The sequence below is a fragment of the Pseudorasbora parva genome, chromosome 8 (assembly GCF_024679245.1).
Source record: "Pseudorasbora parva isolate DD20220531a chromosome 8, ASM2467924v1, whole genome shotgun sequence".
NCBI lineage: Eukaryota > Metazoa > Chordata > Actinopteri > Cypriniformes > Gobionidae > Pseudorasbora > Pseudorasbora parva.
Window position 1 is genome coordinate 34,091,106 of NC_090179.1, and position 107,713 is coordinate 34,198,818.

At 37.5% G+C, this 107,713-nt stretch overlaps 3 protein-coding genes and 2 long non-coding RNA genes across 8 annotated transcripts; 2 read left to right on the forward strand and 3 right to left on the reverse strand.

The window, feature by feature from the left end:
* Window positions 1–5,487: 5,487 nt before the first annotated feature.
* On the reverse strand, window positions 5,488–7,365 carry LOC137085242 (uncharacterized). The gene is made up of 3 exons (XR_010906940.1): window positions 7,156–7,365; window positions 6,687–6,753; window positions 5,488–6,592 (listed from the first exon to the last, which is right to left on the reverse strand). It is a non-coding gene; the product is annotated as an uncharacterized lncRNA (long non-coding RNA).
* Window positions 7,366–15,595: 8,230 nt separating this feature from the next.
* il10ra (interleukin 10 receptor, alpha) lies at window positions 15,596–22,169 on the forward strand. 2 transcript variants are annotated; one of them, XM_067451801.1, is made up of 7 exons: window positions 15,597–15,863; window positions 16,983–17,085; window positions 17,236–17,402; window positions 18,087–18,232; window positions 18,343–18,493; window positions 19,392–19,504; window positions 20,258–22,169. In XM_067451801.1, exons 1-7 carry the CDS (start codon window positions 15,800–15,802, stop codon window positions 21,095–21,097), a joined length of 1,584 nt encoding a protein of 527 aa, XP_067307902.1. In that variant the 5' UTR covers window positions 15,597–15,799; the 3' UTR covers window positions 21,098–22,169. The 2 variants fall into 2 exon arrangements, with proteins under 2 accessions (XP_067307903.1, XP_067307902.1); XM_067451802.1 differs by lacking the exon at window positions 16,983–17,085 and having other exon boundaries at window positions 15,596–15,863.
* A 12,201-nt stretch (window positions 22,170–34,370) lies between these two features.
* On the reverse strand, window positions 34,371–38,288 carry LOC137085244 (uncharacterized). Its single transcript, XR_010906941.1, has 4 exons — window positions 37,924–38,288; window positions 35,825–35,935; window positions 35,701–35,728; window positions 34,371–35,041 (listed from the first exon to the last, which is right to left on the reverse strand). It is a non-coding gene; the product is annotated as an uncharacterized lncRNA (long non-coding RNA).
* A 6,676-nt stretch (window positions 38,289–44,964) lies between these two features.
* On the forward strand, window positions 44,965–69,220 carry tmprss4a (transmembrane serine protease 4a). 3 transcript variants are annotated; one of them, XM_067451002.1, is made up of 13 exons: window positions 44,965–45,062; window positions 59,226–59,280; window positions 59,411–59,551; window positions 60,452–60,604; window positions 61,162–61,291; window positions 62,182–62,295; window positions 63,447–63,490; window positions 64,377–64,539; window positions 65,776–65,945; window positions 66,971–67,066; window positions 67,161–67,303; window positions 67,393–67,542; window positions 67,620–69,220. In XM_067451002.1, exons 3-13 carry the CDS (start codon window positions 59,440–59,442, stop codon window positions 67,629–67,631), a joined length of 1,287 nt encoding a protein of 428 aa, XP_067307103.1. In that variant the 5' UTR covers window positions 44,965–45,062; window positions 59,226–59,280; window positions 59,411–59,439; the 3' UTR covers window positions 67,632–69,220. The 3 variants fall into 3 exon arrangements, with proteins under 3 accessions (XP_067307103.1, XP_067307102.1, XP_067307101.1); XM_067451001.1 differs by lacking the exon at window positions 44,965–45,062 and adding an exon at window positions 52,560–52,619; XM_067451000.1 differs by lacking the exon at window positions 44,965–45,062 and adding an exon at window positions 52,644–52,927.
* Window positions 69,221–73,632: 4,412 nt separating this feature from the next.
* Window positions 73,633–104,646, reverse strand: scn4ba (sodium channel, voltage-gated, type IV, beta a). The gene is made up of 5 exons (XM_067451003.1): window positions 104,068–104,646; window positions 85,406–85,569; window positions 84,188–84,407; window positions 77,062–77,191; window positions 73,633–75,335 (listed from the first exon to the last, which is right to left on the reverse strand). Exons 1-5 carry the CDS (start codon window positions 104,156–104,158, stop codon window positions 75,242–75,244), a joined length of 699 nt encoding a protein of 232 aa, XP_067307104.1. The 5' UTR covers window positions 104,159–104,646; the 3' UTR covers window positions 73,633–75,241.
* Window positions 104,647–107,713: the final 3,067 nt, after the last annotated feature.

A 107,713-nucleotide genomic window follows, 5' to 3' on the forward strand; every position in this document is an offset into this window, starting at 1 on the left:
CTGTAAAAAAAAAAAAAAATCAGGTCTACAATTACAAATGTTCTAGTGACTGATCACATCTAAATTTTTTAGAGTGTGGCCCTGTATGACGTCGTAAAGGGCAGAATTGCTTGTATGAGCACTTCTCCCGGATGACCGCGTGCGGACTTCAACCAGAGCGAGAGCAAAAGCATGCCCATCAGCGAGCTTCGTTCGTGTCATGCGAACTAGTAAAAGAATGGAAAATTTCCGTAAAAGAAATTGTCATTTGAGGGGTGGGTTGGGGCTGGTCATTAAAAACTAAATCAAATAAAAAATCTGTATCTATTTCACATTTTATTAGGTTCTTTGATAAGGTCTTTGGTAAAGTTGTTTGGTTTCTATACGAAGGCCGTAGCAACGTAACTTGCTTGATGTCCCCAAACCTTTGGCGTCACATGACAAGTCACGAAAGCGGCTAGCCAAGCAGCTCCTGCTGCCAGCCAGCCGAGCGAGTCAAAGATAAATGAGTTTAGTGAGTTGGAGAATGATATAGTGAACAAGTTGCAGAGTGAGACGAGGTTCGCTTTGTACATGTTGAAAATGTTTATCATTATCTTATTATTAGTATGACCTGAATTATTAGTTTACAGGGCAATGTTTCCAAACACTTTCAGCCTTTTTCATTTACATTACAATGCCTAGTATGTTTTAAAAATATATCAGTGTTGCGGGGCGGGCCAAATAATTTCATTAAAACAGGACCCATTAACGGGAGCCGTCGGCAGGGCTGCCATTTTGTTTTTAGACCCAAAAACAAGGAGGTTGTGAGGGAAAGATAACCTTGTTTAGCTTCCCAAATAACCCAGCGTTAAGGAAACAGTAGATAGTTTGTTTCAGGGCAGCAACAGAGTTCTACAAGTGTGTTTATATGTTTCCGGTCATGAGTTGAAACCGATTTCAACATATTGGATGTTGGATGAAACTGAAAATGTCTGGGCTTTGTTGGCAAAAAGAAAGATTCAGTACAGCGTATCTGTCCTTTATAAATATAATAAATCTAAAGACACTTCAGAGATATGAAGGATGCACTACTACTCTATAGGTATTCAAGATTAACGGTGTATGTTATGTACCCTTTAAGGATAACAGAGGGTTAAGGCTTTTGGACATGCAAAAATGTAAGAATGTAATTTTTTAACACTGCTGAAATGAAACTGGACCCGTTTAATATTTTGATTTACGATTTAGATTTTTGCGATTTTAATTTACTACTTTAGTAGTTTTTTTTCCAGGATCACTAAAGCACAACATTTTTCAGCACAGCAGTGGTCAAATGGAAAACATTCTTTTCATCATCATCACAGCAGTGCCAGCTGAGTCACCACAGCAAACAGGAAATTCTCAAATGACACTCCACAAAGAGACAATGACAAGGCAAAAAGACAGCTGTAATTCAACAGCTCTCTGCGCCAAAGGTAGCAGATTTCAGCCATTCAATAACGTCAGTGAGCTTCTTTTCAACTCACAAATACGCCTCAAGGATAGATTTTGAACTGGCAGGAACAATAACGTTTAGAATTTCTTTTAATGTCCTTATATTATCTGTTGTACAGTATGTTATACAGTATATGTCGATAAACTCTTTGTTAACACATTCATGACAAAAGGCACAAACATGAACCAACCTTTATTAATAGATTTTTTCCCCAAACCAATATAAACCAAATTTAAACATTTGAAAAACGAGCAAATTATAATGAAGGCAATAGGCAGGTTACATCACTTGATTCACATTTGTGCTATAATAGAACATGAGGCACAGAATGTATTCATGTGCAGCAATGTATTTTATCAACAAAAGAGTAACAAAAGCCACCTTGATCCATGTGGTTTGACTGAAAACACAACTGTTTATCTGTCTATTCCAACACTCAAAACTATCCTTGTATACATATATACATATATATATATATACATATATACACAGCACTTATACAGTATCACTACTGTAAAAAAATGTGTTGGTTTTTGTTGGTTTAACTTAAAAAAGTAAGTAAACTGGTTTTTGAGTTTATTAAAATTAAAAAATTGAGTTGATACAATAAAGGAAATTTGTTTAATAAATAGAAACCCAAAATATTATTGTATCTGAACCACATAAAAAAAAAAGATAAATCATGAAAACAGCACAATTTGGCATGTTTCACTGCATCATCAGAAATTAAACCCACAATTACCCAATATGCTTACAAAATCTTTTAATAATATTTTAATAAAGGTTGTCAAATCTCAATTTTTTTTCATTTAAAATGCTGGAGGAGTTATGAGAACACCTAACATGAGATCACCATTCCTTCATGCAGAATCTCTTCAGATCCTTCAGATTCCTAGCCTGACAAGTCAGACCCACATCAATATGTTTGGTCTGGAAAGTCTCCATTGACAGGGCTCAATCCGAGGGGCGGGATAAACGGTTGTCTTTCAAACTCCCTCTGCACTGCGTGCACGCAATTGGATAGCGCTACAACCAACCAGAGCAACGAAGGTGAAGCAGAGCTAGTTGACAAATTAAACTTTCGCCGTATCCGGTCTGCAAAACTCAGAACACAGTGCCGTTCTGTTCATTTCTCAGAGAAAAGCTTAACTCCAAGTCTTCCAGAGTCGCGGTCAAAGCTGATTCAAAAGACCGGCATTCACCAGTTTCTGTGTTTACTAGAAGCACGCAAGTGCAACTCGGCCGTCATTATGTTAAGCCCCGCCCACCGACTCTATACACGATGTGATTGGCCTGACCAGAGTTTGGCTTTTACAGCTCAGAAGTGTATTGAGAGTTGCTAGACGACACCAAGAGGTTAATCTAGCACTCGGAAAGCGTTCCACCCATAGGGGCGGCCATTGCTAACCAAGCCATCACCTGCTGTTAGCATCCCATTGACCCCCATTCATTTTTGTGTCACTTTGACAGTGAATAACTTTACAGCTGAGGCATTTAAAGACTCCATTTGTCCATTGTTTATTTCTAAAGAAACACAACAATGTATAAAAGTCTCCATTACCTTGTATCTTACACTATCGCCCCGTAGAAGCTGTTTTTGTAAAAATAGGCTAACTATTGCGTCATAACCAACGCGACTCTGTCGCACAGTTGAGAAATTTAGTGCGTTTACTCTAGATCAGATTCCCAGATCCATGTTGATGCTTCTTCTATTCAGTTCGCCCCACTCATTTTCTACAGGGTTCTGGACAGGGGACTGGGACTGGGCCATTAAAGAAGCCTCATTTTTTTGCTCAGTGACACATTTTTGTGTTGATTTTGATGTTTGTTTTGGATCATTGTCCTGATGGAAGATCCAAACATGGGCCAGATTCAGGTTTTGATTTTATTATCGGTTGGTATTTGCTAGAATCCATTATACCATGCTGAATAAGACGTTCGTCGAGCAAAATATAGGCCCACAACATTAAAGATCCAGCAGTATACTTTTTTAACCAGCAGTATATTTAACACAACGCTTAAAACCCCGCATTCAGTACGTATTTTAACAACAAAGAGCAATGTACTGAGTATGACTATGATGCAAAGGCTCTGGTTAAACATTCAACAACAGGTGAAGACTAAGGTAATCATAGGGGATATATATTTAGAGACTGATGATGTAATACAGGTGAGGACATACTGTTCAGCTGGTAGGAAGACAACTCAGCTCTTAAAGTATCTACGCTGCCTTCTGTTGGCTAAATAAACAATAGTAGAAACTCTCCTTTTAGTCTCCTTTTCTTTCAAAACATGTATCTGAATGCATGGCAGACCAGTAGTTGCCAACTCGCTTTCCATCAGTTCTTTTTTTGTGCATTGGAATATGTACAAAGGATTGTGGGTGATTTAAAGATACACAGGATACACTTGGTTTATCCATCAAAATGAGATGAATGAAACATGTGAAACAAAAAAGCTGCCTTCCAAGGATACTTAAAATTGAGACATGCTGGAGATATGCAGCCCTACTATGACGCGGCCTTCCGTTTAAGAAGCACCCATAGGCTGCATTTAAATCCAGTTTTTTATGCCCTTACCTCACCAAGTCTCCGTCTCATTCACTCAGTTGTACATCATTGTTAGAATGCCCACTACTGGTGGAACCCTTGCAATGGGTTTAAATGAAATGCCCCTGATCACTTGTGATCCATTATGGAGCTGGTTTATTATTTACAGATTTACGCACCATTCTTTAGGCCTGTATGTATGTTTGGGCTGTTGAAGAAAACGAGGGTCTGACCAAATAAACTTCCCACTTGCCACTGGACAAAGTTGAACGCACCTAAAAATGGTTGCAGGGATACCCCTAAGGAGAAGTGATTAGGGAAGTTCATGAGTGCATGTCTAAAAGTAAAGATAAATGCCGCCATAGGGTGCTTTTCACTACTCAACTGGATGCTTCCTCATTCCTCAGTTTCAGGGCCCTATTTTAGCGATCTGAGCAAATGGTCTTTAAGCACATGGCGCAGATGCACTTAGGGCATGTCCAGATCCCCTTTTGCTAGTTTAGCGACAGATAATAACGGTCTGCACCCCAGGTGCATGGTCCAAAAGGGTAGTACCTATTCTCTTAATGAGTCATGGGTGTGTTTTGCAATAAACCAATCAGAGTCTCATTCCCTTTAAAAGCCAGGTGTGCTTGCACCATGGCGGATTTATGTAGTGGAATTTGCGAGTTGAAAGACTGAATGCTTAACCAGAGAGGAATCATTTTATATAAAAAATGTTTTTGTGCTTCCGCGCATCACTGTGTGTGTAATAAGCAGAGTACATATGTGTTGTGCACCCGCCTATAGGTGCACATTACTAACGCGCCCTTTAAACATAAAAAATATAGCTTTTTGTTGCCTCAAAATTACAACAAGCCAACAATGCACCTGAACATACCTCATTGTCAGACCAGGGCACCCATGGGTGAAAAGATGGGTGCGAATGCATTTGCTATTTAAACAACGTGGCGTTGGATGTGAAAATGATAACTGCGTCGGGCTGAAACTATTTAAAAAAACACCTGCGTTGTGCCTGGCATCACAATGTGCTAGGTCAATTATAAGGCTCATAATGTTAGATTAGCATAAATATTAGTTATTTGTCACAGGAACACTAGCTATCTGTGTAATTAACTCTGACCAGCAGGTCAGCAGAAATGAGAAGGATAAACCAGTGTTTGGATGACAAGCAGTTTCCAGGATCCCTCTACGATCCCAACTTTCACTATCAGCTGATTTCTATCCCAGCCAGGGATATCAGTCCAGGCCAAATTTCAAGCTCAAGCTCAATTCTCAAGCCCTCCCCTCAGACAGCACACCAAATATGTATACTCTTTATCTGAATATTATGCATGTGTAAACTTGGGAAATGACAGCAAGGGACATGTTAAAATTATCAAGGGGAAACACATGGGAAAGTGTGAATGTTGTCAAAAGGAAGCCATCTGAGGAATGACAAAGAGGAAGTTACATTCCTGGAACAGATTTTCCCCTCTCATTCAACCATCATCAATGCAGTCCATCCACTCAGGCTCCATCTATATCCGTGCACTTTTTCTGTAGAACACACATTGCTGACCTATAAGCTGAAAATATGACTTTGGTACTAAGGTATTGTGGTGGATTTACTGGTGATAGAATCTATTTGTGGATAATCTCACCCAAACATGGCTCGTGTGTTAGGACAGAGCCCCACCAAAATATTAATACAAAACACAGATCTCTATTTAAACTGAACCAATAATAAATTGAAGTTCAGCATTCTACATCAAATATTTGTTGTATTTTCTAGACTATTAAGTCGTACATTTATTGTATGGCTTCGGTAGTCATATATCATGATACTAAGGAGTCCGAAACCTGGAAAATGCTGCCTTTGGAGGACACATTTAAAGGAAAGGAAGGCATCAAGGGGAAGGCACGTCCAAATCCAAGTCTCCTGAGATACCTTCATCTGATCGATTTTTGAAGGCAGCACAGATGTATCCTTCACTGCCTTTCATATCCCACAATCCTATAGGTTCCATTAAGTTCCATGACAGTTCAGCTAGAAATAGAAAGGTGGTGTCTGAAAGTCGTGGTTGCTGTTCAGTTTGTGTGTTAACTTACGTGTTTACTTCTTGATTCTTAACTGTAACTTATCTTTTTACTCTTTTAATTAAATTATTTCACTTTACTAACCTGGTGGCTAATGAAAGTGAAGATGTGTCTAATTCATAGAAATACTGAAATTTAACCCCCTTAATTACAATGAGTAATACAGTAAAAATTAGTAACACTAGTAACATCATCTCACTTGTGGCTTTCTGTGGGGTGTGGGGGGTCATCTTACCCCAAAGGTCTAATATAATATTATATCTACCAGGCGTGGTGAAGGTGAAGTGAATAACACTGATTATCTCTTCATCACAGCACTAGTAAGTGGATGGGATATATTAGGCAGCAAGTGAACATTTTGTCCTCAAAGTAGCAGGGAAAATGGGCAAGTGTAAGGATTTAAGTGAGTTTGTCAAGGGCTAATTGTGATGACTAGACGACTGGTTCAGAACATCTCCAAAACTGCAGCTCTTGTGGGGTGTTCCTGGTCTGCAGGGTCAGTATATATCTGAAGTGGCCAAAGAAAGGAACAGTGGTGAACCAGCAACCGGGTCATGGGCTAAGGCTCATTGATGCATGTTCATTTTACACGTGCCACTTACCTAAGCATTGTTGCAGATCATTTACACCCTTTCATGGCTGTGGCCTCTTTCAGCAGGATAATGCCCCCTGCCACAAAGCAAAAATGATTGAGGAATGGTTTGAGGAGCACAACAACGATTTTGAGGTGTTGAATTGGTCTCCAAATGATGTAAGTGTGAACTAGTGAATCATTTTTTGTTATATTGCAGCAATGGAGTTTGTTTTTCTTCTTTGCGGCAACAATTCTTAAGCTTACATTAAGTTAAGATGACAAAAGTTTTACCTCAGAATCCGATGCAATGTACTCGTGTTAGTTTAGATAGGCATGTGAGACGATAGATTAATACAGTTTGTGATTACACTGAACCATGATCCCCTTACGAAAATTAACCATGGTTTTATGTAGGGATGTCACAAGTACTGGTACCAACGTTACATACTGACATTTTAAAAATGCAACGATAGCCTATCTATATAGCATCGACTCACAAGTAGGCCATATTCGGTCCCGCAGCTGCGTTCAGTCGCGTCACGCAGGGCTCCAGACTCGACTGTAGCCGAATATATACCAGTGTCTGTGTATTATATAATTAAATACTATTGAAATATTAGGCTACTCTTCCATGTTTTGCGTCTCTGTGTCAATGACTGGGGCGCGTGCGCGCTCGCTGTCTTTTTGGCCTCTGCCGTGTCACTGGGCAGAGGCTAAAAAGACAGCGAGGACATGAAAATTTACATGGCATGAGTCATATCATGAACTCATACACTCAAAGGTCACGGCGACCCGTCAAAATAAAAGTTCAATTGAAATGTGAATACATTGAAAGAGTATTAGGTTTGTAGTTGTCATTGTTGCCAATTTTAACACATTTGTGTGTTGTAGGCCTACGATTTGTCAAGCAATAAAAATGATTGTTTTAACAGTCTAAACAAGCATTCATTTGTTCTTTCATGATTGTCTAGTTTTACAGTAGGCTAATGCACAGGAGATTTTTTAAGAACAACCCAGCAAGAATAACCCAGAATAGCTAATCCATTAATGGTAAAAAAATTTACTACATTTTGGAGTTTCTCAACAGCCCAGCCTGCTGGGTTAAAATGCCACTGGGTTAATTTAACCCAGCATGTGTTCTGTCCAATATTTCTACCCAGCGCTGAGTTGCCAATTTGTTTTTGTTTTTAACCCAGCCATTTTTAGAGTGCAGGTAAATAAAAACCTATTCAACCTATATGCAGTAAAGTATCAAAATAATTTAACTATAGGCTAAATCATTTATTTAAAAGTGCTTGTGTGAATAGCCTTTATATACAGAAGTTCTGTTGTGTTTGTTTTAGGAATAGACATGACTTTTTTTCCTCACTAGTATTCCTAAACCTTGTAACATTTTAAAACAACATTTCGGAAATTCTACATTAGGCAGTTCCGAGATAGCGTTATGCGTGGGTCGTGTAAAGTCTGTCAATTAACATTAGAGCCACCCTCAGCCTGAAAAAAGAAACCGTTTATCATAACTAACACTGAGACCCAGGATCTGCCCTACCTAAATTTACGGTCAGGAGCCCCCGCCACTGAACTCAACCTTAAATGGCATGTAAACAAACTGTAAAAAGCATATTGTTGACATTGTCACTCTGTCACTCATATTGTTACTTCTGTGAAGTCATTGTGACTTCTGTTAAAGCTGTATAAGCTCCAATGGACCAGACTTATGCTGCTAGTTAAATGTCTGCCTAGTAAAATAAATGTAAATTAAATAAGCTTGGTAAGTGGTGTTGGTAAGTGGAAAGTGGTGCAACATATCTGACCAGAAGAGGGCAACATTTGACCTGTTTTAGGCTGGCTGGGTTTTGAGTGTCTATTGTTTGCTTTGGTCAAGGAGCTTCCAAACTATGGCGACTTTGATACTTTCTGGGGAAAGTGTAGATTTTGTTTCTAAAGATGGAAGAAGAAATAAAAAAACATTTTTGTGTGTATTTTTTTGTCATAAGATCAAGGCACGTCTCGTGGGTATGGAAAGTATTCAGACCCCCTTAAATGTTCCACTCTTTGTTATATTGCAGCAATTTGCTAAAATCATTTAGGTTGATTTTTCTCATTAATGTACACACAGCACCCCACCTCATTGACAGAGAAACACATAATTGTTGACATTTTTTATTTATTAAAAAATAAAAACTGAAATATTACATAGTTCTAATTATTCAGACCCTTTGCTCAGTATTTAGTAGAAACACCATTTTTTATCTAATACAGCATGTGTCTTTTTGGGAAAGATGCAACAAGTTTTTCACACCTGGATTTGGGGATCCTCTGTCATTCCTCCTGGCAGATCCTCTCCAGTTCTGTCAGGTGGGATGGTAAACATTGGTGGACAGCCATTTTCAGGTCTCTCCAGAGGTGCTCAATTGGGTTTAAGTCAGGGATCTGGCTGGGCCATTCAAGAACAGTCACGGAGTTGTTGTGAAGCCACTCCTTCGTTATTTTAGCTGTGTGCTTAGGGTCATTGTCTTGTTGGAAGGTGAACCTTCGGCCCAGTCTGAGGTCTTGAGCACTCTGGAGAAGATTTTCATCCAGGATATCCCTGTTCTTGGCCGCATTCATCTTTCCCTCGATTGCAGCCAGTCGTCCTGTCCCTGCAGCTGAAAAACACCCCCACAGCATGATGCTGCCACCATGATGCTGTATTGGACAGGTGATGAGCAGGTTTTTTCCATGCATACCGCTTAGAATTAAGGCCAAAAAGTTCTATCTTGGTCTCATCAGAACAGAGAATCTTATTTCTCACCATCTTGGAGTCCTTCAGGTGTTTTTTTAGCAAACAAAAAAAGGAGAGGCTTCCGTCGGGCCACTTTGCCATAAAGCCCCAGACGGCCAGCTCTAGAAAGGGTTCTGGTCGTCCCAAACGTCTTCCATTTAAGGATTATGGAGGCCACTGTGTGCAGCAGAATTTTTGTTGTAACCATGGCCAGATCTGTGCCTTGCCACAATTCTGTCTGAGCTCTTCAGGCAGTTCCTTTGACCTCATGATTCTCATTTCACAAGTTTGTGTGCCCCTATAATCTTAGTGAAAGTGGTAAACAGATTTCGCTTGCTGTCTGCAGAGAGGGGCTCGAAGAGGATATTCTACCCAAGCTCCGCTTGCCCCCGTATAACAGGCAAAATTGAATGACATAAAAGAATGAATGAGTCATTTATATAGCGCTTTCATATACTACTGTACACCCAAAGTGCTTTACACTCGTCAAAGCGATCTCTCCTCAACCACCTCCAGCGTGGTGTACAAAATTGAACAAAATGAGGATCAAGGGAGAAGGAGGGATGCTTCAGGAACTAAAAAGGGGAAGAGGTAAGCTTCTGGTTTTATACCTTGGTATTAATTGAAAGATTAGATGGGCGTACTCCTCCCCGAAATTACGTTTATTAACTTCACTTGCTCTGAGATGCACTGTGAGCTGTTATGTCTGACAGATGTGTGGCTTTCCTAATCAAGTCCAAACAGTATAATCAAACACAGCTGGACTCAAATTAAGGAGTAGAACATTCTCAAGGCTGTTCAGAAGAAATAAACAGCACCTGAGTTAAATATATGAGTGTCACAGCATAGGGTCTGAATACCTAAACCATGTGATCAGTTTTTCAGTGTTTCTTTTTTAATAAATTCACCAATTCTGTGTTCTTTTAATATGGGGTGCTGTTAGCAAGGCTGCAATATAACAAAGAGTGAAAAATGTAAAGGGGTCTGAATACTTTCGGTACCCACTGTTTAAAAGTTTCCCCTCCCCCAAACCTGTGTTGGTTGGTGATGTGAAGATTCACACCTTCTGGCAGCGCATACGGGTGCAAACTTATTCACAAGGACGGATGTACTTTTAAATTGTAACATATTTAGTTAAAGTTTTGGAAGTGCAGTGATGCGTCAGCCAATGCGTTACAATAGTAAATATAGTAAATATTTTTTTAACTTCAAAATAAAAATGAATGCAGTCTCTTTACTCCAAAAATCTAAAAACATGTGAATGTATTAACAAATAAAAATAACAGTCAAGGCATTTTACCCCAACTTACCCTTAACGGACATGCATGACCAAAGAAGCAGAAAAGATACAAATTACAAAATAAATGAGTGTAAACATTAGTACGGAACACAAGGTGGAAAGATTTAAAGATTTAATGAGTAGCGATGAACAAGTTGCTACTTTTTTGTTGGATGGCATCAGTGTAATTTACTAAAATACACAAAGAACACTTGCAATAACAAACAACTTCCAAATGCACACTTATGATAATGCAAGCATATCCAATAGGCATGTATTATTTAGTGTAATAAAACAATTTTTGAATTTTGTATTTTTTTCATGTAATTACAAAGTTTAGAACATAAGAAACAAAACAAGATTTTCATAATAACATCTAATATTTCATAGGAATATTGATATGTCATTTCTTTCACTTTTCACTTGCTGTCTTCAAAATGTCTGATAAACATGATTTAGTCCTGGCGTCCATTACAGTGGACATTTATGACATCAATGCCTGGATTTGTAACAAAAATTCATATTTTGATTAAAAACCCCCTAACATTTTCCTGAGATGTTGATTCATAACAAACAATTTGAAAATTAATCTGATTTAAATTATAATTACAAAATGTTAATTCCGTAAGAGTGCTAAACATTAATGTCAGCTGTTTTTAAAGAAGAATGTTTGAAACCTCCAAACATTTGGTATCTGTGCAAAGCTCAGTTACAGCACATCCAGAAATAAAACTGTGATGTATGATGTCAGAGAAAATCCCTAAAATATAATGTCCACAACAGTGGACAAAAGTCTATTATTGGGTCAGGGTATAGATACAGATAAACAAATGAGAACATGATTAAAAAATGACGATTGGACAAAAAGAGAATCCAATCATTTTTCTGACCATTTTAAGTTAAGCTATTTTATTAAAAAGGAACAGTGAAACAAAGGAAACACCATGAGACTAGATGGAAACCACCAGTACATTTTACAGATGTAAAAATGAAACCTTGTGATGAGCAAAATTCAATCACACTTCCCTAATTTGGCATAAGCAAATTAATGCTAAACACATGTACATTCTAACATTATGAAAAAGAAATTACTAAACAAGTGCATTCCTAATTACGTTGTTGGTGCAAAATGCAAACAAAATGTCCTTTTTAGTCTAAAAACTGTGCAGGTGGCAAGTTAATAATATGATTCATATCTCAAAAAGGCTCATTAGGGCAAATATTAGTTGCACAGGGTTTGCTAGAATGCATTTAGTAGATTAGTAAAGTAGTATACAGAACACTGTGAAACCGTGCCCTTTTCGTTTTGTGTGGTTTTCACATTGCTAGATTATGTTCTTTTTAAGTGTCAGGTCCTTGGTTCTGGTTCAGTGTATTTTGACAGCTGACTATACATGTAATTTTAAAAGCTTGATCATTATATTGATGATGAGGCATTTTGTAATGAATAGCTTTTTAGCTGCTAGTTAGCAGACATGCTTTTAGCTCATGAGACCTCCATTTGCCAACATCTTCTGTTCTTGTCCATGTGAAGTATTTTAATCTGGGTCAATGAGTATTCTAGTAACAGAGTTAAACTTCAACTTTATGTCAGTGAACCTTCTTAGAGAGGCCATGGGATGATCTCAGTTGTAGTTCTCATCGGGACTTCATGACATCAGACAACTAGCCCGGTTTTCTTTCTCTCTGTGCGCATTGCTCATTTCACATGCTTGTGTATGTATTTGTATTCAAGAGAGATCTAATATAGCACGCTCATGCATTTGAGTCTAAATATAGACACATGCACTAGATATTTATAATGTGAATCCTGAGATTCAGTGTGATTCATTATGAGTCTGACCTATTTACAGTCTCAGGACGTAACATGCATTTAAAGTTTAAACCCATAGGGGAGTGCGGGGCACAACCTAACGCGGGGTTAGTTGTAACACACATGGTTAAAAACCTTCCATACATGCCAGGATGACGAAACCGAGTGTATTTGGAAGATATCACTGAACTTTTATTTAACCATAGCAAAAGTAAATGTCTTAATTTTATTTTTCCTCTCTGTTTTTTTGTTGTTAATTTTAAATCCCAGGTGCACAGGTGGGGAATGTTGTCACACTGCATTACAATGAGCCCCTCTTAGAACTATTCTATCATTTTCTATAGTTTTATGAATTCTTTTGAGGAACCATGACAAAATGGTGAATAATGACTCAATGTTCAGAAATTATTCATTATTATTGTTTTTAACAATGCTGTGTTTAGCTGTGTTTGTTGTCAAAGTCAAAAACGAGTAAACAAAAATGCAATTGTTTTATTTCAAAAAGTTAATAAATGTTTTTATTTTATTTTATTATTATTATTATATCAGATAACATTTTAAGCTGTCAATTGGTCATGTTACAATGTGGCCCCTCATATGGGGCATGTCACATTTCACTTGCATTATTTTGGGGGTACATCAAGAAAAAAGTATACACTCTATTAATGAAACAAAACCCACATAATTGTAATTGGATAATTGGATTTACACAAACTGAGAAAGTCAACAAGCGTTAGGTAGTGCTGCAAAACCAGACACTCTTTAATTTTAAACACACACACACACACACACACACACACACACACACACACACACACACACACACACACACACACACACACACACACACACACACACACACACACACACACACATATATATATATATATATATATGTATTTGTTTTTTTGTTTTTTGTTTTTTTTATAATGATGACTAAGCATGCAAGATCTGATTATTTGTTGTTTATGGCTTGGCTTAGTGAGCTGATCGTGTTTAATAAAATGTATGATGTTATAATAAGGGCCGACAAATTTCACATCGCAAATTTCACGCCACTAAATTTTCCCCAAATGAGACTTGTTGAGTGAGTTTTGTGTCATGTGATTTAACCTCAGATCAGGTGCGTGAAAATCCTTTTGTGAGAACACTGATAGGTCTGGCCTTTTCTTTTAAAATAGTGAAGCATATAACTTCAAATGGAACTGATTCTAGATGATCAGTTTCAGTTTACGCACACTCTTCAGGCTTGGTTATAGGGCGAGAGCTGGAAAGATCTTTCAGTTCTTTAACAAATGGGAAAGTGAAACATGCAGACCGAGCGAATCAAATGTCAGCCATTTTTCGGTTTTCTTATGCAAAAGGCCCTTCTTTGCTTAAAACAATGATTTTGACAAAACGTTAATGCAACAGCATGTTTTGTTTAGTTTTTAAAATACTTTTTCACTTCATATTTTGATTTAAAATCATATATAACAGCATAAATTAATGGAAGTTACTTAAGCAATATTTTATGACTATACCTTTAATAAGTGCTGTCAAAATTACCGTCCGTGATGAAATGTTGAACGGATTCTTAAACACCTCTGATTGGCTATTGTGTTCATGCGCTCAACATACTGTATGTCTGTGATTGGCTACAATGATCAACGCTTGTTGTAAATAGATGTCTTTGATGCTCTTCACAGAGCATTTAGATAAACATGGGAACACTTTTGCTACTTTTCCTCGAAAAGCTTCTGATTGGCCATTGTTTTCAAACGCTCAACGGATCCAAGAGCGTCTGAAAGCAGGCGTCTTTCAGCGGATGTATTAGAATCTACTGATAAATGCCTGCTTTCAAACTCTTGGATCCGTTGAACGCGTGAACACAATGGCCAATCAGAGGTTTTTAAGAATATGCTCAACATTGCTCAATGCTGGTATCGATTTGGTATTGTACTTTTGACAGCACTACTTTTATGTTATATTACTTTATAATATGATTTGAAAACATAAGTATATAAAAGCATAAATTAGTGGAAGTTAATGCAACAATAGACTTTATACTTTTTAAAATTTAATTCTTGATGATGAATCCAGTTGTTTAGAAGATTAGCATGCACATAAAAAACAGCAGAACACAACCTCATATAAGAAAGAAATAATATGCATAAAAGCTCAGGGAGTCATTTTCTCAGAATGTTCAACCACACCCGGCCAAATATACGCAACAAAAGGAAGAAAACAGTATGTGACACACACAAAAAAAAATGGGTGGAGGATAGTAAAAAATGTGTAAACATAATGGGTACTACTTTATTTTGATGGTCCTCTTTGAACATTCTGAGTAACGTTGCACCGGTGTCAACTAACTCTCATTAGCTTATTAGACTGTATATTTTATATCTGCTAACACTTTATTGTTGTGAGACATTCTACTGACTATAACTTTGCAAGTACATGCCAACTATCAACTACCAGTCTAGTCTAACACTCTAATGTAGGTGCAACATTAATTATAGTCAACAGGATGTATCAAAAGGGACAGACAAAATAATGTGCAACCAAATGATGTGCATGTATTACCACTAACCAGATATGCATACTCACCACACGTGCATGTAGTCACATGTTGGTATGCAAACATACTTCTATCTCAGCATCGAGAATCTACAGTTCTTGGAGTTTAGTAAAAGCGTATTGTGAAAAAGTGTAGTTCTCAAACAGTAATAACTTAATGAGCCATTATTAAAAAAAAAAAAAAAAAAAAAAATCCTTTGTAAATACCAAGAAAACAAAAACTATGATAACTCTGGTACTCTCCCGACTTAATGTGTGAACTGGTATTTCCCTCTGCATGCATTTGGAATTACTAACATGTTTTTATAAATTCACACATTTACATTGTAGAATTTTTATATGCTGTGTTTACAGATGCTCATGTAGCCTGGCTACAGCTTGCACACTTGATGCTACGGTTATAACCACAAAAGAGAGCGCGAGAGAGAGAGAGAAAAAAAACATGTTGCTATCTTAGAGTAGGGGAAATATCTGCCATCACGGAAGACTGACTGAAACAAAACAGAGAGAGGGGAAGTTCACAGTACAAATACATAGAGAGTCAGTTAACCACTCGACACTCACATGAGCGAGAGAGAGACGTGCGGACGGAACTGAAGAGGAGCTGAACATTGAGCTGGCTCTGTTAGAACAGTTGGGTTATTAGACACAGTGTGTGTATGTGTGTTCGCATAGAACTGGACTGGAATTTATTGTTGGATATGATTCTCAGCTGACATAAACATGGATTGGACAACATGGATTTGTTTTCTGGTCACATTGATACACATCCCTGTTTATATAGCAGGTAAGGATTGAATGATTGAATGTGTGTGTGTGTATATATATATATATATATATATATATATATATATATATATATATATATATATATATATATATATATATATATATATATATATATATATATATATATATATATATATATATGATTTTATATAAATATATAAAATATATAGATATGTTATATGTTACATATATATGTTACAGTACAGTATTTGATATATATCAAATACTGTACTGTGACATTGAAAATACATTTATTAATTTTTTTTTAAATATTATAATATTTGTAATTTTAAATGAAATATTTATAAAAAGGTCATGTCCACAATGCTGAAATAAAAAGTTCAAGTGGGCGATTGACTTGAGCCCCAGATTCTGTCAGGCGTCTACGATGACGTAAGCGATGTAAATTCCTCGCTGAATTTGGGTGTCCCCCTGTGACCACTGCATTGACAGCTCTCAAATGAATATATAGCAGCGACAATGTGTTTTTATTTATTTATTGTACTTTGACTCCAGTGAATATTCAACATTTTTCACAGCTTTTTGTCAAAACCAACATACACACTGTAAAAAAAGGCAAATGTTGAACTTTTGCAGTACAATCGACTTGGATGTTTAAGTTATTTCAACTTAAATGATGTTAAACTGACTTAAAAAAATTAGTTACATCTTGTATAACTAATAAAAACAAGTTTAACATTGCTTAACTTATTTTGATGAGTTAAAAAAAAATGTAAAAACATATGTTGTCATAACTTTTGACTTTTTCATATTTTTTTTACAGTGAGAAAACACAGATAGAGAAAACATTTTTTTTATAAACACCCAACTAACTATTGCTATAACACTGTATTGTTTAGCATTTTGTAAATTATTTTTGAAACATTTTTAGTAGAAGTTTGTCTGATGAAAGAGCAAAATGGCTTAAAAAACCACCATGCCACCTACATATGGAAAGTACAGCTGATGGTGACAATAAATGGACAATAAATACAATACCTCATGTATGAGAATGCAGCTGTGACTGGAACAAGAGCAAGTAACCCACTTCTCTATTGGGAAGAGAAGAGTCTTGAAGATAATTCTGATAATATATATATATTTTTTTTGTTCACAGACGAGACGGTGGAATTTGACATATGGGAGGGAAATGTAACTGTAATCTGGCATCCCCCTAAAAGAGCCCCCATACATGCTCTTTATCAAGTAAAGCAAGCACTGTAAGCAGCCTTAATATACAAGTTCACAGTTTACTAAACATATTATTTTGGTTTTCCTTCAGCCCTCTTTTTTTTTTTTTTTTTTTTTGTTGTTGTTTGATGGAGATTTACAATTCACCTAAGCTAATGTATTGGTCTTTTCTTTGTTAGGTATGGTAGCTATGAGTGGGAGATTGTGCCAGGGTGTAACATGATTAAGGAAACTAGATGTGAAATTGGGAACATTTTATTCAAACCAGAAATGAAAATAAAGATTGAATTGCAAGGAGGTGGCAACTTTTCCTGGACAGCAGTAAGAAGAATTCGTTTATATCAGAGTAAGTATCACTACAACCTTTTAAATATAAAGAACATCAGGCTTTACTGTCTAAATGTTATTTACTGGCATTGATGGGTCCATGAAGAACCTTTAACATCCATGCAACATTTCCATTGCACAAAAGTCAATGAAAAAAGGTTCTTCACACTTCTTTTAAACGAATCACCAAAAATTAAAATTTTGTCATTTTTAACTCACCGCACCCTCATGTTGTTCCAAACCTGTATGAGTTTCTTTTTTCTACTCAACCCAAAAGACGATATGTTAAAGAATGTTGGTACCCCGACAGCAACACAGTGTCAGGCCAGATCCGGGCCACATCTGGATTCAACATGTACCAGACGTGGGTCTGATCTGGACCGACATTATGTTGCTGTCTGGGTAACCACACAGTTGATGGAAGCCATACTAAGTCCGTCAACTGTTGAATTACCAACATTCTTAAAAATATCTTCTGTTTTGTTCAGCAGTAGAAAGTAACTCTTACATGTTTGGAACAACTTGAGGGGGAATAAATAATGACAGAATTTTCATTTGCTTGTGAACTAACTCTTTAAGAACTGATCACTGAAAGGTTCTTTGTGGAACCCAAACTGGTTCTTCTATGTTGTTTTGAAACCTTCATTTTTTTAAGTGTAAAAGCTGTAACATTATTAATGGTAATCTTCTTTCCATGTTTTAGGCAAATTACTGGCTCCAGAGTTTGACCTGTCTTCCACCAAAAATATGGTGAAGGTTAAGATTCACAGAAAGCCATTTCTTAAAGAACTTTTTGATTATGGACCAAGTTACTCTGCCATTCTTTATCCTAAAGGACAGGAGAGTCAGGTTGGTTTTTTTAATGGACAAGACCCTAAAAAAGTGTCTTTGCATAAATTAACTTGCTTGCTATATTGCATGTCACTGGAATTGCTAAACCTGTATTTTCTCGGCTGTAGGCTATAACAGTAAGCGACGATGATGAAGATGGAGAAGTGGAGTTCACTTCATTACCATTGTGGCAGGAGTATTGTGTCGTAGTGAAAGTGGAGATTACATCTAATGATGTGAGCAACACGTCATTACCACGCTGCATATGTCCATCAGCAGGTACTACCAATTACAGAATTTGAACAAATAGTCATCTTGTATTTTTACACTGATTTCTGTTTTTACGTAATGGGCCCTATCATAGACCAGGTGCAATGCGCAATTGTTTTTTGCGAGTTACAGCCCGACACAGTTACAATTTTCACGTCCAGTGCCACGTTTTTTAAATAGCAAATACACTTGCACCCATTTGTGTGCCCATGGGCGTGCTGGTCTGAAAACTAGGTGTGTTCAGGCACATTGTTGGCTCGTTGCGATTTTGAGGCAATTGAAAATAGCATTCTTTAAATAACAAAGATTAATTGCAATATTTGTTTTGTTATAAGAGCACGTTATTAATATGCACGCAAATACTTATTACACACACACAGGGACACGCAGCAGCACACAAAGATTCTTAAATATTAAAAATACAAAGGATTCCTCTCTGGAGAAGCGTTCAGTCTCTCCGCTTCGCAAATTCCACCATGTAAATAGCGAATCCTCCATGGCGCAACCACAACTGACTTTTAAAGGGAATGGGAGATGAGACTCTGATTGGTTTATTGCACGTTATCCCCAAAACACACCCATGGCTCCTTAAAAGAATAGGGACAACCCTTTTAGACCATGCACCTGGCGTGACGACCATCGTTAAACTAGAAAAATTAATTTGGTCACGCCCTAAATTCTCTTGCGCCGTGTGCTTTGGACCATGTGATTAAATCGCTAAAATAGGGCTCAATGAATGCTAAACTGTATATTTTACTAAGTAGTATGTTACACAAAATAAACCGCTTCAGGGTGATATTGATACAAGACCCTTGATCTTTGCATTTCTGTTTATTATGTAGTTGTAATGATTTCTTTGTGAAATTTGAACCACCGAAGTTTAATGTTGATTCCTCTTGTTTGTCAGACATGTCTCTGGTGATCTGCATGGCAGTTATTGGTGTAGTTGGAGTTATGACCTTCTTCATGTTTGCAGTCTGTTTCTTCTTGAGGCGTCCCGGCAAAATGCCCTCTGTTCTGGTGAGTCAGCTTGGTGATTTTGAGCACAATAAATGTAGTTTCATCAAAACCAAAAGTGTTACGCAAGCCAGTTTCAGGGTCTGAAAAAAGGAATAGGCAAAAATCTGAAGAAGAGAGGCTCAGCACTGATCTCTGTTAAAAGTGTCAGTTCTCCTTTCGAGGAAAAGTAGCAAAAAATGGAAATGCTGGGGATTTTTCTTGTCTTACGTATTTATATGATCTCAGTGATGTTAATGATAAGGCAATAGCATTCAGAATTAAACTTATTTGACAATTTCTGATATATCTCATATCAACTGTCATCATTAGTATTGTCATTATACATTCATGCATGTGTTGCATAATGTACAAAAGTTTATGGTTGATAAGAATTTGTAATGTTTTTGAAGTCTCATGTGCTCACCAAAGTTACATTCATTTAATATAATGTAATATTGTGAAATATTTTTACAATTTAAAAATGTAAAAATGTAATTTATTCATGTGATGAAAAGCTGAATTTTCAGCAGCCATTTCACCAGTCTTCAGTGTCACATGATTCTTTAGAAATCAATCTAATATGCTGACAGAAAATTCAAAAGAACATCATTTATTTGAAATTGAAATTGCTCACATCATAAATGTCTTTAGTGTCCCCTTTGCATTGAAAGCACCACTGCTAAGTACTAAAATATTCCCCCACGCTTTAATTTTTTGTTGTTTTGTGAGATTTAGTATTAAGTCCTAACCATTATTTATCATATTGTCCATCAGAAATCCGCCGTGAATGGATGGCACCCTATGAATGTAGGACCGATCCAAGTGGAAACCGTCACTGACAAGGGGTGGCTAATGACTAGCAACAAAATGGTGGTAATGAGTAAAGCATTTGATGAGGACAAAGACCTTTCTGAGGAGGACAAAGAGAGACGGGAGAGTACAGACAGCGGTGTGAGTGTGGGCCAGCAGCACTCGCTTAAGAATGGAGGCACAGGCGGACATACGGAAGAGGAGGACAGCGGCTGCGGCAGTCTGACAGGAACCGAGGACAGTCTCAGCGGTGGAAGAAGAAGCCTGGAAGAGCTCCCTTTCCTGGACGGAGGAGTAAATAGCAGCAACGGTGAAAGAAAAGACGACAGTGGCCTGGGAATGGGAAGCCAGGATGAATCTGAGATAGTTGTTTTAGGGGATGGATATCGCAGTCAGAGCCCTTCTGCTGAAGCTGAAAGTGAGGCGACCGCCCCGTGTAATGTAGACACTAAAATGGCCAGCCCCAGCTGTGACTATCGCTCTGGTCACGTGACGTGCTTGTGTTCTGACTTTGAGACTTGCATTTGGTGCAAAACCAGGAAGCTCCCAACAGACACGGATTCATCGTCTCATGAGAATCCCAGTAATTTCACCTCTGATAATGACAATAACATACCAAGCTATTTGAAAAAATCTCCTTTACAGACAGTGAATCTGCTAGGACTGGGAGATTCGTCCTCCCGGATAGATGAGAACTGCAGTGAGTCGTCACTTTTCATTACCTGTCCACTACTTCTACAAGAGACCTGCCAACTGGACACTTTGCCTCTAACATTAGGAGACGTAGAACTGACATTCACGTGAGACATAAGACGTTTTCATGAAGAAGTACGCAAATATAAGCCAGACAAATGTAACGGACGTAGGCCAGTAGGAGCTGTGCATGCAAACCTCACTAATGGCTGTGGTATTTAGCCTCCTTGTTAGCATGCCTGTCTCCCATGACAGAGACTCCAGTTAATTTCCTGTTCGGAACGTGTCGGAACGGTTGCACAATGCATATCTGCTTCTCCTTCTGCCGGTTGCTCAGAAGTGTAACTTCCTGCAAGCATCGGGTCGTCATTTTGCCTAAATGCTGACCGGAGAGGAAACAAATTGAGTGATCAAGAGTGAAATACTATCAGACTATGAAGTCAATGAGCCATTACCAGTTCTTGACGTCTAATATCATACATCCCATCCACCACTGATGTATTTTCTTTATTATGTTACATATTTGTGTTCATCTATTGCATTTTTTTGCACATGAATTGTACGTATTTACATTTTATGTATCTACTGACATTTTTGATATGCTACATTTGAAATGGTCAAATCCATCATTTCATATTGGGTCCAATAAAAGCATATGATATGAGACTGAGGTATGGGACCTACATGGGTTTGTTATTTGGGGTCCATGTCAGCCCTGTCAGAATTAGCCACAGAATGGGCCCTAAACGGGTTTGTCCATGGGTTTCATTTTGCCATTTAACCCATATTAGTCCCACCATTAAATGGTGGCTGGGGTGTTGAATGTGATGGAATGATATAAAGGTGATGATAATAATAATGATTATTATTATAACAATACATTTCTAGAGGTTGACATTTTCTATAAAAATGTGGTGCTTTCCCATTCACAATTTTCTAGTGGTATGACGAGACACCTGTCTCACAAAACGAGACAATTAGGTTCACGAGAACGAGACAAGATTTTTACATAGTATTTTTAGAAATCCTCAATGAAATACAAGTCTAGAAAAATGGTTTGCAGGTGCATTTGAAATGTTTTAACTCATCATCTTGTTATGAATGTCATTTCAATTCTACTGTCTGATTATGAATTATCATATGCAGTAAATATAAGCACTATAAAGTTTTACCAAAAACTCAACTGACCGGCTCTTTCCTGTATGATTGTCTCTTCTGCACATGAGCTTCTTTTGACCTCCTAACTGAACTCCTTCCCACAAATTGATCATAGATATTAAGTGCAAACAATAACCATACTTCAAGTACTAGATGTAGCATTGGCATATATTCTATCCTAACTTCCCCCTCACACTCCGTCATGACAATATGATGAGACAGCTTTTCACCTCGATGAGAAACCTCACCCAACCCCTTGAATTTTCCTATCCACACCCTCATTTCATTGATGTTGCTCTGTGGTTTGCCCAAGTTATAAGTCTTCACAAAAAACTGTTGTTTTTTACTTTAACACATCCTTTTTGTTCACTTTAGTGTCGTTTCAGTCAGTCAGAAAAGATACACATATTTTAGATAAATTGCTTTTTCTCCAAAAGATCCAAATGTGAAACCTGCATTTCACCAACAAGAACATATGCAAATGATGAGGCAAGAATATATTTTGTGAAATTCCAATTTAATGTGATATATACAAATACTAATGAGACAGGAAAACCCAGTACTTCCTCTTGTGGAAACCCTTAAAAACCAATGACTGTTTGCATATAAAATGGCCAAATATACTTGTGATTTCCTCTAACAGTATATTAGCATACCACAGCTAATAAAATTCACAGTCACTTCTTTGAAACTAATTTAATTATACATTAAGAATAAAGAGAAGCTAACCCTATAACGCTTACCTTGGTAAAGTCCTGCATAACACATCTTCCGAAACAAAATCTCACTGATCTTGTGCAAACCCATTGCTCAGTATTTCCATAGAGTCACTGCGCTGTGACGAAAACAGAGCAACTGAATGAGAGCACGACGCTCAGCCGCAATCAATGACCTCCATCTTTAGATAGGGAAGGAAGCATAAATTACTTTACCCACATCAGCACTCAACCTCAAATTCATCACGCTGTTGCTCAAACCTTACAACGCTCTATTCATCAAGTGTTGATTTGAAAAAAAATGGGGGAAAAAAACAAAAAAAATTTAAAAACTTTTTGGAGAGATATCTTTAGAAATAGTTCTTGTCACTGTGATAATTATCATATTATATTCCAGGGAAAATCCTGAAACTGATATAGACTAAATGACAACTTGAAGATTGATTTGAATATTTTCTTTCTCTGAAAGGTCTTGTGTTAACAGTCATTTGAAGAACAGCGGGTAGCTTTGCGTCTCATCTCAATAGCAAATAATTTGCTCAAAGAAACCACATAACTTTATCTGATAAAAAACACAACAACAACACACACCCCTAACGCTCCATAATTAAATCTTACTTATGCTCAATTCTGAAAGTGTCAGCCTTATGTATAGCGAGAATGGTTCTCTTTCTGTATTACAGACTAGCGCACTGAATTCAGTAAATGGGTAGTAAATAACATTTCATTGTGAATGGAAAAGTCTAAAAAAGGGGCACACCTGGACAAAGATATCTTTTAGCATTTCCTGTTTATCTAAATGTAACCAGGTGTTAGCAAACGTCCCCCAAATGTGATGATTCCCTTTCTCTAACCACTATAAGATGCATAATCCTGAGGCCCCGTCCACACAAAGCCAGAGCTTGCCTCAGGAATGGGAAAAGTTTCAGCTATAAAAATCAGCTATCTCAGCTGGTGGGAAAACGCGTGGGCCACAACCCGCTGGTGAATGTTGTCTCACCACTGAGCTATTGCGTGCAGAGGGAATTTGAAAGACAACCGTTTATCCCGCCCCTCGGATTGAGGCCTGTCAATGGTGAGTTTCCAGAGAACATCTGATTTTCCAAATCAAACCATTGCCTCAAAACCATTTTTATCTGTGCTCAAAACCAAACATACATGATCAGACACATAGCAAATCAGTATTTAGTCAGGACCACTTTATCAATTTATTGTATATTGTATAATGTATACAATAAAGTATATTGTTTATTTTGAATTTAAATGGCCGTGGTAATGAGTGTCGAGACTCAATTGGACACTTCAGGATTAGCTGGCTATCAGCTGATGTGAGCTTGAATGACATGGCCTGCCTGAACTGAACTCCTCTTCTAGTCAACTTCTTCTTTCTATTCCTCACTCACGTTCTAAAACGAAAGGTGACCGGGCTTTCTCTATGGCGGCTCCTCGACTCTGGAACTGTTTTCTTGTTAATATTAGATCTTCCCCCTCTGTTGCTACTTTTAAAGCATCCTTAAAAAACGAATTTATATTTTTTTATGTTTTAAACAATGGTATAAATGTTTTCCCATGTGCCCTCAATGTTTATATCTAATGTGTAATTCTGTTTTGATTTTGTCTTAATGTTCTTGTACAGCACTTTGGTTACAACCTCTGTTGTTTAAAATGTGATTTATAAATCAATAAAGTAAACTAGACTAAAAAAAAAAAAAAATCTAAACTAAACTACATCAAAAATGAGGCCAGTCAGCTTGTATCATGTAGTGAAGAAGTGATTGCATGCATATGGCATATAAAGGAGTTTCATGACAGAACTCAAAATGCATACAGACAAATGCATTCAAAATGGAAAAATACAATAAAACAATAAAAGGAACAAAATGCAAGCATAAAAAGTATAATGGTATAATTTGTAAAAAGTTCCCCATTCTTTAAAAAAAGCATGAAATGTACTTCCTGTCATGTTTTCAGATCTCTTCCATCAGCCAAACAATTTTACAGTTCACAGTTAAGCCGTTCACATCAGTTACTTGACATGTCAGACAAACTACTCAAATGGGAGAGTAACAGGAAAGAAACAAAACAAAAAACAAAAACACAAACCTAGATCTCAAAACCAACTCACTGGAAATTCTACAAAATAAGAAATCCTAATCTTCTCATCTAGTTACCTCAAAGACATTGCCTTTGTTTATTTGTGTCATGCTTTAAAGGAAGGATACCTACAGGTTAGAAGAAAATGGGAGAGTCGTGGAGTTTTTGTGGGTTAAGCTGACATCTCACACACTCCTCCAGTGTGGGAATAACAGCTATCAGCTTAGTCATGACTGCGGTTTCCCAGCGTGCTCGCCTCCCTCGGTGATGGTATGCCACACGACCGATGCTGAACGGTGAGATCAAGAGTATTAAAAAAAACTCAGGGTTTGCCCCTCCATGTATGTATATAAAATATAACACCCTAATATACATTTCCACTCTGTTACCACAGTCGAAACAGTAACTAACCATAAAATAACATGATCAACTTCAACTTTAACATGTAAGATTAAAATAGATTAATATAGTCAAAATGTTCTGCATGGCCTGTTGCTCAGCGTGTGCTCAGTACCAGACAGGAAGTGAGTAGGAAGAGCTTATAAGGAATGTGTTTTTCTTTAGCTCTAGTTTCTCAGTAGCTCTACAGATTTCAGACTGCTCACAAAATGATTAAATTGAATGTATTAAAGTTGATTCGTGCAGTCATAACGCAACTGCCCATGTAAGAACGGTATAGCAGTTCACAAAGAAGTCTCACATTTCACTACAACATTTACCCCCGGTTTCACAGAGAAGGCTTAAGCCTAGTCCCACACTAAAATGCATGTTTGAACTTTTTTAACCAAAAGCAACTTGCACTGACAAATCTAAAAATATTGTTGTTTCAAGATGCATGTTTTTACTAGTGAATGTTCATAAAAAAACTAAAACAAACTTAGGACTTAAATGTCCTAATTCAACTAAGGCCTCATTCTAAGCCTTGTCTGCGAAACCAGCTCCAAACACAAATTCCTCTGGGTCAAACCTTCTTGGAAATTCAGCATGCCAAGATTGTTTACTATTAATTATTAAGACTGGATGGGCAGACACACTTGTGAATTAGGCTGTGCACAAGTAAAATTAATCAATATGCTAGTTGTCAGGGGTGCCTACAAGGCTTTCCTTACACTCACCCTTCTAAACATCACTCCCATATGGGTCATGGCACCAATACAATCCCTGTGGTTCTACTCAAGGCACTCCCAAAAGGATTCAAACCAGTGCGGGAGGTGGGCACTAACAAGGGTGATTCAGTTGCTTTTGTGCCTCTTGAGAATGGAGAGTTAGGTTTACTGGCACATCTTGTACCAAATGGCCTTCTCTAAATCCTGATTGAGAGACTAGGTCACATTTACTATAGCTCGTCAAAATTTCCCACGTAAAATCCAGTCATTCCAATACGAATCCATACGATAACAGCAAAAAAGTTCCCCATGCAGGTTTTACTAATTTTTACATTGGTCATGCGAATTTGCCTCACTGACCAATAGAAAGTTGCTGGGTTTAAACGTGACGTGAGTGTTACTTTACTAGTTACTTAAAAAAAGTTATCTTATGCATTTCAAGTAGTTCTCAGTTCAGAAGCCTACATCTCTGATAGTATGGGGTTGCATGAGTGTGTGTGGCATGGACAACTTACACATTTGGAAAGGCACTATCAATGCTGAAATGTATATCCAAGTTCTAGAACATAATATTCCCGCCCAGACTTTCTCTTTTTCAGGTAAGACCTTGCATTTTCCAACATGACAATGCCAGACCAAATACTGCATCAATTACAACATCGTGACTGTGTAGAAGAAGGATCGAGGTACTGAAATGGCCAGCCTGCAGTCAAGATCTTTCACCCATAGAAAACATTTGGTGCATCATAAAGAGCAATATGCAATAAAGAAGACCTAAGACAGTTGAGAAACTAGAAGCATGTATTAGACTATAATGGGACAACATACTTATTCCTAAACTTGAGCAACTTGTCTCCTCATTCCCCAGACGTTTGCAGACTGTTATAAAATGAAGAGGGGATTCCACACAGTGGCCTTGTCCCACAATTTTTGAAATCAGGTTTGTAATCAGATTGCTTTTTTCAAGAAACTAGTAAAGTAACACCTTACTTTAATTTTTTTTTATACAGTACACACACACACATATATATATATACCGCCGTTTGCCAGTTTCTGTGTTTACTAGAAGCACGCAAACGCAACTCGGCCGTCGTCATTATGGCTCTGCCCATCGACTCTATACACGATGTGATTGGCCCGGCAAGAGTTAGGGGATTACAGCTCAGAAGGGTATTGAGAGTTGCTAGACGACACTCGCGGGCAGATTAGATATGCTGCCGCTAGGGTGCGTCTAGATTTCTAGGCTACCTTCTCTCCTCTGGACTCTTTCCAAAGCCACGCCCCCAAAATAAATGAACGCGCCTCACTGACCGCTCAGCTGCAAGACGCATTATTTTCCTGAGAGGAGCTGTGTGCATGTAGTCCCATCATGTCAGAGTCACATGTAATTAAAAAACTTTATCAGTATAAATATAAACAAATAAGATGTCTTAGTACTCACTATCAAGCTGGAATACCGATACAGGTAAAGTTTAAAATATTTTTTCGTTTGATTTGGTAACGAGCTAGTTATATTTATAAGGCAAAGAAAACGGGTAGCATCATGTTGATACATGTTTTTCCAAATACATCAGTTATACTGTGATGATGAATTTTGTGTAAGATTCATAACATATACTGTATTTTGCATGTAAGAGTTTCCATGATGAAAGCATTGTTGACTATTAGTAGCTAAAGCTAACTTAGTTCTAAAAAAAACTAAGATTTTCCTGGATGCGGTGTACTAGCTTTTACACATGCATTTTGTTATCTAAAGTTACATTTTGCGAAATTCAACACGACAGCGATCAACTTGAGCTAAGCATATTGAGTATATTTATCATCTCTAATGGCTAAGTTTATAACATTGTAACGTTATGCTAAGTAATGTTATGTTAGCTATATTAGGCAGATTCATGTGCGCTTGATACATGCTTCATGAAAACATAAACCAAAGAAATGTGTAATCAAAATGAAAGATTACCTGTCCAGCAGAAATACAGCCAGGAAGAAGTCTTTTTTCAGCATTTTTTAGAGGTCCCTCAGTCAGGGGCGTGGGACTGGGATCTTGCCAGCAAGATGGTTTGTACCCAGGGCCCAAAATTTGGTGCTACGCCACTGCCCTCAGTTATCGCCATCGTTGAAAAGCCACTCCGATATTTACTTGCGTTTGATTTCTTTGTTTATCCGAAGACTTTTTGTGCATTGTCTTTTCTCGTACTGTCTTCCTTTTTTTGCATTGTTTGCCATTCGCTGACTGCAAAACCCGGCACTGTGAATTTGGAATGCTCTTTCTCTGCCATTATTTTGCCTAGGTTTCGTGCCTTTTGAACTGCTCAAATTAAATGGGTGCTTGTACGTGGGCAGATCCTGTAGCGAAAGCGGTGGTAGCCATGGTAGCGAGAGAGAGTGACAGTCGCCCAAGCCAATCACTTGTTTGAACAAAAATAATGAGTGGTGTTTATTGCAGATTAAAAAGTCTAGAGTAATCCGATTTTTATAGAAAATCTCTTTTTCAGAGTACTTACATTTTAATTATGTATTGACATATAAAGAAAGTTTAAACAAATTTGGAAAAAAGCAATTTAGATCATTCTTACCTACCCTACCTTTAATTGCCATAGAATTATCATTCGATACTGCTGTAATTTCAAACTAAGTGTTTCAGTGAAAACACATTGGAATAAAGCACACATGAATAATCATTGAATGAACAAATCCCCCTTTGCATGTCATGATGACATACATGATTACCTGTTTTCTTTTCCACAATTGCATGGAACACATCATTCTAGCACATAATGCTAAATGGAAGATATGAAGTCACAATTACAAGAAATTGCCAATGTTTTACTCTATAACCTACATAAAATTAGTGAATATAAATATGCTTTTTTATGCCAATCTAGTCCCCATGAACTGTCACTGTATGGAAACATCTATGATTCTTTAAATGGGTGATGAATTGAGAATGAATTAACTTTCTTTTGAGCTTTTGATATATAAAGGTGCATGGTAATATAAGATTATCATGTAAGTTTCAGAGCTAAAAAAGTCCTTTTTAGTCAAAGAAAAGCTTTTATAGACACCAGGCCCAGAAAGCGATGGTCTGCTTCATCCTGACGTCATCACGTGACAAAACACACTGCTACGGAATGTGTAATTCAGTAACCCCACTCACCGACTAATGGAGCTGATCGGATCACTACCAGCAACAATAACAATGTGGGGAAAAAAGATAGCAAGATATTGTGGAAGAACGTCTCGGGTTATGTATATAACCCTTGTTCCCTGAGAGGGAATGAGACACTGCGTCTTGTTCGAATGAACACAGTGTCTCGTTCCCTCTCAGGGAACAAGGGTTATATACATAACCTGAGACGTTGCCTTTATCGAGGGAACTCGCACTGCGTCGTCGAGTGACGACACTCTGGGGAACGAATACCCACTATGCCACACCGTATCACGCCCGTCCTAGTGTGAAGCTGGCCCACCCAGGCACACCTAGGACGCGAGCACCCTAGCCCCTGGCGTAGCCGGGAGATCCAGCTTATAACCTAATGAAGGTGTTCACAATAAGCGAAGCTCCTATAGAGTGAGCCCTCACGGCCATGGGGCAAATTGTGCACCCGATAAGCCATGGCTATAGCCTGGACGATCCAGTTACTGATCGTCTGTTCGCAGGCAGTCCCTTCCTGGGAGGGCCAAACACACCCACAGCTGGTCCAATAGCGCCGTCGTGTGAGGCGGAGGATGAAAAGCCTGAAGAAACACTGACCTCATACCCACAGATGGTACCTTGGGCACGTAGCCTGGCCTGGGGTGTAAGATAGCTCTCACCCCGCCTGGGGCAAACTCCAAGCAAGTTGGCGTCACCGCCAAGGCCTGGAGGTCCCCCACTCTCCTCAGAGAAGTGATGGCGAGGAGAAAAGCCACCCTAAGGGTCAGGTTTCTCGCCTCGGCCGACTCCAGTGGCTCAAAAGGGGGCCCCAGCCAACCCTTCGAGAACCACTGCCCGATCCCAGGATGGGACTGTAAGGGTGGATCGCCTACAGTGGTTCTGACTGCAGGGTTGCCGAATGACTAAAGAAACGTTATCAGCGTGATGGTAGAAAACTGTACATTTCTTGTCTATAACCACCCACTGCAACTTATACCAACGACGGAAATAAGCGTCGTAATAAAAATAGCAAAATATGTGGGAGAGCGTTGCTTTAATGTGACTATATTGTATTGCAATAGGGAGCACTTCAAAGTCAATACCAAACCAAAACTAGTTAGCAAATTATTTATAATTGAAAGAATTTAATGACAAAATCCGGTTATGGTTACACTTAAAATAGTTACAAAATAGATGAATGAGATGATAAAACTTATACCATTAATCGTACCCAGCATGTGTAGAATGTTACCTGAGAGATAGGGAGAGATAGAGAGAGATAGAAAGATAGAACGAGAGAGAAAAAGAGAAGAGCCAAAGAAGGCCCTAAAAGAGACAGCCAGAGAAAAAGACAGCGTCAGAGGAAAAAGCCCTCCAGAGAAAAAGAGAGACCCGTCAGAGGAAGAAGACCCCGAGCAACAGTTGTAATCTTCTTTTATACATCCCTTGACCATGTGACTGAAACCCTGAGACATTCAAACTGACCAGTCAGACCAGACTTCCCCCACTGTACTACAGGTGTGGCACCATTTGGCCTACAGGCCCTCAACATCTCTTTGTCTTTAGGAATCCCAAACAGCCCCACTGATAAGAGAGAGGGGGGTGAAACACAGTAAAACAAATGTCTTTGTTCAAAGAAAAATATCAAAATATCTTTGATTATTTTGGATTCTTTCAGGACTCTGGGATGAGCCGCATGCCTCAACCTCCGAGCCCCACGGAGGAACCGTACAACCAAGTGATGTCTCCCAAATGGACCCGCATCTATAGGCGAGTGGAAAGCCCCTATGGCAGTCACATACACCTCAGAGTGGATGGGGTCAGACCGGCGGAGAAACGGTCCGCCTTCTAATAGCTTCCGCATATGTCTTCACTTACTACGTCATGACGTGGCACCAATCAGATTGGTTGCAGATTTCATTCATGCTTCAGAGACGTCACACCGAGGGCGTTCCCCAGAGTGTCGTCACTCGCCGACGCAGTGCGAGTTCCCTCGATAAAAGGAACACAGTCGCTGCATAAGCTTCCTTCGGATCTTAATATTAGGAATGTGTGATACTTTTATGTGTAGATTTTTAATGAAGTTTCAGCTCACGTGGGGAAGACCGCATACGTGTGTTCGCTTCATTTCACTGCGGAATCATTTGTAATCAAGTCTCAAGCACTGGATTTGCAGACACAATGTTGTGCCTTCTATATTGGATCCAACAGGAATGGTGCAACAAACTTATGTGAGTAAAATGTAGTAATAGTAGTCCGGGGGCTGTGTTTTTAGGATGTGTACCAAAATGTACGCCCGTCGGCAGAAATTCTTTCTTGATCTGACTGCGCATGTCTGTGTGTGTGTGTGTGTGTGTGTGTGTGTGTGTGTGTGTAAGTGTTTGTGCTTATATCGACTGATCCTGCGGGCCATGTAATACAGAAATAATATTTCAATCAATTGAGGGAGGAAGAGAAATAAATCATTGTGTTTGTTTTGTTGAAGTTTACGAGCCCTGTGATCGAGAGAATCATTGCAGTTGCCGCTTTAATAATCTCACCCTCATGTGAACTGACACAGGGGCTAGATATGACAGCTGAAGCTCATTAAATATGCAAATCTTCTCCAATCCTAACCGTGGGCATTTACTTCCAAGTCACCAGTGCCCCAAAACCAATGTAGAAAATAGCCTATTTCTTATTAGTTATGATGTTTTTGAATGTAAAAACCACACAAACGTCATTAGTTGACCCCATACAACAGTATAAAAAAGAAAAGAAAAAAGCCAGTTCATGACACCTTTAAAATGGTCTTCTGTTGTGTTCCAGTGAAAAATAACAGCTTTTGGTTTTTGAACGTCATTCTGCACAAATTTTTTTATTTATTTATTTGCACAATTCCTATATACGTAATCAAGTCATCATGAAATGCCAATGTCTGATGTTTTAAGAAAGAGTTTTCATCATGCTGTGGGGGTGAACGTTGCACTGCAGCAGATGTTTTAAACAGACCTGGTCTCAAAGGTTATTTTGAGACTACTAAACCTCAGATGTTAACTGATGTTTCTCACTTCCTACAGACCACCGCAATGCACTTTGCTTGCTGCATGCCAGCTCAGGAAACAACTAGTCCCTATAGATGTTTGCATGAACTGCGTCAGTTAAACACCTAATGAAGGCTTGCTTGCGGTTTAGTGGGCTGGTGTGAAATACTGTCTTGAACTGAATCAAAATGAAAAACATAACGATGATCACCAGAGATTAAAGTTCAACAACCACAAAAGAGATGTTTACTGGGGTCCAAAAAGTCAGAAACTAGTATTTTCTACAGTATCTTGCTTAATGCAAATTATATATATATATATATATATATATATATATATATATATATATATATATATATATATATATATATATATATATATATATAAATAAAATTGTTATTAAAAAAACAGAACCACTTCATTCTGGGTAAAAAACAAGCAAACAAACAAACAAAAAAAAAAAAAAAACGTTTATTTTCAAAAGTCAACTACTTTGTGACAGCTGAATGTACATTTTTGATATAGCCAGACATGTCAGTCTCTACACTGTAAAAAATTATTTTAAAAAAAATTACCTGGTTGCCTTAAAATTTAATTGAAAAGAGTTAATTGAAATTAAAATTTTGAGTTAATACAATGAACATTTTTTGAGATTCGACAACGAATTAAAAGATTATTAAAAGGTCTTGTAAGCATATTGAGTAATTGTGTGTGTTATTTCTGATGATGCAGTGAAACATGCCAAATGGTGCTATTTTCATGATTTATCACATTTTTATGTGGTTCAGATACAAAAATATTTTGAGTTTCTATTTATTAAACTAATTTCCTTCATTGTATCAACTCAAATTTTTAATTTCAATAAACTCAAAATTTTAAGGCAACCAGGTTACTTACTTTTTAAAGTTAAACCAATAAAAACCACCACAATTTTTTTACAGTGTAAATATTTGATTTTATTTCATCCTGCAACTCAGTCTGGAAACCCGTATATTCATTTCTACAGCTTCTGTTACACTTTTGTGGGAACCAATCACAGACTGGCTTATCCACCTGGCACGAGGGTTTATATTCCGGGTTTAACACAATGACAGATAGAAAGGATAGGCCGTTGCCTGTTGATCATGCCTCTTGTGGTCTGATTGGTTGAAGAACTATCCAATTGCGTACATGAGTCATTTGAATTATGCTCATTGATCACGCCTCTTGTGCAGTAGAAAATACAGAGTCCCCAAACAAATGTTCAATCTTAAATTGAGATTGGTCTGGTGATAGCCAGACAAGGCACCAATGTCTGTCAAAAAATTATGTGCACAACACGAGAAGCAGAGGTCCAGCGTGTATGTGCTTTACTCAGCGAGACTCACCCTAATGTCGTTCCACACCCGTAAGACCTCCGTTCATCTTCGGAACACAGTTTAAGATATTTTGTTTAGTCCAAGAGCGTATGCACACTATACTGTCCATGTCCAGAAAGGGAATATAAACATCATCAAAGTAGTCCATATGTGACATCAGTTAGTTAATTCGAATCTCTTGAAGCATCAAAAATACATTTTGGTCCAAAATTCACAAAAACTACGTTATTCAGAAAAACTTTATTCAGCATCGTCTTCTCTTCCTGGTTTGTTTTCAATCCTCAAATAAAGATTCAAACGGTTATGAATCAGTGAATCGATTCATGATTCGGATCGCCAATGTCACGTGATTTCAGCAGTTTGACATGCAATCCGAATCACGAATCAATACGTTGATTCATAACCAAGTTTCTTGTTAGTTAACAGCAGTTACTAGAATGTTAATATCACTTTACTCATTTGGATGGAACAGTATTCTAAAGGGTTACCATTTGTTCTTCACTCACTGATATTGTATAGAAACATTGTTCTACGAATTGGTTTTGACAAACATTTTTTATGCACAAACTGATTCTGACATTGAATATTTTCAAAAAAAAATTATTGACTAATATTTTCTTCATAAATGGGTGATCTTGAGATGAGTCCCTGTAGTCATTCAATTTGACAGGTGATTTTTATAATTTTTTTGAAAAGTGTTTATTTTTTTATTTTTTATTTTTTTTATAAAGTTTATACATTTAACATTTATAATACATATGTATGTGGGTGTGTGGCAAAAATTGCTATAGATAGATACACACACACACGCACACGCACACGCACACACACACACTCAAATATTACTACATTTTCCTTTACATCAGATTTGATGATAAAGATACATCTCACACGTATATTGCTTAACAGGAAATATATCATCTAGGAAGACTTCATTACAAATCACAATGATATTTCATCAGTGAACAGGGTTAAATTTAAAGTACTGTTTATGTGGAAATGGTTCCGCTTGAGAAGGAGTATTCACTCTGTTTTAGTGGTGAGACTGAAAAGCAAGCTATGGTGACACATTTTGAGACAGAGAATAAAAAAAAAAAAAAAAAAAAAACCAATACGATAAGCGATCTTAATTAAAACAAAGGTGTGCTGCTTTTCCTTAGCGGTAGGAAAGTGATCATAACCAGTTATGAATCATCAACATCCCATCGCTGACACCTTCACTTCAGAAGCATGATTCACAATTTTCACAGAAATAATAAATAGATTGACAGACGCTTTCACATCATAACATGATAATAATTACAGTTACAAGTGTTGAAAACAAGGAAAACATGGACTAAATTAGATTCTTTCAGTATGCATGTACACTTTTAAAGGCATTGAGAGGATGATATGAGCAGTGGTGGCTGTTATTTCTTGTCAACGATTCTGCTGATTGAAAACGGATGCAAATTCTTTATCCTGTAGAGATACACACAATTCAAAGTAATAAATTTATTCCACATTTATTCTGCTAAACAGAATACCATTTACACACACACACATGAACGCACACATGCACGCACAATCACACACACGCAAACACACACACGCAAACACACACACACACACACACACACACACACACACACACACACACACACACACACACACACACACACACACACACACACACGTTTGTTTTTGTGAATATGAGGACATTCTATAGGCGTAATGGTTTTTATACCGTACAAACCGTATTTTCCATCCCCTTACACTGCCCCTGTCCCTAAACCTACCCATCACAGGAAACATTCTGCATTTTTACTTTCTAACAAAAACTCATCCTGTATGATTTATAAGCATTTTGAAAAGTGGGGACATGGCCAATGTCCACATATTTCACCCTCTCCTTGTAATACCTGTGTCATATCCATGTCATTATACACATTTGGGTCACAAAAACATGCCCACACACACACACTGGGTTTCCATGTTGTATCAGGTCTTTATAGGCATAATGATTTTATACTGTACAAACTGTATATTCTACCCCCTAAATTTATCCTTTACACACGCATGCACGCACGCACGCACACACACACACACACACACGCAAACGCACTAGTCAGTTTACTCACTTTAAGATTTTTTCTTTCAATGAAGGCTCTGTTAAGAAAAGATGGAAAAATCATAATTATTTCCTCACTGTTGTTGGCATTGATTCATGTAGTTTTGTTAGACAGAATTGAGGATGTTGCTTACTTTTGCGCTTGCAGCATTTGATTTTCTTACAGCAGATCTGCACCAAACATATCAGCAGGAACAATCCCAAGATCCCAAACGCCACACTTATCCCAATCGACATTGAGCTATCTGAAAAGATCCCATCACATAACTCAAAAAAACTGTATAAAAGCTACAGTACACAATTACTTTAGGCACAAACTAAATGTATTATATATAGGGTCCTTTATAAACATTTAGGACCCTATCTTAATGATCTAAGCGTATGGTCTGAATACGCAGGTACACTAATCCACTTCTGCTAGATTAATGACGGGAAAAATGGTCTGCGCCCGGTGCATGGTCCAAAAGTGTTGTACATATTCTCTTATGGCAGCGACTGTTTACACTAAGTGCAAATAGTGATAGATGCTATTTATACCAAGTGTTAATAGCAACTAGATAATATTCACACTTAGTTGAAATATGTTATTATTATTAAACAGTTTGTATAGGACCTTATTTCAACATTTAGAACATTTTCTTAATTTTTATTGAAAATAAATGCCTTTCCGATGTGATTTGTGATGAGAAAAGAAAGAAGAGCAATCTTTGCAAAAGGAGGATTCGAAGGCGTATCGATCGCGACATAACAGAGATCCATTCGCAATGCATACGCTTTACTAATTGCACCACTGAAGATGTTAAACTTTGGCTGTTTTTTTTTTTTTTGTATCTTGTTTGGCACAGCCAGGCATTGTTAGGCAGAGCTAGTGCGAGTAGCACTTGCCAACAAGGCATGCAATTTGCACTTAGTGTGAATAGACACTCTGATTCTCTTAATGAGTCATGGGTGTGTTTTAGGCATAACGTGCAATAAACCAATCAGAGTTTCATCTCCCATTTCCTTTAAAAGCCAGTTGCACTTGCTCAATAGCAGAGTCGCTATTTACATGGCGGAATATAGACACTCTCGACCTGACGAGTCAGTTTAAATTCCTTCATCATTACTGCAAATAGGTAATTCTGATACATGCAATAACTATCCATTATGACATGTAGGCATTTTTTATCTTTATGTACACATTAATAATCTTTTATACTGTAATCATTTTATTTTTAATATTTAAAAATGTTGGTGTGCTGCTGCACATCCCTGTGTGTGTAATAAGCAGAGTGGCGGCAAATAGAGGGCAACTTTAGTTGAGTTGTTAAAAATCAAAGAATAGACCATTTATAATCTGCAAGCAGAAATGCATATAAGTAAATGTGACGCCAACAGAGATTTATTTGATTGGGTATTAGCTATAAACTCTATATGCACATCAGTTGCAGTAATTATATTGTAACTATGTTTGACTGCATTGTCCCTGTTAAATAAAAAAATAGGCCTAAAATAAATCCATTTTTGGAGGTCACAGGTTACGAGTGCTACACACAGCCTACGAGGTACGCGTATCGAAATGAGTATCCCCAACTTGTGACTAAAATCCACACCTAGCTGCAATAGCTACACTAGTTGCAATACACTATTAATGACAACTTTTGCTATAGTTCTGAATGCTAAGTGCTAATTGCTAAAAGCATATTAGCTTAGCTTAATGTGTGATGTGCTATTTTAAAAGTCGAATTAATGCACAATATGTATTGACAACACTAGTGTCCTTGACCAATGTAAACGTGTTAGTTGTGAATACGTGTTAACAACAACAACAACAACAACAAAATCATCCCTTCTGAAAGGAAAATATATTTACCAATATATTACTTCAAAATATATTATAATATATTGTAAATACATGGAATAATATATTGATGGTATTATACAATATATTATATATTCCTGTAATATACTGCAAAATATACAAATGATTGCCGCTTTCATATATTGCAATATATTGGTGAATATAAATATTAAATCCCATATATGTGAATATATTGCCTAATATATTACATGATATTTTCCAATATACTGCAATATATTTTTGTTTCGTAAGGGATTTTATACAATCATTCAGCAGATGCTTTTATCCAAAGAAATTTGTCCTAAGACACACTTTAAACCAAATAAATATATGTCTTCTCTTCAGGCTATAAGAGCTTTTTTATGAACGGCAGTAGCCTGATGAGTGTCTCACCCATGATGCCTTTTTCCTGAGATCTGTCCTTTTTAACGATGTACTCAGAAGAAGAGTTGCAGATGCAATATATACTCCTTTTTTCTCAGATAACCAATCTTTTTTTGATTCAGTGCTAACTTTCTATGTCACTAACTGGCTTTGTGTGCGTCTTTAGACTAGGAACATCTGATGTTTTCTAAACTGGTCTGTCTTCATTCTCTTTTTTCGACATGTCTGGCCCACCCTTTCACATTGCAGCTTCATTTTCATCTGACTACTATCTCTTGTTCTGATTGCTTTTTTAGCTTTAGCTATATAGTTGAGTTTATCACCGACGGCATCTCTTTCAGTCACACCAAGATTAAGGCAATGTTTCCATTTGGACGTGTAAGGTAACTTAAGGACTAATGCGACGTGCTAGAATGTTTTAGTTGAAATAAACGTACTGTTCTGGTAAATCTGTAGTAGGCTATGTCACAGAATGGTTTCTTATACACCTACGTTTGTCACCTAGTTTAATGTCACCTGTCTGGTTATGAATCAGATGGAATGACGTTCTGCTTTCTCATGCAGGCACACTTTGCGGGGGTGGATCGGTTAGTAGGGAAACGTGCATGTGGTACGTACTGCCCTCTGCTGTTCACTAAATCAAATGCAGCAGGCTGGTGGGCAACTTGATATTGACCACAAGAGCTTTTCTATTTCAGTGAAGGTCGAAAAAAGACTCCCTTCATGGCCTTCCTCTCTCAGAATGCAATAAAATAGCCTTTTAATTCAAACAGAGCTTGTATAAGACTGAACAGGAAACATGACGAAAGAAACACAAAACCACAAAGATAAAGTTCAGCCTTGAGAATGAGAAAGAATGAACCGCTAAACAGTCAAGCACTTGTCAGTTGTTCCCACGATGATCAGCAAGGCTGATCTACATTATTTGTAAAGTACCACTTGACATTTGGCGTATTTTCTTTGAAATAACTATGCTTCTTCTTGAATATTTCTAATCCGTTATGTACATTAGCGTTAAATGTTGTTTAATTAATGATTTTTGCAATTTTTAAAAATCATGTGTGTTACCATGATGGTGTTTTTAGTGTTTGTGTGAATGACACTGCGCACCTTCTATATATTGGTATTGATGCTTTGATTCATCATGTGACTCTTATGAGTCACTGTGATTGGTGGTTAATAGGTTGGTAATTTAACATTATTTCAGTTAATGAAAATCATTTGAATACTGTCAATTTATCTTAAATCAGAAAAACCTAAAATTTTGCTACCATATTTTTTACAGGAAATTTTAACAGCGCAGACCTTTTTCTTTAGGCTTTTGGATTATCGCAAACAACAACAACAACAACAACAACAAATAAAAAAAACCCACTGTGATTGCCACAAGTGTATGATACTTACACTTGTTTCCCATCAAGATAATTTTCACAGAATAACACAACTTTTATGAATATTAAAAATGAAATGCAGTTGCCAGAAGTTAAAAGCAAAACTGTAAATGGACTACAACATGGACCGATGACTTCAATGTCAACATCACTAAACTTTATCATCTTCATCATAACTTCATCACCAACAGCTCTTTAAGTTTTTATTTCAAAAATATTGTATATAGTTTATGAGACTGTGATAATAAGCATATTTTTTTCATGTAACAGCTTAAAAAAAGTAGGGTAATGATATATTTTATGGCGTTGAATAAAACGTGAAAGTATCTTGAGCAACAGACTCTATTTATGTAACCTGACCAAATTCAATTAAAAAAAAAAAAAAAACCATCGACTTTGGGACGGTGGAACCAAAAGTTCTACAATATGCTAACTAATTTCCGGGTTTTTGCCTACAAAAATGTATCATACCTGCACCACTCTATGAACGTTGCAATATATGTCAACAATATGTGCTATCGCTTCTGATATGTACCAAATAGTCTGGAACATTATTGTCAGATTTGTTCTGTTTTGACCATGTTTCATTGTGTTTTGGTTCTGTTTTCATTGTCTGCTTGTTTGACCCAGTTTCTCAGCTTGTTTGGTCATTATTCTGTTTCCACTGTCTCATTAATTATCACATTAGTTCCTTTGTATTTACACACCCTTTTGTGTATAGTTGTTTGTCCTGTCTGTGTTTAATGTTGAGGTGTGTAAATCTGTTTCCCTTAGTTTTTTTCTGCCAGTTTTTTGAGAATTTGTATTATATTCTCCTTTGTCGTGCACTTAATTCTGATCAACCACCAATGACACTTACAGTGGGGCAAAACAGTATTTAGTCAGCCACCAATTGTGCAAGTTATCCCACTTAAAAAGATGAGAGAGGCCGGTCATTTTCATCATAGGTACACTTCAACTATGAGAGACAAAATGAGAAAAAAAAATCCAGAAAACCACGGTCTGGAAAATAAGTTTTTCCAAATTTATGGAAAATAAATTTGGTCAATAACAAAAGTTAATCTCAATACTTTGTTATATATGGTATAGGCTTTGTTATATAGCTTTTCACTACCTATAGTGTATGATATAACATTCATCTTGAAAAGTGGATGTTTTGGAAAGTGCTGAGGCAAGTTTTTGTACCTCTAGTGGTTTAGAGAAAAATAAAATCAATGGAGCCTTTTACCCCACGGAGCCTTTTGTCTTGTTGTACCCTAGCCTTTTTTGTCAATGACAGAGGTCAAACGTTTTCTGTAAGTTGCCACACGATTTTTACACACTGTTGCTGATAGTTTGGCCCATTCCTCCATGCAGATCTCCTCTAGAGCAGTGGTGTTTTGGGGCTGTCACTGGACAACACAGATTTTCTATGGGGTTGAGATCTGGAGACTGGCTAGGCCACTCGACATGCTTGTTAAGAAGGTACTCCTTCACTCTGTGTGTTTGGGATCATTGTCATGCTGAAAGACCCAGCCACGTTTCATATTCAATGCCCTTGCTGATGGAAGGAGATTTTTACTCAAAATCTCACCATACATGGCCCCTTTTATTCTTTCCTTTACACGGATCAGTCGTCCTGGTCCCTTTGCAGAAAAACAGCCCCAAAGCAAGATGTTCCCACCCTGGTTTTTCACAGTAAGTATGGTGTTCTTTGGATGCAATCAGCATTTCTTTTCCTCTAAACACGACAAGTTGTGTTTAGTTTTTACCAAAATGTTCTATTTTGATTTCATCTGACATTCTCCCAATACTCTTCTGAACCTTCAAAATGTTCTCTAGCAAACTTCAGATGGGCCCGTACATGTACTGGCTTAAACAGGGGGACACGTCTGGCACTGCAGGATTTGAATCCCTGGCGGCGTAGTGTGTTACTAAGTGTAGCCTTTGTTACTTTGGTCCCAGCTCTCCCATAGTTGATTTCTTCACACCAAGCTGCTTTACTATTACATATTCAGTCTTCCTACCCAGGTAAAGGTCTACAATTTTGTTTCTGGTGTCCTTTGACAGCTCTTTAGTGTTGGCCATAGTGGAGTTTGAGTCTGACTGTTTGAGGTTGTGGACAGGTGTCTTTTATACTGATAATAAGTTCAAAAAGGTGCCATTAATACAGGTAACGAGTGGAGGACAGAGGGGCCTCTTAAAGAAGAAGTTGCAGGTCTATGAGAGCCAGAAAGCTTTTCTGTAGGTGACCAAATACTTAATTTCCACCATAATTTGAAAATAAATTCTTTAAAAATCAGACAATATGATTTTCTGGATTTTTTTTCTCATTCTGTATCTCACAGTTGAAGTGTACCTATGATAAAAAAAAAAAAAAATTGCAGGCCTCTCTTGCACAATTGGTGGCTTACAAAATACTTTTTTGCCCCACTGTATATTAGTTTAGTTTTTGTTTTAAAAAAAAAAGCTATATTCATAGAAATACTATTACATGGTCCAGATTGTTTGTTGGGCCTTTAGGGTATCGTGCCCCTCAAAAGATAATTATGTCATCATTTACTCACTTACATTTTTCAAACTGGTATGGCTTTTTTCTTTTCTTTTCTCAGATTGTCTATTTAGAGACCAAGTGCAAATAGCTTGCCATGTTGGCAGAGGCTATTTACACTAACTTTGCTCAGTACTGTCTGATTGAGCCAGACAAAATTACAAAAGAAACCCATCTTATAACAGAAGCGTTATATGGAGTGTAAAGTCCAGGATACACTGCACAATTTTAGCATTTAGCATTCCTGATTAATCCTAATTTAGCAGTCCTGAAGACCTGTAGGCTATGATGCGAGTTTCTAGAAGAATAAAACTTGATCAGCATAAAATCACACACAAAACACCATGTTGAATCACACTTTGTGTGCTGAAAAAAAAGAGAAAGCAGTGAAAGAGGAAGGGAAAATAGACTGAGGTAAGCAGTTTTAAGATTTAGTGCCATGTCGCATTGATTTCATGTCATATTTATATTGGCAGGTCAGTAGAGTCGTAGCAGCAAACACACTGTGTGGTGATTATGCTGAATTTCTGACATTGTCGCAAGACTGTGACAACGACTGTCTTTGAACCTCTCTCACTATACAACATATAGGAGCCACGATCAAATAAATCATCACGATTGTTTCACAAATGCAATGTTTGTCTATGACATCCTAAAATCGTGCAGTGTGTCTGTCTCGGGCTTAAGGCGGGTGTTGTTAGCCAACCCGGTTTCAAATCTCCCTTTTTCCATACGTCAGAACCTGGAAGAATAATTCACCACTGGTTTCTTTTGTGATTTTGCCATGGGGTTATATAATGGGATTGTTCGATAAATAAAACCTGTGGTAAACATAACTGGACAATACTTTGACGTTTTGTTCAACAATGTAAATTACATACACTAATATGAATTTTGAAACCAATTTATGACCATTAAAAAATGTAACAAGGAACCGATAAGGCAGTTTGGGGTGTGGATATGTTTTAGATCAAAATGTCAAAGTATCACCAAGTTTTGTGTTTTACGTTGTGTAAGTTTACAGCTAACCAGCTAATTCACATTATTAATGTCTTACTGAAATACTTCTGCTAAGCAGCTGTGGGCCACTATTACTTAAAACTTTGTCTATTAATGTAGATTATCTCTCTTTCTTACTACTTTGAGTAAAGATAGAGGATGGAGAAAGATTACAATTTTTGAAAACTTTAATGTTACATCAGTCATTCAAGTCAGTAACGGAAGCCAGCTGTTGCTGTGCGAGTAAACCTCACCTCAAGAGACGCTCTAGTAACTGACGCTAGAGGTTGCAGCCTTTAGCCTCCTTGTTAGAGCGTAAGACTCTCATGTCGAAAGACCTGAGTTTGAGTCCCATTTTGAGCGGGCGATTTCCAACAGGAGGGGATACACTGGGTCAACACTGTTATTGATAAAGTTTCCTCATGTGCACCGCAAAAATCAGTTTGTTGATGGACGTATAGCCTACTTGTTAAAGCTGATGGTGTGGAAATAAAATTTGCTAATTCGCTAGAGGACCTCAAAATGAGTAACGTTTCACTGAAAAACATCCTGCTCAAGTCATCCTTGTGATGGAGGTTTGGAATAAACAACTAGTTCTTCTAATGCTTCATCATCGCACTGAAATTTGGCATTATTGTTAACGTCTTTGCATTGTGTACAATCGCTGAGGACTGAGGAAGCCTCCAGAGCTGATGTACAGTTATGATAATGCCCGTTTAGCTCCCGAAAAGCGCTGCAAGTGATAGAGCAATCACAACAATCCCTCGGAAAGGATTTAGAGAGACTGATTTAGTTGTTTGAGAATCATTGAAACATGTGGTGATGTGCTATATTATGAGAAAACATATTTTTTTAACCTTTGATGCATGTAAACCTGTTGTTGGAGACCTCCTAAACAAAATTAGAAACCTTCGAAATAGCATAATAGAGACATTTATAAACCCCATAACTGTTTGCTGTAGTTAAAAGAGCCACCAGGATATTATTATTATTTTAAAAAATTGTTCCACTGAAGAAAGTCTCAATAATGTGGCTCGGATAAAAACATTCATTCTAACAAACCTCTAAGCATATTTTTATCTGTCAGCTATTGCGTTGATGCTTTAAGGTCTCATTAAAATTCGAAACCACAATTCCTTCTACCTGCAGCATAACAAGTGAGAATATCTTAACCACATAAACAGTATGAGTGAGGGACCTGTGGAATTTTTTTTTTAATCCAGATATGTTTTGATTGTATGTCTGTAACATAGATTAGTAGGTCAAATGTAATAGGATCAAGTACCAGTTTTCCATTTAAGAGGAAAAGTATGTTACATTGAGGGAATTTCCCTTTTTTGTGCCTCTATATCTTTAATTCGAAACAGGTGCAGAGCTCAGAAGAAAAGCAAAAAGGCAGGCAGCATTGCAGAGTTCTCAGAATGTTTTGAACACTGAGATCAAGTCAAATACCACAACCTGTCACGTGCAGCTCGCTGGTCTGCGATATTACAATAATAACACAAAGTTACATCAGTGGTTCCATCTTAAAATGAGGGCTTTCAAAATTGGTAGGAGGTATCTTTAAACATAATTGTACAAAGAGTGCAAGCTAAATATTATAATACATTTCTATTTGAAAGATATACAACAAATGTAATATGAAGATATGATTTGATTCACTATAGGATTTTTTTTGTTCATTTATTGTACCTTTGCATTATATTTTTTGAATAATATAATAAATGTAATTCATATTATGTAATATAATATAGTAGATGACAGTGATATTTTATGCCTTATTTGATTGAAACATTTATTCCAGCACTTAGATCCTAATTAATATTGAAATAAGTAGAGATTTACAAGCTATTTTACTTTGAATTTACTAGATAATTTTCCCTTCCACACTGACAATGTATATTATTCTAGTAAGAAAGTAATATGAGTAAATGTTCCTGTATATCATATTTCAGGATGAGATGAGATAACATCACAAAAGCGAAAATGACCATCAGCACTTCCTTGTATCTCATTCCACATAAACAGATTACAAGAATATATAGACAAAAGAGTCGGGGGGAAAAGGGAAAGTGAGGCGGGTTATAAAGAGGCTTGATTAAATAATATTGGTTTGTTCACATTTCCTTGAACACAGAGGACGCAAGTGAAAGAGCAGAAAGTGGGATCTAACACAACTTGCCTGTCTTCATCAGTATCAGATCCTTTTGGAATACAGAAACAGTAAGGTCTGCATTTGTTCTGTTGTTCTTTGTTCATTTATATTAAATGTATTTTTTATTTTTTTATATAAGAGCACTTGATATTTACAACATCTGATATCTCTAAAATTGTGAGATCTTTAAGGGAATTGAACCTGCTTTATGGGTTGTGATTAATAGTACCAGAATAATTCAATTTAATTAAGGTATAATTAAAGTGTGTATGTGCTTTAGGCAGGATGTGTGTAGAATGTTCAGCTTTGCTAGTGCAAAAATGAATTTAGTACAGCAAGTATTAAAAAATATATTACCCAGACTGCCGGGGTGGGGGGTGGGGGGGGGGGGGGGGGGGCATCCTCTATCACAGGGCCCTATTTGCATCTATTATTATTTGTGTAAATAGTTTTAGAGTTATATATACATATTAGGGATGCCACAATTCTCAATTTAATATTGAACTTTTCGCTACGGCATTCACGGTTCAATACGTACTTGTGAATTGCAGTTTGCTCGGTTTTGCATTTCATTAATTATTTTCCTACAAATTCTATCATTTGCCTCCATCCCAATATACTGAACAACATGACATACATTCACATCACATGTTAGTGGTAGAGTTATACTCACCGAACACAGGTATTCACAATCACAAAATGTCATTATTTGCATGGGTTAAACATTTAATTCGCATGCTTATGCATAGGGCTTTAACATGCGCTTTTCTGTCAAGCACGTGATTACTGGACTAAGTAGTCTTACTGCATTAATACTGTCAAATACACACAAGGTTTACATAAAAATGGTTGGTTATGTCTAAAGTGAAAGTAAAATGGGCATGTGTCTGTATATTAGATGCCTGCAGTTCATAAATTGACAGCAGTGCAGCCTAGTGAACACTTGACCTTAAAGGAACAGTTCACCTCTAAAATGATGTCATTATTTACTCACTCTATTATTGTTCCAAACCTGTAGTCATTTCTAGATGACAGAGTTTTAATTTTTGAGTGGACTATCACTTTAATGTTAATACAACAACAAAAGACGAAAAGAAAATCACTTACTGTACCTTACGGAAAAACTAATACAGTAGCTAATAATCAGTGTATATTTTATAATGAAGTCTTTGTAGTGTTTTATTTTTACATTTACGTATTCATTCAATTTCACACTTAAATGCTGCTGTACATCTCTGAGCTGCCACTGTAAATCTTTATATATATTTATTTTATATTATACAATACAATGTGTACAAGGTTTTTTTTTTTAAAGCAAAATTTTAAGTTTGAATTGTTTTAATTGTGTATGTGTGTGTGTGTGTGTGTGTGTGTGTGTGTGTGTGTATATATATATATATATATATATATATATATATATATATATATATATATATATATATATAATATTAGGGATGTCACAATACTCAATATAATATTGAACCGTTCGGTATGGCATTCACTGTTCAATACGCGCTGGTGAATTGCGTTTTTTTATGTTTTGCATTTAATTAATTATTTCCATTTTCCTCCGTTTGAAATATTCCTCTCAGTTTATTTCGTCTCTTTTTTGAGTGTACCTGTGAGTCTACGCGCTGATTTGAGCAAGTATCCAATCATATTCACTAAAATTAAGGGGTGTTTAGCCGCATTTTAAAGCCTTGCCGGTTAAACATTTAATTTGCGTGCATGCGATGTGAGCAGGTCTTCAATTGACAGCAGCAGCCTAGTGAACCGCTTGTCCTTAAAGGGACAGTTCACCTCTAAAATTATGTTCATTAAAAAAAAGATCTTTAAAGGTGCACTATGCAAATTTCCATCCACTGGAGGGTGCATATTCTAAACAAAGGCGTAGTTTGATTACGCCAAGTGTGAGCGCAGCATCTTGGGACATTTGGTCTTCAACTTACAGCTGGTGAAAAATAGGACTCGGGCAGAAATCATGTTCATGGATGCGGTTATTAATGTTACTGACGGGACGGGACACAGTCGCCGGGCCTGCGCACTTCCGCTTTTTCCGGTCATGATTATAAGGTAAAGCAGCTCTGTTTATCATATTAGATACATTTAAGTGTGTTTAAAATGATGTTATGATGTTACTCTGTGCGTTCGCTCGGTGCTGCTGTGACATGTTCACACTGCTAAGAGAAGCGCTTCTGCAGAATAAAACCGAGGGTAACGCAGATATGACGCGATTGAAAGGCGACTCGTTCAAACGCTATGCTAAAACGTCCCGGTCCTTAGTTAAAATAGCAATTTTCTTACAATTTACAAATAGTTGGAAACATTTGGGAGATTGTAAGTACTCAACTGAACAACATATATAGCACTGGCCTAGTGGTTTTTGGATATTTTACTGCAAAAATACTACATAGTGCACCTTTAATACAGTAGCTTTTAACAAACGTTGTATATTGAAGACTATGTAGTTTTAATTTAAGCTTACATTTATTCATTTAATTTTTGTATTCATTTAATTGTTGTATCCCTTATATATATATATATATATATATATATATATATATATATATATATATATATATATATATATATATATATATGTATATATATATATATATATATATATATATGAAAAAACATACCCGTGAACTAGCGTATCTTCATTTAACTAGCATGCTTAACTCACTACATGGACCACTATCACGATCCTCCAAAGGAGGATTTCACCATTTTTATAGAGCTGGTGCTGGTGAACAAATATTCAGCATTCACCGTCAGTCTGGCGAAGACCCAGCCACTCCAGACCCAAAGTTTAGCCAGTACATCCTCGCAAGCTGCACAGTGTATTTGAAAGAGCCCAATTGTCCTGATGTCTAAACTGGACTCCCTACTCGGCCTGTCTGCACCTTTGTCTCCACCTTGCTCTGCCTTTTCCCCTGGCTCCACCTTTGTCCTCAGTCCCACCGGCTAGGCCTCCTCGGACACTTCACGCTGTGCTCCACCTCAGTCTCCAGTGCCATTTATGTGGAATGGGTTCTTTGGCTCATCAGCTCTAGGGTCTCCATCTCCGGCGGCTCCATCTTCATCAGTCATCCGCAGGTTGTTGTCAGCCAAGTCAACACCATAGCTCCTCCCTTGACTCCACCCGTCACTTCATCCTGGCTCCTCCCTCCCTTCACTCCCCCACGGACTGTTAGGTTTGCCCCAAACTTTTTTCTCTCTCTCCTGTTTCACGACCACCCCCAGAGCCCCCGCCTTCCCTCAGTTAGAATTTATACAGCATGGGAATGTGCCTTTCCGAGAGGGGGCGTAATTTAAAGTGTGTTCTGTTTTTATTCAGTTTTTGTTTCTGTCTGACTTAGGTGGGTATGTTTTCATGACAACAATGTACTATAAAACAGATGACAACATTGTCAAAACGATCTCTGCTCACATGAATCTGCGAAAATCTCGAAAAAGTCTGTATACCAGGCCAGTAGTTGGAGATGTCGCTTTGTCAAGAAATATCCCGGAAAACACGTAATAACTAAGCAAGCATGAACATGGAATATGCACATGATGGAGATGGTATAGTTTTTCAAAAACTGCACTTGTGTTAAGCTTGGGTTATCAGGCCCCCACAATGCTGTTGATGTGTTAAAACGCAAAAAGCTTTTTTAGTTTTTAGTTAAAGCTACGCTATGTAACTTTTCCCTCCGCTAGAGGGCGTCTATTCAAAACAAAGGCGTAGTTTGATGAAGCCAAGTCTGAGCTCAGAATCTTGGGACATGTGATTTTCACCTCACAGTCGGTGGAAAACAATCGGGATAGGACAAATCATGTTGATCGATGCGGTTATTAACGTTACTGTAGTATGAAGCAGAGCAGGACCAAGTGTTGAGGAGATGAGCAAGGCCGCTGGAGTGATTGTTACGCAAACACATGCCTTGTGAGGACTTTTATTATGACGGGACACTGGTCGCTGGCACCATTTTCACTTTGACACTCATGACCCATGACATACCTCATACTGTCATGAGTATGAGGTAACGCAGCTCTGTTTATCATATTAGATACATTTAAGTGTGTTTAAAATGATGCTATGATGTTACTCTGTGCGTTCACTCAGCGGGTGCTGTGTCACTTGTTCACACTGCTAAGAGTAAAGCGTTTCTGCTAAATAAAACCGGAAACCGAGGGTAATGCAGATATGACGCAATTGACAGGCGACATCCTCAGAAGTCCAGGTTCCTTGGTTAAAATAGCAATTTTCTCACAATTTACAAATAGATAGAAATATTTGGGATATTGTAAGAATATTTAAAAACTGTGTTGTCTAAACATACCCTAAGTTCTTTAGTTAATTTGTCTCTTTATAATCATTGATTAAATTAAGCAGGTGTCTTGTATTAAGTTAACAGTCACAGTGTGTATATAAGCCCTCGGTTTATGCTGTTCTCCATTCCACGAAGGTTTTTTTTTTTCTTTCTCTATTGTCTCCAATGCTAGTCTGAGTTTGATTATTATAATAAATTCCTTCGTCGAGTGATTATTGTAGCAACCAAGCTGTGACACCAGCATCATGTGGTCATTTTGTTCTCAGCAGATATTTTGAATTTGGTCCTGAATTTTTTATGTGGTCCTCTTAATTAAATGTACACAATTATTTTACACAAATATAAAATAATAATAATAATACAAAAATCTTAGCAAAACCTCATTGTTTTTCTGATCCTCACTGTTTGTGAAATTGTGAAAAGTCATCTCTGTCCTAAATCACATTCTGTTTGAGTAGGTATACTTCTTTTGAATTAGTCATTAAAGCGTGACCATTAAAAAGTATGTTCTATAGTATGCAGGGCTTGACAACCACTATGGTTTTCCAGTTACTAGCCACTCATTTTCACTTGCCACAAATTTGGCATTAATACCATGGGGAAAAAAACTGATATAAATAGATTTTTTTTAATATAAATATATATATATATTTTTTTTTGTCTTTTACTTTGGCCGCAAGTATATTAGGCTGAGAATTTTACCCAAATATCTGACAAAATATATATCTTAGAAGTATTTAAAAAATCATTGTACAAATGGCAGAATACAACAAATATTTCTCAAATATATATATATATATGTACGTGCACATTTATTATGTAAACACAAACTTTTATTATTTTTTTGGACGTGATCGATCATGATTTAATGCTTGACAGCCCTAACAAACAAAAAACAAACAAACAAACAAGCAAACAAACAAATAATATATTATTTGTTTATCTTTTTAGTGGCATACTTATCAGGGACAATCTATCATTTCTTTATTGCCTGATGTTACCCAACACCCAGATGTGTCCTTTTTAATATTATTTGTGAGAATAAGTAGAGATTCATAACCTATTTTAATTTGGTTTTTACTAATTATGCAAGATATCTATTAGACAATCACTTCCTTATTGTACAATATTGCTGACATTGTACGATATTCCAGTCATGTTAAGAAATATGAGCACATTTCCCTATATCGGATATCAGGACATGAACTGAACTGAACCAACTTGATCTGCTCAAGTGATTTATTTTCAATGCAATATGCAGTAAAAAAGTCTTTGTTTTAACCTTAACCCAACACTACTCTTTGGTGTCAGCGTTACAATTCAAGCATTCGAGCAACATTCTTATTCATGTTCTCACTGACGTTTGTTTTTCACATTCTTGCTCAATTTCAAAGAATAATTTAAAATACAAAAACAGATTGAGTCATTGAGTCACATGGTACTTTAGTATCACTACATCACAAGTAGCAGAGCAGCTTGCTTTGTAATGATGACAGTTTCAACATGTTCAACAGGTAAACATCTCTGATCACGGCTCTGTGGACAGTCAGTATTTGTTGAACAATGGCTTTGTCAGTGGAATTCTGTACAAACTGTTTCCTAATACAATACTGAGATGCACTAGTATCATGGGGTCATGCTAATTATAGGAGAGGTCACTGACCTGACCCTTAATAGAAACATGACCACTTTCTCACTAAGAACTTTCACAGAGAACCTTTTCTCTACATGCCACTCAATGTTCAGAGTCCTCTCTCTCTCTTTGATGAAAGAAATACATGTGATAACTGAGCACCAGGGTCAAATAAACATTGTTCTAGTTCACTTGGTTATATAAATGGTTTGTTTGTTTACCTTTGAACTATAGCAAAGTTTGCTGATTTGACCACTGAGCTTAGAAACAGAGGTGAGAGACTTTTCTATTTAGAAACTCTAAAAGAGCAAGTTAAATACATAATGTGAGTGTATAGATAAAATACGAATATAACGCTAATTCTTTGGCTAGCCTTATTTAAGTAATGGAAATAAGCCTCAAAGGTACTAGTTTTGGCAAGGTTCCACCAGCCCTAACAGGATTACATTATCTGCATCTGTTCTCAGCAATGATAAAATGCTTGCAACCCTGTTGAAACAACAGCAACAATAACACGTATTTGCTGGTTAAGTAGGCTATATGTTGAAGCATGGAAGCTCTGGTTTGAGCTGATTTATGTTGGTCCTTAGTTGGTCGTGAGCTGGTTTAAGCTGTTCAAGTGCTGGTCCTAAACTGGTCCAAAGCAACTTGCTCCAGACCAAGACCATCTTAAACCAGCCCATGACCAACTAAGGACCAGCATAAACCAGCTCAAACCAGCTGCCATGTTTCAAAACCTACCTAATATATGCTGCTTTTTTTTCAACAGGGAAGTGAAGTAAATCAAATCTGAATAAAATCAAACTAAACCAAATTAATTTGGATCAAACCAAAATAAACGTGTGTCTCATGGTCATAAACTTCACTTTTGTCATTTATCATTTTAGTGAAGTTTAATTAATCAAATTTAAATTGCACATTTTCACACAAAATCAAAACAAATTCAAATCTAACTAAATCAAATTGAATGTGAATATTGTTACACATTCACAAACTTTAATCTGCTAGGCAAACACTTTTAGTCACTTCAGGAAGTGAAGAGAACTGACTTGAACCACAATTAAATGAATTCAAATGTGAAAATGGTTTCAAAGTCAAAGACTTAAGTGACAGGTGGCATTTTTATAAGTGAAAGAGATGTGAAAGTTGAGTGACTTGAAGTGAATTCAAGTAGGCCAACAGTGAAATGACTGAGTGAAGTGATTTATAGCCATCATATAATTAAACCAAATGTGACAACAGTTTAACCCCACTCTGTCAGACAGTGTTTTCATAATTGACATGAACTAAAATGAATTCTGAATATAAAAAAAGAAGAGAATCGATTGAATATACAGCAGTCGAATTACGTATTCTCACACGAGCAATGATACAGCAGCCACAGGAAGGATTCAGTCAGTTATTTCGGTGACCGGTAGATTCCTGATCTACATTAATACCTGATTTTATGAGCTCTCATCATTAAAATACTTAAAATACATTGTAATTATGGTGATGAACTAATAGTCATAGTCCCAAAACCTGTTAAATATCCAGGAAACTGAGAGCCACTTCCTGATCAAAAAAAGTTTTTAAACCGTACAGACAATATCCATGAAATCACACAATCTTCTACCACTCACAGGATTTGGCCTCGTCCCAATGAGGAAGTGAATGCTGCGAGGAGGAGCGACATATCTAGGTGAGATGGGCGGAGGTGTTATGTTACATAGGTGAGGGTTTTGGTCAGGTGCAGGGAAACTCAAATTCCAAACAAATCTGCACAGGACAGAGGCAGAAGATTTGCAGCACAGCGATTTAGAAACAGCATTTGGCCAGAGCAGGTAGCAGCAATTGTTGAGGGAAAGACGATTTTACAGAAAAAGAGAAGCATAGTCGCTAACAAAAAGGAGGAAAGGGGTATTCTCGTTGGTATAGACTACCGCTGCTGTAGTCTGTACGGACGGCAAATTGCAGCAACGCGTCTACACGATTGAAAGAAACATGCGGGTGAGTGTGAACTGATTCTTTTTACTCAAAGAAGTTTCACTGTGCAGCTGATAGCGTATAAGGGCTTGTTACTTCCTGAATTAACGCCTACAATTACGTGTATATGTGCAAACTAAAAAAAAAGTTAAAAAAATCAATAAATCAAGCTTACTTTACAAAACATTTTTAATATGTGCAGATATTAACAGGGCATTTACTGTGCCGTAGATCGTAAGCTTGAAATATACAGGTAGGCCTATCCAGATAGCAAGTAGATCTCCAAGACGTCTATTTGATATCTGCATTTACATTATGCAATATATTTTTTGAGCCTTTGCTCACCTGCAATACTTAGGTTTAGCTTGTATGTAAACTGCTATTTATAAGATTGATCAGATGCTTTTACACAGCATATGCTTATCTTTAGCAGATCTTACCGGTGCTATCAGTCAAGTGTTGTGATTTTAAAAAGATAACTAACTTTTGGATGTCGGAATCATAAGCACTCAGATTTTCTAATCAAATGGATTTTGAAAACCAAAACATCAATGGTTCATTAAAATATAGCCTATACAACAGTTAGTTGTGTTCCGTTGAGTGCCGATAAAAGGCCTGGACTTTTCCCTGTTTGTGAAAACTTGTTTTCTGACCCTTACTGTTTGTGAAAAGTCAGCTCTTTAAAAAGTATGTTCTATATATAGTATCAATGTAATCCAGACTACATTCCATTTATTGTGTCGTCATTGTCAGTGCCAATTGTGTCATTTCACTGTCATTCCCAAATCCTCTCCTGCGGCCTCATGGTAAAATATTCATAGATAGAGTAGCTAAATTCGGGCAGGCTAGCAATAATAATATAGCTTTGAAAGCATTAGATCCCACCCTCCCTTCAGAGCGTCTCCACGGGATGCCATCTCGTAATTATGTGTACGGCATGGCGTAAAAGCGGTATAAGCTCGTTATTTTGGTTCAGAAGGATCTGTAAAAGGCAGCTGCTGTTCCTTTGTTTACTCTAAAAAAATGCTGGGTTAAAAACAACCCAAGTTGGGTTGAAAATGGACAAACCGAGAAATTGGGTTGTTTGAATAAGTCCCTTAAAAAAAAAAAAAACAATTTCTGGGTTTGTCCATTTTCAACCAAACGTGGGTTGTTTTTAACCCAGCATTTTTTAGAGCGTTGTGCTCTGTGATTGTCCAAAATATAGTCTTACGGACTACGCACTGTTTGTCTGCGTGAGAGATATTGACAGTCAGACAGGCAAGTAGGACATCATATCATTGTATTTGGGCCGAATGCAATGATTGGATAACATTTTTTGGGCCTTAGACTTCCACAGAACATTATTTTTTAATAAATTAAATAATTAATTAAAATTAATAAAAAATAATTATTAATTAATTTGGAACAAAAACAAGTTTGTTATTGAATAATTGACTCACTATATTCAAAAAAGGAGTCATTCAGCAATGAAACACCACCACAGTGTGTTGGCATTCTGCTTTGGCTTTGTTTGGAAGTATTTTTACTGGGGGATGGAAAAAATGACCAAGTAACTGGTTGTGTCTAAAATGTAAACTTACCTCAATATTAACTTTGTTTATTCAACTGTTATATATGAACGCAATATCACACAATCATGCTGCGTACTATGTTACTCCCAATAACTTCTTAGACACGTCATTGGTTCTAGTTCTAACAAGGATGTATTGGTAATGAAGGCTATCGATGATAGATTCGAAATCTGTGGTACAGAAAACAGCAATAGTCATAGCCACATACAGCCATAACCCAAGTCTTGTGAGTGTGATAGACCATTGCTTTAATATAAAAATGTGATTCTTGTGTGCGTTCTTCAAATCCTGCTTTGCATTTTAGTCATTTGAATAGTTCAGCTTCCTGATAAAAGTTGTATGTGATTGTGAGATCAGTATGCCTCAAGGTTTTAAATGCTACAACTGAGACTTTAATACAAAATAATTGGGTGCAGTTTGAAAGGAGCTGTTGGGTTGGCATGAGTAACTAATACACTTTGGCAGGAGAACTTTGATACTTCTCACCTAAGAAATCTCTACAAATTTGGGCCTGTCAGATTTAGTCTTCTAGTCCTTAAGGGGCCTGAAAGCTAATCATTTTTACCTGAATATACATCAACAACTCTCGCATGGATTTGACTAGATCGTTTTCACAAAGCAACCCCCCCCCCCCCCCCCTCTCTCTCTCTCTCTCTCTCGAAATACTGGATATGGCACGCCATAATTACAAACATTTATGCCATCCATCATAATCTTACCTGACATTGTGCTTTGTTTGTTATAATTTCATAGTTTCTAGTCAACTGCCATTCTTACTGTTATGCAAGCTTTGCTTTTAGATATTTAGTTTTAGATATTTAGTTATGCTCATCAACACACTATAAAGTAGTACATTTTACAGTTAACCTCACAAGTGAACACCTCTCTTCAAACGATCCTCTCATGCATTCTGGTTTCTATCTGTCCAGATTCTTATATGATAACGACCCATTTAGATTAAGTTCCACTTTCAGCCTCTTTCTCCGAAAGTACTTTCTGTGGTTTCAGTATTTGTTGAAAGGGGGATTCAAGCTCCAATATGAACCTTTCAATTTGACCTTTATTTGCACGGTAACATTTCGTCAGTATTTTCCTTAATATAACATTAATTGTTTACTTTATGAATTTTACTGTGAAACATGCAGGCTATTTTTACTATTACTAATAAATAACTATTAGCACCTTCATTTTCTGTCCGATTGCATTTGTTTCAGTTAAAAATGTATACAAAAAGATATGTAGTACCTCTCCCATGTATGTACTCACTTTCATCTTTTAAAAAAACCAAGCATTAATTATTTGTTGTTTCAAAAATATCATGTGGTCCGACCAATAATAGCAATAACTGCATTACATTAAAACTAATTATAATTTATGTGATTGGAATAGGCATTACAAAATGCTTAATATTACAGCCAATTCATCTAGATGAAAAAACTTAACATTTTTTATATGAATTTATGTGCACACAACATTTTTAATGTTTGAACAGTTGCAATATATGTTATTTTTTGTATTAAAATTGTCCAGTTGAAAATCCTTATGTCACTGACCCATTTACATATACAGTATGCGCAGTCGGTTTTAATATATAGTATATTTCATTCAAATGACATGAGGGTGAGTAATTGAAAATCATGGGTAAAAAAGTTAAATATATATTTCCCCTCAAGACATTTGGTTTTGACTTGGTGTGTGCCGAATTTGGTGTTATTGCCAGGGATTGTATGGTATGGTTGCTAGGTGATTTTATTTTGCAACCGTCAGAAAACTAAACCTCAAAATTGATGTTATCGACTTCAAAAAGGTGGATTTTCAACAAATCATACATCATGTGTATAATATATTTGTAAACAATATGTTCAATAAGTTATGACAACATGTAATTTTACATTGTTTTAACTCATCAAAATAAGTTAAGAAATGTTAAACTTTTTTATAAGTTAAACAAGATGCAACTATTTTTTTCAGTTTAACAGAATCTAAATTGAAATAATATCATGTATGTGTATATATAAATAAACGTTTTTTTTTTTTTTACAGAAAAAACACATTTTTGAAAATGTGCTTATGTGATTCATTTTGGCAGCACAGGTCATATTATCAAATGTGTATAAACTTGACATAAAAAGTCATAGTTCTAATGTAAAAATATCTTTGAAAATCAAGGCAAACTTTATATTGTTTAAAATGCTTTGTGGAAAAAGCTATTATCTAATCTCTTTTGATTTAAAAAGAGAAATGTATGTTTGTCTCATAAAGGTGTGTCATCTCATTGTGGTTTATAAAATAAGAACACACACACCCATAAACTAGGAAACAAAAGTCCAAATTGAAATGCTTGGGATGCTACTTCATGTCAGTACAACTTCCATCAACCATACAGCTACAGCTGAATGTAGACACGCATAGATAGGACCACAAGATAATACGATTTAAGATCCTGCCACACCAGATTCTTGACCTCAGTTCATAGTGGTAGTTAAATGTATTACTAGTGAAACTGACCTGTGCTAATCAGTTTGTGTCTCGATTAGGGGCTAATTAGAGAGGCATGAGTGTCATAAAAATATATAAAACATAAATTGGAATTTGGATTATTAGATTCTTTCAGTTTCTGTCAAATTGTTCTATTATTTTTCTCACTACATACAATTCTACAAATAGTATATATATATTTTTTTATTTGGAATATATTGTTTCCAAAAATGTGTAAGATGGCTTTGGTTGCTCCAACTTAAGATTTGACATGTCTATACACATCTATCCTGTCAACTCTTGGTTTCTAAATATGTTGAAATTCAAGAAGTTTGCACATTTTATGATGACGAAAAAGAAAGTACGAGTCATTTGCTGTTTTACTGTAGTGTTGTTGACAAATTCTGGGTACAACTTGCAAAATAATTTTATTTTATAACAATGCATGTAAAATAGCTTGTTAACTTGAATTTTGTTTTTATTTTTATTTTATTTTGTTAGAAAACATTTATATATTTAACTAGTAAACTTGTGCACACTTATCCTAATTTGTAATAAGTGTCTTAAATATTACACATTGTTTCTGATATTCTAAAATGTCCTCAAATCCCTTGTAAACTTTTAGTCTTGATGCAAACAGTGAAATCTAATCAGTAATCTATGATAAATCTTTTTGTTCAAAAACAGCAGCAATAATTCATACATTAAAACATTTATTTATGTTAATTAATAATTCTAAAATATAATTCCCATTAATTTCTAATAAAGTTTCGGAGGAAAAAACAGCACATGCATATTTATCCATTAGGACTGGATGGATCTTCTCCCACAGTAATAAAATGTGTTAAAAGGATAGTCCACCCAACACACACACAAATATATTTTGCTGAACACACACACACACACACACACACACACACAAAAAGATATTTTGAAGAATGTTGGTACACTGTAAAAATATATTGTTGATTTAACTTAAAAAGTAAGTAACCTGGTTGCCTTAATTTTGAGTTTATTGAAATTAAAATTGAGTTGATGCAATGAAAGTAATTGGTTTAATAAATAGAAACTCAAAATATTATTGTGTTTGAACCACATACATTTTTTTTTATAAATCATTAAAATTTAGTTTCACTGCGTCATCACAAATAAAACACAAACAATTAGCCAATATGCTTATAAATTCTTAATAATATTTGAATAAATATTTTCAATTCTCAAAAATATTAATTGTACTAACTCAAATTTTTAATTTCAATGAACTTAAAGTTTTAAGGCAACCAGGTAACTTATTTTTTAAATATTGTTTTACAGTATAGACAGGTGACAGTTGAACATTGACTTCCATAGTTAAGTCATAGTTCCATAGCATACTATGGAAGTCAATGGGAACCAGCAACTGTTTGGCTACCAACATTGTTCAAAATATCTTCTTTTGTATTCATGCAGGTTTAGAAAAACTTGAGGGTAAATCATGACAAAATAAAATATTTTGAGTGAACTATCCCTTTAATTTGGATCAAACAGGAGATGTGACAAATCTGTAGAGATCACCGCTTGTTATTCTTGAGACTGATGTTTTTGGACACCCTTCTGGTTGTTTTCTGGCTTGTTTTTTCAGTAACTGAGCTGTCTGGAATCATTTGTCACACTGATGCTAAGTGTCAGTGTTTTGACTAGCAGGTTTCACTTCACATTCTCAGATTTGACAAATCTGGTGCATTTTACTTTGATCAAATACTTATAAAACGAGGAAAAGCTATTTAAGAAGACAGAAAATGTTGAAGCTACAATTAAAATTAAATTTGCATACGAACACAAGGAATATGTTCCTGCTTTGCCATGAGAGTATTGGTTTATATACGTAAGCATAACAATGTCATTTTCCACATCAGTGATTCAAATACCATCCAAGATCAACAGGTGTAAAATCGAAGATGAGATGTGAAGATTTTATCATATGACCAATAACCTTAAGTTCAGTTTTCAATGAAAAATGTTCAATCTACCTCATCTTCCTCACTTTCTCTTTTGCGGTCTTGACGCGTATTTGTTACTTGCTGCTGATAAACTGCGGCCTACGTGTTCAAGCTGAGTAGGATGGTTTACAAGGAAGAGTTCAAGATTTCAAGAAACCTGAGAAAATCCCTTGTGACACATTGAAAGCGATATCGAAAACTACAACTGAGTCATAAAACTTCAGGGGTATATGTGTTAAAGAAATAACAACATGACCTCTAACTTTCTCTCTTCTTTTCCTCCATTCTCAGACTCAAGCTCAGGTTTCTGAAGATAATACTAGACCCTTAAACCCACCTCAACCAGGTACAGTAATTGAATACCTGATTCATTTGATCTTTCAATAACCTCCAATGTAATATTCGTGATTCAAGTGGGTGTCTTACGAGAAAGAAACCACTTTGCATTGGTTTAACTCTTTCATATTCCCTTCTAGTGGCTCAGCCCGGAAAACACAGAAAACACATGAAGACTGCAAAAGCTCAGAAGGGGAAAAGGCCAGCCACCAAAAAGATCATCATTTCAGTCTTAATGGTGGTGGTTATACTGGCCATTCTGGCAGTGGCTGCTTTCTTCAGTAAGTTCTCGGTCATTTTAATCCCATCTCTAAACTTATGTGATATACTCTAAAGTCTTGGCTACCTTAAAGTTCTACTGAAAGTTATTGAACAAGCGTAGTAGAGTTGTTACACCCATTGGGGTAAGTTGGACACACTTGAACCTGCTATTATATGACCTATTACAATTCATTAAAATGTAAACAATTAGAAAAAAGTATAAAAGCTAGCATGCATAAATAATGAACCGTATAATTAAAATAAATTGTTAAAAAAAAATCACATTTCAAATGTGAACATTTCAGCTAATATGCTGTATAAATGTGTAATATTTAAAGTCTGAAAACAATAATACACAGCATTTATAACATTCAAAATGCGAATATTTCAGTGAATACATTGTTATAAATCTATACAAGTTATATCTATACAAATAAAACATGTTTAACTCAAATGAATGCGTTGCATACATTTATAAAATGTAATTCATACATGTATAACATTCAAAACATTACATTTATAATACATACATCATAACATTTTTATACATTATATTACATTATATATCATATACAAATTTATAATATGTAATATGTGAAAAAAAATATTGCATAAATGTATTAAATGCATTAAAAAAATAGCATTTATCATATCTATAACGTTTATAACATTTAAAGTGACAACTTGCCCACAATACCCTTATACTAAGAACACAGATCAACCGAAATAAATCGCTGTGCCAGCTGGCTCTGGTCTCCTCTACTGACCTATCTTTTTTAGTCATAACCTTTCACACACTCACTTTTAATAAAAACAAATGAGTCAAACAACATTTAGTCACTTTTGTGACTCAAGAAACAAACACACTGATTCATTTAACTGCTTTATTGACATGTTTATTCCTCTTCCTCATGACGCAGTCAAGCAGTTGATCGACAGCAAGTATTATTTTTGCTCAAAGTCGGTTAAGTTCATTCCGCTGGAGAAGGCCTGTGATGGGAAGGAGGACTGCAGTGGAGCCGAGGATGAGTCAGCATGTGTAATGAAGTTTGGAGCCAACTCCACCTTCCCATGTAAGTCACCTGTCTTCACACATACCTGTTCACACACATGCCTGCAGTCAGCACAAATATAACCTGTGTGTCCTGTTTCAGGACAAACAATGAAAATCCCCCAACCTCACCCTCTTTTCTGTCTGATATTTGCTAGACACCATTGTCAATATTGTTTGTTAAATATGCGTGCACTGCAGATATAGTTTTGTCTTGTTAATGAATATGGTAATGTTCATAGATTTGGTCTTAAAGGATGGATACATTTGGTCTTGTAAGATATTCTGCATAAATCCCATAGCAGGTGATGTTGGGGGAGGTGGAGGGTTTCAGTGCAAATCTGGTCTAGCCTACACTGTAGTCTAGTCTACAGTGAAGACTGAACCTGACTATTTAAATGATAAGCAAGCAATCTCATTGGCTGCAGATTCAGCAGAGGCCAATCAGCTTGTGTCATGTGGTAATGGTGTGATTGCTTGCAGATGGCATTTGGTCCTATCAGTCTGCAACACCTAGAGTTTCATGACTGAACTTTGATGAACTGAACTGAAAATTTGATTTTTCTTTTTTCTACACAGTACGGCTGATCTCAACCAATAATGTACTTCAGGCATTCAGCTCAAGTGAGAATAAATGGAAAAGTGTATGTGCAGAAAGTTTCACCCAACAACATGCAGAAACTGCGTGCCAACAGCTGGGATACTCAGTGTGAGTATTGGCCCAAAGATCATGGTGACATTACACATAACGGGTTAGTTTACCCAAAAATGAAAAAAATAAATTACTCACCTCATGTTATTCCAAATCTAAGACTTTTGTTCCTCTTCACAAATCAAGGTATTTTAAATGAACTAGGAGAGATTTCTCTGTCCCTCCATTGACAGCCTATGGAACTACCACTTCGACTTTCATAAAGAGATCGTAAACCTATACACTTTATATGATGAGAAGGATTCATTTTGGCTTTTATTCACATATAAATATTAATCAACGCACGCATCAAATTTGGTAAATGTAAGCCCAAGCATGTTCGACTAGCGTGCAAGAACCAATAACGGTCATTGTCGTGTAGCGCATGTTTGAGCTTCTGCAAGAACCTATGAGGTCCATTCTCACACCCAGGTGTGAGAACACACAACATGGTTGAGCTTCTGTTTTTGTTCACTGATCAGTAGTTATATGTGAATAAAAGTTCAAATTCAATCTGTTCTTTATATAAAACAATCAAGTCTATTCCAAAAATTTAGACTTAACTGCTCAATTTATATGGATTAGTTTTATAATCTCTTTATGACCTTTGTTGCATGGGCTGTCAATGGAGTGACTGAAATCTCAGATTTCATTTAAAACTTAATTTGTGCTTTAAAGATGAATTAAAGTCTTAGAGGTTAGGAACTACATGTGGGTGAGTAATAAACGGCAATTATTTAAAGCTTTGAGTGAACTAACTCCCTGTTTCAACAGGAAATAGGCCTACATCAATTTGCAAAACTAAGATTATTTTTATTGTAACAAATCTTGGATTAATGACTTCTGTAAACAGTTCTAAATAGAATATAGCTCATCATGTTTCAATTTAATTGTTTTTGTATTCTCAGGAATCCGTCTTTCAGCACAGTTCAAGTGGGTATTTTGCCCTCTGATCTGAAGATGTCTTTCTGTGGGGTGGGCTCATCTAAACCCCTGACTTTCCAGTCCACCATAACAGATCGGTTAGTATATGCAGTATACTCGTATATACAGTGCCCTTAAAAAGGAATTCTTAATGTGTCATTGCATTAGATAATGAAATATTAAACCATGTGTCACCTATTTGAAAGAAATATTTGTAGTGAAGCTTTCAACAGAAGGAAAGTGTTTAAAAAAATAAAATAATACAGTAAAATACTAGTAAATTATAATATTGTATATAAGGATGTAGTATAATATAGTATATAATATTGTAAAGAAGTTGCCAAATATTAAAGATTACAGGAAGATTTAAATTAAATTTGGCCAATATTAAACAAGGATTAGATCTGTTGTAAATGGTAACAGTAAAATACACTCTTGAAATGCATTTATGATACAATAAACAAATGTTATGTATTATAACATGCAGAGGGCATCAATGGCCTGGTGTTACGGTTTACAGATCAAGTCCTTGTTTAACAATGGGCATATTTAATTTAAATCTTCATGTAATCTTTAATATTTAGCAACTTCTTTATGAGAGAAATGCTACAGTCACTGTAATTTCTTGAACAGGAATATGTGGACATCAAAACATCTAAACTCAGAGCAATGCTTTAAATTTTTATTTTGAAATCGCAATGAACAGATGTTGACGTAGGTTTATAAATCATTTACCTTACAAATCTGATGAATTGGTGCACATTGCATTCCCAGATGAACGTTAATCAACCCAAACTCTCCACACATAATGATAGCAGTTCATGTGCAGCAGCATTTACTGTGAACGGGGCAGCTCTGAGACGCATGTAAATAATTAAAGTGCATTATATATAAAACCCTCAAGGCATATATTTATTTAATTCAATCGCAGCCTTTTGTGAATTCACAATAACATGTATGCTATAGTAAGGTTTTCAAATGGTTTTAATATATCGTGGTGCCTAAGAAAATGGTCTAATAATGCGGTTCATGTTTTCTTGTCCGTGAAATGCAGCACTTCAGTCACGGGCAAATTGCGATCAAAGATTTCTTTTTAAATCGAGTACTCTGATTTATTTGAGTATTTGGACTTCGGGGTATTTCTGGTTGTCAAATGTTAAATATGAATTATGTTTTTGAGGCTGCTGTAAAAATTATTATTGTTGGTTGTAACATTCTCACACTCTCATGTTTTCTCTCTCTTTCTCAGTAAGGTATGCAGTTCAGGACAAGTCATCACGTTAACATGCTCAGGTAACTATGAACAACCAACAACCGATTAGGGCATTAGTCAATAACCAAACAGGCTGTTCATTTATAGGTAGCTACACCATGTCATTTTTAATAAAAAATTTACAAAATGTATATGAATACATCATACATCCATCTTCCAAACCGTGTTTTTGCGGGACATCAACCTCTATGGACTAGCCCCGTACCTTTCACAAGCAGTGGCTGTAGTAATCACACAACCCAGGAGAATCCAAACGAACACTTCTTTGTGTTAATCCACAAAAGAACATACGGAAGATAGCAGGAGCAAACTAACACACAACCACATAAAACAAAAACAATACCAGACAATGAAACAAAGGGCTTAACACAGGGGAGTAAACAAGGTAAAACTGAACAGGGTCAGGAACAGTTAAAACAGGAACTGAGATAAGAACTAAAATGCAGCGAAACTAAACAGACCTGTTCCAGTACTTGTGTGAGACGTCACATAAATAAACAGAGAGCAGTAACTCCGGCTACAGTGTTCTTCCATACGTTTTGCCGTTTTGTTTAACCACTGTACTGTTACACAGTGATCCCTTTAGAACAGCAAATAACTCCGAGGCATGTTCCCTGACAGAGTTAGTCATCTGGACTGGGCAATTCAACATGCCAAAACATGTTTTAAACAAAGAAAAAAGAAAGAGAATTGCAGACATGCAGCTTCAAATTTGGTTGAACTACCCCTTAAGTGTTTGAAATACTGTCAACTGAAAACCTTAATAAATCTTGAATAATCCTTTATATTAATACAGAACATAAACATACTTACACAATACATATTTTTATGACAAGAAACCCATTTTGTGTCTTTTTATTTGGATTTATGTTTTGAATTCTCATTGGCTGTTTTGTTTTGTACCAGACTGTGGTTTGTCCAGAAGCCAGGACCGGATTGTAGGTGGACAGGACGCTATCATTGAGAACTGGCCCTGGCAAGTCAGCCTGCAGAACAGCGGCCAGCACACCTGTGGAGGGTCACTGGTGTCTCCAAAGTGGGTGGTCACTGCGGCCCACTGCTTCAACGGGTGGGTGTAAAAAACACGTAGACAAAGAAAATGCACGTTCAAGCCTCACAGACATTTCATATATAACATTACAGACATTACAATTAAAAAAATGTTTTTGGAAGAATATTATATTCTGGGTTGATCTGTTAACCTGTTCATAGTATTCATCCATAAGGTGTATGTTGAATTTGGTCTTTTAATATCACTGTCTTACTACTTTAGTACTTAGTACAAATCACTGGCAGTCAGTGGAGACTATAAGCGTGCGAAGGCAATGTGAAAACTTTGAATATGTTGTATACATTCAGACAAACTGTGCTGTACGTCATTCTTCATTCAACATGCAAAAAAGAAACGCACATCTGTTAATTGTTCACTTCTTACCTGACGCAAAGATTTAAGCTTTGTAAATATAACTAATACAGGGTGTATGCTAAAAGGATAATCCTTTTAAGAAGGTCACATTGTTTCTTCACAAATATCATTCTTAAGCACAAATCATATGCGAAGTATAATTAAATCATATTTATATCCTGTAGTCTCCACATTAAATAACAATGCTGTCGATGTCAGTACTGACATGTTTTTGTGTCTATGCAAAGATCATGTAAATGCATGTGTGGTAGAAAAAGTACATGCAAATACTCATGAGATCAAGTTTGTAAAATACAGATACAAAGCATAAAAAACTCTTCACTTATGAGCTGATTAAACAATAAATGAGTCCATTCTGTTACATTTTATTTTAAGGTGACGGTAGTTGTGCTTCCTAATACAAGTAATATTAACTACATGTACTTAATATAGAGTTACAGTATGTTTAGGGTCAGTTACTTGTACTTACTATAGTAATAACAGTAAATTCTGAATAAGTACGTTATAACGTGCGTCAGCCTTAAATAAAGCGTTACCGTGCATGACATGAATTGATTCATTTAAATGTTAGTACATAGTAAAGGCACTTAAAGTATAAAGTGGTACCAAACAAACATTTGATGTGCTCTTTTGCTGCACACTAGTTACGTCTGTCTGTTACATGGGGAAAATATGAGTCATGAAAGTGAAAATGTTTTTAATCACTTAATTCAAAGATTTTGAAAATCATCCACAGCCCTAACAAGTTCATCTGGTTTAGAAACTGTGCCATACATCATTCTTAATTCACATCCTACCTGACGCATGAGTTGAAGCTTTATCAATATAACTAATGCAGGGTGTATGCTAAAAAGGTCCCATTGCTCTTCTGTTCTTCAGGGAAGGTAAGAAGACACTGAGCAGATGGAATGTAGTCTCTGGAAACACATATATGAGCTCTTCTGGAGCTTCTTCTGTGGACAAGATCATCGTCAACCGAGATTACAGCTCAGGACGGAACGACTATGACATTGCCATGATAAGACTCCAGTCTCCCATCACTGTGGGAGGTAAATCGGACACACACACACACATGCACTAAAAGAATTCAGGATGCATAAATATGAGAGTTAAATCCTGGAAAGATTTGGTTGAAACTCTTTTAAAACACTTTCTTTTGCACTTGACACAGTAGGATTTCTACTGTAATAATATAATATTTAATTTAATATTTAAATTGATATTTATTTAGAGTTAATCACTGTTAAAAATATTTTTAAAGTGCCGCAATTTGACTTTACAGTATACATGTATGCTGCTACATTTTCTGTTAAAATGCATTTAGTTTCTTAAGATTTATTTATGATCAATTAAACCTTTGGTGCTCTCTTACATTTTTTAAAAAAAAAATGTTTTACTCCATCAGAATGGTACGAAACTTGGTAAAGGTTTTTGCACGTGTGAGGAAAAATAATAATCTGGCCATGATTTAAAAAAGAGAAAGTTTTTTTTTTTTTTTTTAAATGACCGCATTGAAAATTAATGGAAAACTAATTTAATGTAGTGGAAATATTAGGTACTACAACCAAAATCAGTAAATCTTACTGAAAGCTCATTTTTTATTATTTTATTTTATTTTAACCTCAAATTTGGATTTACTTGTTTAGTTTACTTGAAACTTGTGTAGATTTATGATTTTCTTCGATTTTTTTTCCCCCAGCTTTGTAGTAAAGCATGTTTTGGAAAATACATTTCATATAAGCAGTTTAAATTGTTAATTTTTCATAAACTTCTACTTCTCTAACTTTTAAGTTAATCAAATAATCTGCCATGTCTTTAAAGCGAGGCCAAACTTAAGTCTGTGCTCCAGAGCATTCAATATTTTTGACAGTTTTATGACTGGTCTATGCTCAAAAGGTAAATACATGGATTATAACTAATGCATCAATATCGTTAAGTACCATACAAATCCCCTAAAATACACAATATTCAATAAAAAAAAACATGTTCTGTCAGTCCTTCAAGGTCAGTGTTTTGTGTTATCCTTCGGCCATGTGAAATGGTACTAATATCATTTGTTTTTTATCCCATTCAGAATCCCGTAGGCCGGTGTGTCTGCCACCTCAAGATATTGGCCTTAAAGAAGGAGACTCCTTTGTTGTGACCGGCTGGGGCCATACGCTTGAAAAAGGTTCCTTCTCTTTTCCCTGACAGACTCAAATTCACTTAATTACCATCAAAAGCCTCTCTCAGTATTTAACATTATCTGGCTGTTTTCCCTGCAGGGACTTTGTCTTCAAAGCTACAAAAGGCACAGATCCCTCTGGTAGACAGAGCCAAGTGCTCAAGTGCCGCAGTGTACGGCTCTTCTATCACTCCCAGGATGATCTGTGCAGGTTTTCTGGAGGGAAGAGTAGATGCTTGCCAGGTACGTTCTCTGGTTTGCTGTGTACCATTAGTTCATACATGTGCGATGATGTTATTAGAATAACCTTTGGTGTTTCTTTTCTCTCTAAGGGTGATAGCGGCGGTCCTTTGGTGTACTCATCCGACCGCTGGATGTTGGCTGGTGTGGTGAGCTGGGGTGTGGGTTGTGCCAGACAAGGTCGTCCTGGTGTCTACACCAATATGGACCAGATGCTTGACTGGGTCCATTCAGTTATGCAGGTATGAACGGGTGTACACAAACACAGTTTTCCCTGAACAATATAAGATTGCAACTCACAGTTTCTTGTCGTTTTTAGGAGTTTCCATGAGTCTAAGATGAAGAAAACACCAGCAAAACCCATAGCACAGTCCTCAATGCACAAAAAGAAGAATTGGCACTGAAGATGTATTGATGTGTGGAGGAACTGCTGTGGGCGTTTTTGGTGTACATACTCAGGGTCTTAAAGGTGCCACAAGAAAGATTTTGCACTTTGAAATGTATATTCGATGTATATAATGAGAAGACAAGTGAATGTCATCTTTTGTGGAACTACCTTTTTTATTTTATTGCATTGTTTTGGGACGCAGCAATGCAATCTTAAAGGAACAGTCATCAAGTACTCACCCTAATTTTGTTTCAAACCTTTAGTATGTTCTGTCTTCTGTGGAGCGCAAAAGGATACCTTCTGAAGAATGTTCACGCTTCTCTGTTGCATACAATACACAAACTTAAAAATGTAGGTTACAAAAGGGGGTTTTCACAGCAATGTTTTTCCACTCTAAAGAACTTGTGCACATGGAAAGCTCTTGTGGATGTTAAAGGTTCTTTACAGAAATTTAAATGCTAATAAAGAACCTTTATTTTTATGAGTGTGGTGCAAAAGAAGCAAAATAGACAAATTACATTGTCATTCACTTTCACTGTTTGGAGATGAGCAGCATGGACATTCTGCAACATCTTTCCCCTCTGCGTTCTGCTGAAGAAGGAACATCATAAATATGAGCAAATACCAAATGAGGTCCAGCTCCACCTATCTGGATGTCATGAGTGGAGCTTGACCTCTGTGGATCTACCAGAGAGGAATATTGTTAGGGTTAGGCTGTGGTTGGACCTTCTAGCTCCAACCATTGCACCCAGATTACATCCAGAGAGGGGGAGTTATATATATCATGCTCCATCTCATTGGCTCTGTAGTTAACATCCCTCTCTCATGAGGGTGAGAACTTTTTTTTTTTGTTTTTTTTTTTTGACGAGCTGTCCCTTTAATTCAAAGTGACATCAAGTCCACTTTGAGACAGCAGCCACAAGAGGGTGCTATTTTATATCTTCTTAAGATGTCTGTATTTTTACTGTTGTAAGGTCGGAGGGCTTTTATACCTGGTTTCATGTTATAATCTTGAATTGAAACCAGTGCTAATTTACGCCAAAATACTATGGGTGCCTTTAAAATGTTTAACATATCTTAATGGAGACATAATATTAGAAATGGAATGACAAGTTACGGCATCTGGCATTATAGAGGCCAACTCTCTTTGTACCGACCAGGATTAAGCGCTCAAAGAAGAGTAAAAAGGCACCTATATTTAACTTTTACATTCCCCTTTGTGGCTTAGTATTCAATTCTTATTTAGTTGAAAGACTCGTTTGACTTTTGACATGTTCATTTAAAGTGCTGCAAAGCTAAAATTGCCATTCATTTCTCTTGTTGTTAACTTATGGACGTTGGTTATTTTATTTTATTTAGGGTGGATTCATGTAGTTAGGACTTTGTTGAGAGTCATCTCCGTGTCAAAAATGTAGCTTGTTCTACCTGGATTCACCCTACTTGTAAAAGTAAAGGATATTTCTTTGTAAATATTGTACAGTTTTGTGTTTTTAATGTCAAATTTAGTTTAATAAAGTGAAGTGTGGTCAACAGTTTTGAAGAATATGATGTTTCCTTGTTCAAAAAGACTGCAATAAGCGGTGTTTCAAAGATGGCCGCCGTTGGTCAATGACTTAACTAAACAAATGTGATCATCCAAGCAAACAAACACAAGTAATATTTTTTGCAAACCTTTATTTCGCATGGTGATATATTTATTAGTTTATTCTTTACAATCCAGATAAATCTACTGAGGTGCATAGTTATGATAAGGGAATATGACATGTTTGTACAAAGGGACATTTAGAGACAAAAGCTGTACATACATATATTTCTTTAAAATGGTCATTTTTTTTCTTTTTCTGAGTGCATGAAGTGTGTCTGTAAGCGTTTAAAGTGCTCAGTCAGAGCCAGTATTCCCAAAACAATTAGTCAAATTCCATTCATTCTGACCTTTTTACCTTTTGTTTAACCAGTTGCTATTTAAACATACAGAATAGAGAGTTCAAATGAAAGGAACGTTCTCCTGGGTGTGCTGATGATGGTACAGCAGGGCTTGTGTTTTAGTAGCTTTGAAAGTTGTAACCTTTAGGCTGTTGTCTTGGTTTACGTATAGGAATAAAATCTCTTAAATTTGCCTAGTCTATTTGGTGCACGAAGAATACTTGTGTGCACGGCCATAAAATATAAATATTCAAACTCTGTATATGTCCTTACACAACGGCTAGGTTTGGATTAGCATGCTAGCATACTACTAGTACTATTTTTCACAGTATGCAATATGCAGTTTTCAACATGCACGTAATTCTTAACACATTGTTTGGTAATTTTATTAAGACTGAATTAAAATATAAGTACTGTATGAAAAACTAAAGCTTAAAAAAACAACAATAATGTTGGCTTAAATTTAATTTGAAGTTAAAGTAGAAAAAAATACTAAAATTGAAAATGCACATTTCTAAAACTTGAAGCTAAAATCAAAATTAAAGTTGAAAATATAAAAAGATGTAATACATGTTTTTAATAAATGTAATAAAAGTACACACATAATACTTAAATTGCCTTCCCGCAACATGACCTTCCATTTCCAGTGGGATTGACTTTAACAAACAATTTAATTCATTTACACAAAATTTGATTTAAATATTTAACATATATATCGTTTTATTTCAATGTTAAAAGGACACTATTTAATGACCTGTGTCATGTGACAACAGTGAAGCATAATGCATACTGTTTTGCATACTATTTTTAAAAAAGCGTACAGTATTCAATGTATACTGCAGTATGCAGTAAGCAGTAAACTTATTTGCAGTGTTGGGGGAAGTTACTTTTAAAGTGTAATACATTACTCCCTAAAAAAAGTAACTACTTGTATTGTTACTTCTTATGGAAACGTAAGAATACTTTTGCTGTACCTTTTCTCACCTGGGCTGGGCTGGGCTGGGCTGGGCTTGCTTGTTTGTGTTTTAATTTTTGGCAAATGTGAAGGCGCTTTCACGTCAAAAGTTAAATTACTGTAAGCCACAGGCTGAAGGAAATGCAAATTCACGCCTGTTTAGTAGAGGGTGCAACTCAAACAAACCTTTCAGCTGTGCTATGGTCACAGAAGAACAGGACGTGGGACTAAGTATGCTGAACACTCGTACTTTAGAAAAAAAAAATGCTTATAAATATGATTGAATTGGATAATCAAATGTCAGCAGCAAAGACATTGGTTATATTAGTTATATAAAAAGTATATGTGTTATTTAACATATTTAATGATTTTACTTTTTTACTTTTTTACTTTTTATTTTACTCTGCTACACTGTAAAAATTGTATGTTCAATAAGTTGAGACGTGGTTTTTTTTTTTTTTTTTTTTTTTTTTTTTTTTACATTGTTTTAACTAAAAATAACTTAAACATCCAAGTGGATTGTACTTAAAAATTTCAGGCTGTGACTTTTTTTTACAGTGTAGTTACTTGAAAAAAAGTAATCTGATTACATAGGGTTACGTAATGCGTTACCCCCAACACTGCATATTTGCCATTCCAAACATAGCCATTGTGACTGGAATAGTTGAATCATTTAAAAATGTTGGAAGTCTTTAAATCCACTAGAGGGAGACAGAGTGTCTTGGAATGTGTTGGAGCACATATCAGTCCTCACACTCTCTTGGCTTGGCAGTGAGAGCGAGTCACCCAGGCAGTGAAATCCCGTTTTTTTGTTCGTTTTTTTTGGAAATCCATACGTTACAAAATGAAAATCTGTTTCCGAATAGGATCAGATCATCAGACCGGAGAGAGACAAACTCTCAAATGAATAGAAGTACAAGAATTTTAAAAGAGTGCAAGTGGTTTTTGGACATCCCATGTATGTAGAACACATTCTCACTGCAAAATACAGAGAAAGAAAGTGCATATAAAGCACGTCATATTCCAAACCTCATATTTTCTTCCTACCAAGATCAAGAAGACTGCCTGAAAAAGCAGCTCTTTAGGCTATATTTACCTTATTATTAGCTAGTATGTGACATGCATTGTAGTAATAAAATGTATACAGCTTTTCTTTTTTAAAGAACTTAATAGCACATCACTTTTTTAAAGCCTGTTTGCACGAGTATGCTCTTTATATGATATGAATCAGACATCCCTTCTGTTTTCCCTGGTATAGCCCTTCAGATCCAGAGAGAAACGCAGCATGAATGACGTGTGCAGATTTATGGCTCAGTGCTGCACTGCAACACTGCAGCTATGCAGCCTGCTCAGACATTACTAACCGAACACAGATTTGGCTGAGCTGAGCCAACCATTTCCGCAGACATAAGCAACCAGACCAAGAGACAAATCTATAGAGCTACGCACTATACCAGTGGTTCTCAACTGTCTAAATGGAGCCAAATCAAATCCTACTAAATGCATTAAACACAAAATGGCTGCAAAATAGCCAAATAATCAGGTTAGGATAAAGTTAGGAAGAAAAGAAAAATACTTCTGTGGTATTCTGACGCATCTTTACCTGCCACTTGGTAGATGTTAGTCAAGATTTCGACACAGACAGGTTGCATGACCTCTAAAACCATGGGCAATAGTTCATGGAAATTTGAACAACTTTCAGTGTTTGATTCTGAAGACATTATCGTTTACTTTTGTGCAATAAGCATTATTTCTTATGCCCGCTTAATGTCCAAAGAAAAGTAAAACCAGTTGAGAACCACCAAACCTATACCAATCAATAAATATCTGATTTAAAGAAATGCAAAATAGTTATGAAAAAAATATACAATGTACAAAGTCACAAAAACTGAGCAGAACAGGAATTGGGTTAACATAATAGCTTAAAATCGCTAAATTATATAAAAAAAGAAAGAAGCTCTACTAAAAAAAAATAAAAAATAAAAAATCAAGTTGCTCATTTGCATACAACAGTCCATTCTTGGGAGCCTAGAGATGGTTTCTTTTTTTTTCTTCTTTTTTTACTTTCTTTTTTTTTTTTTACAGTATTGCTGATCTACATAATCTCCTTGTTTATGTGATTGTTTAATCCATAAATACACTGGCTGAAAATGACAAAAGGCAACAAGCTGTAAGAAGCATAACATGTTCAAAATTCAGCCATACTTGAATCAAAGAGGCCATGTGAAAAGTCAACAACAGTTAGGACACTCAACTCTAATCACATGACTGTACAGTGCATCTGACAGACAGAGCGGCACCAAACCTTTTCTCCAAATCATGGCTGATTGTGACACACATTTATGGACACAATTTAAAGGGATAAAATGAAAACTGTCAATAAATACTTGGATTTCATACCGCTCTGTCAAAAGCATCCCAAACAGTTGAGATCGCTGAAGCCCCCTGATTTCTAAAAGAGAGTCAAGTGATTTGGAAGACTGCTAATATGTGCACATATAAGAGCTATAGCCATTCAAAGAGACAAATTATTCCTGTTCCGCTGTTCTTAATATCAACACTGCAGCTATCCAATTACATATTCAAATGTCCGGCGATAAATTCGACATCGCTCTTCACTCTACATATACAATGCTCATTCAAAACACATACATCTTTATGAATAAAGTGCCCAGAAACAACCCCTCTGAACTTTGCCATAACAACAACCACTGCGTACATTCATCTTTGGGTTATGGCCGAAGACTAGTAAGGGTTTCATTGCATTTTTGCGGAGTTATCGCAAAGTGACATTCATCACGTATTATGAATTCGTCAAAACATTTTTACTTAAACCAGATATGGATATGAGCGAGAATTGTGCATTTATGGGGATTCCGATACAAAAGGAAAGGGGAAGACAAACTAAACAAGACGGAAGCAATAGTAGCTAAATCATCCACCATTTCACTAGCAGTTCTGTTTTGGCACTTTGAATCTCAAATAACTCTGAAACATTTGCAAAGTTGGCTTGTTTTGATAAACAGAATTAGCTTTAACATCTAACGGAACAAAATCCCACACATATTTTCTGCCATTTTTGTGTTTTTGCGAGTTAGCATCAAGCTAAACTGATGTATGAGATTTGAGAGGTTCACGCTAATGCTAATCACGTTAACTGTAAGTAGCCACTGATAGGCATGTGAGGTATTACAATGCATTTTATTTTGTTTCTGTATAGTGTGATAATATTAAAAAAGTAGGCCTATTCTTAGCACAGTGTATGTGAGGACTGGTTCAGTTTAGCTTCACTGACTTTGACTAGCTGGCTAGTTCAGATGCCAAAAAATAAAAAAATAAATCAACATTAGCAGTTAGCAATGATACCTGTATAATGTCCTGTGGTATTTGGATGGTATGAACTAGCAAGGATGATGTTGTATACGACGAGCACAGATTGGTCATGTTCAGATCTTGTGAGGAAAGACAGGAGACACACGATTCAGAGAAATGGATACATAGTACACTAGATGTACTGTATAAAACGTTCACATGCATTACGAAAAGTTATTGGTTATTTTTGTTGAAAGCAGCATCAGAAGATCATTCATTTTCTACAGGGAGTTGGTTTCTGGGGATTGTCTTCATATTTGAAGTTTTTTTTTTTTTTTTTTTTTTTTTGTGAGCATTGTATAACTAATTTATTGATATAGCATTTGACGGCTCCCAGGAAGCATGTGGAGCCTGAAGCGTTTACAGGCACCTGTGTTTTATCTAAAGCAGAAAAAATTAAAAAGAAATTAATAGAATAAACTGTGCTTGGGTGAATTCTGGATATACACTCCTTGTCTGCATCTCAGGTAAGTATTTTTTTCCCCTTCTAACCCTATAAAGAACGCAATTAGAAAAGAAAAATACTCTACGCGATCTCATTTTCAGACACAAAATGTGTCAGAATACAATTTTCAAACTTTGTGTTGTATTATCGGCGTTGCCACATGGGGTGCTATTGCGTAGAGTGTGTTTCTGGCCTTCAAGTGCACTTACATCCTGCTCTTTATGACTCATAATCACGTGTAAAATCGGCGGGAGTGGTTAATAATCGGAATCGGTTAGCTGCTTGAATTGGTGGTAAACATATTCCAATTTCAAGAGGCACCCATGGTTTTATGTGTACATTGTTTAGTATTTTTCCATAAAGGTGTTTGTGTGTTTGTTTTGTTACTGACTTGTCTGCTTGTGAGTGATTACACCTCAGGATAGTTTGGAATGCAGTGTGAAGAAGATGTGTAAAGTTGCACAGGAAAGTTATGTGGGTTTTGTGCTGTTGAGCATTGAAAGGATATGGCAGTTTGTGAAGAAGGCAGTGTGAGTGCGTTGTGTCTCACAGACAAGATAGAGCAGAATGCAAGCACACCAAAGCGTCACCCATCATCAGTTTTCTGTTAGCAGTTCAATATTTTATGCCGTTTCTGTCCACCAAAGGGAGTGTGTGTAATCCAGCCCTGCAGCACTTCGGATTCTTCCTCAAGCACAGTCTAAAATATATTTCATATATATGTTCACATATTTATATATAGCATTTTTCTTATGAGATAAAGAGAATAAAACTGTCCATTGTTATGACTTTCCTTCATTCTGTTATAGTTGTGCATGTATACATATGCTCATATATGTACACATACATGCTTTTTTTTCATGCCTTTGGTGTTGGTTTGCTGTCTGCTTTGGATCCCGGGAGGCCATTTTCTGTATTGTCATTCCCTGAAGAGCTCACAAGGCACTCTTTACTATAAGAAAGAGGGGAAAAAAGAGACATTGTAGGATCAATGACAATTAAAAGTGTCCATGACAAAGAACTTTCCTTGGGTCATCTTGACCCAAAACTGAAAAATCAAAAATAAAATAAGAGTTAATCAGAGTGGTACAAAACCTTAGGACTTTTGTCGCATTTAAACCACGAATGCACAAAAAACTGACTGGAATTGAAGACGGGAATTTTGTGGTTGAAATTGAAAAAAGTAACAAATCCTTGCCTCACGGGTCAATTTGACCCCCACAAGAATGAAGGGAATGCTTCAGTACACAGAAAAACCTAATTGTTTAAAAAAACTAAAACAATACCAAAAAAAATATTTTATGTCTACACGCATGTGTATCTGAATGCATACTGAAGAGAAATTGACTGACTGATTTGAGCTTAATAAAAAGGGTTATGCATAAAAATAAGTATAATTCCCTATCCCCTATGACAAATTTTTTTTGTTTTATGTTTAAAAATGTTGAACTACTTAGTAAAGTTTTCTTTTCAATAATTTTACTATTTTAAGTATAATATGTTCTTAAGTATGATTTAGAATTTTAATTAAAAAATGTTCATAGAGAGGATATAGGGAGATGTTGTCCTGGGAGGGATGACCCCTACACCATTACCCAGAATGCCATGTTATTGACATTTACTCAAAATGACAGAATGATATTTATTGACATTTGCTCTGGTCTCACAGGATTTTTTTTTTTTTTTTTTTTAAACAGTCACCATGTCAAAGTCAGCAGAAAAGCACCGCTTCTGTTAGTGTGCAGCACACATGCCACCATTTACAAAGAACAGAAGGCAGGATGACTCTGCATGTTTCTTCATCAACCGTCCACTGTTAAAAAATACTTTGTGTACTTCTCAGAAATGTCCTTAAAATTATACTTAAGTATACTTGATTTACACTGACAGAAAATAGATCTATGTTTGTATGTATATAAGTATATTTGGCCTATACCTATCTTTTGATTAAAATATACTTAAAAGAAATATTATGTATACTTGACTTGAAATTGTTTACTAATTCAATTGAAAAGCCTATTAAACACTTTTTTACACTGTTTTATATACCGTCTTATAGACTTGCTTTGTTTAAAAATATTGATTTCTAAAGCAAGCAGATCCTAACTATGAGTATCTGCATTTTTTGTGTAGGCTAGTCCTTCAAATCTACGTAACTCTTTCCCCGGCAATTTTCCAGCAATCCATGTTTTCACTGTTATACTGTAGGGGGCGCTATTACACATGCTCTGAAAGTTCAGAATCTCCAGGTGAAGAAGCAGAAACAAGCGATAGAAGCATTGATTATGTGCATGTACTCTACCGTGATCATCAGACATTAAACAGTATAAATCAAAACTGCTTAATGTTACCGAATAAAAATATTGACCCCAGGAAGAGGCACAGCTAGATATTGTTATAGTTGATTGAAGCATAACATTCCCTTGCGCAATGCGTCTGTGTATGACACCAAAGGTTTCTCAGGGGGTCTCAGCACATAGGAAAATTACGCTAAAGGGGTACCGTGCGCGTTAAAAAGTGACACGAAGGGTTTACCTGACCATGTGAATCAATATGCGTCAATATGCATCAATATGTGATGAGTTAAGAGTGAGAACGTATTGTTAAAATTCATTGATTACGTTTAATCCTGCCATAAGTAAGGCAAGTGTTTTTGACTCAGGATAAAACTGACTTACTTCTTTTCCTGGACCTTGTTAAGAACGGCGACGGCTACAGCTTTCACCACCATTATGAGAATGATCAGGCCGATGACCCCTCCAAGCACGGACACAATGATTAAGGTCAATGTGTTGTCCACTTCTTTCACTGCAAAGACAAGCACATGTTAAGACGCTAGCATAACTCAACGGGAAGAAACTATGGGATTAAATTCCCGCCAAATGTAGTGCGGTCACAGATAAAAAAAAGGATGATTTCAAAATGTCAAATACACATATATTGCACACATTTATTATAAGCTAGAATCAAAAACCCAAAGCCCCATTAAATAAATAAATAAATAAATACATTTTTAATAAATGAATAAATAAACTTTAAACACATTAAAAAACTATTGCGCAAAACTTAAACTTATGTAACGTGTTTTTACTGTACTTTGAGCTCTCTTACATTTTCTGCTCATATTTTAATTGTTTGTATGCCTGCGCTGTTTTTTTCTTCTCTCTTCTTTCCATGTACTGCACTTGTCCAGAAGACAAATTCCCGCCACTGGATGTAAACAGCCCCCTGTCTCAGTGCAGCAGTCTTTTGGGTACAGAGGACAAATTCCCGGCATTCACACAATACAAACGGCCTCTATCTCAGCGCAGTGGTCTATCCTGGACAGCTGACAAAAAGCTTGGCACTTGCTCGATATAAGCAGCCCCCTGTCTCAGCGAAGTGGTCCGTCATGTACAGAATTGAAAGTCGCCCACTCACATGATGTAAACAGCCCCCTGTCTCAATGCAGCATCTTGTTGGGTACAAAGGACAAATTTTTTGTTTTTTGGATTTTTGAATGGCCTCCTTATTGTAACAGATCACCAGGCTATAAGTAGCAGTGACAGGTCAAATTCCTAAAGTCTACTGACTATACACTGGCAGATTGTAACAATTTTTTTTTTTTCCAAAGAAATATAACGGATCAAAACTGCAGGGTGTTTTAACGTAGCATTTTAACACCATGAGCCATGTTAATTATTTTTTAAAAACCAAATACCTTTAAAGCAATCTTAACAAGAATGCAGATTAAAAAGAGAAGTATCTCATGCATCTCAAAAAGATTTTAATTAGTCATATATGTCCATAAATCAGATATATCCGTTCCCTCTTCGACTGATTGGTTAGAGGAGGAGCTGTCAATCTAGAACTGACCAATGGTGACACTTAAGCCCACCCTAATTTACATAAAACTGGAACTGCAACATTTGGAAAAGCAAGTGCAGAACGTGGAAAGAAAAGGGAAGAGAAAAATTGCACAATCATACAAAATAGTAAAATATGAGCATTAAATGTAATAAAACCACGATAAACAACTTTTAAGAACACATGAACATAAGTTTAAGATTTGTGCAATATCATTTTGAATGTGTTTAGGACGACCATATTTTGATTACCGAAAACGTCTCGGGTTATGAATATAACCCATGTTCCCTGAGAGGGAACGAGACACTGCGTCATCGTAGATGACACATCGGGGAACGCCCTCGGCGTGACGCTGCTGAGTTCATATCAAAAAAGTCCAATCTTGATTGGTGTTGCGTAATGACGTAACGAGTGACGGCATACCCGGAGGTATAAAGGGACGCCGGCACAAGCAAACGCAGCTTACTGCTATGAAGCGGGCCGCTCTGTAGATAGGCGGGGCTACGAGACGCAGTGTCTCGTTCCCTCTCAGGGAACATGGGTTATATTCATAACCCGAGACGTTCCCTTTATCGAGGGAACTCGCACTGCGTCATCGTAGATGACACATCGGGGAACGAGTACCCACTAGTCCTCGCCTATCCTGCACCCCATGACATGAACCGGAGTGCATAATCAGGGGGCGAGCACCCTAGCGCCTGGCGTCACCGGGAGGTGCAGACTATAATACCTCACGAAGGTATGCGGTGTGGCCCACCCAGCCGCCTCGCAAATCTCTTGCAGAGAAGCTCCGGAAAGGAGGGCTACCGAGGAGGCCATGCCCCTGGTAGAATGAGCCCTCACGGCTATAGGTGAAGGCAAGTTGCGCACCTGATAGGCCGTTGCTATTGCCTGGACAATCCAGTTACTAATTGTCTGTTTCGCTGCAGGCAGCCCCTTCCTAGGTGGACCAAAGCACACTAACAACTGGTCTGACTTCCTCCACTGGGCAGACCTCTCCAAATAAATCCTCAATGCCCGCACCGGGCAGAGAAGGTGAAGCCTGCCCTCATCTGCCGTCACATGAGGCGGGGGATGAAAAGCCTGGAGAACCACCGACCGTACCGCATTAGACGGTACCTTGGGGACGTATCCCGGGGTCGGCCGCAAGATAGCTTTCACGTTGCCTGGGGCAAACTCCAAGCAATTGGGTGTTACTGCCAATGCCTGAAGGTCCCCCACCCTCCTCAGAGAGGTGATGGCTAAGAGAAAAGCTACCTTAAGCGTGAGGTTCTTGGCCTCAGCCAACTCCAGCGGTTCGAAGGGGGCCTCAACCAACCCTTCGAGAACCACTGCCAGATCCCACACAGGGATCCTAGAACGAGCCACAGGTCTCATCCTCCGCGCTCCTCGGAGGAACCGTACAACCAGATGGTGCCTCCCCAGAGGTCCTTCACCTAATGGTGCGTGGAAAGCTCCTATCGCTGCCACATACACCTTAAGTGTGGACGGGGTAAGCCCGGCGGAAAACCGATCTTGCAGAAACTCCAGTACTGAAGCCACAGCGCAGTTCACTGGGTCTACTTCACGGTCTCTACACCATATGGAGAACACTCTCCACTTCAAGTTGTACAGCTTCCTGGTGGAAGGAGCCCTGGAGCTGAGTATAGTCTCCACGACACCTGCTGACAGCCCTTCCTCTATGAGCTCTGCCCCCTCAAGGGCCAAGCCCACAGGTTCCATAACTCTGGCTGGGGGTGAAATATCGAGCCCCCCGCCTGAGTCAACAGATCCCTCCTCAGAGGAATCTGCCATGGAAGGTCGTCTAGCAGGTCCATAATGTCGGAGAACCATACCCTGGTCGGCCACCGGGGTGCTATCAGAAGCAGGCGAATGCCTTCCCGGCGAACCCGCTCCAGAACTCCCGGGAGCAGAGCAATCGGGGGAAATGCGTACAGACGCAGCCTCGGCCACGCCTGTGACATGGCATCCAGGCCCAACGGAGCCGGATGCCTGAGGGAGAACCAAAGTGGACAGTGGGTCGTCTCTCGAGACGCAAACAAATCCACTTCCATTCGGCCGAACCTCTCGCATATGGCCTCCACCACCTCTGGATGGAGACGCCACTCCCCGGGCCTCAGCCCCTGCCTCGACAGGATGTCTGCTCCCTGGTTCTGGTCCCCCGGGATATAAACTGCCCTGAGAGAAGACAGTTTCCCGTGGGACCACAGGAGGACTTGATGCGCCAGTCTGTACAGAGAGCGCGATCTCAGACCCCCCTGATGATTTAGATACGATACCACGGCAGTGTTGTCGGATCGTATCAGGACATGGTGGCCGCGAAGGTCCTCGAGAAAACTCCTCAGAGCTTTCCAGACAGCCAGCATCTCTAGACAGTTGATGTGCCATGAAGCATGCTGGGCTGTCCAAGGACCTCTCGCCCCTCGGCCTTCCATGACCGCGCCCCAACCAGTAAGGGATGCATCTGTTGAAACGGTTTTCCGGCAACACGATGCTCCCAATACTAGCCCCAGGGACAGAAACCAAGGTTTCTTCCATATAACCAGGGAACGAATGCATTTGCGCGTTACCCTGATCATACGAAAGGGATTCCCCTTCGGAGAAAACCCCTTGGTTCTCAGCCACCACTGTAGCGGTCTCATGTGGAGCAGGCCGAGTGGAATCACACTGGACGCTGCTGCCATGAGACCCACCAGTCTCTGGAACTGTTTGACAGTGATGCTGTGGCCCAACCTTATACTTGAGACCTCCGCCCGTATGGTCTCGATACGCGCGGGTGACATGTGTGCCCGCATCGTTACCGAGTCCCACACTATTCCCAGGAACGTAATTCTCTGGGAGGGCGTCAACGTGCTCTTTTTCGCGTTGAGTCTCAACCCCAAACACCTCATGTGTGCTAGAACAGCATCTCGATGCTGAACTGCCATATCGTACGACCTGGCCATGATCAACCAGTCGTCGATATAATTCAGTACCCGGATGCCCTGGAGTCTTAGCGGAGCCAGGGCTGCATCCATGCACTTCGTGAAGGTGCGAGGTGACAAGGCTAGGCCAAAGGGAAGGACCCGATATTGGAACGCTTCGCCCCCGAAAGCGAACCTCAGGAACTTCCTGTGACTGGGAAGGATGGAAATATGGAAGTAAGCGTCCTTTAGATCTATCGTGACGAACCAGTCCTCGAACTGGATCTGACTCACGATAACAGGAATGGTTAGCATCCTGAACCTGTATCTCCTCAGAGACCGATTCAGAAGCCTGAGATCTAATATTGGACGCAACCCCCCATCCTTCTTGGGGACTATGAAGTACCGGCTGTAGAACCCGACCTCCCTTTCTGGCGGGGGAACCCTTTCTATCGCCCCTTTTTCCAGCAGAGAGCGTACTTCCTGCCCCATTACCCCCACCTGCTCGGGACCGACCACTGTCCAGACTATCCCCCCAAATTTCGGGGGGGGAACTCTGAACTGCAGTCTGTATCCCCGTTCTACAGTGCGCAGGGCCCACACAGAGATATTCGGAAGGCATGACCATGCGCCGAGATACTCTGATAAGGGGACCAACCTCTCGAGGCTGGTCTGGGGTATCAACCGAACCTCTGCCTCGACCCCCTGAAGCGGATAACCGGCAGGGACTAATCGAGGCAGATTTTCGGTGTGTGAACGCAGTCGCTGCTCTGCCGCAGATTCTATATGTGCTGGCCAGAGCCGCGCGCGAACGTGGGGAAACGACGTGGTCCGGAGCCCTTTTGACTGCGAGAGCACAACATCGATTTCCTGAGAGCCTCGGGGGGAGAACGACCTCGGTCGCTCCGCCCCGTGGGGGACAGCTCTCAGCGGTCCTGCCGCAGCTAGGACCGCTTGGAAGCCTTCTTGGCCTGAATAACCTCCCTCAGGTCGGTCTTCGGCTTTGAAGACTTCCCGCGAGAGCGTCGCTTCTTCTGCCAAGCTCCCTCAGGAGGGGCACGAGAAGCGACGCTCTGCTTCTGCACCTCACGGTGCGAGGAGCCCTCTGCTGGCCGAGACTGCCCACTCGAGGCAGCCTTGCTGGAGGAGCCCCAGCGGCGAGGGATGAACTGGCTGAGAGCGGCCGCCTGCTTTTTCACCTCCTGAAACCTCTCGACGACGGTGCTCACAGCGCCGCCGAAAAGGCCAGAAGGCGAAACCGGGGAATCAAGGAGAAAGTGTCTGTCTCTCTCCCTGATCCCCGACAGGTTCAGCCAGAGATGCCTCTCCGCGCACACCAAACCCGCCATGGAGCGGCCGATATCACGGGCCGCTTGTTTGGTGACACGAAGAGACAAATCCGCTGCCTTCCTCAGCTCAGTCACATCCTCCGGAGAGGGACCCTCGCCCTCATCGAGCTCCTTCAGCAAGTCCGCTTGGTAGGCCTGCAGAACCGCAAGAGTGTGCAGGCACCCACCAGCGCGACCAGCCGCACTATATGCCCTCGCCACCAGCTTCGAAGTCTCTCGGCATGGTTTCGAGGGCAATGCCGGGGTCTTCAATGAAGCTGCTGTCTCGGGAGAGAGGTGGCCCGCGAGCGCCTCTTCTACCCTCGGCAGCGCAACATATCCCTTCTCAGACGCTCCCAGCACGTTAGCGAAGTCAAGTGCAGGGGGCGTAGTCAAACGTGCTGAGAAGGGTTTCTCCCACGCCCTACACAGCTCACTGTGCAGGTCGGGGAAAAACGGCAGACCCCGGCGTGGAGGCTGGGCTCGACGCTTGAAGAAGCGCTCGTCCAGCTTGCTTGGCGGCTGGACGTGCACTTCCTCTTGTGGCCAATCTAAGCTCAGCTTGGCCACAGCGCGAGTCAAGACCTCCACGAGCTCCTCCATAGCCTGCGAGTGGGGTGGCGACTGCCCCACTGCGCCTGCTTCGGTGCTTATTGTCAACGATCCCTCGGAATCGGACAGCATGAGCACCTGATCCTCCGCCTCGCGGGAAGAAGCCGCAGCGCGGGCTTCCACACGTGGCGGAAGATCCTCTGAATCGTCAGAGGAAGAGAGAGATGCCTCAACATTCCCTAATCCCGCTGACAGATCCAGCTGCGAGCCCCACGACCTGCGGCGCCGCTCTGCCTCGGCAACAGCGGGCCCAGAACCGCGAGGCTCGCGAGGCTGACCGGCCTCGTCAAAGACCGCCAGCCGCGAGCGCAGTACTCTCAGCGGCAGCTTATCACATTCGCCGCAAGCCGCTCCCTCGAGAGCGGCCCGGGCGTGCTGCACGCCGAGACACTGCACACAGAGCTGGTGTGTGTCCGTGCCCGAAATAAAGCGCGGAGAGGGAGGCACACACCGTCTAAACTGCTCGCTCGCCATATCTAAAGATATAATAAGCCCTACGGGACAAACAACACCAAATAGACAGACAGAACACAGAGCGCGACCGCTGAAAGCAGGAAGCTGCGTTTGCTTGTGCCGGCGTCCCTTTATACCTCCGGGTATGCCGTCACTCGTTACGTCATTACGCAACACCAATCAAGATTGGACTTTTTTGATATGAACTCAGCAGCGTCACGCCGAGGGCGTTCCCCGATGTGTCATCTACGATGACGCAGTGCGAGTTCCCTCGATAAAGGGAACCAGGACACTCGGCCCGGCAATGGGATACTAAAATCATACTCAAAAGTTTATTCAAAGATGCCTTATTAATTTCAATACGTTTAAAGTATGCCCCCCCCCCCCCCTGTATGGATAGAGAATTGTTATATTACAAAATACTATCTATAACCATATGTCTATGTCCTGGGAAAACAGGACGTTTGGTCTTTATTCATGCTTGTTGTATTTATTTTCAGTTTGTGCAATATATTTTTTCACATGCTTTTACATTTTTGATTCAGTTATTATTTTTTGATCTGTGACCGCAATACTTCAGGTGAAAAAAATTGATCCCATAAGAAGCAAACTACTGTTTAAAATACTTGAGACCTTTTGCAAAACTGAGAATGGAAACTCACATTCATCCACCACATAAAGAGTGAAAATTGCACTATGGTTGCGTTCCTTCTCCTTAGGGTTGCGGGCGAAGCAGATGTAGTCTCCCTGGTCCTCGAAGGTTACGTTATGCAGTAAGATGGAGATGTTGTTGTGCTTGCTGGAGCCGACAAACTCCACACGCTCATGATAGATTTTCACATTGGGTTCTACTCCTTCTGCTGGGATAGTGGCCTCACAAAGCTGAGGGAATAGATCACGGGGAGTGTTAGTGAGATGACGAGGAGAGAAGAGACAAGAACGAGACAGGATCACTGGACTTAAAATAACATTACCTTCCATAAAAATGTGGTTTTTCATTTTCAACAATGTGAACGTCTCAGTCAAGCATTACTTATTTTTATTCGGTCCATTCAATTCATTGGTAAATCAGCTGCAATTTTGGCGCAGTCTTTGCAAACAGACTTGGACTCTGTAATGCCACAATGTAAGTAACTGTTATAATTCTAATGCCTGATCTGGGACCAGTGTTTTCTGATATGTATTGATACAAAAAAATACAGTCAGATGTTCTTTGTCTCAAAGTCTTCACATTGTTTTCTCTTAGGATGAAAATAAGTTGTTATTTAAACTGTGCTTAACATATTGAAAGTGATCAAAGAATGCTCTCTTTGCCTGTTTTTTTGTTTTGTTTTTTTGTACAGAATTACAAAATTGTAGAGGGTCGTTAATGAGCCGGAACGCTAACAGTGTAAGTATTTTTTCCTACACAACAATTATTGAGTCTTTGATGACCTAATAAAGGCAATTCACCTTTAATCTACAAGGTGGTAATGATGTAGTGATTAAAATGTATTAAAAAAATTATAAACATTTTACAAAATTACCGCAGACAGAAAACAAAAGAATAGTAAGAATCAGTAGTGTCACTTTCACTTGATGGTAGAAGCTGTCAGTGATCAAAATATTGAATATGTAAGTTTGAATTTGTTTGAAAATTATATGTTTGAGATGAATATGAGCCAGATGCTGAATATACTGGGAAATGAGATCTGACGAGGACTGGGGTGATGATGGTACCCCCCCCCCCCCCCCCCCAAAAAAAAAAACCAAAACAAACAAAAACAAAAACAAAAAAACAAACAAAACAGAATGTTCTTAACATTTCATTTAAAAGAAAATTCTTCTGGTAGCATGAGCTGCAAGGAAGCTAGTGGCTGAGAGACGGCTGAATGTCTCACCTTAACCAACGTCCCATTGTCCTTGTACTGCCAGTTGAAGTAAAGGTTTTTAATGCCGATGCAGCTGCTGTAAGTGCAGGGTAAGAGCACTGAACTTCCATTCATCACTTCAATGAAATTTATCTTCGCTGTATTCACCTCCAAAGCCTGAGCGTACCACACTCCTGAGAAACATGGAGGAGAGAGAAACACAGATTATCAAAACTTTGCATCCTAACGCAAACAATTACCAGTGATTCAGAGACACTATGGTGTCCTGCAAAGATGGCATTTTCCAAAATCCTTGTCCTTGCAGTTTACAAATGTCTTAGCAGCTTACACTCTAAAAAATGTTTGCGTCAAATATGGACAAACCCAACTGTTGGTTTAATATTTTTTTAAATACATTTTTTCTTAAACACGATTAGGGTTGTCTAGGGGTTGTCCATATTTAACCCAAACTTGGGTTGAAACAAACCAGTTTTTGTTTAAATTATTTAAACAATTTTTTTTAGAAAATTATTCCAGGACAGTTGTCATATGCGCTAATGTGTCAAGCTGTTAACATCAGGCATAACAATCCATAAACATTGCATTCCCAAAGAGAAAAAGAGCCATTCAATATGACATGCAGAGTTGTTTTCTGACCCAGCTCTGATATTCGCAGCATGTGTCTTAGATGAGAGCCATTGCGGGAAGGACTATTTTTAAATGCTTCCATCTCAGTGTTTAATTTCACAAGCATGACTTTGATTGTAGCGTGTAGCTAGGTTATCATTTACTCCAAGCACAAAAATACACTGCACACACTGTTTTAGGGTGAATTAGGTCTATATGTTTTTTTATTTTTTTCATTACACGGAACTATTTCATATTCTTTTTTTTGTGTGTGTGTAGTCAATTGGTTGTCCTGTGGTGCAGCATGCTATTGTAAACATTTTCAAATTCTATATCTCATTGTATAGTTACATATGTACAGTTTTTTGAATTAATCATATGAATACATCAATTGATATATTAAATTATATTTGTTATTTTAAAAGTTAACTATTTACAAACCAGGATCATTGGAACTTTAGGAACATGCACTTTCAATTATGAATACATGTGTATTTGAATCCAAAATCTTAAATGTATTTACTATCCATACATGGCGGGATATCAGTATAGTTATTTTAACTGTACATGCTCTTTGCCTGTATTTTTAGAATTATATGTTTAGTGTAAAATAAATAAATAAATAAAATAAAAATGTTAAAGGAAGTACTTGATATCTTTTCCATCTAAACTGGTTATATCTCTTAAGCCACTCACTCACACAGTCACTCAGAGCTGAAGCACAACCAAAACATGCAGTTTTTTCTTCCACAAAATGCATGCAGTTTTGTTTTTAACCGCTAGAGCCTTAGTTACATAGTTTACCTTTAAATAAAGTTACATAGTTCAACTTTAAATGAAAATGATAAAAATTTGAAAGAAATGAAAATATATTTCATATCCGTATTGTCCAGAATTTTTATATCACTGCATCTGATTTATTTATTTATTTATTTATTTATTTATTTATTTATTTATTTATTTATTTATTTATTTATTTATTTATTTATTTATTTATTTATTTATTTATTTATTTATTTATTTATTTATTTATTTATTTTTGCTCTTTTCCATCTTGGATGGAGTATATTCTAAGATCTTCACGCATTGCATTATCAATCAATCAATCAATCAATCAATCAATCAATCAATCAATCAATCAATCAATCAATCAATCAATCAATCAATCAATCAATCAATCAATCAATCAATCAATCAACTTTATTTATATAACGCTTTTACAGTGACGATTGTTTCAAAGCAGCTTCACAGTGTTAAACAGGACAATATTGCAACAAAATTTGATTCGGCTGTACAGTCGTTCTGGAGAAAACAAAACTCCACAAGGGCAAGATGGAGGACAAAAATAATACAAATGATGGCATTGGTTTAACCATAAAGGATATCTCAGAAGAAAATGATTTTTTCTGCTTTTAACCTGAGATAGACTTTACATCAGTTGCCCCAAAACAGCAACTTAGGTAGGCAGAAGTCAAACTCAAGACAAACAGGTTCAGATCAAATAGCCTTGTGCGGCACTTCAGATGATGCTGGTTGTTAAGATCCAGGGTTCAAGGAAGATAACAGCCTCTTTACTAGGATCATAAGCCTGCTGTCTGCTGCTTTCTGTCTATTGATCCCTGCAGCATTGCTCATAGATGGATGACTCGCCATTATAGTGCACTTATTAATCAATGAGGCCACTCTAAAGCTCAGAGAGTTCATTTCTGAGCCTGTCATCATACTGACATAACGGATGTGCAGAAGATGCTGTCAAATGGACAGGTGACATGATCATTCTCCTCCTTTTTTCTGCTGTTGTTCTCTCCTACAATCAACTAAACTATGGTCTACTTCTTTCATAGCGTTTTACCATATAGAAGTCAATTTACAATAAATTTTTTTTTGCAGGTAAAAATGGTCCACTGTATCTTCTGAATAGTGTAGCGATATACAAAAGACAGCTTGTGAATCGCAAAACAGTGGTTAATGTGGCTGCAAATTTAGAATGTTTGTAAAATGTTTGCATTGTAGGCATGTTGTCAAAACAACATAATTCAAACTAAACTGCATTAGGCTTGCTATTATATTAGTGCAGATTATAAATAATAGTCTACTTGCACATATGGCAAGGAAGTGTTTGCAAACATTCTATCTTGAGAAAGAGCTGAAGAAATTGGAAAGCAGAACATGTCTGTTCCTCTGCAAACTGGAAGATCGTTTTATTGGTTTTCATCACTCTATTATAGAAAACAAATAATGACTTAACAGCTCAGTGGTTTTGATAATTAATCCAACCACATCATTGTGGAACAAGTGCTGAACAAGATCTCTCACTGCTGTGGATAGCACACCTTCAGCAGTGTGAATCTGAAACTGCTTACATTTACACCTCAACAAAACTCCACCCAATCATGGTAAGGAGGGTCGGGAAGCAGATTAGATGGTATTATTCCAAACATCACAAGACGTAATGATAATTAAGGGGAAGTCTACCAAACTGTGCTGTTTCGGCTCTGCATTTTTATCAGATTTACAAATAATCTCAACGTTAATGGGTTAGATTACCCCCCCCCCCCCCAAAAAATAAAATAAATAAAAAATAAATAAAAAATAAAATAAAATAAAATAAAAAATAAATAAATACATAAATACATAATAATAATAATAATAATAATAATAATAATAATAATAATAATAATACATTTTATTTATAATGCACTTTATATTAAACAAAATCTCAAAGTGCTACAGAATTAAAAAACAATCAACAACAATAAATAAATAAGTAAATTAATAAAATAAAATAAATAAAACTGAAAAATAAAATAAAATAAAGAAGTAACAAGTCAATTAAAAGCTCTGCTAAAAAGGTGGGTTTTAAGACCACGCTTAAAAGCATCAATAGTCTGTGGAGTCCGCAGGTGGTCAGGGAGAGCATTCCACAGACTGGGGGCTGCAGAGCAGAAGGCCCGATCTCCCATAGTACGGAGATTGGCTGTGGGAGTTTTAAGGCGATACAGCGAAACAGAGCGGAGGTTACGAGTGGCTGTTTGTGTGGTGAGGAGTTCCTTAAGATATACATACATACATACATACATACATACGTACATACACACACACACACACACACACACACACACACATACATACATACATACATAGCCTAGAAATCTAGACGCACACTAGCGGCAGCAAATTTAATTTGTTCCTCAAAATCTGGACGGCCCAATCACATCGTGTATAGAGTCGGCGGGCGGGGCCATAATGACGATGGCCGCGTTGCATTTGCGTGCTTCTAGTTAACACAAAAACTGGTGAACGGCGGCGGTCTTTCGAATCAGCTCTGACTCTGGAAGACTTGGAGTTAAGCTTTACTCTGAGAAAAGAACAAAGAACGGCACTGAAGTCATTCTTAAAAAGGGAAGATGTGTTTGGAGTTTCGCCGACCGGATACGGCGAATGTTTAATCTATCAGCGAGCTCTGTTTCACCTTCGTTGCTCTGGTTGGTGTAGCGCTATCCTATCGCGTGCAGAGGGAGTTTGAAAGACAACCGTTTATCCCGCCCCTCGGATTGAGATTGTCTAGGATGAGTTTTCAGACCAAACATCTTTATGTGGGTCTGGCTTGTCAGGCTAATACATACATACATACATACATACATAAATAAATAAAGGCGGGGCTGAGTTCGGCTGGCACCAGGCTAATGATGAACAGATTTAATTTAGGATTTATTCACATGTAAACATTCATCATCTTTCACAACAGTTATTCCACGGAATTGACAATTGACCTCCATGACAGGATTGTATCGAGGCACAGATCTGGAGAAGGGTACTGCAGCATTGAAGATCCCAATGAGCTCAGTGGCTTCCATCATCCATAAATCGAAGAAGTTTGGAACCACCAGGAGCTCTTCCTAGAGCTGGCTGCCTGCCCAAACTGAGCCTTGGACAGGGAGGTGACCAAGAACTCGATGGTAACTCTGACAGAGGTCCAGCGTTTCTCTGTGGAGAGAGGAGAACCTTCCAGAAGAACAACCATATCTGCAAAACTCCACCAATCAGGCCTGTATGGTAGAGTGGCCAGACGGAAGCCACTCCTCAGTAAAAGGCCGCCTGGAGTTTGCCAAAAGGCACCTAAAGCACTCTCAGACCACGAGAAACAAAATTTGCTGGTCTAATGAAACATAGCAACAGCAAGTGTTATGTCTGGAGGAAACCAGGCACCGTTCATCACCTGTCCAATACCATCCCTACAGTGAAGCATGGTGGTGGCAGCATCATGCTGTGGGGATGTTTTTCAGCAGCAGGAACTGGGAGACAAGTCAGGATCGATGAAAAAGATGAATGTACAGAGACATCCTTGAAGAAAACCTGGTCCAGAGCTCTCTGGACCTAAAATTGGGTGAAGGTTCATCTTCCAATAGGACCACGACCCTAAGCACACAGCCAAGATAATAAAGGAGTGGCTATGGGACAACTCTGTGAATGTCCTTGAGTGGACAAAACAGAAACCAGACTTGAACCCAAATGAACATCTCTGGATTGATCTGAAAATGGCTGTGCACCGACACTCCCCATTCAACCAGATGGATCTTGAGAGGTCCTGCAAAGAAGAATGGGAGAAACTGCCCAAAAATAGCCATGCCAAGATTGTAGTATTCTACTCAAAAAGACTTGAGGCTGTAATTGTTTCCAAAGGTGTTTAAAGTATTGAGGAAAAGCTGTGAATACACTTATGTACATGTGATATTTTGTTTTTTTGTTTTGTTATTATTATTATTTTTATATAAATTTGCAAAGACTTCAAACAAACTTATTTCATGTTGTCATCATGCTGTAATGTGAATTGAAGAAAACAATTAAATTTATTTAATCCATTTTGGAATAAGGCTAACAAAATAAATGTAGAAAAATTAAAGCTCTGTGAATATTTTCCAGTGGTACTTTTTATTTATATGTATATTTTTTATAAGCCTAAATTTAATCTGTTCATCATATAAGGTGACCGTGTCCTTTCAGAAGAATTGGACTAAACTGCTCGATTCACATGGTTTAGTTTTACGATCTCTTTATGAACATTTTGAAGCATTAAAGTGGTAGTTACATAGCTGTCAATGAAGGGACAGAAATCGCTCAGTTTTCATTAACATCTTCATTTGTGTTTCGAAGATGAACGAAAGTCTTACGGGTTTGGAACGACATGGGGGTGAGTAATTAATGACAGAATTTTCCTGTTTGAGAAATGATGACTAAATCAGAGGATTACTTGTGAGTGTCCATCATATATGACTTGGTGCGTCTAATCTACAAGCTGGTTTAATTAAACTCTAACCTTCCTCATAGTCTCCATTCCATTTCATCATTCACTGCCATTGTGTTTGGATAAATTCCTCAACTTAATTATTAAATCATACAATGTATTCATTCAGTCACAGTGGAATTTAATTAAAACCCAATCTCATTTTAGAAATACCTGAACCTCATCTCCCTCTCTATCTCTCTGATTTGTTGAACAGTAAATTTCCGGTGGCCCATGTTATTTATTGTCTTTGTCTGCCGACAGTTGGCCACAGCTGTCCTTGGGGTTCTATGTTATTTATAGAGTGATCTAGGCACCCTGTATTCACTCTGACCCGTTTAGCATGGTGACATGCCATTCTGTATGCCATGATGGCAAACAGTGCCAGAGTAGAATGAGAAAGTTCATGGTCATTGTTACGCCTGGACTCTGGGTGGATGTGGTGCTTTAACTTAAAGCTGGTTTTTAAAGTTGATAAATTGTTCTGCATTCTAAGTAGGCCTACATTTATTTAAGATTGTATTATGTATACTTATTACACGGCTCTGTGGAAAAACTTTATTCTGATTGGTCAATTGCGCATTCCAGCGGTATGTTATTCGCAGATAACAACGCAAAAACTGAATAAAACACACCGCTCATCTGGGTACTACGAGATATCTTGACCGGTACTATTTCTATGCTTAACGCTGGCGCCATCTTGTGGCTTAACCACCATGGGTTACAATGGAAGACTTCAAGGCGGGTTTCCTTTATAACATTTGAAATATGGATATTTTTCTATCACAAATATCACAAATGCATCGATTTGAATCAGAATGCCTCTATTAACCCATCGGGGGCTGTGTGGAGCACGTTATTTGACGGACAGCTGCATTTTTATGGACTTCAAAAACAGCTACAACTACTGCTGGGATAAACGTTAGCCTGGACTTTTTAAATATAACTCCGATTGTATTCGTCTGAAAAAAGAATGATTTAAGGGTGAGTAAATAATAGGCTTAGTTTAATTTTTGGGTGAACTGCCTGGCTTGCAGCATCAATCTTCAACATTTAGCATGGTAAATCGTCAGCAATAAATAAAGGCTTAAAGCAGTCGAATCGAATGAAAATCACACAGAATTAGTGATGTTCAGTTCTTGAAAGAATCGTTCTTTTGAGCCGGTTTTCAACTGAAGAGCTGCTTCAACCAGTCGAAGTTTGCAGAGGATTACCGCGCGTAGGGTAGGCTACTGGAAATATGCTTATTATGTCTACTTTTATTAAATAACATTTTATTGAAACCTGCAAAAACCTTTCTGGAAAGAGATTTAAATACGTTTTACTGTTTTAAGTCGTTAAGCGAAATTTATACAAGACTGGTTTATTCTTTCTTTAGGTTACTTTAGACATGCCCACCTTTGCGCATGTCTGTAATGTGCGCTGCATGTGCAAAACGTTTAGGAATCTTATCCAAGATGTGCATGGGCAATTCAATTTGTCAGTCTTATCCGACATAAAGAATTTGCGAATGAAACTCTAACCACAAACACCCTTAACAGGTTATAGTAACAGTTTTTTTTTTTTTTTTTATATATAGCCTACCTTCATTTTAATAAAACATGAAGAAAAAAAATTCTATGGTTTTGTGTGTGCGGATATGTTCATCAATCATCGAGTTTATAAGCACAATAAACGAGGACTTGGTTTACTCGTTCTATGGTAGGCTATTGGCTACTTTAGGCATAAAGAACATATCCGCGTATTGATCAGTACCTGTAATGTGTACTGTAGTTGTGCAATTTTTTGTCGAATCTGAGGTGAAGGATAAATGAATTAACTGTGGACACAAACATCATTAACCTAAGTGAATGAAAGACAATAATCAGAGAAATGCACTCATGCAAATAACTTTGATTGTTTCAATATGCATTGACAGATTACTTGAATGTTTCCTTGATATAACATAACACTGAGAAATGCATAAAAAAAACATAAAAGAAATGCATAGTGGCATCATTGCATGACGACGTCAGGAACCTATGAATCGGCTTTTTGAACCAGTTCATTGAGCTAAACTGTCCGAGATGAACCGGTTCGCGGAAATTAATCAGATTTTGCATCACTACAGTGTATGCCCAGCTTTACAGATGACCACAGAATATTTAATAGTGAGGAAATTTCACGAAAGGACTTATTGCACATGTGGGAACCTATCGCGGTAACACACTTTTATTGAGCTCCTGAGAGTGACCCATTCTTTCACATATGTTTGTAGAAGCAGTCTGCACTGCCTAGGTGCTTGATTTTATACACCTGTGTCCATGTAAGTGATTGGAACACCTGAATTCAATTATTTGGAGTGGCTTCAATACCTTTGGCAATAGTTATGGTTTTAACCCTGAAAAATGAAAAACCCAGAATATTTAATTTTATTTTATGAAACCTTTGAATGGATTAATTGTTCAAAAAAAGATCAATAACAAGCATTTAGAAAATAAATGGGGTGAAATTTTGACTTCATGCAGAATGTCTCTAACTGTTCTATACCCATAATTCTTTGCATTAGATCTCTCGAACTCACATTAAATAAGAGCAGATTTCAATCTGACCTGCAAACGCACATACGCAAAATCCCAGGGGAGAACACTCCCAGTCATCTTTACACTTTTCGCCTTCTGACAGGGTGAGTTTGGGTGGCAACAGATGGAGGCGAAAGACCTAGATGCTCTCTGACTGTGGAACAGATGTCCCAATGAGAGCAAGTACATGTGCTACTGTGCCAGGCAAGAACGATACAAACTCTCATACTGCTATTCCAAAGAGATTCCGGTATTACAGAAAACATCTTTGAAAGTGAAAGTTTTATATTAAGAAAAGGTCAAAGGACTGCCTAACATGTAATCATTTGCCCAAAAGGAGATGCTGTTTATACACTTGATAGTAACATGCGTTTCTACTCTGGAACGGACAAACTGCTCTGCAGAGCGCTAGACACTCTCTGCTGTCTCAGACAACGACATCTTTGTCCTGTGTTGGCAACCATAGCTTCTCTATGTGCTTTGAAAGGGAGGGGTGAGTGGTCGTAATTTGCAGCTTCACCACAAAATGCCGCTAAAAGTTACACACTGCACCTTTAGTGCAGTTGTGTAAGTTTCAAACCTGAACCGAATGCCTCTTAAAACGGCAAAAAAGGTCTAGTTTGAAATTAAATGGAACTGAAATGGATTTAAATTAAGTTACAGATTTGATGTAAATGCAGATGTGAATACAGAAATGGCTAAGCATGGCCATTCCTTATACTGTAGTTGCAAAGCTGAACATCAGTAAATAATTCATTTTCTCAACTCAGACCTCTTTATTTCCTGAGAGGTTTCAGGATGATTTTGCTTTTACCCCAAGGTGAGGTCAGCATGTGGGGAACACTCTGATTTTGCCCTTTATTTTTGCATTTTATGCCATGTTTTTAAACTGTCTGAAATTCTGAGCGATGGCTTTCCTTCATCCGCATGGAGTTAACAGACCTTTACAATCCCCAAAGCCATTACATTCTCTTTCTCTACCTCTTCTCACCATATTTTCTGCTAACTCAGTACTTTTACCCCTTTCTTCACACCCAGACTCTTTCACTTGATGCTTTTTCTTCACTGTAAAAATCCTGTTAAAATTTTGATAAAAAAAACAAACAAACAAAAAACAACTGCTGATTTAAAAAATAAGTATATTGTACATTTAATATTTTACAAATTTATATTTAATTAACTTATTGTTAATATGCCAACCCACCTGAACACAAAACAGTATAACACATGATGCAAAAACCATATCTTAAATAGCTCATTATATATATCCTGTTCTATCAAAGTTTCTACCAAGCATATTAGGCATCAACTTTTTTCAACATTTATAATAAAAAAAATAATTATTGAGCAGAAAATCAGCAAAATGTAATGATTTTTGAAGGATCTTGTGACACTGAAGATGGGAGTAATGAAGCTGAAATGTCAGCTTTGCCATCACATGAGTAAATTACATTCTAAAATATATTATTATTATTATTATTATTATTATTATTATTATTATTATTATTATTATTATTATTATTATTATTATTATTATTATTATTCAAATTATATTTTACAATTATTGTTGTTTTGCTATCTTTGATCAAACAAATGCAGCTTTGGTGTGCAGAAGAGACTTCGTTTTAAAACATTAAAAATTCTTAATTTTTCCCAAACTTTCAACCAGGGAGAGAGTGAGTGTGTACACATAAATCATTACTTGAAAATCGCATTAACTTGTTAACATGTTTTTATGCAGTATTGCATTCTTGCATTCATCTTTTCTTAAATTACTAAACTATTCTGCGGCAGGCAGTGTAATCACCATTGCTGCAGGTCTTTCTTCCACACTCATTCTCCATCCCTCCATCTTCTCTCTGTACCTCCATTCACCCCATCTCCTTCCATTGGCCTTAATTCCCCCAGAGAGACCCTGAGTGCAGTCTATAGGAAAGGAGGGAGGGGCTCCGGCTTACAGTAATGCTTTCTCACTTAATGTAGACTGCGGCATTGCGCTGAGATGGGGAGCGTATCATTCTGATCATTTTACCACAAGCCACTTTGTCAAGTGGTTTCCGTTTTTATTGATGGATGACCTGCAAGCAGATGGTCTAGCTTTTTTTTATGGGTGGGCAGTCAGTTAGTCATGGATTCCCACTGGAAAGAAAAAATGACAAATGAGATGTCTTTATGAGCATCTTCTAGAATCTTATTTTGCTTCAGCCTCCCAGATGTTCTCCTGTGAAACAAATACCTCAGCAATATCGCATGTGTCTCCTCTAGAGTTTTAGTGTGTCAGATTTTCCAAATGGCAAAGTTTGAAATCATAAGTCAGAGATTTCAGTAAGAAATTATTAATATCATCCGAGGTCTTCAACCCTGCTCCTGAGGATCCACTGTCTGGGAAAGTTTTTGAAGAACTCTGTTAATCATCATGTCCAGGACAAAATTGTCTTGTAGTTTTGGAGTATTAAATAGCTACATTCATAGATGTATAAAACTACTGTATGCCTAATTGTCTCATTTGTACTCATTGTTGCCATCCAAGAACTCCCGCCATTCTGCTAAGGATAAGCTGCTTGACCAGTCAAACACCACCTTGCTTTGGTAAGAAATACCTCGTAGCAAACTTATAATCATAATGGTGTCAACTTGTATAGCGGGAGTGAGTTATTTTCAGTTTCCAGTGAAGGATCCATTGCATTGTAGGGTGTGTGTTAAATATAAAATATGTAGAGAACGCCGCAGCAGAAAAACCTTAGTTTGTAGTCAACATTTCAAACTGGATGACAATAAACACAAACGGTGGAGAAAAACTGAAAGACACTGCCATTCTGTCAGTTTCACCTAATACCGTGTCCTAACTACATGCAACGCGATGCGCGACACAAGATAAAAGGTATCTTTTCCATGTTTTTATCCTAACCAGCCGTGATGTTTCTAATTCTGCGATGTCGCAGTTAGAATAACAACACAAAACATGGCAATGAAGATGTTTATGTGCTTTATTTAATGTTAAATTAAATTTAAATTAAATTAAAAGTATGTAATGTGACTTTGAATATCATTTAGTGCTCACAGATCTGTAACACAGCTGTAACGTTACTAAAAGCAACAATGGATAACTTAGATCTTGGAATTTAACAAATGGAAACAAGAACATTCAAACTGTGAACAAAAAAGTATATTATGACAAAGGTTGTTTTAGTAAGTCAGTATGCATTTTTAGTAATGTTTAAATGGCGTAATATTTGTGAATTTGATTATTTGGCTACTTATCCATTTCCTTGCGAGTGCCGTCATGATTAATCTCTGGTGCCATACACTTGCCGCGATAGCCCGCCCATACGCTGTTCTGATTGGATGTGTTTACCCTACTATACAATAAAACCCTACACTATAAAAGTGATCAGTTGACATAACTTAAAATTGAGGAAACCCATTGCCTTAAAAGTATTAAGTAAATAAACGAATTTTGCGTAATTGACAAAATTGTGTAGAAATGTCAAGTTCACATAACTTTTTTTTCAATTACGCATTAAGTTTATTACTTAGGGTGCTTTCATACCTGAGCGTTTGTTTCAGAACCTGGTGCGTTTTCTCCCTTGGTTCGGTGCGTTTAGGCATATGTAGCTACTCCGTGCTGGGATCCGTACCAAAACCTGAACAAGGTGGTCTCAGCACGATTGCAAACAAACTCTGGGACAGTTAAATTGAGGTGTGAAATCAATCTGACCCAAGAAATTCATAACTGTAAAAAGCAGTAGTATTTGATTCTTTGAGTGAGCACATTAGTTATCAAAGTTGAAATCTTAAAATGTTAGAATGCTGTCCTTGAGATGGAACTAACAACTTTCTGGCTTGTAGACCACCTACATGAATCACTGAGCCACTGCCGTCCCATTATAACATTTGTATAGTGTTCGCATTTGACACAGTTAACAGCGTGTTTGAATTTGCTTCAGTATTAATATGAACAGCCTGCAATTTTAACAGCGGCAATGACGCCATATTCGTATAGTGTTTGTGTATCTAGACAGTTAAAAAAATAAAGCCACAATAAGCTTGTGGAGCAAACTTTTCAATCATCTTGATTGATGACGCAGAGGAAACTCAGACCAATAAGAGGACAGTTGTACTCAAATGTGACTTGCGTGAACACATTTTGATAGGCTTTAAAAAGTTTGCCTTGTGAAAGCGAACCAAACCAAAAAGAAAAAGAAAAATTGTCACAAATGAAGTCCCTGTTTCGGAATAAAACAAACATATTATATATATATATATATATATATATATATATATATATATATATATATATATATATATATATATATATATATATATATATATATATATATATATATATATATATATATATATATTATTTTTTTTTTTAAGTTCAGTAAATTGATAACTTTTTCAGAGATAAGTTATATTATTCTGTAATTGATTTGATCCACATATGAACTTCCCCTTAAATCTACATCTACCATTCTACTGACTATCACTCTAGAGAACAAAACTAATTAAAGCAAACAATCCCCCTTTCTCCAATTACTCTGTCCCTCATAAGCTTCTTTCTCTTTCCCTTATTCAGGCCATCAATTTTCAGTCAGCTATCATATCTCATTATCTATCTCCCTGACAAGCGATTCCCTTGACTATAAGTTAAAGTTCCTCATCGCAATGTCAGGAGCTGACAGCGAATAATGTTACAGTTGTGAGTGATTTTTGTGTCCTTTTCTCTTTCTCTATTTGTTATATCGGTGCGCTATGATACTATAGAGGTGTTAAAAGCGTAAAAATGTTATACCTTGAAAAAAAATGTAAATGAAGGTAATGAAGTTGTAGGTTTCCAGACATAAAAACATAATAAATACAATTGCATGTTCATGTCTGTTTATATGTGGCTTTATGTCCATTTATACTTTTTTGCAAGCTGCCCCATGCAACTGAAAATTTGAGATTGCTCAAACTCGGCAAATGTAGGGCCTATCACATTTTAATATGATTAATGTTTCACAAGCTCTTGATTTGTAGCTCACCCTATGTATATGTTAAGTATAGAAGCTTGTGTCTGCCAATGAATAAAAAAATAAAAAAAGGTAATTGGGACTTTTCATCTCACTAATTCATCTCAAATTCATCTCATTTTCATCTCACTTCTCTCATTTCTTTTTTCTCTCACAATTGTATCTCAATCTCGCAATTTCCGAGAAAAAAAGACAAAAACTCAGAATTTTCAGTTAAAAAGTTTCAATTGTCTTTTGAAAAGTTTTATTCTACGGTGGAAACAGGCTTCCATAGTTAAGTGAACATTTTCCAAAAAAAATAATAAAATAAACATTCTTATTTGCTGGAATTTAAACGGTTACTTCAGCGATTAGCATATGGCTTTGTATCAGTAGAAACCCTGGAGTATATTCAAATGATTGAGCTTTCCCCCCTCATATCCCCCCGAGACAAGAGATTTATGCATTTTATTTCTGGAAAAATTCCTCCTATGATGGAAATATCGTCAATTTGCATCATAAGAGGAATTTTATGAACTGAAACGCGGAAGACTGAACTTGTGTTGTGAATGTATGCCGCGAGTGCAGTCGTGATTACCTCAGCTCATCACGAGAGCTCATCAGCTCATTTATCTGACTCCTGCCAACCCGATCACACATAAATGCGTATAAATAGTACGAGTGTGCAATGTCGTGGAATGTATACGCCAAAACTCATTTTGGCATATGATACGCTGTTTTTCGCGTGCATATGATACGCACTTTATGGCGTATATATGACACGCTCTTGGGTAGGTTTAGGGTGGTGGGGCGTATATATGACATGCGCTTGGGTAGGTTTAGGGTGGTGGGGTGGGGGGTTCGTATGTATAATACGCCATAAAATGCGTGTCATATGCACGCGAAAAACAGCGTGCCATAGACACGCCAAAATGAGTTTTGCCGTATACATTCCACGACATTGCACACTCGTACTATTTATACGCATTTTTGTGAGAATACCCTGCTCCTGCAGTTAGTGCTCAGTGCTGCGATACTCGCGCGGTGACTCACTCATTATATTGTACAGACACGTTCAGTTTTTAATTGTAGTGTCTTTTCCAACTCAGTCACAGTAATCCAGTAGCTGGCTTTGGGAATGGCCTCATAGGGCAGTGACACATTCTGGGAATTGTAGTCTTTCATCCCCATGAGACAAAAATACATTTTCTCAGAAAGCACCAAATTCAAAAATAATTTCACATTTCTACTACATTGATGACCCAGTAAAAATACAGGTTAATCTTCCTAGCGCTGAAGTACCCCTTTAAGCTTTGATATAGGATCACTCAGAAAAGGATATTTTTACCCAGCCAAATGTATAAAATGCATGACAATTATTATTAGATGTAACTAAATACACATTTAAAAATAGTGCACCATTAGAAAAAGGAGATAATCAATACCCATAATACAGACCACAAACATTAATGTGTACTGATGTGAGGTTTATAGTGCTACTTAATAGGACAAATGGAGAGTAAAGGGAGAAAGAAAGAGAGAAGTTGAGTGAGTATAACAATATCTGCTCTCTGTAACAGGACTCCATGTTTTGCTCAGAACAGTCTGTGACACAAACTTAAGAGCCAACAGCTCTTACTGTTAGATTAAACCAAAGTCCCCTTCAGGCCTGTCACTTTTCGGCCATAGGGCTTCTAATTTGTAGTCTGTATACAAATACAGCTAGGTCATTCTCAACGCAGTACCTCTACAAGTAATATGTTTGATTGTTTACATAAAACACAAACCTTTTACACATCATATTTAGTATTGCAAGGGTGGCAAGGTTACTTTAGATGGTTACCTTTGGCATTTAAACCCTGCCAGTGCATGATGTAACTACATCATCATCAAAACAATAAGGGCCATTCAAAAGTTATTATTGACCATTTGTGAGACATCCTGTCTCGAAAAACAAAACAAAAACAATCTGGAAATGATCGCCCATGACACAAAGGTGGCACTGTTTGGGTCACATTCACAAAAACTGGATGTGAGGAACTACTGTTGAGATTCATGGAAATTCTAAGGAATACGTACATTACAGCTGAAAACCCAATAAAACAGTTTTTTTATCTCACAATTTTGAAGTCAGAATTGCAAGAAAAAAACCTCACAAAAATGTACTTTTTTTGCAATTGTTTATATTTTGCAAATTTAACTTCTTGCAATTTTGACATTTTTCTCGCAACTGAGTTTATATCTCGCAGTCTTAGAACAATGTCAGAATTGCGAAATAAAACACGGTTGTGAGTTATGAAGTCAGGATTGCAAGATATAAACTCGCAAAATTTACCTTTTCTTGCAATTGTACGTTTTTATCTCGTAATTCTAACTTTTATCTTGCAATTCTTACAAAAAGCCATGATTGCGAGATATAAAGTTGCAAAATAGACCTTTTTTCTCGCAATTGTAATTTTATATCACAATTCTGAGAAAAGAAGTAAATTGCAAGATAAGAACTTGCAATTGTGAGATTTTTATAAAATCCAATTCTGAGGAAAAATAAAGAGAATTGTGAAATATAAACTCGCAACTGCAGAAAAAAAGTCAGAATTGCAGGACAAAAAGTTTGAACTGAGATTTAAACCTGCAATTGCAAGAAATAAAAGTCAATTTCACAAGTTTATATAGCAATTCCCGAAAAAAAAGAAAAAAAAAGATATAAAGTCACGTGCAAATTATGACATCAGAAATGCGAAATATAAACTTGCCAATTTTACTTTTCTCAGAATTGCGAGATATAAATGCAAACAATTATCTCACAGTTCGGACTTTATAACACACAATTGCAACTTTATATATGACTTCATAACTTGCAATTGTGATTTTATATCACGCAATTCTAAAAAAAAAAAAAAATGCAAAAGTCAAAATTGTATTGAAATTGTAAAGAAAAATTATTCAGACATTCAACAAGCTTCTATATTTATAGTCTCTTAGGTTAAAAATAGCTAAATTATGTCATAGAACTTGTTAGATGGATTGTTAGGTGCTTTTTTAAAAATAATCAATCAATGACACATATCAGTCAGATTTACATGCGAGATAGAAATGGAGACTAGCAAACAAAAACAATCTCTAGTGTTAATTATGAAGACGTGTGTTTGGAGCGAGTGGTGGTTTGTTTTTCTTTCATTATGTCATCAGGTTTGACGCGTTTGACGGTTTTTGATTTGACAGTTGTCGTAGGAGAAGTCACTGACAGAATTTCACTGCCAGAATTTCGTTGGAGATGAAATTTGATTGCAATGGTCATTCACTGGCTGTCGGTGAACAATACCAAACAAAGACATCAGATTTTGGCCTAGGAGGAATCTTTTAGGATTCCCAAAATTTGTCTCAGGCATACAAATTGTCGGCAAAATTGTACAGTGTGAGCCTGGCTTTAGTTTGCGTCCATTACAGCAACCACATGTAAATGAAGATATTCTCCCTGTAATCAGTCCTATATATAGTCATTTAATAATGTTATAATATTTAATAACGAATCGGTTCAGGGTTCACGTGTGAGCTCCTAATCACATTTGTGAGGGACTAGTGACGGTAGAAGAGATACTGCTCTTCACACGCTTTGCATGCCATGACATTACATGTGCTCCCGGACTATTTATAGAGCCCTAGTCTTATCCATTTATGCACAGGAAAAACTGTGAGTACTTTTAATTTAATTTGTGATATTATTAAGTGCGGGAGAACGTAATGGAATTATAAGGGAACTTTATTGTCACTTGTTAAATACCATAACTGTTTCAAGAAGCGTTTTCACCATTTAACTTCTCTGTCTTTTAAGATCTTCCAGGCCTCTCCAAATCCCTTTATCACCCAAAAGTCTCAACGTATAATCATTGTCAAAGCTGGATCGTTTCCCCTGATAAGTAAGTAAAGCCTCTTCTTACGCACGCCTGATGGAGAGTTAATTATTTGGTTATAAAAGTATTGGTGTAGATGCTTGTAGTAGTAAACAATAGTTCACAGGACAGAATGTTCAATCCATTGAAGATCTGAGAATATCTAGACAGAGCTGATGAAATCTGATGATACATAAATAAGGGTCTTTCATATTGCAATTGACCTCACATTCAGTTGCAGGCACACCAACAGAATAAATTGTAATCAAAACCATCAGCAAAACTGTGCCGTTTGTCAAAATGACGATTCGCCCCTAAGTGGTGCACCTTCTCATAACCTGATGGATGTGCCTTGAACATATAACAATACATCACACCTCCCAGAGTCCACCGGGAACTCTGCAGAGGATGCTTATCAACCGTCCCGAGTTCATAATATGAAGGAGAGAGTGAAAATGACCTAGTTTAATGGCCTCTAATTCACCTTCGCCAGCAGTAAAAGGAAGGGGGGGATACTTGCTTGGAAGAATCAGGCCCACCTGCTCAAAAAGAATTAATGTAATTCTGTGGCGAATTTCAGTGAGCTCAGCATACTGTTGTGCAGACTCGCAAGACTCGCACAGCGCAATACATCATAAAGACGCTCCAAGCAAGAAGCCAAACGTCCCACAAACATCCTGCTGCTGAGGTAAATCAAATGCTCTTTACATTGAGATCATCAGATATTTATTTTTAAAAATCTTTGGAGAAAATAAATAAATATGATGTCTTCTAGTAAGAATGTTATAAAGATTTGGGCTATCAAAGGTGAAAGTTCAAGAATCAGTCATTAACTGGTCAATAATTTAAGACATAAAAGGATATAGCTGGAAGTGTGATTGAAAAGAAAGGGCTAAGCACCTAATGAGATGGATTTACTGCACTGGAGGTGAAGACGCTTAAGAATGAATTTCGATAGACCAAAATGCTATCACAGTCAATATCGAGGTTTGATGCCAACTTGATTATGCCCTCTTGATGTGTACCCTGACGAGAGTGACATGCATGTTTTTATATGATTTGTTTCACCCTCTATCCTTCTCTATGATTCTGGTATGAGACGGTACCTAGATCCCCCAGACGGTAGCCTCTTGAGACATAGAAACCTGAGATCTTTCATGAAAACAAGCTCCACAAAAAGCAACAAGTAAGAGTTGAGTTGTGCAAGCCATGTAAAAACTGCAGCATTTTGGCAGCCGCCTCACTTGGAAAGCGTAGGACGGTGGGCTTAAAAGTAAACAGCTGAAGAGGGGGGGTACAAGGGTGGGACAGTAGGGAATGGCTGCAAGAGACTTACCAATCAGAAGTGTGACGACCAGCCCTGCGTGGACTACATCGCCGGACCTTGCACACCTGTGCAGGGTTGATCTACTTCGCTGCAACTCCATGTCAGACCGTCTGCCCTCTTGTGTCTGTCTGTCTGTCCCTGGTCAAGTCTTTCGCTGTTTGTCTTGGGCAGGATACTCTAGGTCTGAGGGAGACCCGAAATCAAAACTCTTTAAGCTGGGGAAGGCTTGCGGAGTACCTTCCTGTCCTCAGTCCCCCTTTGCAGTATGTCCCGGTGAGGGAGAGAGAAAGAACTAGAGAGCAAGAAATACGAAGGCAGCACCTGATTTGTAGCTCTCAGTTGCCAGCAGAGTCTCGCTGACACACTCTCTCACTCAGTGTGTTTGTAGGCGCAGGAAATGCTGCATTCATTCAGCAGCAGCTGCGGCGCAGAGATCCACTTTCAGTCTGGGGAAGAGACTGCCGGTCTTACCCCTGAATAGGTGCCGCATGCTGGGATGAGTGGCCAGAGGAGGGGTGGAGGGGGGCGGTGTGTGTGTCTGTAGCCGGCGCAGGAAAGAATAAGCCACTGCAGAGGTATGGGACGAGCGAGAGGGAGAGAGAGAAAGAAGGAGAGGAATAAGGGAGGGTGGGAGAGTATACGAGGTGGGGACGCGTGTGCGTTGTGTGTGTGGGTGGGTGGGTGGGAGGGGGGGTGTTCTGTCTTTTAGACTAATTACATCTGTGGAGATCGTAAAACCTTCAGTGTGTCCCGCTATAGCCTGTGCCTGTGAGAACATAGGACTGTTTCTTTCTGCCCCATTTCTGTTTTTATCTGCGTATGCTAGAATTATTGTTCATTTACTGCCGCCTTCCGTATTTCATCTTCCTCACTTTATCTGTCTGAGCATGTTGCATTGCCCACAAAAATCTTTTACTCATTCACATTTCAGAAGCAATGTCAGAAATGAAGCATGTTTTGGGGCAAAAATATCACTAACAGTGACAAAAATGGTCCAGATACTTAAACCAGGGGACAAAAATGTCCCTGTAATGAATTCCCTTTCTTTATCCATATATATATATATATAAATAAAATGGATAAAGAAAAGGAATTTATTACAGAGACATTTTTGTATATATATCATTTAATATTCCAGTTTTCAGTTTCAGGTTGTATTCTTAGCATTTATTATTAAAAAATAGCAACAATTTAATAAATGGCAGTACTATAATGGTTAGAGTAGATGTGCATCATGTCAAAATGTAAAACTAGTAGATATTTTTTCTCTGTTTCTGAGCTTGGCCCTGACTCTTTATGTAGTGTGCTACTGGTGTAGCATTATTGAATAGTGATTGATTGAACAAGTGAGCAATTTGGGCCAGCAGAGCTGCCAGTGTGGGGTTCCAGAGGGGAACGTTTGACCCTTTAATAAAAAGGATGGATTTTGTTAATGTCTGAATATACTCAGGGGAGTTTGTCTCAGAAAAACTCTGATTACATCAAAGATATTAAAATGCTTATATGATACAATTGTCAACATACAATAATAGTATAGAGCTAATAGGAAATGGTCCAGATAATGACTTTGATATCTTGGAAAATTAGAGCATCATTTGAGATATTGTTGAGACCTCCTCTGAAACTCTGTACAGTAAGATAAGCATGCCATAGTGTGTTTTTCTCATGAGGAAACATATTAGAAGCAGGAGACGTTTCCATTTAATCTCATTGTTATCTAGCAAAAACTATTTATATACAAAAAATGTTCCATTAGTGATTTTTTTTCCTACCTACTATGGATGTCTACCTCTCTCAGTCTGCTTCTCTCTTTGGAGCTTCACCAGGTCCGGAGTAAAACTAGCCAGAAAACCACCCTACAATGCAGGGCTGGATCAATGATTAAAGTTCCAGGAAGAGAAGCTAAATCGAACACTGTCTAGATTGACTGAAAGACTAAATATGCATGATAAATGAAGTAATGGACACTTGTGAGTATCCCAGCTGCGCTCATTCAGGATATCAAATATATTATGTGCATAATTTATGATGCTGTTTAAATCTCTGTGGTAATGCATCTAAACAGTTTTGTTTTCCATGGTGGCTATTTTAGGCTTGTGAACACTCAATTGGCTGATTTTTTCAGATCTTCCCACTATGATGCTATTTATATCTTTGTCCCCATAATATTAATTTAGATTGCATTCATAAATTTTATTTATTAAATAAAATTCCTAAATAAAATACCATGATTAAACAACTTGTAAAATATATTTAAAAAAAATATATATATATAAATGTATTATTTTTGCTTAGGTGAATGGCTATTGTTTATTTTAGCTAAGAAGAATTATATGCTACCAATGAACTTTTATTATTTTAAACCCACCACAAGGTACAAACTAGATATTTCAATCTTAAGAAAATGTCGAGCTAAGCATTCTGTAGCCTCAGCTTTATACGACCCACCCACAGACCACAGTCTTTTCATTTTGTCTCATGCATATTGCACACAATCATGGCAAAAGCTGGCTGAAATCACTAGCTCTGATTGGCTGAATGCTAAGCAAACTTTATATTGTCTATTCTTTTGAGTGAAATGTTAAGTACGGATTATATTAGGGATGCCATATTTTTTGATATTTGGTGTTTTTGATTTTCTTATTACCCATCGGTAACCATTGGTAGAGGTTTATTGTGGTATTGTTAGTTTTGTGGTTGGTTACTTTACATGCCATCCACATGTCTTCCTAACTAAATTCCCAACTTGTCCAGAATGTCATCAGTGGAAAAAGCTTGGCTCTGTAAGTCTATCTGAAACATGCTCTCCCATAGATTATTTGATTTGGGTCTCATCTCCCCAGAATTGTAACAATTGGATTGAACGCCAGCAGTGCAGCTGTTAAAATGGAAAGCTTAATACACGGGGAAGTGGTCAGGGGCCCTTGTGGTCAGAGTTTTATGGAATATGACACGACTAGTCAATTGCTTTGGTCATTCAATGAGGTTTAGACTTGTGGTCTAAAGGGGCAACAACATATCAGTTATGACACACCTGTCAAACTAGTAAATCATACAACAGCCTCAAATTTGATTTATTGGATATACCAAAGCTTCAAGACGTTATGAGGTGCCCAAATTGTTGCTGTATGTAAGTTTTTTACTTTACTAAAGCATACAAATACCAGAAAATGCTTGTAGATATGTAGGAAACATGCTAAATTCACCTACTTGTTTCTCAGAAAAACAACGCTACAGTTATTCTATTTTGAAATGTGTGTTCCTTGTCGGAATGTCTGCTTCTGTTTTGGTCCGTGCGATACCTCAATCCGCTAGTTTACCCAATAGTATTTCAACACCACAGGATGCCAGTTGGTGGAAAACATACTGGGTCAGAGATCGCAGATTCTATCTGACATAAAAAGCCTCCGAATCAATCTAAATCCATTATATCAAAACGCTGATAAACCAACTCAACAACTTCCAGGTTGGCTTTCATCAATAATTGCGTTCGTTCATTTTGTGTGTCCTCAAACCGGCAACACGTGAGCGTCAAGTCTGAAGAGGAGGGTTTATAACAAAATCTGTCAAAGATACATTTTGTATGTTTATATGTTTCTGTAAATCTTTAGGTTTAAATGCAAACATTTGCGGATTAACAGCGCCATTGCTCGAT

Coding starts and splice junctions, on each gene's coding strand:
- scn4ba (XM_067451003.1), bottom strand. CDS start 104,158: ATGGAGTTGCAGCGAAGTAGATCAACCCTGCACAGGTGTGCAAGGTCC. Junction 84,408..85,405: donor ACAATGGGACGTTGGTTAAG/GTGAGACATTCA, acceptor CTATTCCCTCAG/CTTTGTGAGGCCACTATCCC. Junction 75,336..77,061: donor AACAAGGTCCAGGAAAAGAA/GTAAGTCAGTTT, acceptor TCTTTCTTATAG/TAAAGAGTGCCTTGTGAGCT.
- tmprss4a (XM_067451000.1), top strand. Junction 65,946..66,970: donor GTCTCCCATCACTGTGGGAG/GTAAATCGGACA, acceptor TATCCCATTCAG/AATCCCGTAGGCCGGTGTGT. Junction 67,067..67,160: donor GGGCCATACGCTTGAAAAAG/GTTCCTTCTCTT, acceptor TTTTCCCTGCAG/GGACTTTGTCTTCAAAGCTA.
- il10ra (XM_067451801.1), top strand. CDS start 15,800: ATGGATTGGACAACATGGATTTGTTTTCTGGTCACATTGATACACATC. Junction 17,086..17,235: donor TATCAAGTAAAGCAAGCACT/GTAAGCAGCCTT, acceptor TTTCTTTGTTAG/GTATGGTAGCTATGAGTGGG. Junction 18,233..18,342: donor CTAAAGGACAGGAGAGTCAG/GTTGGTTTTTTT, acceptor TCTCGGCTGTAG/GCTATAACAGTAAGCGACGA.